The following is a 124,760-nucleotide window of genomic DNA, read 5'->3' as shown; positions in this document are numbered from 1 at the left end:
GACCTCACACACGGAGGACATATGTCATCATTGACATGTCACTGTGTGCAAGCATATACTGATGCATGCTAGCTATGCTATTAATATCAATATATATAAATATATGAATGATTGATCGAGTCTTAGAATTAAATGCCTATAAAACTATAAAATGAAACTTTTTATTAAAAGTGGATGATTCATTTAAGTTTCATTTCATTTTATATGATGACAGTCTTAAAAACAACGTTACGAAACTTCCACTGAGACTGACCTAATATAATTAGTAAAGCAGTGTGTTCAGTGAGGAGAAAAAAAAGGCTGACCGTGTTTCACGGAGCGAGCTTATTTTAGGTTACCAGCAAGCATAGACATGAAACGGGCTGCTCCAACACTACATGCATGCTATGCTGGCATGCAGGCAGCTAGGACCGGGCACGGTCGCAAGCACCGTGTGGCTGCATGCACGATGTACGTACGGTACAGTACACAGCTTCCTATGTAGCAGCAGTAGGACATGCATGCATGCAATGCTCTTTCTTTAGTTTGTAGCTTTGTTTCCGGACGGCAGACACAGGCAAGCATATGTAATCACCTTTAAAAAAACATATATATATATATATATAATCACTAACAAAAGTTTTGTAAGGTTTCCACAAGAATTATAACCACGAGCTGTCAAAATTGTTGTTACGACGTGTTGTACTACACCCACTCTAGGACTAGGAGTCTTCATTTTAAAACAATGGACGATAGGTCTCGATCGATCTCCCACCTGCTTCGTTTCAAAAAGATTTTTAAAAAAAAGATTAAAAAGATTGTTGATTCAAAATTTGTTGAAATAAATTTCATAAATCTTTCATGGTTTCATTATATAAGAAAAGTTGATGGTTTTCAACTAGTGGTAATATAATTATGAAATGAGCACTTGTTACCATGACTAAATAACCGAACCCTAGCTATGCACGTATATAGAAGTACTTAAAATAGCTCTATGTGCTGATAAATGGATCAGATCGAGCATAAGAGGATCCGTCGTCATTTATGTATAATTATGCACCCATTGTAGTTTATTTTTGGTGGAAATAATATCAAATAAATTAGAGAGGAAGGGGGCATCTAATATACTGGGCAGTGCTTCGATGAGGGGAACACTAATAATGAGCCCTTATTTGTCGCAATTATGTTAGGGTTTAAAGGATTCATAGCCGCCAACATTACACGTACATAGTGTGGCAAGTGTGGCCGGTGTGACAAAGATGTTTTTGGTTTGTCTTGCTAACTCCATAATAAGGTAGCCCTAGCAGGCGGTAGAAAATAAAAATGGTTGTCATCGATTGCACTTGAGGATCGAATAATTCAAGAAACCTATGCTTTTAATTTAATGTAGGATACATCTTGTATTAGAAATAACTGGTATAGTAATTAATGGACGATACATTTCACTTCTGATCTAGTACGTCCCTTAATTTGATAAGAGGCATGGATCCATTTCAATAACTTGTACATATTGCCCATCATAGTAAAGGGAGATGGCATGTATGCTTGACTTAGATTCTAGCAGGATATATGTACCATGGTACAACTTTTCTAGGAAGCACTTCCTCGAGAAACTGTACAAATAGAAGACATGCATGATTAGGATAAACTAGTCTAACCCACTCTCTCGTTTTATGAATTGAAGTGTGGCCAGAAAAAGTTACAGAAAAAAATCCCCAAAAATAGCTTATAGGTTGTAGCAAACATGCCCCATGTTTGAATGAGAGGAGTAAAAAGGTTAGGGAAGAAGGGGGGCAAAAGTGGTGGATAAAGATGCCCGGCCGCCCCCTCAATATGAGGAAGGCGAGAGCATGCAGTGACACCTTTTTATTGCTAAAAATACCTCAAGAAAGGCACTTACATCAATGCGTTGGCTAAGAAAGCCTAATAAACTTCTCCTTACAAATCTGTTAGATTGTTGGTTGCAAACTTGCATTAGACATTAATCTCTAATAACTGTTGATCACTGTATGTACCACGGTAATAAGATGGTTAATTGCTACAATATAATTCATCATGGAGACGTACAGACAAATGCATGCCCATAACTTATACGCATTGCCCATGCATGACACTGTGTACAGAAGAAGCCATCCACCATGTTCCATTTAAAGTTTTGGCAAGGTAGCATCACAACCATGTATAGGTAAGAAGGCAATCGCGAGACGAAGGCGGCGGAAGGTCATAGCTCAATTGATCTGGCCAGGCTAGGTACCATGTGGTGGAATCTAGCTAGGTTTAAGTTTCCGACTTAAACGCGGGGTACAGATTTAATGGTGTTGTTCTTGCTTGTTGTTCTCCCTCTTGTATCTTGTAAATCTGCTACAACTTATTACTCCTTTATTTGTTTTCTTAATAAAGTCTTTATAGGGGCCTCAGGCCTCCAATATTTTCAAAAAAAAAAAATGACAACGATATATAAGGTAGGCGATGTGCCCGTTCCGTTGAGAACAATGCATATTAATCTTAAGATTTACTTGCTCGGTCCTTCGAAGGCGCAATAAGATGAGATTGCAACGAAAACCAAACGGCGGCCAAGAAAGAGAAGGAACCAGCTACCCACCGTATACTACTTTCATTTTCTCCCAATAAATGAATACTAGATTTCTCTCAACATTATGGGCATATATATGCATGCGCATTGTGTGGGCCTAAGGAGAGAGAAATATACAAGGGAAAAAAAAAACCTTCCATGCAAGTGTCACTCATATATATATATATATATATATATATATATATATATATATATATATATATATATATATATATATATATATATATATATATATATATATATATATATATATATATATATATATATATATATATATACGGCGCGTGGTCCTGGCACGCCTGGAGGTGCATGTGTGTACGTCGTCTGAACATAGTATAGTTGTGATGTATTTCGGCGGTCCGGACGCCGCGTGTGGTGTGTACGCTTTTCGATCGTGGTTCTGTGTGTGTATGCAGCAATGCACGCAGCTAGCCGGTCGAGCACGGGCAGCGTGCAGTTGTTGTGGTGGGTCATGCATGGCATGGTGACCAGAGGTGTCCACGTCACTGATCGCGTGAGCTCCGTAGGCTTATACGGCCGGCTCACTGCATGCCGTTTGGACACTTCCTCATCAATGCCACTGCATGCATTCTACTCCTACTGTACCTTTGTTTAGCATGCCATCACCAGCCTATATATTAAAAATACATGCCGGCAATATTTGCTTATTTTCAAAAGCCAGCCGCCACAGTGTACGTACCGTCTGTTTATTTATTTATTTATTTATTTATTTTCTTGTCAAAACACATTACCAACTACTAGACTCATTCTCTCCACCTTGGTACATCTTCTTAATTAGAGCAATTTCAGCAGAACTCTTAAATAAACCTCTAAACTAAAATCTGAGGACTCGGCTAAAAAACACATGTCCAACAGAGAGCTCTAGGAGGCCCTCAAATTCATACCTCAAGCCAGATAGGATATGCAAAAAAGGCCCTCAAAAGATAGAGGAGTCCTCAAATCAAAAGCAGGGGCCTTGATTTGAGGGCTCCTACTAGAGCTACTCATCACACAGTTATACTCTATCACAAAATGTAAGGTGCACATGTATTATATTATCAAACTTTGTTATTTCTAACCAATAGTTAGTCTAATCATATAAAAAATTGTGTTATAATATTGATTACATTGGATTTATATTTATAAACATTTTCTCTAATGACTATTTAACTTTATTTGTTGCCTCAAATGATATAGTATAAAAAAGACAGTGGTCAAAATGTGATTTCGAAGACTGCCGGAGTCAATGGAAACACACATTATTATAATTTTAGATTGCTAGCAATGCTAAAACTATTTGAAGAATTGTCCACATAACTATATATTGGGTCACCTCCTCCTAGGTCTATACTCATATTCTTGGGAACTAGTTAGGGAAGGGGGAAAGAATTAAGATTGATCTTTGCCGGGGTTGCAACTCTTATATATTTGGGTTATACATATGTTCCCCCCATAATGTATGATCCTGTCTTTGAGAAAATAATAATAATTGTGTTTTGGGTTTTGCTACAACAAGGGAGATTCTCCACTTGGTGTTGGTGAGCAAAGTTTTTCTTGTCTGTAGTCACTGACATTTCGTACGTTGACAATGAATGGGAAACTAATAATAGACTTTATTTCCTCACGTCACGGTTATTCCCTCCTCTCTTTGTTTGTGTTCTCTTTTCATTTTCAAATACTTGGCCACGGATAATCGGATGGATATGGTGGCCATCTATCCATGCATTTCAAAATCCATAAAAAAAACGCGACCGGAGGGGGAGAGGCCCCCCACTGTATTTCATTAAGAAGAAAGCGATTCTTCCCGATCGCGAAAAAACCCCCGAACCCTCTGAGGGGTGCCGCTGGAAAGCTCTAGCCGCTTGAGCTAGAGTCCTTTGGCTCCAAAATCCATACAAGAACGTGGTTCCTATATATCTACAGAAGTAATGAACAGGAAAAACCGTGATACATGCTTTGCAACCGGGCCCTAATAATATATAAACGGCGGCTCCAATGCAAGGATCATTCATATACACGGCCGGCAGGCTGGGTGGTGTGTGCCATGAATGAATGAATGGGCAGCTGAAAGGGAGGCCAAAGACATGCCTCATTTTCTTTGTGCTGCTCATGTGCAGGCCACTAAATTGTCAAAAAAAAATGTGCAGGCCACTATAGCTAGTAGTATACCACACCACCAGGAGCAGCAGTGCACTCCATGCCATGCCATGGCATGCATTCTGCAGTAGTGCATGCAGCTCCTTCCAATAAGTAGCTGCTGTGTACTAACGGCCTTTTCTCCCTGCTGGTCGGTGTTAGTTTGCTGCATTCAGCAGCTAGCAGCCCATAATCCCATACACTGCGAGCCATATTGCCATGCTGCATGCAGGCCAGAGAGAGAGATGGTGTGTGATGTTGATGGCTCGATGCAGCATGTGTGTACCATGATACCATAATATGCATATATATGGATATGCCTTTTGGTGTCCTGAGGTCGACTTTGGGATGTACCAGCAGAGAGAGGAGCCCAGCAGCAGGGCCGGCTCTGAAAGTCTGAACTTCACGAGTACTCTCAAGAATGCAATTATAGTCATGGTTTCATACCTTAAGTTCAATCAACTATAGATAAAAAATATTAATATTTATGATATCAAATAAATATCATTAAATTAATTATGAAATATATTTTCATAATCAATTATTTTGGAGCCGTAAATGTGAATAGTATTCACTAGAAATTTAGTTAAACGTGAATTATCTTTGCCGGATTCTTTTCTGTACAGACGAAGCAGTAGCTAGTGGAATCTCCGATCTGGCAGCACCGAAGGAAGCTTGGCAGAGATGCTATACACATCTTGTCCTGTTGTGACATAACACAAAGGCATTTCACCTTTCCTATAGTCGTCCTTTAGTGGGGAACTAGAAGGCCACCTTTCTTTCTACATATCAGGGTTTGGACCCTGAATTTGGAAAAAAAAAATAGTAGAGAGACTGTCTCTGTAAATCAACTGTGGGCACTACTTGCCGTGGATTCACAACATGTGTTCATGCACATGCACCTAACTTCTAACGCATGGGAGTGTTAAACTCTTATGCATCCATACTAGCGTTTGCCTATAGGGACTACTGGTCACTTGGTACTTCCTCTTTTGGGGCCTCCTTAACGGTGGACTTGTCAAGAGATAGCAAGCCCGATCTTACGGATGCTATCATACCAGCGCTAAAGCATCGCTCATGGTGTGGACATGTGTATGTCTATCCCAGGCTTCAGTGTTGCTCTTTCTTTTTTAGAGAAAGTGTCTTCAGGTGTTTGATAGTCTGCTAGATAGATTTCTAGTAGAGCAGACAGTTCTGTTAGGCCGGACAGGGTAGGATATCAGGAGGCGATGCATTGTCTGTGTGAGGCTTTTGCACCGTGGGCTTCTGTTTTCAATTCTCTTGGGCCGGGCAGGGTAGGATATCAGAACGGCCCATTCCAATTAATCGGCCCAAATTATAACCGGGCCCCGGATTGGTATCTTGGGCTATAGCAATACCCATCAGACATGCACAATGCCTCCGTTTCGTTTAGGGCGCTCTGTATTTCTCTGTGTATATATAGTAAAAGAAATTAAATTGACATTTTTTTGCTGGCTGTATATGATGATGAACCCATGGAACATATATATATATATATATATATAATTGCATTGGTGCGAAATGATCATCCAAGATTTGCCAAGATTTTGCAAGCTGCTGTACATATCTTTGCATGATATGATATCAAGACTAGACAATGCATCCGTACCTTACAACACACTCAAGCAGGTGTCATTTGCTTACAAGACATCCACAGAATGGCAGCATCTTCCTTGGGCCTTGGCACCGCGCGTCTCCATGCGACCAGCCGAAAGCAAGCATGGCTCTGGCTGTCGCCGTCCTCTTCCTCAAGCCTAGGGCCAAGGCCAGGCCACCTGTGTGTGCTTCACTCAAAAGCATTGCAGAAACTGAAGCACAAGCTGCACCATGCATATTATCGCATTGCTGAGGCCACAAGATTATGCGTGTGTCGATCAGTGGTGATCCGTATGCACGCGAGGAAATTCCAAACACACAACATCTGTTTCATTGAGGATCAAACAAGGGAACTACAGTAGTTAGCAGTGCTGTAAACCATGATGATGAGGTCCAAAAGGCAGATGGAGACTAGCTACTAGGTGTCAGTGTCTCGTTCATATAGACTGGAGGCAGACTGCTACATACGTGGGGCTTCTTTGGGTGCCAAGGTACGCATTGTTTAGAAGCGATGCAAACCCAGCCGAAACCGTAGCAGAGGAGCCAAGTCACTTGCAACTCAAACCTTCACGCTCTTCCCTCCAAAAAGCCATAAATACGTGCTACATGATCACCACCACAGCTCAATCGCCTCACCTCACTACAGCAGCACAGTTGCGCCCAGCTCCCAGCTCTCCTTTGATCTAGCTAGCAGCAATGGCGTTCAACCCTAGCCCTCCAGGACTGGGCTTCCCTTACTTCCCTCCAAACCCATACCTTCCAAGGCCACCGCCGCGGCCACAAGCCCCGCCACCACCGCAGCGCTTCCCACCGCCGATGCGAGCCCCTCCACCGCCACAGCGTGCCCCGCCGCCGCCTCAGCCTCCACCGCCGCGACGCGCTCCACCACCACCCACCCTACCACCACCGCCTCCACGCCGCGCTCCCCCACCACCAGCTCTGCCGCCTCCACCACCACGCCGTGCTCCGCCACCACCCACAATGCCGCCACCGCCACCGCGCCGTGCTCCCCCACCTCCTACTCAGCCCCCGCCGCCACCACGCCGTGCTCCCCCTCCACCGTCACCGCCTATTCGCCCACCGCCACCACCAACTCCTCGGCCTCAAGCCCCACCACCGCCTCGCCCGCTCGCACCGCCCCCGCCACATATCCAGCCTCCGCCGCCAATGCCAGTGCCGCCTCCGCCTAGCCCTCCGCACCACATTGTCATCATCGTGGTGTTCGTCTCACTGGGCGGCTTGCTGCTGCTGGCATGCCTCGCCGCGCTCCTCTGTTGGCACAAGAAGAGGGGGAGGAAGACAGAGACCAAGGCTGAGGTGCTCAACTTCAGTGACCATGTCCATGTCCACAAGGATACCATGCCAGGGCCCGGGGGTGCCAACGTTGTCAGGCTGACAGTAGACGAGGACGTCAAGTTCCAAGAGGCGGTCAAGAAGCAGGACGCCATTGGTGAATCCTCGAGCACCGCAGCAGCGGGGAAGACGGCGCATCACCACCTCCCTTGGACCTGGCACAAGAAACATGAGAGCAGAGAAGATAAGAAGGCAGAGGTCATCAACGTCACAAAGCACAAGCATGTCGACGAGAAGATCATACCTGGGCCACATGGCGAAAAGATTGAGGTCCTTTCAGAAGATGAAGATATCAGATTTGAAGAGGCTGGCGAGAACGAAGAAGAGTATGAAAATTCCGAGGCACGCATAACCAAGTCCTAAGATGGATGATGCCATATTCAGATATATTGTCTGCCCACACTGAAGGCCCTTCAACTTGGGGCAATTACCATACCCATACACACATATACATACTACCCTCGCATGCATTTGAGTATTTTGATAAGATTCTATGTTCTTTCATGTGAACGAAATAAGGGTGTCACAGACCCACCTGATTGGATTCAAAGTGTAATTATATGCCAGTATTTGTATATGAGCAGTTTGTGTGAAAAAAATTCCTCAGAAATTTCACTGAACACCACTGTGTAAGAAGACGGTTAGTGGCTGCATGTTGCATCATAACAAAGTTTGCTCATACACATAGCCTTTCTGTTCAAAATCTCCCCAATTGTGTTAAGAGCAGAAAGAAGACCTATGGGACTAGGGTAGAAGGTGAACAAGGCAGCACAAACGACTTTACAGGGTAGCCTAACCATAATATCTGGTACTTGTCATCACTACATAACACATCATAACACTAACTGCTTCAGCTACTTAGTTGATTGCGATAGGAGTAATTCGCCTCTTAGCAGGCTTACTCGATGCGCTGTTCTTGGTCGGTACTGGCGGCGGTGTCACTTCAGCCACCACGGGAATGGTTGCCTCCTTGACTTTGTTATCATCGACATCTACTTCCATACTGTCTACTGTTACCGGCTTCTTGTTTTCACAGGTCACATTTCCTTCAGCAAGCTCCCCTGTTCCTGAAATTTCAAGAGTTGGTTCTTGTCAGTGCCTTCAAGAAAATACATGGGAGTAAAGATTGCAAATAATATGGTCCGACATGGGTATGCAAGGGCATCAGAGAGCCATTTGATGGGAAGGATTGTGTTACTGTATCGTAGATAAAATTTTAAGTGAGCAATTTATGTGAAAAAATTCTGACAAAATTTAACAAGATTTCTGTCAGTGAGGCTCTTTAGTAGCTGCCATGTTACTCATAACATTTGAATAGACACGAGACAAATACGGTGCTTATTTCATTGATGGTTGTTAACACAGCATATCTGTCCATATTAATGCCCCCATGTGTCAGAAGGAAATAAGCACCTATGTGTCAGAATCCCAATCTTTAGGTGTAGATCAGAAGGAGAATATAGGCAGACGGGATTTCTTTAAAGTTCACCTATAAAACTAAGATGCAATACTTGCGATAATAATATAAGATCTAACTGCTTCAGCTACCTACTTAACTGCAAATGCAGTAATTCATTCGTTATATTAGACTTACTCGTGATGTTCTCGGTTGGCAGCAGTGGTGCTCTAACTCCTACAGCCACAGGGCTGGCTTCCATCTTAAGCGTGCTGGCACTAATATCAACCTTCATGCTATCTGCAGATACAGGTTTCTTGGTCTCAGGTGTCAAATTCCCTTTAGCAACTTCTTTTGATCCTAGAGATTTATCCAAAATTGGGCCATGTTAGAAGAGTGTCTTCCAGAAATCACATCAGAAGGGGAAAAAAAGGGACAATAAAGTGTAAGATTCGATATGCAGAACTACCAAACATATGCATCATATCTAAAAAGATCATCCTACATACCAATAGATCACTTGTGAATCATTTTTATTAGCTTCATTACAGATTGTATAAGGTATGATACAAAGAACTACAAAACATATGCAATGGATCTGAGATGATTTTACATATCAATACATCACTTGCGTATCGTTCTTAGTAGCTTCATGGAACCTAGAGATTTATAGACGAAGGAAGGTCTATTGATCTCAGACAATTACATGGTGATACATGCAACCTAGAGGTATGTCAGGTAAGTCTGAAAGCAAGAACTGCAGGGTATATATTCCATCACATGCAGGGTATGACATTCCTCAAAAAACATGCAGGGTATGGCTATACCACAATTCAACGAAAACCTGGAAAACAAAATATGCAATTTTCTAAGAACAAAACAGGTTCAAGTGGTAAGATGAATATGGTTTAGATGGCAAATGATATGAGCCTTTCGGCAGGAGATGGTTAACAAGGAAAATTTGAAAATCAGTATGTAAAATCTGTTCCAAAAAAGTCTAGTACTGCTGAGAAATTCTAGTACTGCTGAGAAATTACAGTTGGGCATTGTGATTGTCATATGATTCAGTATTGAATCCTAAAACTGCTGAGAAATTCACCATAATGTACACTGACGATGAATGGAATGTTCCAAGAAGGAACACAATTTTCAACATGCAAGTACACAACAACCCACGAAGAAAATAAATAACGGTATGGAAAGATGAACAGAATGGAGAGATACCAGGGAGGATGTGAAGCTCTCCCAGTTCCTCATTCTCAAACTCTATTATAGTACAGTAGCCATCTCGTGATGACGCTGCCAAGTACTTAGCATCAGAAGACCTGATACAAATAGATTGCAAAGATGAATAACTAGCACCAGTAGATATGCAAAGCTCAGTTGGAAAACTACAAAAGCAAAACTGTAAAGTACCCACCATGCAATATAGTAGATATGCAAAGCTCAATTGGAAGACTACAAAAGCAAAACTGTAAAGTACCCACCATGCAATATCAGTAATGGCAGCATAGTGTAGACCAGCATGGACTAGAATTGGAGGAACACTTTCTGTATCATAGACATACAGAGAGTTCAAAGTGGCAACAGCAAAAACAACTCTATAAGGAAGCTTGAAGAGACCATCTGCAAAATTTAAATGTGGTTCAGATTCATTGTAAAAAGAGAAGTAGAACTTTTGAGCAAAGCAAAGTTGCCATAAATTGAGCTACCTGGGTTAGAACCACGTGGTTTGAATAGCACTGGGCAGAAGCGTACTGCTACTATAGCTTTACTGGCCCCAGGGAGTTGTATTGCAGGCCTGCAGTGCCAAATACAGTCAGTAACCTAAAAGAGCAATGGAACTACATCATGTACAGTCAAAGTTATATGCTAGAGTATGTGCTTCGGTCCCAAAACACAGATAACCTTAACTAAAATGCCAAATTTCTGTAATCTGTAGCATTTCATCAGAAATTAGCACATACAAAATAGAAAGTAAGATTCAGCACCCTGTGGCAACTAAGCAATCAAATGTGATTACCTTATAAAATTTAGGACTTGAAGTTTTCACTTATAACTTATTTTTAGGTGCAGTAAATTAACCTTATATTGAAAAAATAAATGTAGCAGAAACGATTCTCTTATGGTCCAAGTATATTATCTTATTTTAGGTATTAGTTCAAATGTTGAGTTTGACCAGATTGGTCCCTTTGTTTATATGTCAAGAACTAGAAAACACATTGGTTATTTCCAGTAATAGATCTGCTACCTTGAGAGGTCACGCCTGGACATTATATAAGCGGTATTAATCACTTCAGAAGAGTGTTTGGAAAGGCCTGATAAAGATAGAAAAAAATATTAGGGGGCTATGATGATAGAGAATTTGCTGAAAGTAGACTAAATAGCATGCAACCAGTGAACACAATTCAAGCTCAAGATACGTGAGCTGAACTGTCACTAAACACTAATGCAAAAGCAATAAATACCTGCTGGCAATACTAGAAAAGATCCATCAGGTGACCATGCCAACCTCCGGAAGAAAGATGGTAGTGTCTCGTCATGAAACAAATGAGATTTAATTGGTGGCTGCAAGACAAAGGATTATATTATTGCTTTGCTAAAACTCAGTTTGCATCCAGATGCTGTAGCAATGAGGGAAGAGCAAAACCCACCTTAGATTCATCATGATTCTGATATTCTATTTTCACTAGTGTATGCTGGCAAACAAAGTTCAACCTCTCCGCGTTCTTGGATTTGCCCTGAGGCTTATTTGCATATATTTTACAGGTTCTGTCAGAACTCAGTGAAGCAATATACTGGCCCAAAGGATCCCACGCCACACCCTGAACATAATGCAGATGACCCTCTATCTTTTGGTGCACCGTGCCTGAGAAAATCATCAGATATCAATCACGCAAGATAGGACAGAACTCATGCTGCTGCAGGTAACGGATTCTGTACTGTAGCGGGAGTCACCTTTACTAGCTTCCCAAATTATGCAAGTGTTGTCAACTGATGCAGAAACAAGGAATGCGCTGTCATGCGACCACTGGAGGTCAAGAACATCCTTGTGATGGAATCTGTGAATGAAACAAATAAGGCCGTTACTATTTAGCAAGCTTCCAAAGAAGCGAGCCGGTTTGCGGAGAAAAAAAAAAGAAGTTTCTGTTTCAGTGAGCAGAACTCACAGCAACGTCTTGTGAATTTTCCATGCCTCACCGTCATCAGCGGGGTGCAGTTTCCAGAGGATGATGCCGCCACCTGTACATCACGAAACACAACAATTCATCGCACGTGGACACATGCAAGCATCTGAAATTAAGCTATAATAAAGATAGCTTCACATTATGAATTCAATTGTTCCGAATATTGGCTAAACTAATTCCATTTTAGGATGGTTGGCACAAAAGCTAATTGCATTATAGGATGATTGGCAAAATCAATTATGACTTGACATATAATTCTAGATGCCAAATTGAGCGTACCGTCAGCACCAGAGGCGAGATACTCCCCTGCAGGGAAACCAAGGCGGTTAAGAGAGTCAGTCAGTTACATATGCGATAAAACTGGAAAAGACCTTATATATCTCTGTATGTATATATAGGCTCCAAGGGACAGAAATGAGCGTACCTGAAGGGGAGAAGCGGAGGACGTTGACCGCGGAGCTGTGGGCGGTGTTATTGGGGACGAGGGCGTACTTGAAGGTGGCGGTGGGGAGCTTGTCGTCCGAACCATCCGATGCTACCTCCCAGATCTGCAATCCCAGAACCGGTCACGGAACGCCGCCGCCGAAATGGGAGGGGGCAAAAAAAAAATCTCGGACAGCAAGAGCAAGGCAATGGCGGTGGAGGAGAGGAGAGGAGAGGAGGCGGGGGGCAACCAACCTTGATGTCGTGGTCGGCGCCGGCGGTGGCGAGGCGGCGGGAGGCGGGGTGGAAGTCGAGGCTGAGCACCGGCTGCTGGTCGTGCCAGTTGATCTGCAGCGTCCCGCCCCGCATCTTGTTGTGGAGTGCTGGATGGGCTCCGCCGATCGGGCGTTCCTCCTCGACGGATTCCTCCTCCTCCTCCGCCTCCGCTACTCCGCTGCCTTCGCTTCGAAATCTCTCTCACTCTCTAGGGTTTGGATTTTGGGGGAAAGGGAAGGCAAGGCCAGCGGCGGGAAAATGGAGGGGATTGCGCGCGCACCTCTCACTCCGTTGCCGCGCTCAGCTCTTCTAGTTCTAGGCTTCTTCTAGCACTGCTAGCGAGATCTGGGCCCAATTTGTAGTAGGCTAAATTGCGGCCCATTTACTGCATGTGCGTGGGTTGGGCGGGCAGTGGTGGACTGGACTTCCGCGAGATTGGACGCAATTCGTGGGCTGGCCCAGTACAGTACTGTTCAAAAGGCCTAGTCAACAGTACCCACGCGTCGATGTGGGTGAGTGAAAAAAAAAAAGAAACAGTCCTCATAAGGAGTAGGGCATGATTCTCATCAATACATACAAATGTATAAGAGAAACAGAAAATATAAAAGCGGTTGAGGTAATTTTGAAAAAGTTCAGAATTCGTGATGCAAAATTGTCCTCAATATTTTAGGAGGTAGATTTTGAGAATTGTTGCGCAAATGTGCTTCCAACTTTTTTAGCCACTAGTAATACTCATTCATTTGTCAATTATTTTCTGGGAACTACTAGAGATGCTCTAACCCCCCTCAACTATTAGGGAAGTTTTATTTACCTCCTTCAACTAGAAAACTGCATGCTTGTATTTATCAAACTATTGAAACTGTTCGACTTACCTCTTTGAGCGGGTTTAAAAACATTTTTGGCTGACATCTGGTTTAATTACCTCCATGAGGGGAATGAAATCCAACAAAATCACTTTCAAAACTACTCAGGGAGGTAAACCGTACGGTTTCAATAGTTCGAGGAGTGCAAACATATGGTTTTCTAGTTAAGGGAGGTAATGAGACTACCCCAATAGTTGAGAGGGATCCAGAGGTCTTTTCCAATCAAAGTACCCATGTGTTGCTGCGGGTAGATGAAAAAATTACGAAGTTTGAGGTTTTTGAGTTCTATTTATTTTTCCTAGTGTGTTATTGTGAGAATTATAACGTGGAGGCTCTGCTATAAGCCTCCAACTAATAATATTGAGATAGCATGTTGGGGCTGAAGTGATAGGTCTTGAAGGGTTAGCTAGGTTTAATTTGTTGAGAGAAGAGCATAGCAATTTACATAGTTTTTTCTATGTACACTACTTTTGGTTACCTAGTTCGCCACTCATGAAATTACTAGTTCAGAGCTCGCCTCTCTAGCTGCTATTCTAGAACCCCGAATCTCCTCAAGCGTGAGTTCATGGTTTTTGTAAAAGAGAATTTGTTTGACAAAGTTATGAACCTTCTTTTCCTTTTTAGTTTTGCTCGCAGTCCCATTTTGTTATTTAACATCAATATTCTAGATTTACAAGAGATAGTTTAGACGCTCAACTATAATTAAATTTCTTCTTCCTTCAAGGGAGAAAAATCATCATGGTTTTCTTCTTTTTAATTTGGGGCGACGAAACAGCTTAAAGTGGCACTAGATATTGTCTATTAAGATCACATTCTTGATAGATATATACTACTATATATATAGTGCTGCACTTCCCGGGCCAGTATACAAGTGGACAGCTACTAGAGGATGGATGGATATATACATCCTGGTAGCTAGGCATCGATCACCTAGCAAAAGAGCTTCACTGGCGTCAGTTCATCACTATAATAGTATAATTTATCCTGTTTGAAAAAGAAGGAAAAGGAATTGTCGACAAATAAATTAAAACTGATGCATGCACACTAACCACTTACCCAGGTAATGGCCGGGTGCACACACGATCGAGTAATAGCTTCACCAAGTAGGAAATATACAGGCACTATAATCGTCTACTCCTATCTCGTCTGAAAAGAATAATATGCTTATTATTGTCGACAAACAATATATATATGTATGTAGTTGCACACTAATCAGCAGATAATGGGCGCACCATCTACGGCGACGATAAGATACTAAGATATATATAGATAGATGCTGCAAAAAAGAGCAAAAAAGGGCAAAAAAAGGTGCTGAGTAGCCAACACGCAAATATATGTGCACTCACTCACGCAAATGTATGATCTCCCTTGCGCTGTCTTGGTGCATGCATATATAGGCCACCTGAAAAAGATAGCACTATGGGTTTAATTAATTTTACAGGTGCTGTCTTCAGGTGGGAAATAAAGTTCAGGAAGAAAATGATGTCACGTATCATGTAGATTTATCAAACGAAAAAAAAATAAAAAAGAAAATAAATCAAGTGATTGTGGTTATTCACATTTCAGCAGCTACACAACCATGTATTACATTACTAGGCCCTGCTTGGTTATCAGGGCAGTCCTAACAAAGAAAGTATGAGATAATAATTTCCATACTTACCAAATTATATAGACACTACACCTAGAAACCATATTTCTAGTAGATTGTTTCTTCAAAATAACTTTTTGTCCAATCATGTCTTTTTCTCTCCATCATGTATCTAACTATCACATTTCTCCATGTTTGGATTTTCATATAGACATAGTTTCTTCACATCTAATATAAATAGTTAAAAAGGTGTAAAAATGGAAAATATGGTTCCATTACCCATTGTAGTAATTATTAGTCTACTAATTCTAGGCATGTAATGTTTTTATAGTAGCTATTTGTTGTTATATATCACCCATAAAAATCTCAGGTTTAAAATATATGTTTGGTACACCATCAAATAATAATGGGCATATTTTAAGTAGTTATTAACTATTAAACAAGCATAAACCTAGATAAATCAATAACTCGGTCATACATGCTCTGCTGAAGCTGAAATTTTTACCATAGCTCAAGCATACAATGAATATTCTACCATAAATTCACCATAATTAAAGCAAAAGAGTGGCGGTTATGAGTTAAGCATAGAAACACATAGATCTACATCTATAACAAAAATTTTAAACTAAAGTATGTCATATTATACATTTATTGCATAGATTTACTCGTGTGGACACTGGATTTTCCTTTTCATAACTTTTCTATGATTTTATACCTTTTTTCAAAGTTTCAGACAATTTATGAACAAAAGATAAAGTTCAAGTGGCACTACATCAGCGGCAGCCACGTACGCAGCAGAAATCCTATGTGGCTGCTTTGGATGGCAGCTAGCTAGGACGTAGACAAAGTTCATGAACCCGCATGAGTAAAAATAAAAAAAGAATTCATGAACCTAGGTAAAAAGTGGAAAAAATTTTAACTGACCCACAAAGCAATTCACTCTTTAGTTTCTAGATTATCATAATAAAGATAAGGGTGCATATACAGAGACATGCTTTGTCACAAAAGTCGATCGATCGATCGAGTAGGTGTGCAGAACCATCCACGGAGTTCGAGAGATTTCGTTTGGTTCACAGAGAGTTGCACTATACCACAGCAATACGTAGTATATATATAGGTACGTACGTGTAGTTCACTTTGGTCGACCGTGTTTTTCCCACGTTCACGCTTGCTGCCGGCCGGATACATAATGTTTGAGAGAGGAACCCTACCGGACTCTGCCGGATTACTATTATGATGAGATGTCGTGCATGTATGTCTCGTCGTAGTCGTAGTCGTCATACTACGCGTTTCATTTGCACATACATCACCACCATATACTATTCGTTTGTCCGCTCCATTGCCACTACTACACTGCTGCTGCATGCATGACCCATCCAAAAAAGCTAACAAAGTCCAAATGCAACCAAAAAACAACGGGAGATATATGCATGCAATAGTCAAAGTACTACTCCTATACATACATATATACACGATATTTAATTATGAGATCGATCGGTGATGAGTCGATGAGCTGAGCATTGACCAGTAGTGAAGCAGGTAGGAAACCAGCAGTGTCAGCGGCTCACTTAGCTTAATTGGGTGTACATGTGTGTGTTCGGTCAATCTCTACAACTAAAAAGACTCGGAGGTCATCGTCAGCCCACGCTAATCGCCCCCCCCCCCCCCCCCCCCGCAACCAACGCATCCCCGACTCCTTCGCACTGACAGGTGGGCCCCATACGCAGAGACGCGACCAAGGCGCACCGCGCCATCCACCAGGCCTCAGATCCAGGTTCCAGGCATCCAGCACGCCAACCGCCGCATTCGTTGCCTCCCGCACGGCCACCCTAGCGGCACCGTGGCCGATGGCAATGCCGCCAACGCCAGCAGCACCGCCATTGGCTGCTCCGCAGGGGGCAGAACTACCGAATCCTCGACGGAGGAAGCCGGCGGAGGATGAGGATGTAGGAGCGGGAGTGGCAGCGGCGGGACCACGCCGGCGTCGGGGTCGATGGGGGAGACACGGCCGGGCAATAGGATGCAGCGTGGGTCGATGAGCCCACTGAGCTTGGCCAGCCTGGACGAGGTCGGCGAGCTGTAGAATGACGTCGCCACCGAGGAGGGCGACTTGAGCGGCAGCTTCCTCCCCACCGCCGCCGCCGGGGACGCGTCCGAGGACGGGAGCGGGTGGAGGTCGGGGCTGTCAGGCGCGCCGCCAAAGTAGCAGCATCGTGGCGCCTAGAGTCTAGACACGCCTCGCTGCGGCACCCCCGCCACGCGCTGCCGCCCCAGCTCCACGCCTCATCGGTGCTCAGCCACACCGCGCTGCGCCGCACGACCTCGCCGGATGTGTCTCACTGCAGACCGCGTCAGCCCTCACCTCCACCACCCGAACCCAGCTGCTCGCCTGCTCTCAACCGTGGTGGTTCTCGATGAGGATTAGATTAGGAGAGAGAAGTGCACAGAGGAGAGAACGAGTGGATGAAGCGGCTGGTTGGATGTTTTTCCCCATCCTGGAAACATGAGTATGTGTGCAGTAGTAGATAGGCTTGTTCCATAGACCAATGGCTCCACTAGAAAGACGGTCATGGACTCATAGATAATATACTCCCTCAGATATTTCTAGAGTTGTCTTAAGTCAAACTTTTTAAACTTTGACCAAATTTTTAGAAAAAAATACTAAGATTTATGGTATCAAATTAGTATTATTAGATTTATCATAGAATATATTTTCATAAGATGAGCATTTTATGTCATTACTATTTTCTATAAAGTTAGTCAAATTTTAAAAAATTTGACTGGCACAGATTCTAGGAATTGATTCTTTATGAACGGAGGGAGTAATTAACAGACTATCATTTACAAACACATAATGACCGGTTATCATTGACATGCTTTGTATTTCTTGTGTTACGAATTCTGCGCTCCAAATTAACATCTCTTCCCGAATATTTCCTGTGTTTTTTTCTTTCCTTTGTTATACTACTACACACTCATCCTATTTCTGTGTTTTTTCACATTCCTCTATTCCAAACAGACTTTGAGAGGTGGGACACGACATGGGCGAGGGGTTCGAGGAAAATATGTGTACATGAAGGAGAAGGAGAGGATCAATGAGATCAAGAGGCTGAAGCAACATCGCGAGGAGCTACAGTTCAGCCTGCAGGAGTCCTAGCACCGGATGGACCTGGCCCATGTGGCCAACCTCAAGTACGACTTCCTCTAGGAGATCGACACCGCGATCGCCAAGTGGGGGAGCAAAATAGGGGAGAACTTGATGCTCACTTAAACAATCGGCCCTGAACAAATTGCAGAGGTATGTTCATGATCACCACCACCACAAGATTTTCCATAGCAACACTCAATTGTCGATCATCTCTTAGAAGCATAATCGTGGAGCTTGCTGAGATGGTGCAATGTTCTAGCTCATTTTTTTTTCATGTTGCCTTTCTTCACAACATACTTTTGTAGTTTTGTGTATACTACTTGCGTGGTGGGCCTGTGGGGACTTCAAGCAGGGTATTGAGTTGTTTCAAAGCCTGTGAAGGGACGATGATGAGATGAACAAATTCGGGCTCTCCAAGATCCTAAGTCTGTTGGTTGCCATGAACATGTCCACACATTAGTGGACTAATGCAAAAAAAAAAGGCTTGCAAAGGTACATGAATCGAACAAAGTTTATCGAGTGATAGCATAGGCAACACATTCTTAGTAGCTTTGTATACTAATAGCTAACTGCAAAAAAAGGACAACAAGTACTGGGTGGTGTAGAGAACATGGGGTATGGAGGTGAAATTTGGGATTAGTTTGCGATTTCATACACTGGTTGCATATATCATAATTAGTTGGTTACCTTAGAAAAATTAATATAGAAATTTCCCATGGGAATAAGGCTGGCTGTCATGTTGGGTACCTCTCTCATTATGGTTATTTTTGCTCTTTTTTGTTGAATAAAATTCTATAGATTCTATTTATTAGGTGTTTTGTGTTATATTACTCCATTTAAAGTTTTCGTGTCAGCAGCAACACACGGGCCAATAACTCAAACCCAATTTTTATTATTTTTCTTGTGGCATGTAATTCTGGTGTGATACTATTTTATATTAGCTTCACACAATAAACTATGTAATTTTATGATTTTTTTTGCCCCCGTTACAACGCACGGGCACTCACCTAGTAAGCTAACAAAGACCGGGAACAAATCAGCAAGCAGCCACAGTTCTTGTTGGTAGCCGTGGTTACGCGCGGATGAGAGAGGTTTTTTATGGTCCTTTCGTATTGTTATTTCTAGATATATAATTTTTATATTAGACATAATGTTCATAATATATTTAGATGTATAGCAAAAACTATATATATACCTCTATAAAAGCCTAGACGATCTCTATAATTTGGGACATATAGAGGGTAGTTTTTATTTCTCTAACCAATTTAGGCCTGGTTCAGTTGGCGAAAAGTTTTGAATTTTACTATTGTAGCACTTTCGTTTATTTGTGGCAAATATCGTTCGATCATAGACTAGCTAGGGTCAAAAGATTCGTCTGACGATTTATAGGCAAACTGTATAATTAATTTTTGTTTTCGTCTATATTTAATACTTCATACATGTGCCGCAAGATTCGATATAACGGAGAATCTTGAAAAATTTTGGAAACTAAACAAGGCCTTAGCTGGAAGTCATGCAGGAGTCACATGAGTTAGATGCTCTTGCGTGTATGGACACGTCCGAACGAAGAAATATCTCCAAAATCGTTTTTTGTTCTTTTCCACAAATACCAGCTAGGCGGCAACAGCTAGCACGCAACATCTGCGTCTTGGATTTGTGCATCTCTACTGTAGTTGATTAGCTAGGGGACACGCAAATAAATAGGCTATCATGGACTAAGCACTAGTGCTAATTCCGCTTAAGTGGAGAGGTAATTATATTGAACGTGCTACAAAACTAGCTTATACTATACTATCATTATTGAGTAACTTAGGAGGCATACATCCACACGAGAAACACGGACGTGTAGTGTATTAGCAATGATCTTGAAGAAAAAAAAATAAACTATATATGGAGTAGTAGCATACTAGCTGTACGTGTGTGTGAGAACATATAGTGCCCTCGCATTGTCAAGTAACAGTGGATAGATGATGCCTAATGCATGTTGAGAGCAACTTGACCTTGCTTACCAAAAGGTTCGGTTGTCTTTTCATTTATTTTCATAGTGGTGTGCATCATTGCAATTATAATCTCTGCAAGTGAAACCTCGACGTGGTGTGTGTACATATATATTCACTTAGTACTACTTACTAGTAGTATATATTTTTCTACCCCTTTCATCACTGTATGTATATATACCATCGAAAAAATAGCCTACTATTTTTGCCGCTGCAGTCTGAAATAGCTTGAAAAAAATTATGCCGCTTTTTGCGTTCATGCACAATTTTACCGCTAAAATACGCTAATTACGGTTTATAAAACGCTAAACACTTTGGCATTAGCTCGCTATTTAAAACATGGGTATATACTACTTTACTCATCAATTTGTTACTCTACTTCTCAAACAATTGGTCATGCATCTCCATATATCTATATATCGTAGTACTTATGCGTGTGTGCAGTATTAACAATTCATGAATAGTAAGTCAGCAGCATAGCATGCATGGCTATATGCATTTTCCATTTCCCCTGGCAGAGGTGTTGGGAAATTAACAATCAGCAGAGAGAACCTATCCCAACTAAGATTTTGTCTAATATAAAAAGCTAGTATAGTAGCTGGTTAGGCACTCAGGGAGTGAATTAATAAAGTGTACACGGCATGGTGGTGGTCATGGTGGACTCCTCCACTCCACTTGCATTGTTATTGGAGTCAACATTGACAGCCAACAATTCTCACCTCCTATAAAAACCCTCTCACTCCCTGCTCAATCTCCAACACAAACACACAACTCATCATCATCTTCTCATCCAATCGACACTAGAATTATTCAAACACACAAACACAAGCTTCATCCCATATATATAATATAATACAACCTCATTAGTAGTAGTCGTCTTCAGAGTCTTCTCACACACAAGCTACAAAGATCATCAAGCTCATCATCATAACATGGCAATGGTGGTGCTCCTCCTCTTGTCCCTGCTCCCTCTGAGCACCCTCGGCTCTCGCTCCGGCCCGACGCCGGCCGTGCCGCACCACGGCCACGCCGGCCATGGCACCCCCAAGCACTCCTCGCCGCCTCCCCAACCAACCACGGCGGAGCTAGTACGCAGCACCTGCAACTCCACAGCCTACTACGACCTGTGCGTGTCCGCGCTGGGCGCCGACCCGTCCAGCGCCACGGCCGACGTCCGCGGGCTCTCCACCATCGCCGTGTCCGCGGCGGCCGCCAACGCCTCGGGCGGCGCCGCCACGGCCACGGCGCTCGCCAACGGCAACGGCACCGCCACGTCGTCCAACGCGCAGGCGGCGGCCCCGGCGGCCACCGCCGCCACGGCGCTGCTTCGCACGTGTGCCGCCAAGTACGGGCAGGCCCGGGACGCGCTGGCCGCCGCCGGTGACTCCATCGCGCAGCAGGACTACGACTTCGCGTCCGTGCACGTGAGCGCCGCCGCCGAGTACCCGCAGGTGTGCAAGGCGCTGTTCCGGCGGCAGAAGCCCGCCGGCGGGCAGTACCCGACGGAGCTGGCGGCGAGGGAGGAGGCGCTCAGGCAGCTCTGCTCCGTCGCGCTCGACATCATCGCGCTCGCTTCCAACACCAGCAGCTAGCTTGTCTCGATCATGGCCGGTCTCGAGAGATCTCCATTACTGGCTCTCCCATATATGCATGCATCCATCTTTGGACGAAGTGTGATCTGCTGATCGATGGATCGGATCTTGACGCCGATCGACGTACGCCGTCGATCGTATGCGTGTAGTCTCTACTCTCTAGTGATATATGACTATATATATATGAGTCTACGTGTAATGACACGAGTACACGTCTTCGTCGTACGTGTTTAGTTTTGGCACATCATATATATATATATATATATATGATGTTATTACTGCACTGTTAGCTTGTTAAACTGTATGTAACCAGCGTACTCTAGTGCTGAGATGAGTTGGTCATTACTACTGATGCCTCGTTGTGTTTTTTTTTTCATGATGGTGCACAGAAGAGGAAACATGATGTTAGACAACGATTTGATGGCCGGACGCAGGATGCTGAAATTATTCCTATAAGGAAATAGCTAGAAAGAGCTGATGAAAGGATCGGAACTAGTATTATAAGAAAACGGTAATCGTATCCGATTCCAAATATTTAACATCTGATACCTTATATGTATCTAAATACTCAAATTGTATATTTATTATCCTATCCAGTATGGTTTACACTATCTGTATTCGAATCTGAATCCTAACAAAAATATGAAAACAATGTAATATCAATGATACCCATTCGTATCTGATTCGTACTACTAGTGATGCATGTAAGTGGCCAACAACTATCCTCAAATTATGCAAGACTAACTCACATAAGGTAACAAATAAATAAATCTAAAAAGAGCAAGTGGTTATATTATCTAGATTGGACCAAGAAGAAAAGGGGAAACAAAAAAAAGCTGAAAAGAACACTGTGCGTGCTACAGTGACCTCTCTCTCTCTCTCCCAAAACACCTCCTAGCTAATTATTAAATTAGATACAGCTATGTGTTGTTCATCACTTTTCTGCTACACAATATATATATAACATATAAGTAACACCTCTTTGTTACGTTTTAGCAGGCACATGCAGCGGCATAAAAGGTGCTTGTACAATAACAATTTCCTGAATTATTTGAGCAAGCATGAGCACTTTGCGTTGCACTGCATGTGATCTCCGTGACACGGTTAGGAAATGAAGGGAGTCGGTCCACTGATCAAACCACTAAAAAAAGGATTAATAACTAAAAAGCTCGTCCCTGCTTTACAGTCTTGAAATAACAACCAATCAGCTTACAACTTCCTCTGGAGCACAAGAAAAATATTAGAAAAATCCATATCTATGATGAATCATTTTTGTCACAGTAAATATGCCAATATTGTCATTGAAAATCATATGTGAATGTGACGAAGTTATATGAAGAAATCTTTCTCGTCATGTTTGTCGCGTCACATATGAAACTTAATGATAATTTAGCATAGCATTGTTCATAGATAAGCATTATTAGAAACATGGCGAATTGGCTACATGTATGAGCCACCTTCTTCAAGTGCATCTCACCATCTTGTTAGGGCCATTCTTTAGCTTCAGGATCAACTCCGGTGCTTTCCTTTCCTCTTTTCCGTCACATGCCAGTAGTGGGAATACAAACACCTTGGAATTGTCTGTTAGGGGGATTTAATGAGTTTGCTAGAGAAAACAAGGTCATTACAAAAATTTCAAAGAGCCCAACCCACCCCCTGGCTAACACATAGACCCTTAGCTTATTTCTACTACCATATTCTCCCAACCAAAGATCTCGGTAGGTCCTTATTAAAAATGGTATGGCATTTCACCCCCTAGGTTTTCTCTCACACAACACCAAACAATAACGGCAAAGAGAGGAAGAGAAAGAGGAAGAGAGAGGGGGGAAAGAGAGAAAGGAGATGAGGGACTGGCTCACTGTATTTGGATGCTACTGTGAAGATCATTATTGAGGTCTTGGAGGCCGAGGCTCTGACATACCCGCCTACTGCAGCAGGAACTCACCACCATGGCCATGACATTGGGAGAGAAGATGGGAGTGCTAGCATTGGGAGATGTGGCGCCATGGTGGAGACGAGCATTGGTGGATCTAGGGCTCTATTTTAGAGGTGGGTCTTTTAAGAGGTCTGTCTTTGAAAATATAGGTCATGCCTCTTAAGAGATTTGATGTTAATTGGTTTTTGTATGTCTGTTTCCTACATTTTTTTGGGGGTGGTATATTTTTTTGGCTATATCTATAATGGGCCGAGCATGTGTTGAGATTCGATGTTAATTGATTTTTAGATGTCAGTCTACTCTAACATTTTTTGCAGTACACTACACCACAACACTAAAACAGCATCAGACATCTGTTGCTAAAGATAAAAATTAGCATTGAACGGTCCGTTGCTAAAGGTTTTCCTCGGATCCTCAGTCGCTGAAATTCAATACTTCGATGGATGAACCGTTGCTATAAGTATTTTGCTTTGGCGTTGAATCGTCCGTTGCTATATATGAGTAACTGAGTCGAATCATCCGTCGCTAAATAAATTATCCAGTGGCGTGATGTTTTCGGCCCGTTATCGTGAAAATTATTTGAGGTCATTTAGTGTTTTATTTTTAAAAGTTTGACTAAGTCAAATATTTTACATTCATTTTTTAATTTTTTCTAAAGAACAAACTTTGAAATTATATATATAAATATATCATATATTAAATTGGTATATAAATATTTCATATATTAAATTGGTATATATATTAAATATACCATGCGAACCTGTAAGGTTTTGAGATTTTTGAAAATTATCTCTATGTGCATTGAGGTCGACCTTATCTAGTTAGGGGTACTATTGGAAATTTGCTCTAAATGAAACTTTAGGGTTGTTTTGGCCCCTAGACTGAACGACTCAGAGAAAACTTTCCCCTTTTCATTTTGTTTCCAGCGGCGGCGCTCCTGCTCCCGGCTCCCGGCAGTGCGGCGCTCCTGCTCCCGGCGATGCGACGCTCATGCTGGCTGGTGGGTCTCGGCCTCGGGGCTCGGGCTCGGGCTCGCGCCTCACGGGACGCGGCAACGCGCGCGACCGCGGCAAGCCGCGAGCGTCCACACCGAGTCGGCGAGCTACCGGCGATGCGACGCTCTAGATCCCGGCGGTAGGCTGTGCTGCTGCTGGCGAGTCGCGGGTTCGCAGTCGCAGCCTCGCAGAACACGGCATCGTACGTGACCGTGGCAAGCGGAGGGCAGCCGCGGCAAGCCATGGCCCATGAGCTTCCACGGCGAGCGCGCAGGCATCCAGTGCACGGCGAGCCGGTGAGCAACTGGCGTTTGCGGAGCTTGAATCCAGCATGCGGCGGGCGTGCAGATCCAGGCCTGCAAGCGTTCATTGCCTCCATGGGCCCTCCTGCTGTTCTTCAAGGAGAAGCATAGCGGCAGGTGAGCATTTAAGTTATCTCTGATCTATTGCTTTGTAGTTTGTAGTTTGTACTACTTTGTACACTGATGCTTGAGTGTAGTAGTGTTCTCTAGATCTAAATAGTTTAGGATTGTTTCTAAATTCTAAGTGCTAACATGTCTTCTCCATATATACAATTATACATATGTATGAATCTTATAGTTGTGCAATTAAACTTGTGTTGTTTATCATATTTTAATTATTAATTATAGCATTTTGTGTTGGATGCGAGAATGCCGTGGCATTTCCTTTCTTTTTGGACATTTTTGTTAGTTTCAGTGGACCGTGGAACCTATGAATAGTAGGCATTGCTAGCAAGCTTTTGGTAGAATGTGCCAAAGTTTGGTCTTTTTACCAGGAATGAAATTAGACTACTGCTCTACGTATTTCTTCTGTCTTTTTCCTGCAAATGTCATTTAATTAGAAATAGTAAAATATTCTGCTAAGAGTGGCAAAGAGACAGAGTGATCACTTCTACTGAATCGGTCTAACAAAGAGTAGTATTCTGTTTACTCTGTTCTGGATGGATACTTTAGGTTTATACATTGGACTGTGAAAGGCAGGAACTGATATTTGGCCGAAATACTTGAAACCATTTCTGGAATTTAGGTTTGAACTGATATTTGGCCGAAATACTTCAAACCATTTCAAACCAAGGCCTTTCTCCTTGCTGTGGTGTTTGTATTCAATTTCTCCTTTCATTTTGAATGCATATCTGTGTTGCTCTGGGATATTTAATTTTCAAGTGGTGATCTGTGATGTGTTCCAGAAATTAGAAGATACTAGGCATTAACATGTTTAGTTTATATGATATAACCATGTACAATTGTGAAACCCATCATCAAATGCTAGTTATATACTAGGCATAGCAGAAAGTCTGGAGTAGAGATAGAGATGATCAAAATATAACAACCTAACATGAGGTTTAGTAAAAATGTATGGGTGGGTCTGTATTGATCCTCTCTGGTTTGTGCAAAAGTTCTTTATGGCAGATCAAATGGTTTGGGAGACATAACATTTGACTTGACCCGTACATCTGATTTACTGACAATAATCCTTGGGGGTGGATAATGATGCCTAGATAAGCTGTTCTTTTCTAAAGTTTGTTCAGCAATTTGTTAAATCTCTAGTATGGCATGGCTAGATTATTTTTCACCAATATATTATGAACAAGAACAATTGATTCTCAGTTACTATCACAGCTTGATGCCTAAAAAGGTGTAGAGGAAAATCTGGAGTTTAGTCCGTGAATGTGTCCTGAATTCCTGATCATTAAGAAAACCATGTTTCCTAGAGAGAAGCCTACCCTTCAAACCGAAAACAACTCCTAATGCAGGCAGCTCAAGCATACCAGGTTGCTCTCAAGGTAGTAACTGAAGAAGACAGTAAACAATTGATGTAAAGGCATATTCTAATAGATGTGTATCTAGGTGTGCATTTTATTTGTCCTCACTTAGTTGTGCGTTATAACAAACATGTAGCTGCATAGTGCCAAAAGCTACTTCATTCAGTTGTTTTGTTTTGTAGCTATCCCTGCTAAATGGCATTAGACTATCCGGAATTCGTCGCGAAGCTTCAGACCCAGGTATGTTCTTTTCTGGAAAGGCTAATGTTCATTTGACACTAGTGCTACCTCTGTCTGGATTAATTGATTTTTCTAGATATTTTAGATAATGAGATAATCATATGGGCTAGATATCTTCTGGTGGTGGTGTTCATCTAGCTGGGAACTTAACAGAGTATAGCTCTGTGATTGTTTTAATACATTTAAATTGTATAAAATACCTGAGTGATCTACTCTTATGCTAAAGGTGGTTGTTGTTCTGCCTTAGCTGATGTGCATTTATCCTGTGTCTACGGTAAAACCCTTCTATTTCAGCATATGATTCTGCAATCTCATTAACTTGCGTGAATCATAAACATATCTGAGTGATGCTTAATAATTTGGCACATATGCCTTTTGGTTATTTGATTTGCATGGTTATATGCCTTTCGGATTGTGTGTCATAAATGCATTAGGATCTATGGGTGAGTTAAATTTTCATCTGGAGACTATCATATTATTTTGGATCAATTTGGACTCGTGCATCTTGTCATCATCGTTGAGTACTATCATTTTAGTTATAGTGCAAAATGCAATTGGGTAAGAGTGGTCCTCTCTAGTGCTATGGGTCTATCAATAATGGTACTGAATATATTCAGGTTTCAGTAAAAAGAGTGATGCTCCTTCATACTACTATCTTTCTTGTTTCTTTAATTGTTTACCTTGACATTTAGTTCTATCTATTTTGGTTGTGCAGGTGCTCTTCCTATCCATGTAGTGGGTCCTTGGCTACTAAAGTTTCACATTTTAGAAGGTGTAGAACACTTTGGTATTGTACAGTTTAGTGATTTCACTTAGCACTAGAGGATGGTTGTGTATTTTAAGCTTTCACCTAATTTTTGGTGGCTTCCATGGATATCAAGTGCTAGTTACATATGTGGAGACAAGCATAGTTTGATTTTTAAGTGACATGATTGCATATGTACTTGAGTTTGACAATTGATTGAGTATGTCTGATGTCATCGTTTGTGTATTAATCATTTTAATATTGTATTGGTGGAATGTTTTAGATATATAAGGTTTTAATTTTCTTTACCTATTCAATTGAGCTCGATGGACCATCCGTTGCTGAAAGTTCCTATTACGATGAATTGTCTGTCGCTAAAAGCTCTAACAGGTTATCCGTTGCTAAAAGTTAGACTGTCGAACTGTCTGTTGCTAAAGATGATGTCCGTCGCTATATACATACAACGACGGCTTCATTAGCAACTGCAGGAGTCCGTCGCTATAGCCTTTAGCAACGGACTATCTATCGCCATACACCCCTTTCAGCAACTTTAAGTCTGTCGCTGTTTAAGGGTTGTGGTGTAGTGGTAGTATATTATATTTTGTTGGGCTATCTCTATAAATGGGCCGGGCGTGTTTGAAATTGCTAGGCATTTCCGTCATTGAAACAGTTTTAGCTTGCCTTTGTAAAAGAGGTTGTCTAAAAAAAATTAGTATTGTATAGCTAGCTAATTAGTAAAGTATAGACAGAGACAGCCATGCTTCCAGTTCGATCGAGATCATCCAGTAGCAGCCGTCAGCAGACATGGTTGACATCACGACGAGCTACTGGATTTTAGATCTTCAGATAGAGAGGAACCCTACCGGATTTCGCCAGACTTTACAACTGGGATGTGATCTAGAGACCTACTATATGCATGCATGACCTGTCAAAGTCTCGTCGTCCTCAATTCATACGCGTTAATTCCCACACCATACATATATATTTTGTCCGCTAGACTGCCACCATGCTACACTGCCGTGCGCCGCTGGAAAGCAACGTACACATACATATACATGCGGCAAAGGATGATGCATGATGCCTCTGCTTGCAAAATAGTAGTCAAAACGCTTGGGAGATTAGTGAGTGAGTGGAGTGGAGTGAAGCTGGTAGGAAACCAGCAGCAGCTTGCTAATGCAGGTGGCCACCAGAATTAAAGACGACATAGAGCAAAGAATAAAAGCATTGTGATAGGGAGCTTTTTTATTTCTTGCTGCTGTACCGACTGGACTGTTTTTGGCCTATTTGTACATAAAATACTTTTTCTACCCCCGTTCTTAATTGAAGGACAGAGCTCCTGCTATTTTTTTTCAAAAAAAAAGCTTGCTAACCTGCGTTCATCAGCTGGAACGAGACTAGCTAGCTAGGAGCTGACCGAGACCGAGAGAGACAGCGGCAGCAGGCAGCAGCATCTTCAGTTGAGCATCAGTACACGAAGGAAACTCCAATGGTGTAGCCTATCATGGGCGACTCTAGCTCTAAGCACAAATAAAAGTTAGTTTAAAGAGTCTGGTCGATCGCCCCTTTAAACTAGAGGTGGAAACTGAAGGTTGTGCTACCAACCTAGGAGGCATCCACACGAGAAACATGTTAGTGCTCCATATGGAAAATGTCGATCAGTGCCCTTGCACTGTCCAAGTAAAAGTGGCTCTGCTTGTCGACAGCAACTTGATCGACTTTGTTTGTTTGCCAAAAGGCAGAATTTTGGCTTTCATGTTTCGAGGCCATTTTGGCGTATGTGTACTATTGAACTTGTCACTACTAGCAACCCTCTTAACCTCTTTTTTTTTAGAGGCGGTTTTATATTGAGCTGCCCCTATAAATGCTTAACCTCTTTTTTTTAGAGACGGTTCTATATTGAGCCGCCTCTATAAATGCTGTCCGAACGACTTGCTCCTATAAATCCATTTGTGGGGCTATTGTTGTTATGAGCTACTCCTACAAATGTGCCTCGATTTATAGGGGCGCCTTTATATCCAACTACTCCTACAAATAGACATTAAATAGCAAAAAGTAATTAATCACTAAAATTTATTTTTTTAAAATGACCTTAGATGGAAAAATAGTCAAAATAAAAGCTGCAAATCTCAAAAAGTTATAGAACTTTATTGTTTATATTTTTTTATTCGAAATTATTTACTGCATCAAAATATTGTTTGAAATTTAATTTTTAAATTGTTTAAGAACTCTGATTTCTCATTTTAATCTCTAGCTAAAATGATGTAATTAGTCTTTCTATCATACTAACTTCAAATTTAATATATTTTTTAATTTTCTAAAATCATGCTTTATTAATTTATTGTATTCTTATTCTTAGTGCTTTTATTTTGGCTAATCGGGAAAAAGAATATTAAGAGAAAGATTATCAAACAAATATTATTAGGACACAACCTTCTTTTCACCTACTTTAGAGCCATGGTCCTTTGATCTCCGAATTATAATAAGTAAGGCCTAGTTGCATCCAAAAACCAAAAACTTTTCAAGATTTTCTGTCACATCGAATCTTGCGGCACATGTATGGAGCATTAAATATAGATAAAAAATAACTAATTATACAGTTTACCTGAAATTTGTGAGATAAATATTTTGAGCCTAATTAGTGCATGATTATACAATAATTACTAAATACAAATGAAAGTGCTACGGTGTCCAAATCTAAAAAGTTTTGGGCCTTGTTTAGTTTTGAAAACTTTTGGGTTTTCAGTACTTTAGCATTTTTGTTTTTATTTGATAATTATTGTCCAATCATGGACTAACTAGACTCAACAGATTCATCTCGTGATTTACTGGTAAACTATGCAAGTTTTTTATTTTCATCTATATTTAGTGCTTCATGCATGTGCCGCAAGGTTCGATGTGACTGGGAATATTGAAAAGTTTTTGGTTTTTGGAGTGAACTAAACAAGGCCTAAGTATAGTAGCATTTGTTTAAGCAAATTTTATTGTAGCCCATCATCGTTAGTTAAGTTAAAAAGCAATTTGCAATTGCAACACGTAAGTACCACTGGTCTTCCGGTTGGCGCAGATCAGTCCACTTGGACGAAATTTATCATTACCTAGACCTAAAGTTTCCCCAAGTTAATTTAGAATTATTCCGAAGGATTAAAAAAACATAAATATTTTTAGATTTGCGCGCATTGACATGTTACAAGATTTGAGGGGAACCATACCGGATTGTACCCGATTTATTTTGACGATGACTAGGGTCCATCTACATGTATGTTTATTTAATCGTCGTACGCGCTACGAAACATCTTGATTGATTTGGTCAAGCAGGAAAGAAAACAGAAGACCAAGACACAGCAACATCTTCAGTTCAATACTAGTGGACTAAGCACCAAGTATTTACAGTGGTGGCAATAATATTATATAATTTAATTAACGTGCAACCAACCTAGTAGGAGGCATCCTCATGCACGAGAGACACACGGGCTCATCATATTCACAATCAGGAAGAACCACAATGGACTAGAATTAAATTATATGAGAAGTGCCCTTGGATTGTTGAGTAAGAGTGGTTGGTGATGTCTACTTGCTCGTGGAGAGCAACTTCATAGGGACATCTATATGCAATGCTTAATAATACTCCTATCCTAAAAAGAATGCAATTCAAACATAGTACCGAGTCAAATCATTTTGAGTTTAACCAAATCTATACAAACAAGTATTAATATTATAATATTAAATAAATATCATTAGATTCAAGTACTCTTGATCCTCCAAAGGAGCTCTTAAGAAAGAACCCTGCCAAATTGACCCTTAATAGGTTGAGCCAAAGTCAGCCAAAAGAAAAAAAAAAAAGATATCAAGTATTATTTTCAACCAAACCGAAAAACCTGATCTGATGCAACGCGCTTAAACAAGTCTATGCGGAACTATATATCTTGAGTTCTTAACTAGAAGGAGGTTTATTTATTTCTATTATATTGATCGATGGCCAGTCTAAGGAAGAAGCAATCAGGAAGCTACAGCAGTCTCTAGATTGATCCTGCCTAACAAACTAGTGTAATAAACAGCCTATATATGGCTAGTTAAGCACTGAGGAGAGCATACACGGCATGCATTGTGGTGGCTGACCGTGGACTCCGCCACTTAGAGCTTGTTGGAGTCAACAATGGCAGCCTACCATACCATGCATGCATGCCCTAGCTTCTCCTATAAAACCTCGCTCGTCATCCTCCTCCTTTCTTCACTCCAACACAAGCAAAGCAAGCAGCTCAACCTCACCAAGACAACAGCTGAGCCAGCAAGCCAAAACCAAGAGCAAAAACCGAAGCTGCTCGTGCAATTGCTACGTCAACAATGGCGGCCAGCACCAGGAAGGCAGCACTCGTGCTAACCCTAACAATGGCGCTCCTCGCTCCGAGCATCCTCGGCGCCCGCACCAGACCGCCGTCGTCTCCGCACCATAGCCAGGGCCACAAGCGCTCGCCGCCTCCCGCTTCTCCTCCTCCGCCGCCGGCGCCCGCCGCACCCACGGCCGCCGCCGGACTCGTCCAATCCACGTGCAACGCGACGGCCTACTACGACCTATGCATGTCAACGCTGGGCGCCGACGCATCCAGCGCCACGGCCGACGTGCGAGGCCTCTCATCCATCGCCGTCTCCGCCGCCGCCGTGAACGCCTCGGGCGGCGCGGCCACGGCCGTCGCGCTGCTGGCCACCGCCGGCGCCGGCGGCGGCAACACCACGACCGCCGTCGACGGCACCACGCAGGCGCTGCTCCGCACTTGCGCCACCAAGTACGGCGAGGCCCGCGACGCGCTGTCGGCCGCCAGGGACTCCATCGCGCAGGAGAACTACGACTACGCGTCCGTGCACGTCAGCGCCGCCGCCGAGTACCCGCAGGTGTGCCGGGTGTTGTTCCAGCGGCAGAGGCCTGGGGAGTACCCGCCGGAGCTGGCGGCCAGGGAGGAGGCTCTCCGACGGCTTTGCACCGTGGCGCTAGACATCATCACGCTCCTCACCAACAACACCAACTGATCATGGTGTGTTAAGTTGCCGGTGCATGATGCATCTACCATGCATAATATATATGCAAGTGATACCAACCTTAATTACTTTATTACTTGATTCATTAGTTATTCATGTCCAACAGTCCAAGACCACAATATATGTATGTATGCAATGTAACGTGTAAGGTAAGCAGTCCTTCTAAAAAACGTGTAAGCAGTCTCGTGAGTCTCCATGTAATGACAGGAGACTCCTTCTCTATATTTATATATGTCCGACAAAGCTCTTGCCGGCCGGTAGCTTGTTGAAGAAAAAAAAATAACACAGGAGTCATGGTTTTTATAATTTCGTTTGTACTCTATATAGGACATAAGTCGTTACTCCACTTTATTAAGTACGTATGTTTAATTTTTAACAAGATGCCATGAGGATGTGCCAATTTCATTGAGGATATATGTAAGGGTTTTTTTTACTTGTGACCCTATATATGACGCCACAAAACTGAAAAAGAGAATGAACATATGCCATGACATATCATGTATAAGGACTAGTGATCTCATATTGCTTTCTTTCAAACTCCTCACATCAAGACAAGGGTTGTGGATGACTAATGTGTTGCTGAGAGGAAGAACCAAACACTTGTTGATATGGCAAAAACCATGCTTGATGAGTACAAGACTTTGGATGGATTTTGGGTGGAGGCTGTTAACAAAGTGTGTCATCCATGCAATAATTTGCTGTTAACACAAGTAGTCAGTTAACAAGTAGTCAAAACCGTTTACTCTAGTGATTATCCCACATCAACACAAATGTAGATGGACCCACTCTAGAATCATCGAAAGCTATAGTAATGCTTCACCGGAAAAAAATCAGGAACTCGTCGAAGAGATTGGTCGGGTCTAGATATTTGGCTATGTCCCTGTAATACCCGATTTTAAGGACAAAACCAGATATGCACCATATGTGATTTTGTCTTTAAAATCGGGTATTACAAAGTGGTATCAGAGCAATGCTGACTGTAGGACGCAAGCCTAGTTAGAAATTGGTCGTTTTAAGGTTTTGGAATTGTCATAAAATCCTTGCTCTATAAACCTTGGTATTTTCAACCATACTATATCTCTATCCTTGCATTTGTCTCTATCTTGTTGCTTATTTTAAAAGTACATGTTCTCACCTTCACTCCTTGATTCGGTATGCTATTAGAACCTTTTCTTACCCCCTTCTTGCGTCTTTGAAACATAGGTTTTAGGATCTTTGCCCTTAATGAAGAGAACGATAATATCGCAAGTTGAGTGAAGTGTGCTTAGTTGGTTTGTTATTATGCTTATGTTTGATTTGGATCTTTGTAATGATTGCAATGATCTTGTGGAATTACTTCACAATTTCATTAGTTTATAGACCTAAGGCATAAGGATTAATGAAATAAGTAGTTGGGTTTGGCTATCTCTTGTTTCTATCTTTTGCTGATTTCTGGAGCAGTCTGCAATGATTCTGGTGTATCTCAAGTTTTGGTCGTGCAAAGTCTATCAACTTTTTCTGGGAACAACTAGACTTCAAGATCTTTCTCTGACCGCAAGAATCACCCTCATAGCTATTATGATTTGGAAGTTACAAAAATCACAAGATGATACAGATGGGCTGTCAAGAATCTGGACCAGTTTCGGTTGCTTACTGTTTGGACATATATAACTATAGAATTTGGAAAAGTGTTCTATAGAAAAGTATTAGAAAATTTGCTAAGTTTTCCAACGGTATAAGCTGGAACATTATTGGACAAGTAGAACCTGAGATATGACATTTAAACTTGGATGTTTCTTTTCTGTTTCAAAATCTGGACAGATCTGGAATTTCCTAATTTCGGCTGAATTAACTTCAGAATCTGGGAAAGAGTTGTATACAAAAGTTGTAGAGGATTTCATAAGCTTTTCAAAAATATAAGGATCATCTCCAGATGAGTTAAGGAGCTCGAGATATAACCTCTGGAAGTTACTGCATCTTTGCTGAGACATTGTCAGGATGGATATTAAGTTTGACTGTTTTACCTAAGCTTAAAGACAGAATCTAAGGAGGTCTTCTACATGAAAGTTGTAGGGAATTTCATAAGTTTTCTAACAGTATAAGCTACAACTCTATTGGAATGACAGAATAAGAGTTATACCTGTTTTACTACGCTGGTGTTTCCATATCATGAGAAAATTTCAGGATACCTATTTATTCTTTTGCACACAAGTTCTTTAGGATGTCAAAAGCTCTCAGTGCTAGTCAACTTGTCTGGAAAATATGCAATCTACCTTCCTTTTGTCCCCTAGTTGACTTTTCTTAAGGGGGGTAGCCTAGTTAAAGAAGTTACAACGAGAAGGATTGACTAGTGTTGGATCATACGTGAGTATCACAAACGCTGGGTAAATTTGTTTTGGTTCAAGAATATCATCTCATTTAGAGAATATCAATGGAGGTATATGTCATTGCTGATACTCATGGATTAAGAGTTGTGTATGAGGATCAGATGACACCAAAGGCTACAAAGTTACATATACAATATGAGAGTGAAACAACTTAATTGCGATAAAGGTACCAATAGATGGAACTTAGTGTTGAAACCAACCCTGGATTAAGAGACTTGGTACAAGGAATTTAAAAGACTATGATGTGTAGCGTCTAAAAAGGACAGGAGAACTAGTCCCTAGTGTCCCCCAATCAACCTCGTCTTAAGGGGGGTAGTACCTTGATATCACGGAATGATGCATTTTAAAACTATATTGAAGGGATAATTGTCTTCTGAGATATCCTATGGTTATGTGCACACAAAGGAGTGATCTATGCTACCCAATGGAAAATTTTCTTAAATGCACCATCAGGGAAAAGAATTGAGTATCAAGGTGGTCCACTCCTACCTGGGGAGGCATATCCATGCTAAGTTACCATGTCTTCGAGTTGTATAAGTCAAAAGGTTGGTAGACAAGATGGACCTTGAACAATTACGAATAATAGACATTTTATGGAAGTTTTGTTCACAAGATATGACTATAAGACATAAGCGTTTAACTTTGGAGTGCAAGTTGTGAAGTTGAAAGAGTTATCAAGATCTTTATTTTGTTTTCGCTCAGAGGATCTGTGTCTCTTTCGAATCTCGAGGACGAGATTCATCTTAAGGGGGTAGAATTGTAACACCCTAAAAATTGTTCCTTTTGAAATAAGTGAAAATTGATTTAATTCTGCATTTTTTGTGCTCATGAAAATATAGGCGAAATAATATTTTTCTTTAAAGTAAAAATTATCATAGGACTTAGTAACTTGAATGTGCATTCATGCTGGAGAATTTATTTTGTTGTGCTGAGTGATTTGATCTCAAAATACGAAATGATTCAAACTGATTTTAAGATGGTTTTCAAAATTTGTTTTGAAATAAAGAAAGAAAAATAAAATAAATTAGAAAAGTCTCCTCTCTTTCACGGCCAGCAGGCAGGGCCTGCTCTTCCCTGCCGTAGCCTGATCTGAAGCCCAGCGTAGCACCCTCTTCTCTCTGTCACGGCCCGCACCTTGATTTACTGCCCACTTTGGATACGTAAACTGTGCATCCTTTTCCTCTGGACGTGATCGAGCTAGACTCGACGTCTACGCCCATATATAAGGTAGTCCAGGGCCGCGTCGCCCCCATCCCCAAACCCTAACGCAGACACCTCGCCCGAGCTACAGCATCACCCAAGCCCTAGCTGCCGCTGCCAATGCTCGGTTCGCCGCCGTCGAGATTAATTAGTTGTTCGTCGATTTTCCATGATTGATCGATCAGTGACTCGACGTGTTCTACACGAGTTCTACATCGAGACGGAGCAGGGGATTCTGTTCTGCAAAAGCTGTTGCTGATCCCTACGTACAAGACCAGGCGGTCCTAAGTTGTTGCTTCCTATATGTCGTCGAGTATCAAGGAGTAGAAGTCCATCTACTGCTCTGCTAGTTCACGCCAATTCTGAAGAGGCATAGACTAATCAGCCGCCGGTGTTGGTGCTGGGCATGTGTATGATTTCTTGCTACGTATGTTGATCAAGGATCTGCTATTGCCATTGCCGTCCTCCAAGAGAAGCCGTAGATGAAATTAGCCATTGTTTATTCGTTTGGACTCCAAGTTAGTTGCGTTAGATCCTCGCCGATATAATCTACATGCTAGCAGTGATATTTAACCTATCTCATGACGTGTTTATAATTAAGATATTAATATTAGCTTGATTAATTTGCATGAAACTAGTTTGTAACAAAAGCAACAATATATGTTTATACTCGGTGTCAAATACATAAATATTAATATGATTAATTACTAGCATAAATATATTTCTAAATTATAATCTGTTGAGATTAAAAACACATCATATACAATTCATTTAGATGCTTTTACATATTTATTTAATTTGCAATGATAATATCTAACTTGATTAAATTATATGATAATGTTTATAAACTAAACATGAGTAGCTTTAGCCCAGCTTTTGAATTAAATTATGTTTTAACTAATATGGTCTTAATAATTTATTTATATGGTTTTACCAAAATAAAATAACAAGCATACGAGCTTACTCTTTTATACAATATAAAAGTTCCAGTAGTCGTTTCTTATTCACCGTAACTTTGATTAGCGTGTTTTTCGTGACTATATGTTCCTAGCGATGCGTAGAATCATTTTATAAATTTTTCTTATTGTTTTCTTTATTGTTGGTGTACTGCTCTAATGGTAGCCTTGTTTGCTTCGTGTTTGTTGTTTCCGTTTGTTTGTGTGTTGATGATTGATGATCGGGAATAGACGGTGAACAATCGTGAGTGACCAAGCGTGCAACAACAAACAAGATCAGTATTTGGACAACTAGCAAGATCAGCAAGAGCAATTGGATCAAGGCAAGTATAGCATTTGGATTTTATATTCTGTGACCATGATCCTGTGACTAGATCAATGTTAAGTAATAAACGATAAAAATGACTTTTTAGCAACTTGATGATTTATCTGTACGTGATCACCCGGGACAACAGTGCAACCATGAGGGCTATAATGGCTCTGGCTTTAGCTCAGTATGAAGACCTTTTCTAGCTTGTTAGAGGTTACCCGAAAGGGCGGAGGGGCTGAACCGTTTTGGGTATAGTGTGGCCTCTGTCTGTATGTGTATAGGCTGCGAGTCATTGTGCCATCGGAAGGGGGGCTCTATATCTGCGCGCAAAGGAAACCTTGCGGCCCTAACATGTTAGACGAACTTTTGAAAGGCTTCATAGTGATCCCTGCCGACCTTCCTTGGAAGTGGGTTAAGAGGCTGATCACCTCGGGCGAAAGGGTAAATCATGACTCATGGGTAAAGATGTACAACCTCTGCAGAGTGTTAAAACTAGTATACTAGCCGAGCTCACGGTCAGGAGCGGCCTTGGGGACATCTACATTAAGGATGATGATTCTTGTGTTAATATGTTCATTATTACTGTTTAATGCTCTACATTATTTATGTCATATTGATCATGAGATTGTTGGAGCTATACAATCTAGTTGCTATACTTGTGGAGTTCGACATAGACTCACTCTTGCTATTTCCCCCACCCTTCAGGAGAAGTTTAGGCTTGTGATCAACCAGTCAGTTGGATCCTGTAGAGTGGAGTTAATACCCGAAGTTGAAGTTGTCTATCCGCTGTTTGCTATTAAAGGTTATCTCTTTTATATTAAGTACGTTATATAATTATGCATTGTCTTTTGATATTACCCCTTATTTGTAGCTATATGTGGGATTTGACTTCTAAAACTCACATATGGCACATATCTGATTTTGTCTTTAAAATCGGGTATTACAGTCCCTAAGATAGAGCAACTCTAACATAAGTGCTATCCATAATCTATAAAAAGAAAGAGTCCAACAGCTATTGTATCTAACTTTCTAAAATAGCAAGTCATCCTAGATTTTTCGCATGCTAGATATAGCTTACATGTGCCGCTAGCCATTCATCTCATCCTATTCAAAAGGTTGTTGGAGTTTTGTGTTTTTTTGTTGGGGTTTTTATTTTAAAGGTTAGCCAAATCATAAGTTTAGCCATCCATTTTTACCTAACTAGACTCCACGGACAATACGGTGATGGAGATGAATAGCGGGTCTATTTTAAAAAAATTAGAGAAAGTCCAATTTAATCCCTCCTTCCAAAAACATTGTCCGGGCGGATAACCCCTAAACTAATTTTGCATTCAATTTACACCCAAAGCAACTTTTAGTCCAATCTATCTCTTAATAAGATTTTTCTTTTACATTTCTCCACGTACATGTTGGGTTTTAAATAACTCAGATTTTATGGAGTGATAACTGACATCAAAGCATATATGTTAGAAAAATACATCACAATTTTTTTTCACATTACATAGGGGGTTAATAAAAAGGCATGATAAGTATCCAACAGACTTGCTCGCGCGTTGACATGTTACAGATATATAGGATCTGATTTGAGAGGAATCCTACCTGATTTTGCTGAACTTTTACGACCGAGAGATCGATATATGTTTCTTGGTCATCGCCGTCGTCGTCCTACGCGTTTGCACACTGCCGCTGATGGAAACCCATATGCATGCATCATATCCATGCAACAGTAAGGCAGGAAACCAGCTAGGCTAGGCTGGCCGGGGGCCGGGCATACACAGTCGTCAGGCGTCAGCGCGTACATACGCCCTGGTCCATCGTCCGGTCAAGCAGAAAACAACGAACAGGAGCAAACACATTATGCTAGTTATTGCTCAGTGGTCAGTGCACAACGCAAATAGCAGCCTAGCTACGTTGTGGACTAAGCACCAAGAATTTGATTTGTAAGAATATATATAGTAGAAGGCATCCACACGAGAAACACGGCGGGCCATATCCACGGTCATGGATTGTTTAGTTCCAAACAAATTTTATAGAATTTTTCAGATTCCCCATCACATCAAATCTTGCGGCACATGTATGGAGCATTAAATATAACAAAAAATAATAACTAATTATACAATTTGTCTGTAATTTGCGAGACAAATTTTTTGAGCCTATTTAATCCATGATTGGACAATATTTGTCAAATACAAACGAAAGTGCTATAGTACTAATTTTGCCAAAAATTTTGGAACTAAACACAGCCTAACTAAAAGAATTAAACTAATGAGAAATACCTTGATGTTTAAGTATTATCCTGAATCAAATGATCTAAAATCTTGACAAGTTTACACAAAATGATACCTTTAATTCATTATGGAATGTATTTTTCTAGTGTACTTGTTTGGTGGCATTAAATTTTTCTATAAATTTAGCCATATAGTTTGATCGAGGGGGAAAAAACTAAAACATCCAAACGAAGGGAGTTAATTAAAATAAAAAAAATAGGACCAAATGATGTCTACTTGTCGAGAGCAACTTGACCTTGCTGCTTTCCAAAAGTATAGCAGGTCTTTTCAGTGCCGTTAGTGCGCATTCCAATCTCCAAGTAAACAGCATGTGGTATTTATTTATGGCCATAACCTAATTAGATTCTTATTATTTTATCACTTCACCCCTTTCATCTCTCATCGATCATCATTCATCATCTTATAAAATTACAAAAATAAGAGTCCATCGTCTTGTAAAATTCCAAACCTCCACAAATCTTGGAGACACAAACACTCAATAATCCGTTCCAAAATAATTATACATCTCGTTTCTCAAGAGATCAAACTTTTTAAAATTTAACTAATATTATGCAAGTAGTGTCAGCATTTTGTATATTTAAATACTCCTAACGTCCGCAAAAAAAATATAATTGTGGGATCCGTGACGGTCAAACTATATCAAATTTAACTAAATTTATAAAAAAATAGTATTAGCAGTTATTTCTCTAAATAAATTTATTATAAAAATATGTTTTATAACTAATACAATGGCATTCATTTGTATTATGAATGTTAGTAAGTTTAACTTTAGTCAAAGTTCAAACTTGATGACATCTCGAAAAACAAGAATTGCATTTTTTTATTGACAAAGGGAGTAGGTTTATATGAAAATATATGTGACAACTAGGCTACTGATATATTATACATCATAAATATTATATATTTTTTGTTATATATTTGTGCATACTTTTAAAACATTGACTCTCTGGAAAATAATATGTGTATTTACTTTAGGACGAATAGACTGGTTCAATCTAAAAGCTTAAAGTAATGGCGAAATATGAGTTTATACTTCAACACTCACCCTCATGTGCAGAATCTCAAGTTTCAAACGGAATTATTTTATTTTAACTGTCGGCCCTGTCTAGATTCGAAAAACCAGTAGCTAGCCAGTTTATATTAACTAAAATTAGGAATGTGAGTAATTCACTTCTTTGCACTAGTAGACAGGTGGGTTTTAAACTTTTAATCTTAGTTAGTATCGGTTTTTTAACCCAGATTGTGAATACGGGACTACTTTAAGTCCTAGGACTACAAATAATTTAAACCTTACCGACCTCCCTCTTGCGTGTGTGAGATTCGAACCTAGGACCTCTTGCTTCGCGTGTAGCTTCCTTACTAACTCGATTGCACATGACATGTGACAATATTCTAATCGCTCTCCTTTTAAATTCACCCAAGGGGGACCATTAGTCCTGGGTGGAAAACCTTTAATCCGGGTTGGTGGCATCAACCAAAACTAAAAGGTCACCCTTTAGTTCCGGTTGATGGCACCAAGCGGGGGACTAAAGGTGAGAAGACCTTTAGAATAGGTTGGTAACATCAACCAAAACTAAATGATGTTTTTTAGTCCCAATTAGTGCTACCAACTGGAATAAAAGGGTCTTTGATGCCTGTTAAATTTAGACCCAGAACTAAAAGACTCTTTTATCCCAAACCCAACACAACCGAGACTAAAGGTGTCATCTGAAAGTCATTTCTCTACTAGTGTTAATAGGTACCTTAGTTGACAAATATATACCGTAAGACGCGGGATCATCTTGACTAGAGAAACTTCATTCCCATTGCCAAAGTCTAGCGACGAGATTGAGAATCTACCTAGGTTGATGTTTGCCTAACAACCTAGCTAGTGTAAGTGTGTGTAACATAACAGCCTATGGTAGCTAGCTAAGCACTGAACAAATCTTGTCTCGAAGAAACGAGCATACGCGGCACGGTGGTCTTCATACGTTGTGGACTCCTCCACTACTAGGCACACTATAGCTCGAGCTCCTCCTATATAAAACGCCATCACTCGCTTGCATCCTCCCTTCACAAGCTCATCGTCGATCACACATAGCCAAACACAAGCAAGTGTCGGCAACAAGCTAAACACAAGCAGCAACAGCAATGGCAGCAGCAGCCACCACCAAGAACGTCATGGTGCTCCTCCTCCTAGCACTCCTCCCTCTCGCCACACTCTCCTCCCGCGCCGGCCCATCATCGGCTTACAAAAGCCACGGCCACAGCCACAGGTCATCGCCGTCGGCCAAGCACCCACCGCCGTCTCCTTCTCCTCCGTCCTCACCACCTTCTGCTCCCTCGCCTGCTCCGGCGGCGACCGCCGCGCTAGTGCGCGCGACCTGCAACTCCACGGCGTACTACGACCTGTGCGTGTCCGCGCTGGGCGCGGACCCGTCCAGCGCCACGGCCGACGTGCGGGGCCTGTCGGCCATCGCGGTCTCGGTCGCGGCGGCCAACGCCTCGGGCGGCGCGGCGACCGCCGCGGCGCTGGCGGCGAACGGCACCGCCCCGACGGGCACCGCCGCCGCTGCTTCCAGTTCCACGGTCGTCGACGGCACCGTGCAGGCGCTGCTCCACGCCTGCGCGGCCAAGTACGCCAGCGCCCGCGACGCGCTGGCCGCCGCCGGAGACTCCATCGCGCTCGAGGACTACGACTTCGCGTCCGTGCACGTCAGCGCCGCCGCCGAGTACCCGCAGGTGTGCCGCACGCTGTTCCGGCGGCAGAGGCCAGGACAGTACCCCGCGGAGCTCGCCGCCAGGGAGGAGACGCTGAAACAGCTCTGCTCCGTCGCGCTCGACATCATCGGGCTGCTCTCAAACAGCAGCTAGCCAAGCTACCCTGAGCTATATATTCCCATGCATACATCCACACTTGCTTGATGAATTCTTTCTTTCATGTCCCTCGGATACATATATTAAATTAAATGTATAACAACGTGTAACAACTTAATTAGCTAATAACGTGATCCTTCATCCTACGTGTACGTATGTTGTCTCTTGGTTTTGTTTTGGTAGTAAATACTACTAGTAGCTAGTAATCCACTTGCTTCATGACCTGTGTACGTACTCCAATGTTAATCTGAGTGGTTAGAAGATTTCATTGCAATACATGATCGAGTTATTAGCTTGAAGAAAGGTGTAGTGTGTTTTAGAAGGAAAAAACAATACGAGTTTTGCTTTATCTCTCTACTCACAACTAATGATGTTTTGAGACATGTTTTGGACGACCAAAGTCCTGATACATGTTTACAGTTTTGGTTAATGATTACTCGTTATATTATACTTATAACAAATAAATACAGTGTTTATATATGATACGTACGTGACAATTTTTATACAAATATGGCTTCATACATATTAAAAGCAATGTCTACAAAGCCTGAACGATTTACAATTTGGAATAAAGGAAGTATCTTTTTACTACATTTGGAATGATTAACTTCAAATCAAACAATCTCAGCTCAAGTCATAATTTCTGGGTACTCATATGTACAAGAAAAATGTGGAGCGTTGTCCAACGAATGACATATAGTACTCTAGGATTGAAATATGTGTTGACTTGAATATATAGATGAGTACGGGCAAGAGCCGTACACTTGACTATATGTTGTTATGTTGGGAAACTGCCTAATTAATATACTAGAAGCTACCAAGAGGATTCAAACAAATTCCAAACTTACCCACTAAATCTTAAGGTTTGTTGGTGAAAAACTATATAATCCTATGTCCCTCCTTTTCCCTATGAAGAAAGCATCTGATAAGTAAAACCAAACGAGACACTATTGCATTGGAAATCAGCATATGGAAATATAGGCCTTTTGGTGGTAGGAGAAAGAAATATGTTTTACGAAACATAAATTAGAGCATACATATATGCATGTACTCTCACCACTACTAATGCAATGTCTTGTTGTCGACGGTCATGTCATCTCAGACGTAAAGTCGAACCACATGGAAAAAGTTCTTTTGAACGAAAAACTACATGAAAAAGGAAATATTTGAAATCCGCTTCAAGATGTATAAATTAACTGTGAGATTTGAAATCTACTTCAAGATGTATAATTTAACTTTCAGAACAAAGTTGGTTTATTTATATACAGACAAGCATCCTTCAACCAGCCACACCGTATTGAATTCTGTCTGTTGACTTCGAAAGGTGAGTATGGGCAAGTACCGTGCACTTGACAATATTGTTGTTATGTCGGGCAAAAAACGGATCTTGGTCCAAAAAAAATACACTATATGAGTGGGTGTATTTCGAAAAGCAACCGACAAGAAATTGTTAAGAGGTGTATTATAGAGAATAAGTAATTGTATACAACAAAGCACACGAAAAACAGTGGATGAAGAAAACCACTGTAAACCGCTGTAAAGATGTACACTCCCTTCAACAAAACCTCTGTGAAGATGTACAGTATAGCAGTAAAACCAAATGAGATGCTATAGCCTTGGAAGCTAAGAAATATAGAAAGGGGAAAAAAAAAGAAGCTTTATTTCGTGGTGCAAAAAAATCATATATACTGTGCCAAATTGATAAGGCTGGTTGGTTGTAGGGTTCATACGAGGAAGAGAAAACAGACAAAGGCAAAAGAAGAGCTCACATGGAGATATAATGGAAGGGAAAAGGTGTATCTCAGCATCTTCTTTCCTGGACGTACAGTATTGGCTTTGGCTCAGCTTATCATGATCAATGCATGTAACACTAACAGCTGCTATTATCTCTATGGACCATTTGGTTCTTTGGATTAGAGATCTCAAGGAAAGCAGCAGCTAATAAGCTACCCCAACGTGATAGCAACAGTGCAGTGAGGATAACATTGCCATGTCCTCCTAGCATGCCGACGCAACTCAAGCCTCATAAGGATTTTACTCCCATTCACTTATTTGCCGAATCTGCTAGCCATTCAGCAAGCGAACAGGTTCGTGATGATAACATGTTAGAAGTGAATGTAGAATGAACAAGATTTAGAATAACTCTCTCTTTCATTGATCTCTGCGGCTTTGGGGCACCTGGAACCGAGATTTCAGCATCCTGTTCCACATCCCTACTTCTTTGTGTTGCTCTGGTTCCTCACTCCCTCTCATTTTAATGTTCCTATTGTTTTGAACAAGAAGCTTGGCAGAGCCTCACAGCAAGAAAAAGCTCTAGCATGTCACCTTTTAAGTATTCCATACCTTAATAAATCATGTACTGATACCTCATACAGTACGAGGAATCCGTATACTCAAAGCCAAAAGTAGCATAGCAAAGAAAGCAGAGTACCTAGCTCAGACTCAGCTCAGCTCCAGCCAAGAGAGGATGGTATCATCCACATCCATGGATGGTCACCACTCATATGCAGACAGCGCGCATCAGATTAAAGACAAGAGGCAGGCAGTACCGATGGCAACTTTAATCACAAACACACACAGATTCTTCTGCTGCTTTAAACAAGACCAAAGGTTCCTTGCACTACCTTTGGTGAGTCCGGCCGTATGTAGCAGCCAGCCCCACTAGAGAAACTCCACCACCCTGTGAATTGTGATGGCAATTGGCTGGATCTGGATAAACACAATTCCCAGGAAAACCAAACAATCTGGGCATCCATCCATTACTACGATGTGCCTCCTTCAGCGGAGCACTGATAACAGAGAAGAATAGTGCGTGCCAAACGACAAGACTCCACCCAACACAAAACTGAAAAAAAGGCATAAATATTACAACTCACTGCTACTCAGCAGTTTGCACAATCCAAATGCAAAAGGTTCCACTCCCACCCAGTGTTCCACACAAAGCCAAGCGCATCGTCACAAGCTCAACAGCATCTTACATGGTACAAAATTCTCTCTTAAAACACTCATAAAACAGTTACACGAAGGCTTGGGATGGAGCTCAAGACTGGATTGGCTTGATCTTGAAGTGGAGGTTGATGAGTGAAAACACAAAACACTTCAGATCCTGCAGGAGAACAACATCAAGTGGGGGAAGTTAGGAATACATCTCACCTGTGCCACATCTGTGCATGACAGAAGTACAAGTTTTTTTTCCTTACAATAAAGTACAAGTCTTCTAAAGAATTTGAACCAAACAGTCCAGAGCGGCTATCCAGCTCATCGCAGGCCCTTGGGCCATGTTCAAACTACAAGCCCCAGACCATGATCCAATCCCAGCTTATAATGTAGTCATAAATCAACATGATTCACTAAGCTAGCCCAGCATAGGTTGAAGGACATATTCACATAATCACATCTACACTAGAGGGATGCAATTGGTCAATTAAAAACAGTACCCAAACTAAGACTGCACACAACCATAGAAAATAAAAAGATCATCAATGGAGGCACAAACCGAGATACCTTTTATCTATACTAGCTATTTTCTAATAGCATTATAATTTTTTATTTTCTTTCTTTATTTTTATGTTTCTTAAATTCTGTTTTTGTATTCTGCTATCCTTTTTATCTATGTTTATTAGCAGTAGGTGGGCAACCCTTCCTGATCCCTCAAAAAATCATTTCTAGTTTCAGAAAAAAAAACTGAATCAATAACTGTTTATCTACCCTCAAATTATTTACTCGTATAAGTATTGACATGTATTATGCTTGACCTATCATGAACTCAACCAGATCTACCGTGTAAAAACCATGGCACCTGCCTATGTTTCAAACAAACAGCAATCAACCATCAAATCTACATATATTTACAACAAAAGAAAACATGCTTTGGCATCTAAGTGGATCGGTAGGTTTTAAAGTTCTAAGTTTCTTGAAGAAAGGTAGTACTAGAAAAAAAAAAGGTAAAACCATTGCCCATCCTTTTTGCCTGCATCAGGTTTGAACTTTACATGCCCCAAGGAAGTGAAATTGTGCGGTATTGTTATGTTGATTGACGATGAAGAACATATATATGTCAGTTATAGTAAAAGTGTTCCCACCACCATCAAAAAGCATGAGAAAATATAAATACAAAATATTTTTTTAATCATTGAGTATCACATGTACAAAACAGTTAGAAAACAAAGATCCTTTTGAAAAGGAAAAGGGACAGATTTTGCTGCTAAAACTCCAAGCGGCTTAAAGAAAAGGAAAGGGTAATGTGCCTTCACATACCAATTTTTTTATCAGATTCAATGAGCACACATACTTTTTATTCGCTACCCCCAAAATATTTCTAAGCTTCTTAATATCATACTGGAAGATTTTAGATACAACAAACCAACTGAACCAGTGTCTGTTTGTCTTAGATGAAAAAATATTTCCTCAGGTAGAAGTATTGACATGTAATTATGCGCTCAGTCAGATCTACTGTGTAAAAAACCATGGCATTTGACTAAGCTTCAAAGAAACGGCAATTATCCATCAGCTCTAGATATCTACAACAACAGAAATCACACTTTGACATCTAAGTGGATTGTTTGGCTATATAGTGGACAAGTGGCTAAGTTTCTAGAAGAAAGGTAGTGCCAGAAAAACTTAAAACCATTTTCCATACTTATCCCCTGCACCCAAGAACTTTATAGCACCACAGGAAGTGAAATTGTGGGATGTTATTCAGATTATGTTGATGAAGAGCATATATATGACAGGTATAGTAGTGCTCCTAAAATGCTCCCCACCCTCTTCATGGAAAAAAAAAACACATTATAATATAGATACAACAGTTTTCAAACTATTGAGTACGACATGTAAAAAAACACTGAGAAAACCTAGCTCCTTTTCAAAAGAAAAAATGACACATTTTTCTGCTAAAACTCCAACACGGGGCTTAGAAAGGAAAGGCTAATGTGTCTTCACATAACAAAAAAACTTTCATCAGGTTTGATAAGTACAGAACAATGGGCCATATAGAACTAAATGTTGCAAAGAAACAGTTCACCTCAGAGGGGCAACTCTTTTCTTGTCGAGCATTTACATTGTGCAGTTTTCTTCAGTTTTAGTATAAAATAAATTATCCTAGGGCAGATAAGTAATACCATTCTCCTCCAAAGAAACTTGCTCATCTAAAAGGTATTAAACTTGATTTAAATATACCTCTGGTGGCCACAGGTCACGTTGCTTAAAAAACATGAACAAATGATGCCTACTATGTGCTACTAGCCTCCGCAGCTAATCAATTCAATTTAACCATTATTTCTCTGCTGTGCATGATTTAAGCATAAGAACTGATCAGCATCAACAAAGAAAGATGGTGGAGCCATCAGAAGGATCCCAAGTCTGTGGTGAATACGAACCAATGTTTGACTAAGCTACAATCTAACATTATTTCTCTGCTGTGGATAATTTCAGCATAAGAACTGATTAGCGTCAACAGATAAAAAAAAAGATGGCGGAGCCATCAGAAGGATCCCAAGTCTGTGGTGAATACGAACCAATGTTTGGCCAAGCTACAATCTAACATCAAGGTCATACTAGTTCTGAAAGTTACCGGTAGTATAAACTGCACAGCAGAATGAACACGCATATTCTTAGTTGCTTGTTGTCCCGAATGTAAGAATTCAGGTGTCCTGACAAGCCACAAGTACACAAGTATGGTGTGTAGCGCCAGTATCAACTTAACAGCCACAGAAACGATCTATCTTACGGCTCATGTACTTGTTATCACTTATCAATACATTGTCAGGTAGAGATTAGAGCCATCAAAACTATGGAGGGCCACGGTGAACAAACAATGTCGGTAGGGCGAACCCGTATTTGTGGGGAGGGCGAACCTGGACGAGGTAGTAGAAGATCCGGAGGCCCTCCGGGTCCTTGCTGGACTGGACATCGACGAGGGAGCCGATCTTGGAAGTGGTGAATGAAATGTGCTCGTTGCCCATGACGATCTCGAGCTCCTGGCGGCCGATGCGGTCGGGTTCGGGCCAGTTGCTATCGTCCTCCTTCATGATCTGCGACGGGGGGGTGGGGGTCAACCAATCAAATCGAAAAAGTCACTCGCAAACCCTAGCTAGGTTTTCGGGAGAGACCGAGAACCCAATCTCTGATGAATGAATGAATGAACAAGGGAAAGAATAAAAAATGGGAGCGCCCACATACATCGGACTCCTGGATGATCCTCCTGGCCTCGCGGAGGACGGAGGGGGAGACGAAGACCTCCTTGCGGATCATGGTGTCGTTCTTGTAGTTGGAGTTGTTGGCGTAGCGGAGCTTGCCGTCGGGGCGGAACTCGAACTCGAGGAACTCGTGCCCGAACTTGCCCTTGTGACCCACGTAGTACCGCAGGTAGAACTCCCCCTCGCCCGCGCCGCTGTTCTCGCCGCCGGCCGCCGCCATCGATTTCCTTTTCTTTTCCCCTTTCCTCCCCCTCTCGGCGGCGATTGGAATGGAACTGGATTTGGGGTTTTGGCCGCCGCAAACGTGCACGCCTTCTCTTCCAGTCTTTCCTCCTCTCGTGTGGACTAATCTGCAAATATCCATCAATCTGGGCCGCACATCTCTTGACCTAACGGAGGAGACAGTTTGCGAACTTTCCGGTCCAAGATTTTGCAAATTGCCCCCTGATTTGCATCCTGGAACTGGAAGGGATCCATCCAGGCAATCTCTCATCTCTGAATGTTTCTGTCAGTCAGACTTCGAGTTCTTTTAAGAGGTGCCACAAAGTTGATATTCAAAATCAATTCAAATAAGCCTACTCTACTGCTTTAAAAAAAACACTACAACAGCTAATTACATGTGCGGCAATAAACTTCTCGTTAACATGATGTCAGGTGACTCTCCATGGAGACTACAAGACTGGACTCTGAAACCTCTCTTAACAGAGTTCAAGTCTTCAAGAGCAACAACAGAGAGGCGCAACATCAGGTCTACAGAAATCACACAAGTCAAAATATAACTTCCCATTCTCTAGTAACCCAAGCTAAGCTGACCCTTTCTAGTAATTTTTCCTCTTTTTGTTTGTTCAAACCTTGCTCATAGGCAATCATGCCCTATAATACAACCCCTGCAGTCTGTGCACTGGGACAATTTTCTCTTTTACTGCATGTAACATGTTCTCAATTTAATAGAAGCAGTTCGTTATGAAAAAAAAGTTTTTTATTCCTCAAAAAAATGTTAAGGTTTTTCCTTGGTTTTTGTTGATAGAGAAATGGCAAGCAGCAGCACAGGTTAGACAGAGAAAAATAAAGGATAAGAACACATTCAGAATGATTGAGATCCCTAATTTGCCTCTTCACAGAACAAATCAATATGAATTCATTGTTGAGCCACAGTGCACAATTTTTTTTTTTTTTGAAGCTTACAGTGCACAAACTAGCAATACAGATTCAACACAGAACTGGATTTCATTTTACAGCAACAAAAGACAGAAAACTGCTAGAAGCTGCCTACAGCTGCACAGTTTGGGAAACTCTGGGTCGCTTGGAGGCTGCCATGAGCTGGACAAGAGATGGCAGGGGCCGTGGAACCGGCACGTTCATCGACCTGTACAGCCTTCTCAGATTTGCATTAAGACCCTTTGATGACCCAACAACGGTTGAAGAATCGCTCTCCCTTTCAGAGTACTGATCAGAGTTCTTCTCAATTCCTGATGATGTAATAATGGTGTCATCCTTAGTAGCTGAAACTGTAACATGCACAGCTGAGATCGATTTAGTCACTTCCATTCTGTCTTTACCTTCGACAGTCACCTTATGCCTGCAAACTTCCATCAAACGAGCATGAACATTCAGATTCTGTTCTTGAGCCCCCAGTTCAGCCTCTCCATTCCCTTTGTCATATTTACAATGTGCAGTCTCTGCACTCAAATTCTGCTCTTTCCTTCCATCTTCAGTTAGATCAACTACTTGCACTCCATCATCAGATTTGGTGTTCTTCAGCAACTCAGAATCATAGACTGAATTCCGCTCCTTTGTTGCAGTTTCAGTAAACTCAACTACTTCAACAGGCTTTCTATTGCTACAAATCCCAGATTCAGAAACTGAATTCTTCTCCTTCGTTGCAGCTTCAGTTAACTCAACTACTTCAATAGGCTTGGTACTACTACAAAACCCAGGTTCAGCAGCAGAATCATTGGCTTCAAGCTGAACTTCACCATTGATCTCAACACTCTCATACTCATAGTTCCACAGTTCAGGTTCGTGTTGCGGTAATCCGAACCTTGCGCTTCCAAAAAGCGTGACAGGCGGCTCAACTCTGATCTCAAAATCAACCACTGCTGCTTCTGCAACATCCTCAACTACCTGACTGCCATCATCAGAGGCACACTCATCAACGCAAGAACTGAACAATTGGTTGTTCTTCTCGACGGCTTCTGCTGTCAGCAGCACTGCCTGCGGCGAGCCGGTAACAGTAGACATTCCATCAGATATCCCGAGCAACTTCCAGAGGGGATCGTCAGGACCAAACCGGGACAGGGAGCAGTGCTTCCTGACATAGCTGAGGTCCACCGCCATGCACGGCGGCGTGGTGGAGACGACCCATTTGGGCTTGAGGATCCCCAGCGCCTGCTCCAGCTCGTCCTGGGACGAGTGCATCGACAAGCAGACGTGCCAGACCCCGAACTCGTCCCGCATCGCCTCCGTCAGCACCGGTTTCTGCTGCTGCCGCTGCGACGCCGCCGCCGCCTCCTCCGGTGGCGGTGGGTCGTAGTACGCATACCACTGCGAGGAGGGCCTGATGATGAGGGGCTCCGGCTGGTGCGCGGCGCGCGCCAGCGCGAGGATCTCCGTGGCCCGCTCCGAGAGCCGCGGGAACGGGATGACGTGGAAGCGGGTGGAGGCCGCGGCGTCGGCGTCGGCGAGGATCTCCGGCGCGACGTGCGCCAGCGTCTGGTGGCAGTCGGAGTTCCTCTCCCTGTCGACGTAGATCTTGGACCCGAACGCCCTGGACACCCCGATGAGGACGTCCTCCTGCCCCAGCATGTCGCAGACGAGGTACACCGCCGGCGCGCTCGGGTGCTTCCAGACGCAGTTGATCACCTGGCGGATGGAGTCCTCCTTGGTGGGGAACCGCAGAGCGCACCGCGCGAAGGTGCAGTCGAGGAAGAGGTAGTCGATGCGGCCGCGGGCGAGGTGGGGCGGCGTCAGGGCGGTGAGGCAGTCCGGCGTCAGGCGGCAGTCGCCGGTGTGCAGGACGGCGCCGAAGGGGCCCTCGAACAGGAACATCACGGCGCCTGGATGTTAAAAGGGGAACGGGGTGAGCCCGGTCGGTTATCCGAATCGACGAGGGGGAATGAGGAGGAGGAGGAGGGGCGGCGAGCTGACCTGGGCAGTGGTTGGCGTCGAGCGCGGTGACGGTGAAGTCGCCGTCGGGGTCCGGGACGCGCAGCGGCGGGTCGCCGACGTCCAGCTCGACGAAGGCGGCGCGGTCGAGCTGGGGGAAGATGCGGAGGGCGATGAGGATGGTGAGGCGGGAGGCGTAGATCGGTGAGGAGGAGGCGGAGACGGCGGAGGTGGCGGCGATGCCGACGAGGTGGTCGCGGTGGGCGTGGGTGAGGAAGCGGTGGCGCTTCAGCGACGACGCCGGCGTCCACGTGTCCACCGCGAACGGCAGCTCGCGAGGCATCTCGATCGGCATCTCCTCCCGGGTCCCGGCCAGGCCTTCTCCGGCGAGCGATCCGATCCGATCCGGGGATTGGATGGGCGCCTCAAATTTGTTGGTGTTTGATTTTCAGCTGAGGGCGGGAGGAGAGTGGGGAAGGCGGGAGTTTTTGCTCTCTTTCACTTTCGGCGAGCGGAGATTGTAGTTTCGAGTTGGAAATCAAGGGCCTTGTTTAGTTGCTGGAATGAAAAAAAAAATCAGCTACTCTAGCATTTTCATTTGTTTATGGGAAATATTATTTAATTATGAACTAACTAGGTTCAAAAGATTCATCTCATGATTTACAGATAAACTGTGTAATTAGTTTTGTTTTTGACCATATTTAATACTTCATGCTTGTGTCGGAAGATTTGATGTGACGGGAAATCTTGAAAAAAATTGGTTTTTAGGGTAAACTAAACAAGGCCCAAATTGTAATTAGTTTTTTTTTTATCTTTTGTGCTGTTTTTGGTTACTAATTATTTGTTGTATTACTAATTATATATGTTTTGTAGGTGTGCACTTGGAGTGTGATATGCATTTCAAATGGTCAGTGTGATGTCATGGGCAAATATATATGAAAAATGTAATAGTTTCATGCTTGAAAAAATATTTTACTTGTTTAGAAGATTAATGATAATAGACAGCGTAAGATGCATGTACGACTCTACTGTACATTGTAGAAGTGTTTCATTTTGCTTCAGGGGTAAAAAAAAGTCATTTCACCTTTGCTTTTAAAAGATGTCATTTCAATTTGAATTAAAAGAAAATATTAGTTATATCAAGATTATTAATAGTAATTCGAGAGAAAATAAAAAGAGACATGTGTTACATACTTTGAGGTATTCTTCATAAATTTTATTTGTTTCTACTATAATATACTCGCAGACGTAGTATCCACATAAGTTGTTACTCGGTTCTTGTCTCAAGATCCACTGTAGAATGTAAAGATTCATCTTGTAAAAAAGACAAGATATACGACATATGACATAATAAAGATACACCACGTATATCGACGAAGGATAAACTTATTTGTAGTTGTATTATTTTTAGTAGCGCCTACATTGAGTTAGATGTTCCCGAACAATGAATCTTTCTCAAACCTTAAACCAATGATATGAAACAAGAGAGTTGGATCGTTAAGTATACATATATACAAGCTTAGTCTACTTTACGCATGCAATGGATCAAAATTACCTTTGGATGATGTCTATCATATCTTGGTAATCTTGTTGCAATTTCTTCATTGAGTCATAGATTACCAACTTACTTTTAGCAAGATCGATGACTATGAGTATCCAGTGAAAGCTGTTCGTAGAGACATGAGTCGTAGATTAGGGTTAAGTAAAATTAAAGGTGCACACTTGCATCCATGTGATCGACATTATACATCCAATTGTGTGATGACATCTGTATTAAATATCACAACCATGCACTTAGTTCCTCATGTTATTGCACAAAACTATTATAAACACAATATTTTCTAAAGAAAAGTAATAAAAATACACTAATAATAAAATTCTATACTTGTCTTGTTTTAACCATAAAAAATATAATGGATACTGTCTAGCAATAAAAAAATATCAAGTCAATTTGATGAACTCTATGCTAAAAATCTTTATACATGCTCAAACTAACAAGTCTAGCTAACAAGTCGATTTGATGAACCCTATTAATTAAATTCCTTTTATGATCTCAATTATATATAGAAGAAAGATTAAAAAAAGACACTATAATTCTTTAATTTATAGCTAAACCATGAAATATTATATATATGGTTACTAATTTAAGCTATGGATACTAATTTAAGCTATGAATTCAAACTAACAAGTAAATTTTAGCTCAAAGTGGCGGAGAAATTATAAGGACAAAAACAACATGAAAATGACATGGGAGGATGAAGCTAGTTACCTCTAAACACGAAGAGTCGATGACGGAGTCGAAGAAGATCACCAATGGGTGCCGGCGATGTCGATTCAAACTATAACCATTGATTTTGAGCTTAAAATGGAGGAGAAATCATAAAAACAAAAATAACGTCAAAAAGATAAGAGAGGATGAAGTTAGTTACCCTTAGACTCGAGGAAACGATGATGGCGTCGAAGAAGATCACCAATGGGCGTCGGAGATGAAGAACAAGCAATGGCAGGCAAGAAGAGAGAGAATAAATCTCATTGAATTTTGAATGGGCTCGGTCTCGAGGAGGAAGAAGGGAGAAAGATATAACCCGTGCACCTTTAGTCCCTGTTGGAAGTAAAAACAGAGACTAAAAAGGGTCATTTTAGTTCCGAGGCAAGCCACCAGCCGGACCTAAAGCTTTAGTCCCGGCTGGTGGCACCAACCGAGACTAAAGTCCCCATTTAGTCTCGGCCCATAACATGAGTCGAGATTAAAGGGTCCCTGCCCTGACAGCTCTGCGCAGTAGTTGTTGGACGGGACCCTTTAGTCTCGGGCCGTGTTACGGGCCGGGACTAAAGAGGTCTTTAGTCCCGGAGACCAAAAGTACCGAGACTATTGACGATTTTGGTAATCGTTCAAAGGCCTCTTCTGTAGTAGTGAAAGCATTAAACTGCTTGCAGACGATTCACTGTCTCTAGGTTATATGACTTGTCTTTTTCACTGTCTGTATATAAAAATTTTAGTCTTTTGGAGATGACCCCTTGCCTGTGGGTTGTACATACCTTTATGGGCTCATCAGTCATCACTATGATGATGTCCCATGCTCACTTGAGTCTTACGGGCAATCGGAGAAGCAGTGGACGACGGCATTCTGATCTGATGTAACTAATAATAATTAAATAAACATAGTCCTACTGCATATATAGCTGCCTTTTCCTTGTACCCAAACAACTAATTTTAAGAGAGAAAAGATAACACAACTGGATTCTTTTTTTCCCCTGAAAGAACAGGAAGGGCAAGGAGCCCCTACTGAGAATATATTAAAAATAGTGAAACAAGTACAAAGAAAGGAATAACAAAACAGAACAAAAACAATAAAGCTGCTAGAAAACACAACTGGATTCTTAAGGCTTTGTTTGGATGTTATCGGATTCACCTCAATCCACATGTGTTGGAGTGGATTGGGGTGGAATTTAGTTCAAGTTCCACTCCAACCCACCCCAACACATGTGGATTGATGTGAATCCGACTACATCCAAACAAAGCCTAATTGTGTGCACTAGATAATTTACACCAGTAACTCTTTTGGTGGGAAAAACCAAGACAAAAAATGATGAGACTCCCGTCTAATACGTTGACATGGCCACTGAAATGTCATTGGATGAGTAGTCGAAGACGTCGTGTCGAACACGTCCTGCAGGTTTGATGTATAATACACGAAGCCCTCTTGGATGTCTCCGCACACACGAGTGCATTTGCTGACCGATCGACTAAGGAAAAGGGCCTCGCCCTTGGGTAGCCCATTAGAGCAGCAAACCCACTTGCCTGTGCACAAATCTGCCTTGAAGACCTCAACCTTGAGAGTGTAGCTATGGGAATCCGTAGGTATTAGACTTTGGTGCCTCACTAGGAGCAACTCCCCGCTACATGACTGCACTAGATGTCTGCTCGTACATATCATGTCCTTGGGTTCCTCATTGTACTCATACCCCTCTGTTTCCTCGTTGTCCGGCACAGTGCAACCATCATCATCATCATCATCATCATCATCATCATCATCATCATCATCATCATCATCATCATCACCATCATTCCATGCTTGATTTGCTGCTGCCTCGTCGTCGTCATCTGACTCATCAATACTACTGATACCCTCTTCCTCCTCCTCATCGTCATCGTCATCGTCATTGTCATTATCATTGTCATTGTCATCTGACTCATGATCATCGTCATCTGACTCATTATGATCCTCCTCCTCTTCCTCCTCCTCCTCCTCCTCATCGTCATCGTCATCTTCATCTGACTCATCATGATCGTACGACAATGGACTGTTGATGGCTCTTTCGAACCTGGTAATGTTAGGCCTTCCATCCTCGTCCTCGCCAAGGTGGAAGGCGAGGAGTTCCTCACTCATGGTGATCCCATAGAGTATGTCTCTGACGAACGCGATGTCAATCACCTTATAGTAGGGTAGCACAAACACTCCCTTGCCAGGGCGGCACAGGATGACATTGTACTCACAGTGGTTGGTGGTGACGGCAATGACAACATCGTTGCCATCCGGAGTTGACCACGAAGAAGAAGGAGGCATGATCATGAGCACCTTGCAGACCTCGAAGGTCTCGGTGACATGGCCGATGATGGCGTCTAACTCCGGCAGCGGCACGGTGACGTTGGAGAAGAGATTGTACAGCAGGTAGGTGTGCCTGTGCTTGACGTCAGGTCTCGGGTCGTCCTTGAACGTCCCTGTGTCTGGGCAGTAGTTGTCCCAAAACGGAGTGCGCCGGCACGTGTCGTCGGTGCAATCGAGCACCAGCCACGCATCGGCGCCGGTGGCGCCGCCGAGGCAGGTCGTCTTCTCGGGGAGCCCCGGGATCCGGAAGAAGGCGGCGGCGTGGCCGATGGTGGTGCAGACGCCGCCGCTCGGGAGTAGGATCCATGGCATGCGGCCGCTCGCCGCCAATTGGCGCGCCGCGGAGCGCCATGCGCCGCAGACGGCGGCGAAGCGGGCACGGTCGGCGGGGAGCGGGAGATACGCCATCACATCACCCACCAGGTCCAGCGGGAGGTCCGCCCACGCCATCGTATACTAGATCACATCACTCGCCTTGTTGATCGATTTGCCATAAGGTTGTAGTATATAGCGTAGTATACGTATGTATGTATAGTGTTGGCTCTTGGATTTTGGATCCTACTCGATCGGTACGTAAACAACTGCTGACACGCGGGTATACGATCGATACGGGAACCGGCAGCAGCTTCGGTTTTTACGTTTTGGGCCATCCGAATCGATTATCGGAAGGCTTACCAAAGGTAAACCGGGCGGATGCTTCTTTTCTTTCTTTCTTTTTTCACAAAAGACCAAGAAGCATTGTAAAAGTTTCAATATATTGTTTCACAATTTCTATATCTGGTAAATAATATCGTGTGTTGCAGTGGTGGATCTAGAAACAGCACAAAGCGGCGTTCAACAATTAATGCTTCTTTTCGCCCTGAGTTTGTCAGAGTCTCTCTTTTGTAATGGAGATACTATTCGATCCGTAAGGCCTTGTTTAGGGCCTTGTTTAGTTCCAAAAAATTTTGAGAAATTGACACTGTAGCACTTTCGTTTGTTTGTGGTAAATATTGTCTAATTATGGACTAACTAGGTTTAAAAGATTCGTCTCATCAATTTCGATTAAACTGTGTAATTAGTTCTTATTTTCGTCTATATTTAATACTCCATGCATACGTTTAAAGATTCGATGTGACGAAGAATCTGAAAAATTTTGTAATTTTTTTTGGAACTAAACAAGGCCTAGATTGACATGAAATTTTTTTTGTCACATTGAATGTGTCGGAAAGATGTCGAGAGGGAGCTTTAGAAACTAATAAAAAAACCAATTATATAGCTCGTCAGGAAACTGTAAGACAAATCTATTAAACATAATTAATTTATTATTAGCACGTGTTGGTTACTGTAGCACTTAAGGCTAATCATAGAGTAACTATACTTAAAAGATTCGTTTCGCGATTTTCATCCAAACTATATAATTAGTTTATTTTTTTATCTACATTTAATGTTCCATACATGTGTCCAAAGATTTGATGGGACAAATGAAAAAATTTTGAGTGAAAAACTAAACAGGGCCTAAAGTGCCTTTTCGCAACAACAAAAAATGCGCGAGTGTTTTTGCTTATGGCCGCAGCACGCTGTTCGGGCAAAGAGTCTTGATTTTGTGCTCGTCTCGTCCACCGTGGTGAGAAACGACTACTCTCTTTGTTCTAAATTTACAAGTCATTTTAATTTTTTCTTTCATCCATTTTACTATACTAGGCAGTATGCCCGTGCATTGCTAAGGAATAACTAAACTTTTGTACTAAAACCTTATTTAGTTGGCAAATTTTTGGGATTTCGCGTACTATAGCACTTTCGTTTTTATTTGATAAATATTGTCCAATCATGGATTAACTAGACTCAAAAGATTCGTCTCACAAATTACAGGTAAACTATGTAATTAGTTTTTGTTTTCATCTATATTTAATACTTCATAAATGTGTCGCAAGATTCGATGTAACGGAGAATCTAAAATTTTTGGAAAAACTTTCTGGGAACTAAACAAGGTCTAAAAATATATGGATCACACGACAAAATAACAATACTATGAAATTAAATACAATGTTAAAGTAATATTTTAATCAAAAAGCAAAGTTTGTGAAATTAACATAGTCACTGAGAGCACCGCATCGTAGACTCACAAACTTTATTGTATAGACCTTTCCGTGAGGTGGGTAAGATAATGTTTTACATCGATAGAAAGAAATATCCGATATCCATTTCTTTTGTGTGCCAATAAATTTACAAATAAGTTCCACAACATCTTTATACCATCGTAAACACAACTTCGCGGTGAGCTTGCCCGCCGGTTACACTCAGGAGGCTCTTATGGTAGCTTTGGTTTATCTTATGAGGAACAAGGCTGAGGGGCTTTGCTTTGTTCAGATGACAAAGGCACATAGGATCTGGCTTAGGGGCCACTTGAGCAACTCCATGGGACCTTAGATGACGATCTTCTTGCCTCTCCACTTTTGCAAATAGCCATGATAAGTGTCTAATGTTATAGGATGTATTTTGTAGTACAACACTATAACACTGATGGTGCTACGAGGAAAGACATGCTGCTTGGAACCTCTAGTGCAGCTATTTTTTGTATAGCATAGGACACATGGTGTTGGATGTGAGGCTTTGTGGACAATGTATGGTGCATAGACCTTAGATGCCTTCAAACATTTGATATGGTGTCCATTGCACTATAATTTGGGTTTAACTTTACAATGTTGAGAAAGATCGGACAGATCCGGCTTCTCCTCGGCTCTCTCCTCCTCTCTCCCTTTACAACTTGATGAATTAGACGAAGAATATGAAGAACTAGACGAACTAGATATAGAACTAGATGAACTAGATCTAGAACTAGAGAAACTAGAAGAGATTCATCTAGAGGGACCTCTACTTCTACTTGGATGGAGAGTTGAAACCCTAGCTTTTGCTCTATAGAAGAGATATGGTAGAAACCCTAGGGGGCGCCCTCCTTATATAGGCCTAGAAGACACCACATCATCGATCCACGTGAAGTTCCATGCCATCGATCCGCATGAAGTGCCATGTCATCGATTCGCGTGAAGTGCCATGTCATCGATCTAGGAGACTGACTCCCATTGGCCAGAAGAAAGGGGGCGCCCAAGAGAGGTGGGCGGCCACCCATCCCCTATGATGGGTCTCTCCCTGTGGGGTCTACCTTCTATGCTTTGTCTCTATGTAAACCTGACATGTGGGTTCTTCTGCTTCTGTCTTTATGTAAACATGACATATGGGCTCTTTTTGGCTTTTTCTGATAACCCCCTGCAGAAAAAGATATTCACCAAAACTCGTAGAAATTTGTCAATTAAACCCCTATGTTATGTTGATGTTACAATTATGCCCTTTTTAGCTATTTATTGATGATTAAAAATAGGAGTTATCTACCGTCAACAGTACACACATATAGATCCGATTCGTATATTGAATAATCTAGTAACGTGTGTCAAATTTATTGAAACCCTCTAGCCTTTAGACTAGCTGAATATAGATTTAATATACTTATAAAAAATAACTTGTTAAGCCCGCAGGCCTTAAGACAAGTCTTAGTAAGTTATCGTTTATTTAATAGACGAAGAAGATAAGTACGTGTAAGCTATCTTTTCTCATATAAACCTCATATCGATTAATTAGTCGATCCAATTATTCTTTCTCACAGTATGATCATACGATTTGCCTTAAAGAACATTTAAGTTCATTAAATGAGTTTAGTTTATGATACAACATTATGACAGATTAATGGCTAATAAATATCATAATCGTCTTATTATTATTTAAACATTGTTAGGAGTTGACTTTTTAGTCAATTTTCCTTAATCAATGGCTACTTTAAGCCATACATTTTGGAACTGTCTGCCAGCAACCGGCAGCTTCTACAATTTGATATTTGCTTTATCTTTTTATCAATTACAGGTCAAATTGATTGGCAAGCTTCCAGACGGTGTCTGAGGGCCTTCGAGTGTATTACACGAGAACCATTTTTTGTGCTAGCAGGTACCTAAATAAGGCCTTGTTTAGATAAAAAAAGATTTAGCTATTATAGCACTTTTGTTTGGATTTGTCAATTATTGTCCACTAGGCTCAAAAGATTCGTCTCACAACTGTGCAATTAGTTATTTTTTATCTATATTTTATGTTCAATGCATGTGCCACAAGATTCGATGTGATTGGAAATCTTGAAAGGTTTTATTTTTTATTTTGGGTGTACCTAAACAAGGCCTAAATTAGAAAAACATAAAGCATGATTTTGGAAAGATATATATGGAACTGGTTTTTATATATTCATTTGAGTTGAAACAAATTTTTTTGTATTTTCTAAGATTAAACAAGATTTTAGAAATTCATATTTTTCTAGACAAAAAGTATTTGTGTACTTTTTTAAAGGAGATATTTCTATATTTTTTTCATGAAAGTCTATTTGAACTTATTGAACTACCGCAAAAGTCTGAGCCGAAACTTGCTTTGAAAATCTTCATCACAAAGATAAATTGGACAGTTTTTCCGCAGGTGCCCAAGATCCCTTCGTCGACTAGGATTCCGATTTATCCCGGCTCCTCCCTTGTCCCGCGGTTTTTCCGCAGGTGCCCAAGATCCCTTCTCGTGATCGCATTGCAAAAATCTTTTTTTTTTTTTGTTAATCCGATTCCTCCTCGATCTGTCTTTTAATTTAATTCCGATTCTAATAACACTCAGATCAGATGCGGCGCCCATGAGGACCCGAGATCGAGTTTGCGGCTGCTTTTCTTTGCTATAAATCCAAGGCCTTTCATCATCATCAGATTGATTCGCGAACAACAGAACACAAAGGATCGTCGGAGCAGGATGATGTCTCATAAGCAGCGCCGGGGACGTGGACAGGACGACGACCGGGAGACGAACAAACGCAAGAAGAGGTCGCGGTGGAGCAAGCAGCACCTGTATCCCCGTCATTCTACTTGGCCGCCTCGGGCACAAAGATGTTCATCGTCATGAACAACCGCTGCAGTCTCGTCTATGACACTGACACCGCCGTGCTGGGTGTCGGCACTCACGCCCCTCCTCGGATGGTCTTTGGCTTCGGCATCTGCATGCCCGTCGGCGAGGTGCTCTACCTGTTATCCTACCGCCTCTCGGAGAATGACGGGCCGCAGTCGTTCGAGGCGATGTCGTGGTCTCCTGCCGCCGCCACCGCCGACGTTCACCGGCCGTCAGATCGTCGTCTCCCACGCGCTGCACCCGGACGGGTGCACCAAGCATCTTCATGACCACGGCCTACAAGGACATTCGTGGTGCTCCAGTGGGCACCTACTCATTCAACACAAGGGAGTCTACATGGAGGTGGCATGGGCAATGTGCCTTGCCATTCCATGGGCAAGCTCACTTCGATGCCGAGCTCGGCGCGTGGGTTGGCCTTGACTTGGCGGATGGCCATGTACGCTCCTGCCAAGTTATCTCCCCCGACTTTACTTTGTCAGCACATACGCTCCTAAAACAGACAGGTGGGACCTAGGCATAGATCCAAACATATATCTGGATCACCAGACCACCAAGGAGAAGATGTTGGGCAATGACGGGTGCACAATAAGAGCCTCCCTCACGTATATGGGCACAGGCAGATTCTGCCTCGTCGAATGCGTGCCATCCAAAGTGACCAATGGGCTAATTTTCCGAGACAAGGACGGCTGCGTGCTCCATGTGACCATATTTGGTGTCAAGTACAATCACAAGGGAGAGCTCCAAACCACGAATCAACGGTCTACGCGCTCCTTTGTAGTGTCTAGGCATAGATGTTACTTCGGTCCTTTAGCATTCTGGGCGTAGAAGTTGCATTGTATGATTTTTTTAATATATAATATATATGTTTCTAGAATTCCTTCATTCATATCGTGGCTTATCATGCTAGGAAAGATAATGTAAATATTTCTTTTTAAAAATTTAAAAATTTACATGGGAAACTAGTTTATATATATAGGGAGCTCAGGGCTATAAATAGGTATTGGAAGCCCCAGCCACCCAACCCACATGAAGCTGACACGCGTAGGTGAGGACCCATGGAGACTCAAACGATCGGATGCATAAAATCCTAACTCACGCTGCACAGAGAGGTCTTTTTCGAGACAATGTAAAAAATCTAGTAGTTGCATAAATTAAAATTAATTTGTTACCGTATAAAAACCTCTCCATAATCTAGACATTACACCTGACATAAGCTAACACGTGCTGACACATGTCTATATACATGCCTCTACTCTAACCTCTTCCTTTTTTCATGACAATTTCTCAATAAAATATCTGATTCAAAAACGGTTTTCACCAATGAACTCTTGACATTTTTGTGGACAATTTGAGATCTGTTATGAATATATTTTTTTTAAAAAAAATAAAATTCATAATTTTACGCATTATGAGAGATAATTTTATGCATCCATCTACGAATAAATTGTGGGAGCAAGAAACATGGAGATGACCTCGTGTTTTTCAAAATTTAAACTTAAATCATGATACGTAATGACCGATTGGATGCATAGAATCACTGGTCAAAATGCGTAGGAAAGTTTTTAGCGTCGAAGTTGAATAAAAATTAATTTTCTTACCGTGTAAAAATATCATATGGAGATGATCTTGTCTTCTTCAAAATTTGAAATTTGAATGTTGGCACGTGATGACCGATTAGGTGCATAGAATCAATAGTCAAGATGCGCATAAAGATTTTTAGTGCTACATTGCATATAAATTAGTAGTTGAATAAATAAAAATAATTTTTATTGTTGCGTAAAAATCTCTCCACGAGATGGATATTTCACCTGACACAATCATGATTGTCTGAAATATCATGCTTCCTGGTTTGGGGGCCGATTACAACCAACATCATTACTACCCATACCCACACCATAGAATCAGTAGTCAATATGCGCATAAATATTTTTATCGCATTGCATAGGAATTAGTATTTCAGTGAATAAAAGTTAATTTTGTTACCGCATAAAAACCACATAAAAACTGCTCTAACAATGTATAGAATTATAAATCAACAGTGTGTAGAATTGTAGACCAACAATGTATACCAAGTTATAGTTTAGCTATGTATAGAAACTTATGTACACAATTATAAGAACACAAAAATCAACAAACAAAACAAGATGGCGCCTGATGCCAGCTGCGCGGACCCTATGTCTTGGGTGCCCCGGTTGTGGTCACTAATTGGTGGGCCTATGTTCTAGAGTCTTCGGCGCCGCTCCTATAAAGTAGGGAGCTGCCCACCCACAAGAGTCACACACTAACACACACCAGCTGTCGCTTTAGGCTTTGTTTAGTTACTTCCCAACGCTCAAAATTTTTTATGTTTTTCTGTCACATCGAATCTTTAGACACATATATGGAGCATTAAATATAGATAAAAATAAAACTAATTACACAGTTTGTTTATAATTTGCGAGATGAATCTTTTAAGCCTAGTTCTCGTCTTCCTTCTCTCCGTCATGCAATCACAACGGTGAATCTAGGCGATGTAAATTCTTCCAGCTTCTGGTTCGATGTCTGGGAGGGTGATGAAGCCGGCATGACGGAGAGAAGAAAGACGAGAACGGTGCGGGAGTTGTCGCCCGCTCGTGCCGGAGTCGGGGAAGGCGAGGTGGAGGAGAAAGGAGGCGAGTTCTTAAATTCCAATTCAATGCCGTTGAAGAGAGAGGGAGAGGGAGGGAAGCAGACGGGATATATAACCGCCGCGGCGCCAGCTTTCCCCTATTTGTTGGCCCAAACCGCTTGGCCGACGGATCACTGGAGGCCAATTTCATTTTTTTTATTTTTTCGTAGTGAGTAACAATGAGCAGTGTTTTTTTAAATTTTTTTTATAAATTCAAAGAATACTTAAAAAACACATATTTTTCCGTAAGAGACAGAAAAACTTGTATGACCTGACCGGCAACAAAGTAATGAGAAACGATTTAAAATATTTTACAAAAATTGCCTAGATAATTTAAAAAATATCATTTGTGTGTAAGAGGCAAAAAAATGTCTATATTATTTGAAAAAGATCGTAACACCATTTTTGTGTAAGAGGCAAAAAAAAAAGTCAGGGGCCTTATGTAAAACAAACAGTGCTGACCGGGGCTTGGCTGTCTTTGCCCATGTGGTGGCTGCGTGGCGCATGCGTGGTGCTGACGTGGTGGACGTGGCGACGGCGACGCTGCCATGGGTGCCGGCCGGGAGATCGCCGGAGTTCGGCGAGATTGCGCGGCAGGCCATGGGAGATGGTAAGTGATGGTACGGGCTGGGGCGGCTCGGCCTAGCGGACTCGACGCATGGACTCGTAGCAGCAGCGGATGGCCGCTGGCGGCGGGGCATTTTTTTTTATTTTTAGCCCAAATTTAACACATATTTCAAATTTGATCCGGTTTCAAAAATATTTTCAAAACTAGTCCGTTTGGCCCCGCCACCATGCATGGCGGGGCAAATGAACAGTACCCCGCCATGTATGGCGGCGGGGTCAAGGTGCCACCTGTCCTGGCACATCTAGGGGTCTGCTGACGTGGCGGGATACGTGGCGAAGTGTACCCCGCCACCCATCATGGCGGGTTAGGCAACCCCGCCGTCCATCATGGCGGAGCATGGAGCAGCACCTGCAGGCGATGTACAACCTTGTTTAGTTCCAAAATTTTTTGGAAAATAGTTACTGTACCACTTTTCGTTTGTATGTGACAAATATTATTCAATTATAAACTAATTAGGCTTAAAAGATTTGTCTTGTAAATTACAGATAAACTGTGCAATTAATTTTTATTTTTATCTATATTTAATATTTTATATATGTTTTTAAAGATTCGATATTATAAAAAATCTTGAAAAATTTTGGATTTTTAAAGAAACTAAACAAGGCCGTAGACCAGCAGCCTATGCTGACCCAGCTGCAGCAGCAGGCAACGCCCGGCGATGTCAGGTGTTGTTCAGTTCCAATTGATTTTGCAAAAAATTTTCAGATTTTTTGTCACATCGAATCTTTAAACATATGCATAAAGTATTAAATATAGACAAAAATAAAAACTAATTGCACAGTTTTGTTGGAATTGACGACACGAATCCTTTAAGCCTAGTTAGTCCATGATTGGACAATATTTGTTAAATATAAACGGAAATGCTATATTGTCGATCTCTGTTGGGACCGGAGAGTGTTCGGCGCGGCGGTCCACTGTTCTTCGTGTCACATCTTGTCAGCATGTCCTGTCAGGTTGGTCTTACCGATGGAATATGCATGCCAGGTATTAAATGTGCTGCAAAATTTTTTAACTCTTCGTCCCATCGAATCTTTAGACGCATACATGGAGTATTAGGTCTTGTTTAGTTCCAAAAAATTTTGCAAAATTTTTCAGATTCTCCGTCACATCGAATCTTTAGACACATGCATAAAGTATTAAATATAGACAAAAATAAAAACTAATTGCACAGTTTGGTCGAAATTGACGAGACAAATCTTTTGATCCTAGTTAGTTCATGATTGGACAATATTTGTCAAATACAAACGAAAAAGCTACAGTGTCGATTTTGCAAAATATTTTGGAACTAAACAAGGCCTTAAATATAGACGAAAATAAAAACTAATTACACAGTTTGGTCAGAATTGACGAGACAAATCTTTTGGATTAGACGATATTTATTAAATACAAACGAAAGTGCTACAATGTCAATTTCCCAAAAAAAAAATTAGAACTAAACAAGGATACACCCAAAAACCCAAAACTTTACAAGATTCCCCGTCACATCGAATCTTGCGGCACATGTATGAAGTATTAAATATAGATAAAAAGAATAACTAATTGTACAGTTTACCTGTAAATCACGAGACGAATCTTTTAAGCCTAGTTACACCATAATTAGACAATGTTTGTCAAATAAAAACGAAAATGCTACAGTGTCAAAATCCAAAAAGTTTTTGCATCTAAACAAGGCCTTATTAGAGGATTAGGAAAGAGGAGAGAGCGGGCGGAGTCAGCCGGTGGCTTTTGGTGAGCCTCGACATACCCCGCCATGATGGGTGGCGGGGTATGCCTAACCCGCCATGATTCATGGCTGGGTACACGTCAACAGTTTTTGATGTTGCATGCCACGTGGCAGCTATACCCCGCCGCCATGCATAGCGGGGTGCAGTTCATTTGCCCCTCCATGCATGGTGGCGGGGCCAAACGGCCTAGTTTTAAAAATATTTTTGAACCCGGATCAAATAAAAAAAATCCGGCGGGGCGGCTCGGTGCCGGCCGCACCACTCCGGCGAAGTCGTGCGACCACGCGAAGGTGAGAGAGAGAGAGGGCAGGGGAAGCACCAGGGGCTTTCTCACCTCAACGCGGGAGCTCGGGGATCGGTTCTCGTTGACCGATTCACCGTGGTCGTGGAGATCGACGGCGGCGCTTCGGAGCTCGATGGCGGTAGAGGCTATGGCGGCTCGACACGGGGATGGGAGCTAGGGCAAGGGGTGGCGGCTGTGCTAGGGCATCTAGAGGGCTGCGGCGCAAAGGGGCTAAGCCCTTTTATAGCCCGCGACCATTCTCGTTTTGCGCGCGGGTGGGCGGGGAAAAGGGCGGCGGCGGTCCCATCCGCCAGAAGCGGACGGAAGTTGGGGAAGACCGCCTGACGCGTGGGCCCGTTCTGTCGGTGGCTGTGCACAGGGAGGAGGCGGGCCTGTGCGCCTGCTGCCGCTGCTGCTGGGCCGAGGTCCAGGAGGGCAAGCGGGGGAGGGGATTGCTGGCAGGCCTGGCGCTGGGCCGAGGTGTCTGGGCCGGTGCGCGTGGGAAGGAGAGAACGGGAGCCAACTTGGGCTGGGCTGCCGGCAACTGCTGGGCCAAAAACGAGAAGAAAAGAAAAACAAAAAGAAAAGGTTCTCAAATTTTTTCTGAAAAAGGCATTTTTGAATGGGGTTTTGAAACCAAGGTTTGACTCGCAAAAGAGATTATCTTTGCAACGTGATTTTGGACTATTTTTTTTAAAAAAACAAAACATATTTTCTTTTTAACACATTTTTAAATTGTTTCTCAAACTTAAATTTGAATTTGTTTTGAGATAGGACTTTTGGAGTTTCATTTTTCCAAAAACTAAAAGGGCCTAAACGTGGCTTGCTAGAAATGTTTGAAATCCATTTTTCTCACACAAGCAAACAAAGGTCGTGTTTAGTTCCCGAACCAAAAAAAATTCGCGACACTATAGCATTTTTGTTTGTTTGTGGTAATTATTGTCCAATCATAGACTAACTAGGTTCAAAAGATTCGTCTCGTACATTTCAACCAAACTGTGCAATTATTTTTTATTTTCATCTATATTTAATACTTTTTATGCATGCGTCTACAGATTCGATGTGACAGGGAGTCTTGAAAATTTTTGGGTTTTGGTGTGGAAGTAAACAAGACCAAAGCTAGAGCACAAAGCACACCACGACAACAAACACTCTTCACTTAACTTTGTAAAAGTTTTAAAATTCCACATTTTTCTCTTTTTGAATGATCAACAATTAGATAAATCTTGGAATATTTTAGAAAAAATTAAATCCTTCATTTTATTTAGTGTTTTCGTAATAACAATCCAAAATAGAAATTTTGGAGTGTTATAGTTGTGGGCAGATCATAGCAAGAGCACAAACTGATCCACCGAGCAACAAAATGAGGTCCAGTATGTTAGGTTCTCCGTCTCTGGATTGGGACAAAGAGAGTATTTGAGAGCCTTGTCGTATGTGGTTCTAAACCTACGACCTATAAGAAGTGTTGTGGGACAATTGTCTTAACCCAACAACCTTAATTAGAAAAATGAGTTTTTTTTTATGGGCGGTGTGTTAAATGAACTCCAGATCGACGCTGGCACGCAGCATGTAAGGATTGGATCCGACTCGAGGTGTCATATGCACTGGCCTGTTCGTCATGGACTAGGATCGAGAAATCAAAGAGCCCATATACTATACATATGTACCTATATGATGATTGATGAATACATTACGTACCCAATATGGATCCAGCCCGTCGCCGGCCGCTGAGCAATCATATAACTAGCTAGCTACTAGGGCAACAAATCAACACCTGCACCGTACCGTACGTCGCCGATGGCGTACACCCCAGCTGCAGGGTGGGGCGACCTCCCGCTGGACCTCCTGGGCGGTGTCATCGCGCGCCTGCCGTTCCCGGCCGACCGCGCTCGCTTCGCCGCTGTCTGCCGGGCATGGCGCTCCGCCGTGCGGCAGCACGGCAGCCACCTCCCGTGGATCGTGTTCCCGAGCTGCACGTTCTGTACCGCCGGCCACGGCGCAGCCTGCTTCTCCTTCCTCCAGATCCCGGGACTCGCCGATCGCGAGGAGGACGTGACCTGCCTTGGCGCCGCCCACGACTGCTGGCTCGCGCTCGACTGCACGGACGACATCGTCCGGCGCACAACCCTTGAGGACAGTGGGTGCGATCCGGACACGGGGGAGCCCCTCGTCTACCCCAGGCGCAACGTGAAGCACAAGCACACCTACCTCCTGCACAACCCCTTCAGCAACCTCACCGTGCCGCTCCCCGAGCTAGACGCCATCGTCGGCCATGTAGCCGAGACCTTCCACATTCGTAAGGTGCTCATGCGTTCGCCGGCTCCACAAGACGATGTCATCGCAGTCATGACCACCAACTGCAACTACAACATCATATTATGCCGTCCAGGAAAGGGTACGTTTGTGCTACCCTACTACAGGATCATTGACGTCGTGTTCCTTGGAGACATGCTTTATGGGATCACCTCAGGCGAAGAACTCCTCGCCTTTCACCTCGGCGAGGATGAGGATGGCCGGCCTAGTGTTACCAGGATTGAACTAGTCATCACAAACCCCTTGTCCAGGTATTATTACCATGAATTTCCATGGTTCTGGCCTGAAGACGTTGATAAGGGAGCTGGCGAAGATGAACATAATAATGGTGGTGGAGAGTTGTCGGATAGCAACAATGAGGAGGACGAAGATTCAAGCTATGATGTAGAGGAACCAAACCAAGAAGAGAATGACAACAGCGGCGCCGATGAGGGATACCTCCAGGAGGAGGATAGAAATGAGGACGAAGAGTCAGATGATGATGATGAGCTAGCAGACCAAGCATTGGAGGATATCTTCAATGGCGATGACGTGGTATCGAACAATTTGGCGCCTGAGGTATATGAAGAGGCATTTGAAGCGTTTGACGAGGACGTGCCCTATGAGCCCAAGGATGAGATGGTTATCAGACGATACCTTGTCAAGTCACGGAGCGATGAGTTGCTCCTAGTAAGGCACCGTTATCTATCATCCCCATGTTCTGATAGCTACACTCACAATGTTGAAGTCTTGAAAGTGGATCCCAACAAGGGCAAGTGGGCCGCATCTAACGGGCTAGACAAAGGGGAGGCACTTTTCCTTAGTCAATCGTACAACAAGTGCACTCTAGCGCGTGGAGACGTTCAGGAGGGCTTCGTGTATTATACAACACATCTGGTGGACGACGCGTATGACATGACTTGTTGCACTACCCGTAATATCACATTTGGGTGGGTATGGCAATGCAGACTGCAGGATCATTGGTTGCTAACATGGCTTTTCCCTCCAGAGGTAGTGGTTTGATAAGGCATCAAAACAGCCTATCTCTCTCTCTCTCTCTCTATACATAAGTTCATCCATGTAGTGCGGAAAATTGAACTCTTCGTGTAATCGTGTGTCTTCAGTGTGCTACAGATATACGATTTGGCAAAATAAATTGGCTCCTTTTTATATGTCTACCGTGATCATAAATTGACCCCAAGTTTGACCAACAACATTCCACCAATGTGAAGGTAAATCTAGAACACACATAGTAATAAATTCCATTTCTGATTGACCTAGTTCCACTTGTATTGGAGGATTGTGCATGTAGAAGCAAAATAATCAAATTATATAGTAAGAACAAAGCTTCTAAATGGGCAGTTAGGAATTCTAATCCAAATAAACTCCTCTGATCGTGAGTAGTCAATCTGAATAGAAATCCGAATCCAAATAAAAACAAAGTAAAAAACTACTCAACTAAGATTTGTGAGGCACGCACAGTTTAGCAATCAATCTGAATAGAAATCATATTGGATCAATCCCTATGGATATACTAGTTATAACAACTCACATCAAGCGAATATACCTAGTCCAATTTCAAAATGTATCAACCACTACAGGAAACGCAAGCTTTGCCTAGAGCTTGGCTTTGCCGAGAGCCAGACTCTCGGCAAAGACTACCTTTGCCGAGAGCCAGGTCATCCTCTCGGCAAAGAGCCTTTGCCGACGGCTAGGCTCTCGGCAAAGAGAGGCTCTAGGCAAAGGTCAGCTTTGCCGAGAGCATGGCTCTCGGCAAAGGCAAGCTCTCGGCAAAGGTACCGCGCCGTGAGCGGCTGCTGTAGTCGTCAGCTTTGCCGAGAGCCACGTCGTTAGGCTCTCGGCAAAGAGGTGGCCTTTGCCGAGGGCAACGACTGGCTCTCGGCAAAGACCTCCTTTGCCGAGAGCTTGCACTTGCCCTCGGCAAAGAGTGAAGTTTTTTTTTAAAATTTTGGGCCTAGACTTTTTCTATAGGCCTTGCATATTATATACAAGCACATGTTCAAATTTGAGAGCTTTTTATAACATTTTGCTATATTTCATAAATTAATTTATTTTCTTTGCATTTTTTTGAAAAAGTAAATTTGAACTGCAGGTATATGAAATAATAAAATATAGCCATACGAAAAATGATACTCATGTTTGAGAGTGCATTTTGAGGCTATATCCATAAACTCACCCAAAAGTTTGAATGTCTTTTATACGAAACATAACCATCCATGTGTCGTTGATGTGATTTTTAATTATATAAATTTCAAATGAACTTCAAAAATAACAAAACTTGGGGACATGTCTTGTTATCTCATTTGGAGGCTGTGGTAAAAAATTCATAAGGTTTCGAGTAAGTTGCGACTCCAGATGTCTAAAATCCAAACATCTCCGCATGTGATCCTATTTTGATCACATGTAGAGATGTCTGGGTTTTATACATCCGGTGTCGCAACTTGCTCGAAACCTTATGAATTTTTACCACAGTCTCCACATGCGATAACACGACGCGTCGCTAAGTTTCGTGATTTTTTGACTTCATTTGGAATTTATATAATTAAAAAACACTTTTCTCTCACATTCCTCGATATGTTACGTCAGTGAGATGGTTGAAATTTCATGTGTGGTTGTGGATACAACCTCAACATATACCAAATATCTTGACTATTATTTTTCAATATTCCATGTACTTGCAGTGCAAATTTGAATTACGTGAAAAAATTTAAAGAAACAAGATTAATTAGTTAAATATAGCAAAAAAAGTCAAATTGATGTCAAATTTTGAAATGTATTTAGAAATTGGGTCACAAGGACACAAAAGAAAACTCAGGTCTAAAATAAAAAAGAATAAAAAAGTCAAACACCTCTTTGCCGAGAGCCTGCCCACATGGCGCTCGGCAAAGTGTCTTTGCCGAGAGCCAAGCCCATATGGTTCTCGGCAAAGGTGTTTTAAAAAAAAGATCAGTCTATTTCTTTGCCGAGAGCCTGTCTCTGTTGCTTTCGGCAAAGGTTATTTTCCAAAAAAAAATTTCTCCTTATCCCCACCCAGCCCAACCCCGCACCTAACCCTAACGCACACACGCGCCCACCCTGCAAGCGCCGCCCGCGCGCCGCCGCCGCCGCCCGCACGCCGCCGAAGCTGCTCCCCGTGCCCCACCGGTGCCGACCAAATCTGCCGCGCGCCGCCGACCCACACCGCCCCCGCCCCTGACCCGCCCCCGCCACTGACCCGCCCCTCCCCGGCCCTGTGCGCCACCGCCGCCTCGCCGCATCTCGCACGGACGCCGAAGCCTAGGAGGAGGAGGAGGAGGGACCGGAAGACAAGAGGAGCAGAAGAGCAGACCGCCGCCTCGTCGCATCCCCGCCCCTGGCCCGCCCCTCCCTCACTGTGCGTCTTCGTCTCCTCTTGCGGACTGCGGTGGCAGCCGCCGGCGATCCCCGATCGGCGACACTCAGGTACCCACCCACTGCTCTTCCAACCCCACCGATTTGTGCTGCGTGTACGGGGGATTTTTTTATTTTTATTTATCTCAGCCCTGCCTCCAACTGATTACTGCAGGAATAGTGTGGGGGCTAGATATTCGAGTATTCTGTGAACCAGTTGGTGGCTCCTCGCGTATATCCTTTAAGTTTCATTTGGTTTGGATCAGTTTCAAAATAAAATCTTATGAACTTTGTGGTATACTGGTATTGAAGCTTCTAGCTAGTGCTGAATTTTTGTTCTGCTATCAAGGCTAACTCTGAACAATTTGGGCATTCAAGTTGTATTACTGTTGTGGTATACTGGGAATTTGTATTACTTGTAGAAGAGCAGAGGGGGGAACATCGGTTGGTAAATGAACTAGTTGTGTGGTGATCCTAGGATAAAAATGCCCAGCAGCTGTTTGTTGCGAATGAACTTCCACTTTGTGTGTTCGTCAAAGTTGAAATTAGTGACTTGTTTGCGACTAGTTCCATTAGTCTTTCTCAAGGGTTTGTTCAGTTAATTTTTGATCCGAGGAGACCGAAAGAGATAGAGAAAGATTTTGACTTGTATGATAAAAGCTCCCTCAGTCCCCTTGGATTGGGGCTAACTGAATAAGCTCTAATTGTGCACGGGGATTGTTCTTGAATTATGAACTGACACACCAACATTAACCGGGAGCATAATAATGCCTACCGTTCGAGGATTGTTTCTAGATTCTCGTATGCTGCCTTGTAAGATTCAGAGTTTCAGACAGTTTATTCTCCCTAAACCTGTGCACGTCGCACAACACGGGTGCAGGCATGTTGGCCTTCCACTTTTATTAAACCACAACTGTTGCACATAGTAGTCACTGTTGTATGGCCACCTATTTTTATGTTTTTGGTCCATGGGTATATTGCAGCCTGTTAGGTCAATGTGTTATATACCTTATTTTTTTTCTTTGAATGCTGAGCCTGTTGTTTTTGTGATCTAGCCTAAAATAGATGTTGCTGATATGTAAATAGGCCAAACCACCACCCTTGTACAACTGATGGTTACTTTTTGAGATGAATGCTTATTTTTTTGAAAGATCGGTAGATGAATACTATATTCTGTATCAATTCATAGTCCAGTCATAGGATTCATATTTTGCATGGGTGAAATAATTACAAAACAGCTGGACTATATTTTTTATGACATGGCATTGTGTGCATATATACTTCTGAACTATATTTATTTTTACAATTTCATCGCATTAATGCCAATGCCCTAATTTAAGACGGCATTAGTCTTCTTAGGATTCTAGTACTGCTGGTAGCAGAGATGTATTTTTTTTCCTTTTCGTGGCTAGTAATGCATGGTTGAATGTTCTGAAAACTGTCTTTGTTAATGCTCCTGCAGTATAAAAGCTTATAATCTGATAGTACAGCTTGGTTAAACTGTCTTTGTTAATGCTCCTGCATGGTTGAATGCTCCTGCAGTATAAAAGCTGGTAGCAGAGATGTATAAAAGTTTATAAATTGCCTTTGTTAACACTGTAAACTGATAGTACATCAACTCATTAATTTCCAGGACATATATATACGAAATATGAATTCAGTTTGGTGAGCCTTCTATATATTCTCAATGCTATAAAAACTTAGAGTTAGAGATGTCTTATGTTTTGATGTTATGTGACACAACTTAACCCCCATCCTTCCCACTGTAGTGTGTTTATGTATACGTTGAGTGTGTAGGTTGAGTGAGGTTCAAAATATATTGAATCAAGGTGTTCCCTTTTTAGCCTTAGTTGTTTTTGGAGTGTGTGTTTTTTATCATTGGTTTTTAGTTTTCATGTCTCTTTTAGGCCTAACATATCACTTTTATTTTTTAATACAGCTGAACGCTGCTAAAGTCATTGCTGTTGGCCCTGGTGATCGTGATAGGGATGGTAAGCTGATCCCTGTATCTCTAAGTGAAGGCGACACTATTCTGCTTCCGGACTATGGTGGAACAAAGGTGAAGCTTGCTGAAAGAGTATGTTAACATATGCATGTCATTTTGACTTGGCACTATATTCTCTCTCCCCTCCCTTTTCTGTTGTTGTTGCTTTGTACACCTAAATCAGAGAATTCAAGAACAGAACACCTGGATATTTGTCATTGACGGTCTTCTTGCCCGAATTGTGGATGTGTGGCCTTCGTGCCATATATGTGAAATGTGGATGTGTGGCCTTCGTGTCATATATGTGCTCTCAGCAAAGATTTTTTTTTAAAAAATAAAAAGTCTTTGCCGAGAGCCTGCCTTTGCCGAGAGCCACTCTGGCAGGCTCTCGGCAAAGACTTTTTTTTAAAAAAAACAAAAAGTCTTTGCCGAGAGCCTGCCTGGACGGCTCTCGGCAAAGTCCTCCTTTGCCGAGAGCCAGTCTAGCAGGCTCTCGGCAAAGACTCTTTTTTTAAAAAAATAAAAAGTCTTTGCCGAGAGCCTGCAAGCACGGCTCTCGGCAAAGACGACGTCACAATTGACGTTCCTCGATGGCGCCGTGGGCTTTGCCGAGGGCTTTTAGGCCTTTGCCGAGGGCTCCTGGCTCTCGGCAAAGAAGCCAGATCCAGTAGTGAACGTACGGAAACAGTTTGCTAGTTAAATTACTAGATGAGACAAATTTAAAGACATCTTATATTATTAGCAAATATGTCTGTGCGTTACAACGTGATACAATACGTATTGGAATAAGATATCATATCATTGTTGGACGTAAGTGAGTTGTAGCATGGGTCATTAGTTCAAGTCACGTACGGGACATTTGATAAAACTTACTTAGTGGTAATTTTTTTTCTTATGGAGTCAAAGATTAAAACGGTTATGGCCTCTTGTTTTTGTTCTTTCATTCTTATTATACTACCTGTTGCAATGGTAGAAAAAAAATTAAATACTTGACTTGTTTGCTTTAGATATGGCGTGCTTTGTGAAATATGCAACTGATCTTAGTATTATGTATGGAGATATAGAAATACGTATAGATTAGGATTTTTATTCATGTTAATAAATCTATCCCTAATACTAAGGCATTGTTTACTTCCACTCAAAAACCTAAAATTTTTCAAGATTCCTCGTTACATCGAATCTTTAGACGTATGCATGGAATATTAAATATAGACAGAAATAAAAGCTAATTACACAGCTTGATCGAAATTGACAAGACGAATCTTTTAAGCCTAGTTAGTCCATGGTTAGATAATAATAACCACAAATAAACGAAATAGCTATGTCGCAAAATATTTCCCATCAGAAACTAAACAAGGCCTAAACTACAAAAATATCAGTCCGCCACCGCGAATCTGTCCGCCCCTTTCGAATTTGTCGGCCCCTTCCGATTCACGTGGCTTCAAATGTTGGTGGAGGATAAAAAAAAATAAAAGCTTTTTTATTTCAATGCAAAATCTTTTACATACATCAGAACACATTGAGAATAAGGAAAGTATAGTGGCCTAGATGCAAAGTGTTTGTCCTATTAGTTTACTTTTGTTTTACTCTTTAAATCGACTAAAAATTGATAAATACATAGTAATTCATAGAAAAATTTAAAAATTACAAAACAAATTTTGTTCACCTCCATATATGTAGATCCATGCAGTAAACAAAAAAAATCACAAATTTTAGTATATATTTTTTTGTTGGAGATGATTGCCTATACTTTTTAGTGTAAAATTAAAATTATAGTTATTTTGCTCCAATTATTATGAAAATTTTATGGTAGCCTATTTAATGTGATGCTTGATTTTTGTGGTAAAAGTTTTAGCATCATTCCTGCATATCTCACTAATTTACTAATTTATCTAAATTTATGCTTGAGGATGCTTCCACTACCTTCGCACAATATGTTGTTATGTCATATAAACACTTTATAAGCCCATATGTTCATAATCTACATACATTTAGCTGATATATTATATTTCATAGGAATCCTAATCTAAATAAAAACAATAAAGGTAGCAACAAACTTCTCATGTTTTAATATAAAAAAATAAAAGCTTTTTTAAAGTTCCCAATGCAAAATCTTCTATAAACATGAAAACATGTTGAGAATAAGGAAAGTATAGGGGCTTAGATGCAAAGTATTTGTCCTGTTAGTTTACTTTTCTTTTACTCTTTAAATCGGCTGAAAATTAATAAATGCGTAGTAATTCGAAGAAAAATCTAAAAATTGCAAAATAAATTTTGTTCTGCTCCACATATGTAGATCCATGCAGTAAACAAAAAATATCACAAATTTTAGTACTTTTTTTGCTGGAGATGCTTACCTATGCTTTTTAGTATAAAATTGAAATTGTAGTTATCTTGCTCCAATTATTATGAAAATTTTATGATAGCCTATTTAATGTGATTCTTGATTTGTGGTAAAAGTTTTAGCACCATTCGTGCATACCTCACTAATTTACTAATTTACCTAGATTTATGGATTTATGCTTGAGGATGCTTCTACTATTTTTTACGATGTGTTCTTATGTCATATAAATACTTCATAAGCCCATGTATTCATAATCTACATACATTTAACTGATATATCATATTTCATAGGAATCCTAATCTAAATAAAAACAATAAAGCTAGCAACAAACTTCTCAAGTTTTAATATAAAAAAATAAAAGCCTTTTTAAGGTTCCTAATGCAAAATCTTCTATATACATTAGAACACATTGAGAATAAGTAAAGTATAGGGACCTAAGTGCAAAGTATTTATCTTATTAGTTTACTTTTCTTTTACTCTTTAAATCGATTGAAAATTGATAAATGCGTAGTAGTTCATAGAAAAATCTAAAAACTACAAAACAAATTTTGTTCAGTTCCACATATGTAGATCCATGCAGTAGACAAAAAATATTACAAATTTTAGTACATCTTTTTTGCTGGAGATGCTTGCCTATGCTTTTTAGTGTAAAATTGAAATTGTAGTTATCTTACTTCAATTATTATGAAAATTTTATAGTAGCCTATTTAATGTGATGCTTGATTTGTGGTAAAAGTTTTAGCACCATTCCTGCATATCTCAATGATTTACTAATTTACCTAGATTTATGCTTGAGGATGCTTCCACTACCTTTGCACGACGTGTTGTTATGTCATATAAACACTTCATAAGCCCATGTGTTCATAATCTACATACATTTAACTGATATATCATATTTCATAGGAATGCTAATCTAAATAAAAACAATAAAGGTAGCAACAAACTTCTCATATTTTAATATAATACTAAGGTATATTAAGAGGTAATATTAGAGTAAGATAATGTTTGACTAATTTCTTTTTTTATTATTAAATAAATATGTCTCCAAGCTATATATTATTGTAAAAATTAACTATCTAATACCATAGATGTCATGGTTATCAATAAAATAAATTATGGACTTTAAATTTTATAAAAAGAATAAATATAAATAGATATTTAATATTATGTCATCACTTTCTATGGCCATTTGATGTTTTTCTCCCGTTACAACGCACGGGTATATTTGCTAGTAGTCCCTTAAGAATTAATCTTGAAAACTTAGGAGGTGTTTGGGACTACTCTGCTCCACGTTTTGTAGCTCCGCTCTACGTTTTTTTGGCCAAACGGTTTTAGCTCGATGCACTTAGGTCGAGGAAAAAAAAGGTGGAGTTATGAGAGCACTAAAGAGGTACTCCACAAACTTCAGTTTTTTGTGGAGCTGCTCTATAGTGGAGTTTGTGGAGCAGAGTTTGTAGAGCAGTCCCAAACACCCCCTTAGCAATGCAATGCTCTAAGTGTGTAACCCTGCCCATATAATTCGGACATTTAAGTATTTAGATTTATTTTTTTTCTTGCATACATGAAACTGAAAACAAAAGCACATATATTAGGGCACTCACAATGCAGACTCTATCATAGAGTCTAAAATTATTTATTACCTGGAACAATGTGGACTTCGAGTCTAAATAAGACTCTTTCTTAAATAAATATGCTGCCACATCAGTAGAATACCATAAATAATATATAATTAATTATTTTTGACTCTGTGATAGAGTCTTGCATTGTAAGTGCCCTTATTTGCCAAAACAGAAAAACTCTAAGCGGACCTAGTGCACGGTGGCAATGGGTAATTACCCGCTGGGTATGTGTTACCCATACTCTTACCCACGAGAAAATATTTTACCCACTAATTTACTCATACCCGTGCACGGGTAAAAGTTTTTCTCATACTTTTACCCATGCGGGTAACGGGTAACCCATGAGTTATCTTTAACCATGATTTTAAGAATATTTGCTATGAAAAAAATACATGTTTTAATATATCAGGCTCCCAAATTTAGCCAAAATATCATAAATCATTAATAAACTCTTCAAATATACAAGCTACATGAACACACAATCAAATGATGTAATGGATAAATCCATCATTACTATCAAATGATCTAATGGATAAATCCATCATTACTAGATAACAAGTCATAAAATCCACAAGTTCCATAATTCTAGTATAATTTATCGGGTTCAATTTACCCATGGGTTAACAGGTATGGACAATGCAGTTCCATACTCTTACCCGTACCTTTACCCTAATAAGGTAATTACCCATGGGTTTTGAGTTTTTTTTTTATAAAAATTGCCATCTTTACACCTCCCCCACCCGCTACAACTGCCTCGCTCGTCCTCTGCCCAACCTGCAAGACCTTTTGTTGTGAGTTTCTCGATCGACGTCAATCGGCCTGCACATCAACACGCACTTCATCGGCAACCACAAAGGGCGTCTATTCGGCGACGTGGCCAACGTCATGCCCATCGCCGCCGAGAAAAAAAGGATGACGCTGCAGATTGCAACATGGATGGAAGAAGAGACACAGCATAGATGAAACGTGTGGTTATCTTTTGAAAAGAAAAAATCTGGACGTACCCCATCAAATCGCTATACAGATGAAGCTGAAAAATACCCCATCACAAAACAAAAAGTAGCGCGGATCATATGTCACTTAGGGCAGCCTATTGGAAGCATACTTCATATGCGAGTTATTCTACTTTTATGAGCACGGATCATGTGTTGTTTGAGTTTAAGGACATGATAGCAATACAAGAAGTGTATAGCTTTTTGATATTCTATTATGTCATATTATATGCAATTTATATTATAAATTGAGTTTTATAAATAAACTGTAATGTCAAAAAGCCACGATCACAAAATGATTTTATGACATCTATTTTGCTAAATGTCATAAGTTTATGACGTGTGATTCCAGTGTCATATAATCTTATGACACTAGTTTAGTGTCATTAAATTCTAGCCTTGCCATGTAGGCAATGACACGTAGGATGAATTGCTGACATGACAGGAAGGAGAAAAACGTCACAAAATAAATTTGGCCTGCTAAAGCCCACAGTTGTTTTTCAGCCCATATAGCTCTTTTAGCCCATATTTTTTTCTAAGCCCATGAATTTTTTTTCAACTCAGAATACAATTCAACCCATAAATTGGCCCATACAACATCCATCCCACAAATATATTCGGCCCACACAGCTAGAATCAAATAAGCAATCTCCACAATTAATTAAAATATCACAATCATTTTATACAGGTTCCAAATTGCAATACAACGCCAAAAGCACAAATGACTGTAGAACATAGGCTAGAATCTCAAATGACATTTGTGTGACATATATATATTTTTTGTCACTAAGTCAAGGTATCTAAAATATATATCATAAAACAGATAATATAATGATATTATGGACTATTATCATGCTAAATATGTCAAAAAACCACCCACTTCTCGTAGTATAGGGTTATAATATCGGATTTAGGTTTTTTTATATGTGGGGAACGAACTCAAGCCTCTAGGTGAGTTTTTAGAAGCGATAGAAAAAAATCTACATCCTTTTAAGGTAAAATATATGCAGATTAGTTTGGATAATAGACTGCGTTAGAGAAGAATAAAGGTTCGACAATTCCATATATTATATTTATTATTTATTTTTCTATTATAAAATAGGAAGGACAAAAAAGAGAGAGAGAAAAGTCACGTATTGAAGATTCTTCTCACGTATCGTTTTTACTGCTTACTATTTTTGTTATTTATTATTTTTGTTTATACAAAATGGGAGATAAAAAAGAGAACAAATCACGTATAAAAGTGAACGTGGGGTTCTATGCTTCTATGTGACGGAGAAAACTGGAAAGGGTAAAAAGAAAATGGACAAGGATAAGAACAAAAACTATTCTAACTTGTCTAAGCACAGACTATATCTATACCTAATAATAAATTACTAAAATTTCAGTCTGCCCTGATTCTTCTGCCCCTCCGTCAGCGGAGACTCTACCCAGCAACCATCGCACGTCGCCCTGCTTGGCTCTATCTCTTTACCGATCGAACTGCTCCGAGGAAATCACGCATCCTGGATCTACTCGGTCATGGTCTGCGCCACCGAACCAAGGCAAACACATACTCTGGTTGCCCCCCTGCTCACCCCGCGTTCTCCATCCCACTCCATCAGTGTCATATCATTTTTCAGGGGGTGTTTAGTTCTCTTTTTTTTAAAATTTTTATAAAAAGGTGGTTATTCTCCATTTTAGATTTTGCTCTCAATAGGCAAAAAAAACCCTAAAAAGAGCCTCAAGAGGCTCGTGAGGGCAATAAATTCTGTATTTTAGATGGAACTAAACATTACCCTAACATTTTTGGCATTTTACCCAAAAAGAGCCTTAAGAGGCTCTCATGAGGGTAATAAATTCTGCATTTTAGATTGAACTAAACATGATCCTAAAATTTTTGACATTTTACATTTCATCACTCCAAAGTAGCTGGCATTTTACATTTTGGTTTCTATGGGGAACTAAACACCCTCTTAGTGTAGGTCATCTTTTTAAGAAACATGGTTTCTTGTTAAGAAATCATTTTATGCCCGTGCGTTGCAACGGGAGAAAAACATCAAATGGTTATAGAAAGTGATGACATAATATTACATATCTATTTATATTTATCCTTTTTATAAAATTTAAAGTCGATAATTTATTTTAATGATACCATGACATCTATAGTATTAGATAGTTAATATTTACAGTAATATATAGCTTGGAGACATTTATTTAATAATAAAAATAGAAATTAGATAAACCTTATCTTACTCTAATATTACCTCTTAATATACCTTAGTATTATATTAAAACATGAGAAGTTTGTTGCTAGCTTTATTTTTTATTTAGATTAGGATTCCTATGAAATATTATATATCAGTTAAATGTATGTAGATTATGAACACATGAGCTTATGAAGTGTTCATATGACATAACAACACATCGTGCAAAGGTAGTGGAAGCATCTTTTTTTATTTTTACATACTTAAATTGATTGTAAACTATTTAGCAAGCATAAATCTAGGTAAATTAGTAAAATAGTGAGATATGCAGGAATTATGCTAAAACTTTACCACAAATCAAGCATCACATTAAATAGGCTACCATAAAATTTTTATAATAATTGGAGTAAGATTACTACAATTTCAACTTTACACTAAAAAGCATAGACAAGCATCTCCAGCAAAAAAATGTACTAAATTTTTTGATATTTTTTATTTACTGCATGGATAACAAAATTTGTTTTGTAATTTTAAGATTTTTCTATGAATTACTACGTATTTATCAAATTTTTAGCCGATTTAAAAAATAAAAGAAAAGTAAACTAATAGGACAAACACTTTGCACCTAGGCCCCTATACTTTCCTTATTCTCAATGTGCTCTGATATATAATGTCAATAATTATTAATATATCATGAGATTTTGCATTGGGAACATCAGAAAAGCTTCTATTCTCTTTTTCCTCTTCCAAGAGCGATGAAGCAAGGATTCCGGGTGACACAAGAAGGCGGACATGGCAGACTAAAAATTTCACAATTTATTATTAGGTATAGATTTAATAAGACATTGTCATATTAATGACAACACTGAGTTATATTATGATATCATAGCTGATGTAAAATAAATTACAAATTTTAAGTTTTATAGAAATGATAAATTATAAATAGAAAATATATCATTACCATGGTTTCTTCTCATTAAAGTTTGAAAGCTTTTTTTCTCCCGTTGCAACGCACGGGCATGTTTTGCTAGTATATAAATATGAACAGAAGAAACTCTTCATTGTTCTCTAGTTAAAGAGAGATGGACCAAATAAATAGATAGACGAAAAAAGGTATCTTATTCTCCCCGCCATCCTGCCTTCCCCCTTCCTCGCACTGGCTTTTTTTGGCGGAGCTAGCTAGATTTGCTTGTTCCTGGCCGGCTTTGCCAATTCCGGCAAGGGGCGGACTCTCTAACGGGCTTCTCTCCATGTTTCTCTTGGTCAGCGTCCCTAGGGTGGTAGCCGGGTGGGGCTGCTCCTGAACCATCGCAACATCTTGCCTCCCTAGCAGGGTTTTAGATCTGACTTGGACGACTACGATGTGGAGGTTGCTTGAGGTTGGAGCGAGAGCTTGGATGACAACGTCTACTAACGCCGTTACCTTCTTGAAGGCATCCTTTTCTACCTCTGCTTTTCTCATACTGCATTTTGCAGGTGAAAATGTTCCCTTCGTGGGCTACTTTATCTGTGTTTTTAGCATTGTTTTCTCCTTGGAGGCATTGCTTGGTTCGACAGTTGTTCCTTGCCGTTTTAGCCATGGTGGTGTCTCAAGTTGTGATGTTTGGCATCATTCGACAGGTCGTCATGTGTTTTCTTCAGTTTTTGCTAGTTGTTAGTTGGGTTCGAGTAAGGCCCTGTTTAGTTCCCCACCCAAAATTTTTTCATCCATCCCATCGAATCTTTGGACATATGCATGTAACATTAAATGTAGATAAAAAAATAAACTAATTACACAGTTTAGTTGAGAATCGCGAGACAAATCTTTTAAGCCTACTTACTCCATGATTAGCCTTAAGTGCTACAGTACCCATATATGCTAATGACAGATTAATTATGCTTAATAAATTTGTCTTGCAGTTTCCTGACGAGCTATGTAATTTGTTTTTTTATTAGTTTCTAAAAAACCCTCCCGACATCCTTCCGACACATCCGATGTGACACCTAAAATTTTTTTATCCCCAATCTAAACAGGCCCTAAGGCCTTATTTAGTTCACCCAAAAACCAAAAAGTTTTCAAGATTCCCTGTCACATCGAATCTTGTAGCACATGCATGAAACATTAAATATAAACGAAAATAAAAACTAATTACACAGTTTGACTGTAAATCACGAGACGAATCTTTTGATCCTAGTTAGTTCATGATTGGATAATATTTACCACAAACAAACGAAAGTGCTACAAGAGTCGAAAACTTTTCATTTCGGGAACTAAACAAGGCCTAAGTGGAACAAGTAGTTAGCCAGTTGTTGTACCAAAGTTGCAAAGGATGACTGAAACATTTTCCTTAGTTATATGGTTTTGGGCCCAATTTTCATTTAAAAACTGATCGATCACATTTTTTTTTTCTTTCTTCGTCTAACAAAAATTGTGGTTTTGCCATTCTTTCTGAAAAATGTCTTTTGAAAGAGGTTTGTGAGTCTATCTTGTTTGTTATTGTTTACCTTCCAACGACTCAAGAGTTTATCACCACCGGCTCGGTGGCAATTAACTTGGCCGCCCCTGAACCCATACTCAGCGGCCACCGCCTCTCTTGGTGTCCTCGCCGCAGGCCACCCCGCCCACCACGCAGGTACAGCTGAACTCCAGATGCAGATCGGATCGGACTCGATGTCATCGTGACTGAAATCACCAGTTCGTTTCTGACTAGGATCGAGAAATCAAAGAGCTAGCGCACACAAACAATATATACCCTATAGATGCATCGATATCATCGCACAATAATCTCGATCCGCACGACAACACACGTACGTAACCGGGCAAATCAACCGTACGAGTACGTTGCCGATGGCGTACACCCCAGCAGGGTGGGCTGATCTCCCGTTCGATGTCCTGGACGGTGTCATCGCGCGCCTGCCGTTCCCGGCCGGCCGACCGCGCCCGCTTCGCCGCCGTCTGCCGCGCATGGCGCTCCGCCGCGCGCCAGCTCCCCAGCCACCTCCCGTGGATCGTGTTCCCGGGCGGCACGTTCTGCACCGCCGGCGTGGGCGCAGCCTGCTTCTCCATCCCGGGGCTCCCCGACGACGCGACCTGCCTCGGCGCCGCCCACGACTGCTGGCTCGCGATCGACTGCACGGACGACGTCGTCCGGCGCGCAACCTTTCCGGACACAGCTGCGTGCGATCCGGACACGGGGGAGCCTCTCGTCTACGCCAGGCGCAACGTGAAGCACAACCACACCTACCTCCTGCACAACCCCTTCAGCAACCTCACCGTGCCGCTCCCCGAGCTAGACGCCGTCGTCGGCTACATGGCCGAGACCTTCACCATTCGTAAGGTGCTCATGCGTTCGCCGGCTCCAGACGATTTCATCGCCGTCACCACCAACAACTGCAACTACAACATTATCTTATGCCGTCGTGAAAAGGGTACGTTTGTACTACCCGACTATAGGATCATTGATGTCGTGTTCCTTGGAGACACGCTTTATGGGATCACCTCGGGTGAGGAACTCCTCGCCTTCCACCTTAGTGAGGATGATGAGGATGGCCGGCCTAATGTTACCAGGATTGAACTAGTCATCAAGAACCCGTTGTCAAGGTATTACTATGGTGAATTTCCATGGTACTGGCCTGAACACGTAGTTGAAATAAGTGATAAGGGGGCTGCCGAAGATGAACATAATAATGGTGGCGGAGATGTGTCAGATTGCAATGAGGACGACGAAGATTCAGATGATGACGTAGAGGAACCTAATCAAGAAGAGAATGACAACAGCGCCGATGAGGGATACCTCGAGGAGGAGGATATAAACGAGGACGAGGAGTCAGATGATGATGAGCTAGCAGACCAAGCATTGGAGGATATCTTGAATGGCGATGACCTGATACCGAACAATGTGGAGCGTGAGGTGTATGACGAGGCGTTTGAGGAGAGGTATAACAGGGAGGTGCCCTATGAACCCAAGGATGAGATAGTCATCGGCCGATACCTTGTCAAGTCAAGGACCGGGGAGTTGCTCCTGGTGAGGCACCGGTATCTATTATCTCCATATTCTCACAGCTACACTCACAATGTCCAAGTCTTGAAAGCGAATCTCAACAAGGGCAAGTGGGCTGCCTCTGATGGGCTACCCAAAGGAGAGGCACTTTTCCTTGGTCAATCCTACAGCAAGTGCACGCAAGCGCACGGAGACATTCGGGAGGGCTTCGTGTATTATCTACCACAACTTGTGGACGATGCATATGACATGACGTCTTGCACTACTTGTAATATTGCATTTGGGTGGCCATGGCAATGCAAATTGGAGGATAGTGACTGGCTAACCTGGCTTTTCCCTCCGGAGGTAGTGGTTTGAGACGGCACCAAAATATATGTATACGATTTGCACAAAATATATTGTCTACTTTTGAAGTCTTCTGTTATCATAAGATCAAATGTTTTGGGGATTTTACTATTCTGAATACGTTGCAGTGCAAAGATGGGTCGATGACACATTGCATCCGCCTCTTTTTATTAAGGAATTTTGAGCACGTACTTTGTTAAGGAATTTTGGTTTTGACTTTAATCATGGCCTTGTTTAGTTCCGTTTTTTGTGTAAAATGGATACTGTAGCACTTTCGTTTGTATGTGATAAACATTGTCCAATCAGACTAATTAGGCTCAAAAGATTCGTCTCGTAAATTACAGACAAACTATGCAATTAGTTATTTTTATCTATATTTAGTTCTTCATGCATGTGCCGCAAGATTCGATGTGACGGAGAATCTGAAATATTTTGCAAATTTTTTTGGGAACTAAACAAAAGGCCAAATAAGCTAAGAAATTACATGACAAGATACTATTTCCACAATATCTCACTATGAACTAGATGATTTTTTTTTTTTGCAGATTTTGGAAAACTCAAATATAGCATTCTAGAAAGAAACTTATAAATAGTCAGTGGTAATAATGAATAATCACAACTAGTGGAGGATCTTATATGTACACAAAATACAATTGGGGCACATGCGCTTGTTGCACCTCAATCTATCTATAATTTGTTGTCTGGTGGCCTACCGCTGGTATTGGTGTTGTCCAACAGCATCACTGTGCTTGACGCAGTTTCAACCAACTCAGTGGAGACCTGCAAGATCAGCCATCTCTAAGCTCTGTGCGGCCTCTGCAGATACTGAACATCTCAAGTAACTTGTTTACAGGGCAGTTTCCATCGAGTAAATGGGAGGTCATGAAAAATCTGGTTGCACTCAACGCTAGCAACAACAGTTTTATTGGGCCTATACCAACTGTGCTTTGTGTCAGTGCACCATCCTTTGCTATGCTTGACTTCAGCTACAATCAGTTCAGCAGAAGTATCCCTCCAGGCCTTGGCAATTGTTCCATGATGACATCTCTTAATGCTGGGCATAACTACTTCAGTGGGACTCTTCTGGATGAGCTCTTCAAAATTACCATGTTGGAGCACCTCTCTTTTCCAAAAAATCAATTGGAAGGATCACTCAGTAGTAGTATCAGCAAACTCATTAATCTGGTGACCCTAGAGTTTGGAGGGAATGAATTTGGTGGCAATATCCCAGATTCTATAGGTGAGATCGAGAGACTGGAGGAGATTCATTTGGACTACAATCACATGTCTAGGGACCTTCCAACAACTCTTAGCAATTGCTGAAATCTTATAACCATCGACCTCAAGAACAACAATTTCTGTGGAGAACTCACCAAGGTTGATTTCTCCAACTTGCCCAATCTAAAAACCTTGGATCATGTGTGGAACAACTTTGCTGGAATAATCCCAGAGCATATGTATTCATTCAGCAATCTAACTGCACTGTGGCTATCTGCAAATAACTTCCATGGCCAGTTGTCAGAAAGAATTAGCAGTCTCAAGTTTCTCTCATTCGTATCACTTGTTGACATCAACCTTACAAATATCACAGCTGCACTTCAAATCCTTAGCAGTTGCAGGAACCTAACCACCTTGCTAATTGGGTACAACTGAGGATGAAACAATTGATGGTTTTGAGAAACTTTTTTTTTTTGCGAACAGGGCTCCCCCCCCCCCCCCCCCCCCCCGTGTTTGGTTTTGAGAAACTCCAGGTCCTTTCCATGAAATTGTTCATTGTCTGGATTTTGGAAAGATACCCCAATGGTTAGCAAAGCTCACAAATTTGGAGAAACCATTTTTATATAACAATAAACTAAACGGACCAATACCTGACTGGATCAACAACCTAAACTCCCTCTTCTATGTAGATTTATCAAGCAACACCCTTACAGGACAAATTTCAACAGCATTAACGGATCTGCAAATGCTAAAAACAGACAATGTTGCACCAAAGGTTTTTGAGCTGGCTGTTTATAAGGATCCATCAATTCAATACCGCATTCCCAATGCTTTCCCTAACGAGCTAAATCTACGCAACAGCAACTTCACTGGCACCATCCCAAAATAGATTGGTCAGTTAAAAGCACTCCTTTCAGTCAATTTGAGCTCCAACAAACTATATGGAGAGATCCCTCAACCAATCAGCAACCTCACAAATCTGCAGGCGCTCAACTTATCAAGCAATAATCTCACTGCTACAATTCCAGATGCACTGAAGGGTCCACAGTTCCTTTCTCAATTCAATGTTTCGACCTAGAAGGCTCTAATTCCAACTTTAGGCCAGCTTAGCACATTTCCAAACTCTAGCTTTTACAGAAACCCAAAATTGTGTGGTCCAATGCTTGCAAATCACTGTAGTTCAGGTAAAACAACATTGGGCTCCAAGAAGTGGCAAAACAAAAAAGCTATAAGCTATCTTTGTGCTTGCATTTGGCATAACTTTTGGAGGGATTGCCATTCTATTCTTGCTAGCTTGCTTCTTTTTCTTCTTCGGGACTACACATTGCATGAACAAAAACAGGAGCAACAATGAGAATGTCATACGAGGAATGCCATCCAACCTCAACTCAGAGCAATCCATGGTGATGGTTTCACGAGGCAAGGGAGAACCAAATAAGCTCACATTCACTGACCTGGTGAAGGCTACAAATAACTATATAGCAAGGAGAATATCAATAGGCTGTGGAGGTTACTGGCTAGTCTACAAAGCTGCATTATCTGATGGCTCCAAGGTCGCCATAAAGAAACTTAGCTGTGAAATGTGTCTGATGGATAGGGAATTCTATGCAGAAGTTGATGCACTCTCCATGGCGCAGCATGACAATCTCATGCCACTCTAGGGCTATTGCATCCAGGGGGAGATTCAAGGTTCCTCATATATTTCTACATGGAGAATGGCAGCTTGGATGATTGGCTCCACGACAGGGATGATGATGCAAATTCATTTCTTGATCGGCGAGGAGGTTAAAGATGGCACAAGGAGCAAGCCAGGGTCTGTCACATGCATCCACAATGTGTGAAATGTTTAAACTTAGGGATCGACTAGGAGTAGAACAGTGGGGATTAAACTTTCATTTCGGAATAAACAAATTCATAGTAGTAGGATTTAGTACCGGGGAGGGTAGGAGATTCATACCAACCGAGGAGGTAGGAGCAGGTGCAGTCGAGGATCCGGACGCCGCCATCTCTTGAGTGGTGGATCTGCGCTAGGCAGCGACGGTCGATGTAGTCTCAGTGGTGCAGTGGCGACCGGCGGGGAAGAAACGGTGGTGCAGTGCAGTGGCGGCGCAGAGGGCTGCCCGTCACTGGCTGCGCCCCTACTCAGATCGGGATTAGGGTTTCGGTGGGAGTGGCGGCTCACGGTTAACCTCGTACTGAGAGCCGGCGGCCCCCACCCTGTATTTATAGCGCAGTGTGACAGGGGCCCTCCAGCCATAGATGGGCTGGGCGCCCCCGATCAGGGCGCAGGTCAAGGCCCGATTAGGCCTTTGGGCCTAATCGGTGGGAGATCATTCCAACATTCTCTCCCTTGATCTCAACCTTTCTTTAACCTTTAAACTTTAACTTTAAACACTTTACTTTTTACTCGTTCCATCACAGATGAGTGCATAGAGCATGCTTCATCGTCACAGTCTATCGCCGATAGATTTGGCAACTACAATGCAGGTCTCTGATATGAAACAGTAACTTTAACTTTGGGCCATTTATAGTTCAGGAATCATAGGCTTTCCCTTAAACCCATGCCGGCTACGTGTTCTCTAAACACATTGGGTGGTAAGCCTTTTGTAAGCGGATCCGCGAGCATCTTTTCAGTCCTTATGTGCTCAAGACTTATGATTTGATCCCGAACTTTATCCTTCACAACATAATACTTTATGTCAATATGTTTGACAGCACCACTTGACCTATTGTTGTGAGCATACTGTACTGCTGGATTATTATCGCAGTATAACTTTAGTGGTTTATCTATGCTGTCGACCACCTTTAAACCGGGTAGGAACTTCTTTAACCAGTTCACCTGCGAGAGTGAAGACATATCCAGAAGTGAATTTTCTATCATCTCCTGCATAATCAGAATCTGAGTACCCTTCTATGTGCAAGGATTCTGATCTTCTATACGTCAGCATGAGGCCTTTTGTCCCTTGCAAATAACGCAAGACTTTCTTTACCAATTTCCAGTGTTCCTGTCCTGGATTGCTTTGAAATCTGCCAAGTAACCCGGTAACAAACGCTAAGTCAGGGCGCGTACAGACTTGAGCATACTGTAAGCTTCCGACAGTAGAAGCATATGGAACCACTTTCATTTGATCGAGCTCGAATTGGTTCCTGGGGCATTGAAAATCCCCATATCTGTCGCCCTTGACGATGGGTGCAGGTGATGCACTACATTTGTGCATATTATATTTCTTTAGAATCTTTTCTATATATGTCTTTTGTGACAGTCCTAGTACCCTTTTTCTCTATCTCGGTGAATTTCTATGCCCAGAACAAAAGAAGCTTCACCAAGATCTTTCATGTCAAACTTTGAGGACAAAAACTTCTTTGTCTCTAGTAGTAGACTGATATGACTACTAGCAAGTAAGATATCATCCACATACAAGATTAGGAAGATAAACTTTCCATTCTTAAACTTTGAATATACACAATTGTCCTCAATGTTTTCTTTAAACCCACAATGCTTTATGGTTTTGTCAAACTTCAAGTACCACTGTCTTGAAGCTTGCTTCAACCCATAGATCGATTTCTTTAAGCGGCATCCCATCTGTTCTTTGCCTTCCATGACAAAACCTTTCGGTTGTGCCATGTAAACATTTTCCTCCAAATCCCCATTTAGGAACACCGTCTTTACATCCTTCTGATGCAACTCTAAATCATAGTGTGCTACTAAAGCCATTATGATTCTGAAGGAATCTTTACATGAGACTGGAGAAAATGTCTCATTGTAATCAATTCTCTCCCTTTGTGTGAAACCTTTCGCCACAAGTCGCGCTTTATACCTTTCAATATTCCCTTGAGAGTCACATTTAGTCTTGTAGACCCATTTACAGCCTACTATTTTGGCTCCTTTAGGAATAGGTTCTAAGTCCCAAACTTCGTTGGTCCTCATTGATTCCATTTTATCTTCCATGGCTTTAAGCCACTTTGATGAATGATCGCTTCTCATGGCTTCTTCAAATGAGGTGGGATCACCCTCCATTTGAGCTTCTTCTATGTTATACACCTCATAATCATCCGGAATGGTTGATCTTCTAACTCTTTGAGATCTCCTAAGAGTCTCATTTGTGGGTGCCTCTTGGGGCTGTTGTTCTTCCTCCTGGACAACAGGTGGTGGTTGCACGGGATCCTGAAGGACAGGTTCCTCATGTTCATCCATCGTTGCCACAGGAGAACTAACAACAGGTGTTGGCACTACAGTGGCAGGCACTGTTGGTGCAACAGGAACAGGTAATTCAAAAAATGGATCCTGAATCATCGGAGTGGGCACACATACCCGCTTCTCTTCATATCTATTTGTCGACTACCATGCTCCCCCTAATCATTTCATTCTCTAAGAAAACTGCATGCCTCGTTTTCTACAAACTTTGTGTATCTATGTGGGCAGTAGAAACGATAGCCTTTTGACCTTTCAATATAGCCAATAAAATGGCAACTCACTGTTTTGGATCTAGTTTCCCATTATTTGGGTTAAATACTTTAGCCTCAGCAGGACTCCCCCAGACACGCAAGTGATTTAGTGAGGGCACTCTTCCTGTCCACGTTTCATACGGTGTTTTGGGCACCGACTTGCTTGGTACTCTATTGAGAATATAAATGGCGGGTTTTAAAGCCTCCATCCATAAACTCAATGGTAGTGTGGAATAACTCATCATGCTACGCACCATATCCATTAGGGTACGGTTGTGTCTTTCAGCTACTCCATTCTGCTGAGGTTCGCCCGGTGTGGAGTACTGGGCTACTATACCATTTTCCTGTAAAAACCTTGCAAAAGGTCCAGGAATTTGGCCATATGGGGTGTGCCGACCGTAGTACTCCCCCCGCGGTCGGATCGGACTATCTTTATCTTTAAATTATGCTGATTTTCAACTTCAGCCTTAAATATTTTAAATTTATCCAATGCTTCTGTTCTTTCTTTAATTGGATAAATGTAGCCATAGCGGGAGTAATCATCTGTGAATGTTATAAATGAATCATAGCCATCCACGCTTTTCACAGGAAAGGGACCACAAATGTCTGTATGAATTATTTGTAGTATTCCTGTGCTTCTTTTAGCATCCTTTTTAATTTTCTTTATGTACTTTCCTTTAATGCATTCTCTACATTGGTCTAAATCCGAGAACTCTAATGGAGGAAGAATGTCATTCTTCACTAGTCTTTCTAATCTCCCCCTCAAAATATGGCCTAAACGACAGTGCCATAATTTCGATGAGGCATCTTGAGTTCTCTTCCTTTTCCTATTGGAAACCGCAGACGTGGATACGTTATCAATCACATCACATACGGAATTAACACATTCACGAAGTGATAACAAATAAAGATCTTGCTTTAAAAAAGCAATACCAACACTGTCATTATTACAGAAAATCTCACACTTGCCATTACCAAAATGGCAGCCATAACCATCATTGTCTAAACAAGACACACTTATTAAGTTTCTCTGTAAAGACGGAACATAAAGAACATCTCTAAGCAAAACAATAAAACTATTAGCAAGTTCTAAAGAAACATCGCCAACAGCTTCCACGTCCACCTGGACTCCATTTGCCACTTTAATTTGTCTTTCTTTTCTTTGCGTAGTCCGCGTCGAACGGAATCCCTGTAAAGAATTTGCAACATGAACAGTTGCCCCTGAGTCAATCCACCAAGTAGATTTTGCATATTGTACATAAAGAGATTCATTTACAAAAGTAATAATGTTCTCACCATTCTTTTCCATTATCATCTTTAACCATTTAGGGCAATCATGTTTGAAATGCCCCTCTTTGTGGCAGTAGTGACACAGATCTTTGTTCCCTGGAGGGTGGGCCTTTTTCTGCTGGGGCTGCTGATGCATGGGTGCTTTGCCCTTTGCCTTTGAAGGAGAGCTGGCATTGGCATTGACATTCTTTCTTTTGTTATCTCTAACAAAGTTGAGGGTGCCACCATTGGCGGCCTTGATCCTCTCTTCCTCTTGAACACACATCGCTATACAACGCTCCAGGTTCCATTTCTCGGGCTGGATGTTGTAGTTGACAACAAAGGTGTCAAACTCCTTTGGCAACGAAGCAAAAACCACATGAACAAGGAACTCTTCCTTGAGCTCTAAGTCCATTGGCTTAAGCCTGTTGTTTAGATGGTTCATCTATGTGTTCTCTAATGCCATTGCCAGGCCTAGAGTACCTTTCTGTCATCAGCTGCTTAATCAGCTGAGTAGCATGTCTTTGAAGAGCCATGAAACTGACTCTTTACTTTCTCAAGGTACTCTGTAATAGTGTCACACTCTCCAATTGACCCCACTATGGAGGGATCAATTGTGTTCTTTACCACTGCTAGACATTTCTTGTTAGCAGTGGCCCACTGTCTCTTTTGAAGATCAAAGATCATTCTGTCACTTGCATACTTTTCTTCTCTTGTTGCCCATGCAGCATAAGTCCCTTCAGCTCCCCTCACCGGTTCCACTAGCTCAGTGGGACATGGTGTGTAGGTGACCCAGTCGACCTCAGCCAAGATGAAGGCCAGGTCAATCTTTTCCTTCCATCCAGTGTAGTTGTCTCCTTTGAGGGCTGGAATATCTTTGATATATCCCATCAAGGAGACTCCTGAAACACATTCAAATTAAGTGAGAACATAATACAATAATTGCATGATTTAATTCCAACTATGGTCAAAAGTAAAACATACAATTGATCCTTTTACATTAATTCTACAACACCTTTGGGCAGAAATAGAATTAATATATATCAAAAAACCATAATAACATTATAATATTGCTATTAATCAACTTTGGTTAGAATAATAACAATATTATAATCCAATTTTAACCTTTTTACACTAATTCTACATCACCTTTGGGCAGAAATAGAATTAATACATGAGAACAAACCATAATAATATCATAATATTGCTATAAATCAACTTTGGTCAGAATGATAACAATATTATAATACTCTGTAAATTTATCCAATTTTCAAAATTAAAATCTACCATCGGTTTGAATTTAATAATGAAAATGAATAAATAACTTTAAGTACGCAGCGGAAACTTTAATAAACTTTTTAATTCGATTTTCCAGAAACTATACAAAAACCTTACTGTTCTCTGAATATAATTATCTTTGGACAAAAAATATACAGAGAAAAGCATTAAATTCTATGCAAAATTATTCAAAATGCATCAATTATAGCTTCTGGAAAAAGAAAAACGAAAAAACTGTGTGGACTGTGCAGTTGGGCCAAATTCGGCCCATGCCCACGCGCGGCCTGCGCGGCAGCTCGCGCGCAGCGGCCCAGCAGCGTGGCCCAGCAGCGTGCGCGCGGTTGTTTTTTTTAGCTGTCGCTTTCGGCCCAGAGACAGAAAAACGCGGCCCAAAAGCCGCGCGCACGCCCCCCCCCCCCCCCGCGCGTCCCAGGCCGCAACCTGGGCCTGGGCCGGGAAAGCTCCATCCCGCATGGGCTCAAAGTGGCCCATCGCGGTCTCTGGCCGATCTCTGCCGTCCGTCTCGATCCGACGGCCATCCATAATTTTCGCTAGAATAAAAGCAGCGACCGCCAGCATCTCCCAAAAAACCCTAACTTCATTTTCTATCTCCCCTCTGCCCAGCAGCCGCCCAAGGCAGCAGGAGGCCGCCGGTGGCAGGGCCGCCGCCGGCCAGATCCGGCCGCTCCCTGTTCCTCTCCCTTTCTCTCTTTCCCCCTTTTCCAATCCTTGCTATGTTGGTGGCTCAAGGACAGATCAGGGACGATGGCGCGACTACGTGGCTCCTCGCCGGTGCGGGTGCTCGCCCGCGGCTGAGCACGCCGCCGTCGAGTGGCCGTGAGGCCGTGCGGTGAGCCCTGGCCAGTCCTTCGGTGGTAACCCCAAAGAAGTGAGTCTCCTTTCCCGTTTTCTCTTCGCGCCGCAAAACGAGCAGCAGACAGGAATCCGGTAGATTCCACCGTTTTCCTTTATTGAGCTAGGGTTAGTGATTCTTTTTCTTTTCAATTTGAGAACAAACCGTCTCTTGATTAGATCCGCATCGGATCTGATCATTTCTTTTCCCCGAACTAGATCTACACTCTAGTGAGGCGTCTGATACCATTGTTTAAACTTAGGGATCGACTAGGAGTAGAACAGTGGGGATTAAACTTTCATTTCGGAATAAACAAGTTCATAGTAGTAGGATTTAGTACCGGGGAGGGTAGGAGATTCATACCATCCGAGGAGGTAGGAGCAGGTGCAGTCGAGGACCCGGATCCTGACGCCGCCATCTCTTGAGTGGTGGATCTGCGCTAGGCAGCGACGGTCGATGTAGTCTTAGTGGTGCAGTGGCGACCGGCGGGGAAGAAACGGTGGTGCAGTGCAGTGGCGGCGCAAAGGGCTTCCCGTCACTGGCTGCGCCCCTACTCAGATCGGGATTAGGGTTTCGGTGGGAGTGGCGGCTCACGGTTAACCTCGTACTGAGAGCCGGCGGCCCCCACCCTGTATTTATAGCGCAGTGTGACAGGGGCCCTCCAGCCATAGATGGGCTGGGCGCCCCCGATCAGGGCGCAGGTCAAGGCCCGATTAGGCCTTTGGGCCTAATCGGTGGGAGATCATTCCAACATGAAAGCCTCACATTGTTCACTGTGACATCAAGTCCAGCAACATCCTACTGGACAAAGAATTCAAAGCCTGTATTGCAGATTTTGGGCTATCCAGATTGATCCTCCCCAACAGAACCCATGTTACAACTGAAGTAGTAGGCTAGGCACTCTTGGTTACATCCCACCTGAGTATGGGCAAGGTTCGGTGGCTACCCTGAGAGGCGATATGTACAGTTTTGGGGTAGCCCTGCTTGAACTACTCACATGCCAATTGCCCGTTCCAATCTCGTTTGTGTCAAAAGAACTCGTCGAGTGGGTATGGGAGATGAGATCGGAAGGAAACATATTGAAGTTCTGGATGCAGCACTACAGGGCATAGGGTATGAGGAGCAAATGTTGAAGGTGTTGTTGCTTGCCAGTGTGTCAACCATAATCTACCCATGACGCCAATAATACAGGAAAGTCTCTTCCTGGACAGCATAGCCGCCAACCTGAACATGCAATAAATTTCAGTGTGTTGGTGTAAATATTGTGTTGTAGAGGGACTTATATGTAAGAAGCAAGAAGAAGAAATATACATCCTCTGGTTTGGAAGTTCCCAGACAGAGCTTTCCCAAATACAATACAGTGGATACAGAGTAATGTGCATGATAAGTGTACTTGAGTGCATAAGATGTCCTTGCTTTTAGTGCATAAGATGTATAGGTTCACAAGCACTAGTTCTGCTGACTTATCACGCTACCTTTTGTACAGCTCAACAGACTGATAGACTTTGTTAAATTCACCTCTAGCCCCCTCTCATGAACAACCGTCCATAAAAATTCATGAGAAACAAGCCTGTATTGTTAAGACTAATCATGATTGAACCAGAGGTTATTGAAAACTATTCAGTTCCACCTCGATTTGTTCCCATGAATTTCTGGTGTAAAAAAAGGATTTGGTCATTATTGTGGCTACAGTTGCAGTGTCAAAACTGCCAACTAAATGCAAACCGGAAAGGTATCTAGTGATAAAGAAGCAGCAGCATCCTCGACAAATTGCGATAATCAAATAGGGAGTCACAAACACCGAAACGGCAAATGTTGCCTCCCAATGTGAAGGCCCATCCCCAAATCCGCGACCAAGACATTCTCCGCCTGCAGTTGCGACATCAGAGTTGAGCGCTCTGCTAAAACCTATACTATCTACTCAGAAAGAACATCTCTCAACGCATCGAAATCACTGATGAAGTGGCGAATCAGGTAGAGGGTACAGGGCAGTCCCACCCGATAACATCACCCCACACTACAACAAGCGAATAGAAGGCAAGAGCGGCGATCAGCTGACCCCAGTAGGCGCACAGCTGGCTCTCCTCTCCGTGCGGCCGCAGCGCCGCCGCTCGCCGGTGCGGCGCGGGGAAATGAAACGGAAACGCGAAACGTCGACGTATGAAAGGAATACGACCTCTTTGGTGAGGCCATGAGGAAAGGATAACATTTTGATTTTCCTTTTAGCAGTCTCCATCCTAGAGAAAAAAAAATAAAATAAAACTGGTACCAGCATCATTTTGTACAGAATATTCAGCATACTCATTTAGCAACCTCTGGTGTTGGACTTTATTATATACCGTATAAATACATGTTTTTTTACTCTGAAGTCCAAAAATTGGTCATGTCTGTTTTACCAGTGAAGAATTGCATTCATAGGTAATTATAATTTTATTTATGCATAGTAGTGCAGAAAATAAACAAAAAGTGTGATAAAAATTTATTGCCTAATATTTAGGTTCAAATAGAGCCATCAAAGTAGCCAAATCGCTTTCGGCCTGGTACTGCCCCGCGTTAGTATAGCCTACAAGACAAGGTGCTTTACCAAAAAAAAAAGTAGAAAAAAATGTATGCGATATTTTTTTCTGACATATTTACTGAGTTAGTGAGTTTGATACACAAGCCGGCCTGAAATCACCAGCTGAGTCCGACATGCGTTTAAACCAGGTCGTTGTCATCCAGTGTCCACCAGAAATCCACAGGTGCCGGCACAATGGAAAATTCAATTGTCAAACGGTCAATAAGAACCATAGCACTCAGCATAGATTCATCCATTAATCTGAAAAACCTTCTCGCCCTCCATCACTTGCCCTTCTGTAGCCATGTTCATACCCTCGCATCAATGGACGCTTTGAATTATTGCGTGCAATTTGTCCCACCAAGGGGTGTGTCCTTCGTTCAAGATTTTGTCTGTAAGGCAGATTTGTTATAATGGAACTGATACAGAAGTGATCCCAAACAAAAAGTATAAAAAGACATGCTGTAGCATTTTTAAAAGCAATCAATCATGGATGGCTAGTCCTAGTATTACATACCATTTCGCACATGGAAATCAGCTTACAAAGTGTTGTAGCAGATGTAAAATCCAGACAAGGATGTGCCTGCAGCAGCCGGTGCTTGACCAGATTTTTCTTGTTGAAAACGACCAGGAAGGTCAAATAACATGGATAAATCAATAATGATGACAGCAGCTGCTCCTTTTTGTACTTCGTGTGCTCTTTCTTCATCCAAACTCATTTAAATTTACAAACTCTCTGTGCTTCCATGCTGATTCCTTGAGAAAAAAAAAAACATGTGGACTCCTCATTTCTCATTGATGAAATACAGCAGCAGATTCCCCACGAGTTGCTGCTCCTCTTCTTGGCATCTCCGACATGTTCTTGCACGGAGCAGGAGTGTAACTCCCTCCTCCACTTCCTCGCAGGGCTCTCGCAGGACAGTGGCCTCACCAAGTCATGGCAGAATGGCACAGATTGCTGCACTTAGGAGGGTATCACCTGCAGTTGAGACAAGATGGTCACAATGTCTTCTTGGCATCTAGGAGCCTTGAGGGGGGAATCTCACCATTCCTCAGCAATCTCAGTGGCCTACTGAGACTCAACCTATCCTACATTTTGCCATCTGGTGTTCTACCATTGGAATTGACGTGTACCATCATCGTGCTTCATGTCAGCTTCAACTGCAATATTAATTCAACCCCTCTCTGGCCTCTCAAGGTACTCAACATCTCGAGCGACTTGTTTTCATAACAGTTTCCATCCACCACGAGGGATGGGACAAAGAGCCTGCTTGTGCTAAATTAGAGATGGCAATGGGTACCCGAAACCCGATGGGTTTTTACTCTATTAGGGTAAGAGTTTGGGTCAATTTCTCTACCCATGGGTTTGTTAATGGGCCAAATGCTAGACCCAGCGGGTTTGTGGGCATGGATCTGGAAGTGTAGTACCAACCCATGGGTTTTTGAAACCCATGGCATCTCCTTTGAAGAAATACATCTCTAAGTGTTGGGATAACAACCCCAGTGGGACTCTTCCAGATGACCTTCTCCATATTGCCTTGTTGGAACACCTCTCCTTTTCCAAATAATCAGTTGGAAGGATCCATAGGTGACATCAGCAAGCTGAAAAATCTGGTAACCCTTAAGGGAATGATTTCAGTGGTGATATGCTAGATTCAATAGGTGAGCTTACCAGACCGGAAGAGATTTGTTTGGACAACATGTCTGGGGAACTCCCATAAACTCTGAGCAAGTGCATAAAACTCCAAATTATCGACCTCAAGAGCAACAGTTTCCGTGGAGAACTCACCAAGGTCAATTTCTCCAACTAACCCAATCTAAAAACCTTAGATCTTATGGGGAACAAATTCATTGGAACAATTCCATAATGCATCTTGGATCTACTCATGCAAAAATCTTACTGCACTAGCTACGACTATATATCCTCCAATAGGTTCCACGGCCAGTTTTCAGAAAAAAAGTCAGCAATATGAAGTCCCTCTCATTCCTATCCCCCCTTACAAATATCACAAGTGCATTTCAGATCCTTAGGATTTGCAGGAACCTGACCAGCTTGCTAATTGGACTCAACTTTAAGCATGAGGTCATGCATGCCAGAGGATGATATAACTCAAGGTTTTGAGAATCTTCAGGTTTTTCCATGAATGATTGTTCTTTGTCTGGGAAAATGCCTCCTTGGTTATCTAAGCTCAAAAACTTGGAGACGTTAGTTTTATTCAACAATCAACTGACTGGACCAGTACCTGACTGTATAGGAAACCTAGACTACCACTTGTATATAGACATATCAAACAACAGCTTTACAGGTGAAACTCCAACAGACCTGATGGAGCTGCCAATGCCAATTTGTACCTATGGCTTGTATTGTCCTGGAATTTTGATGCAACGTCCACCGTGCAGCTAGCTTGCATTCCTCAAGCGACATCTCCTGACCGCATGATGACTTGCTGGCTGGTGAAACCTGCCTGCCAGGTTGTGTCGACTTGCTTAATGCAGTCTAAAATTACTCCACATCTACTAATTGTGTTCATCTACTCTCTGAATACAGCAGGACATCTCTTGCTTGCCATGGAGACTGATGAGATGAGGGCCTACCTAAGTTTACATACAGATCTCCTGCTGTTGTGAAACCTCAAAGCTCCAGTCATGGCTCTTGTACATCTATCTGTGATCTTCTCACTTGTCTATCTATCTAAAACTTACACCACGAGTTGCCGAGTTGCAAGTATTCATTCCAACAAGACTTGAATTGTCAATCATGTCCCAGAGTTGCAAGTATTCGAACAAAACTTTTGCTAGGCCAAACTCAGACAGTTTAACATTATGGTATGTTACGGAGGCAAGCAAGCCCTTTAGCAGCTCCCAGTGCGATTGAGCCCCAGGCCAGGGTTATGGTGAGTGGCGAGCGAGCACAGTGCATAGTTAGGCCGGGAACGTCGCGGGCGCGGCCGGGGCGGCGAACGCGGGCGGTCCACGTCGACGACCTTCAGGTCGATCGAGTTCAAGTGCAAAATGTGCTCCCTGCCGCAGGGGATGTACACGATCAAGTGGAGGAATGGGCACACCAAGTTGCGCGCCAGAAGGAGGATCAGAAGCGCGCGGCCCAAAGGCGTGCGGCGAGAGCGCGACAAGGCCGCGGCCGCTGATCGAGGGCCCAGGTTTCCATGGAGTTTGCAGCGTTGAGTAGGCTGAGCATGCATGGAGATCTGAGCCTCACAATGGAGTGCACCCTAAGCAGAACTGATCACTTTTCAGTTGCCATGCTAATTACTAGATCTCTAAAGGAACTGAGTAATAATTTGATTAAGCAACCAACCCTAAGAGCATGCATGAGTAACATCAAAAAATTGGTTTTTGATGTGAACTAACTAAACAAGGTCTCAGTCGTCAACTTTCTCCACCAACAATCCATGCATTTGAACTGCTTCATGTTGTACTCCTTCCTAGCTCCCTTTTTCAGCGTTGAGTAGGCTGGTAAACAAATTAACAATGCATGCATGAGCATGGAGATCTGAGCCTCACAATGGAGTGCACCCTAAGCAGAACTGGATCACTTTTCAGTTGCCACGCTAATTTCTCTCTCCAATCCAGTGGAGAACTAATTTCTGGTACCAAGCTAGCTAGAGTCCAAGACGGCAACAAGTCACATCACAATTCCACACAGAGAGGACAAATAATGGAGGGCTTCTGCTTGGCGCGGTGCCGGTTCACGCGGCTCATGGCGGCGATGCAGCTGGGGATGGGCGTGTTCGTCATCCTCATCAGCATGGCTAGCCTCCACCGCTTCTACACCACCCACAGCCTCCTCCCGGGCCTCGACGTCGTCGACGACCCTGCCCACTACTGCGCCAAGTTCCACACCGACACGGCAGCAGGCTACGCCAGCAGCTTCGACATCCGTGCACTCGCGGACCGCGTCGACGACGTGCTGGTCCAGCTCGCCGACCTCCAGGACAAGCTGGAGGCGACGGCGCTCAAGGTCGCCAAGAAGACCAAGAAGAGCAAGGTCCGGCGGAAGCCGCAGGAGAACATGACCATGCCGGAGTTCCGGCGGTTCCTGGAGGACGAGGTCATCCACCCGCTCTACAGCGCCCACATCGCCCTCCGCCTCATCCGCATCCCCCGCCCCGACGACGGCGACGGCGACGGCTCGCCGGCCGTCGACCCTCTCGTCAACTTCTTCACCGCCGAGGAGACGCGCAAGTACTTGACGGCCAAGGGCAACCGCGACGGCCTGCCCAGCGTGTACGGGACGAACCGGACGTACAGCACCATCGGCCACGCCTGCGTGCTGATGCGGCGAGAGCTCGACGAGTACATGAGCTACGACGTCGGCGCGCACTGCCCCGACGACTGGGACCTCGGGCAGCGCCTCATGCTGGGCGGCTGCGACCCGCTGCCGCGCCGCCGGTGCCTGGTCCCGGCGTCCAAGCTCTTCCATCGCCCGCTGCCCATCAACGAGTCGCTCTGGACGCTGCCCGACGACGGCAACGTCCGGTGGAGCCGCTACCATTGCCGTGGCTACAGGTGCCTGTCGGCCAGGAACCAGCGGCGCGGCTACGACCGGTGCGTGGGGTGCTTCGACATGGACCGGGAGAAGCAGCGGTGGGTGGTGGGCGCGTCGACGTCGACCAACAACCGCACCGCCGCCGCGTCGTCCCTGCTGGCCGACTTCCGAATCGACGACGTGCTGGCGGCGGCGAAGCCCGGCGAGGTGCGGATCGGGCTGGACATGAGCGTGGGCACGGGCAGCTTCGCGGCGCGGATGCGGGAGCGGGGCGTGACGGTGGTGTCGGCGGCGATGAACCTGGGGGCACCGTTCGCGGAGACGATGGCGCTGCGGGGGCTGGTGCCGCTGTACGCGACGATGAGCCAGAGGCTGCCGCTGTTCGACAACACCATGGATTTGGTGCACACGGCGGGGTTGCTGGAGGGGTGGGTGGACCTGCAGCTGCTCGACTTCGTGCTCTTCGACTGGGACCGTGTGCTCCGCCCTGGTGGACTGCTGTGGGTCGACAAGTTCGCGTGCGCGCGCAAGGACCTCGATGACTACATGTACATGTTCTTGCAGTTCAGGTACAAGAAGCACCGATGGGTCGTCTCCTTCAAGTCCAAGGACCAGGTCTACCTCTCCGCGCTGCTCGAGAAACCGCCAAGGTCATGATATATATATACATCATCATGCTACTACCTGTACGTCTCTGGATGATATATATATATATCTTTGTAAATTAGGTCCTGATTCAAATATACAAACTTAATTAGCTTGTTGAACAATAAGTAATGCAAAAGGATTTCAACGTGTTTTATTTCGCAATCCGGCCAATTCAATAAGACAATCGTTGTCCACCCTCAAGCCAGAAATTTATAACTGATGAGTGTCTAGCTAGTTTGGCTCTCATAGAAAGCTTGCAACAGATGATGTACCAGAGAAAAAGCTCGCTCTGTGGTTTCCAAATCTTCAATAGTGATACACATGTAAAGAAAGAGATTAGAACACCACGTCCATACTTATGTAAAGAAAAGGGATTATGTTAAAAAAAAAACTTAGAAATTCTTGTGTGATATCATATCAGATTCGAACACCGGTGGATAACGCCCCTCATTAGGCACTCACAATATAATCAGATTGTCAAAACATTGTTTGTGCACGTACTGACACAAGGGCGTCCTCGAGCCCGTGCGGGCCGTGCGATGAGACGCAAAATCGAAGGCACTTTTTGAGTAAGACATAAAAATTGAGAATATTTTACAACACTGATATATTTCACTTTTTTGGGATAACCTACCTCACGTGATATAACTTGATACACACATACATCTTTGGTTATATTCACTACTACAAAAACAATTTTTAGCAATGATACTCTTTTGTGGATAGAGGTGGCTCCTGATCAGCAAAGCAAATTGCCTCTATAGATCTGTGGTTATATTCACATGCTGCCTGTTCAGGTCTTGTTTAGTTCCCAAAAACTTTTGCAATTTTTTTTTAGATTCTCCGTTACATCGAATCTTGCGGCACATGCACGAAGCATTAAATATAAATTTAAAAAATAACTAATTATACAGTTTGTCTACAATTTGCGAGATAATTTTTTTAAGCCTAGTTAGTTCAATGGCCCTGTTTGGATCCATGGGTTAGAGTTAGATTTAGCTATTTGGGATTCAAATAGCCCTAAAGTATCCAAACATGAGGGTTAGATTAGGGTTATTTGTATCTAACCCACCCAAAAAACTATCCTCCAAAGAGGTGCTTATTTAGGCTATTTGGGGCTATTTGAGGCGGGGCCCGCAGGAAAAGAGTTTGGTTGTGTCACACGGGATCCCTACTCACGATGCCTTCCAACCACGACCCCACCCGGTTACCAGCACTGTCGCCGCCCAGCTCGCCTCGCCACCGTCTCCAAGCCGCGTCGCCGCCTTCCAACCGTGTCGCCGCCTCTCAACAATGGCAAAATAGCCCGCAAGGTACCATACGGAGCAATGATAAAATGCCCCACTGCTAGCAATGGCAAAACGACATGTGAGGTACTATGTGGAGCAATGTCATTTGTGAGCGGGAGGAGGCCATACAACAGCCGGCCACACCAAATCTAGCTAGAAAGGAGCCAAATGAATGGGAAAGTACATTTATTGTCAATCTAACTCCTGCATCCAAACACCTCTTTGGTTAGAGTTAGATGAGGTCTAGTCATGAGCTAGAGAATGCTCTAACCTCTAACTTAGTTAGAGTATCCAAACAGAGAGCCAATAATTGCTGTGATTAGATAATAATTATCAAATACAAATGGAATTGCTATAGTGCTCATTTTGCAAAAAAAAAAAAATAAAAAATAAAATTGCAACTAAACAAGACGGAGTCAGTTATGCGTTAGCGTAGTACTATTATCTGGGAATGTCCATGGTGGATTCTCGATAATAGAAGGCTGTGTCAGTTTTACTTTGGAGCAGAGATTTTACTTTGGCTCGTCTCTTGATGGCCTAGTAGTGGCCGGCTGGCGGCAGAAGAGGATGGCTGAGCTGTTGTTGCATGCATCAACCCGAAGCCAGACAAGTAAGCCATATCGTGACGTGGCTTTATTTTTTTCGCGTATTTTCATTAAGAGAGAAGGTTTGAATACAGCGAGGCAGTTTACATATGCAAGAACGCTCCTCCTCACGTGTTACTATAGTCTAGCCTATTCTCTGAACTAGACGCCCCAGCCTCTTGGCTCCTGCGAAGATCCATAGTTCGGCCTGTTGCTTGATCGTGTCCTTGACCGCGCTGAGGTGCGTGTTTGCTCCACGGAAGCATCTAGCGTTCCGCTCCTTCCATAACTCCCAGGCGATCAGCACGAAAAGGGAGTCTGCTCCTCCGGCGTCTTCCGGCGGCCATAAGCCTCGCCAGGTCTCCCACCAGTCGACAATGGCCCCTGCAGGCTGCTCCTAAATTTGGCAACCCAGCGCTGCCGCAACTTCGACCCATAGTTGCCGAGCAAATGGACACTCAACGATGATGTGGTCGATTGTTTCATCCTGTTGATCGCAGAGGTAGCAGGCGCTGCGCGCGTCCAGTCCATGGCGCCGTCGCCTGTCTGCCGTCCATTGTCGTCGTCTAATTGCTAGCCAGAGGAATAACTTGACTCGCAATGGCGCCCAAACTTCCCAGACGCGAACGCAGCCCGGAATGGGATGAGAACCAAGGTGCAGCGCCCGGTAGGCTAAACGGACGGTGAAGCCGCCATCCGAGGTCCAGCGCCAGACCATCCGGTCCTGGTTTTCGTTGAGGGTGATTCCACTGACCGCGTGCCATAAGCGCAGGTATTCGACTGTCGCTGGTGCCGTCACACCACCGCCGATGGTGCGCACCCAATGCCGGCCGGGCAAGGCCTCAGCGACCGTGAGTCGGTTGGCGATCCGCTTGGGGACGAATGTCAAGAGCGTTGGCGCCAGCGTCCTGATGGACACGCCGTCGAGCCAACTGTCGAGCCAAAACAGCGTCCGCCGACCGTTCCCGATGATGGTTCTTGTTGACGCTCTGAAGAAGTCCCGTGCCTCGGCGGATTGCTTCAATGGCAGCTCAGACCACGCCCGCGATGTGTCGGTGCTCTGTAGCCATAGCCACTTCGCCTCGAACGCCACATTGACCAATTTGAAGTCTGGAATGCCGAGTCCACCGAGCTCCTTCGGCCGAGTGCATGTCTTCCAAGCAACCATACATCTGCCTCGCACATCTCCATCTTTCCCACACCAGAGGAATCGCCGGCAGACTGCATCAATCTCAGCTCGCGCCCAGGGCGGTAATCCATCCGCCATCATGCAGTAAATGGGTATGGCTGCGAGGACTGATTTAACCCAGATCAAGCGCCCGCTCTTGGCCATAAGGGGTCCCTGGCAGGTGGGCAACCGGCGAGCGACAGCGTCGATCGTGCGTTGTACTTCAATTTTGGGGAGCTTTGCTGTGCTTAAGGGCAAGCCCAGGTAGCGGATGGGGAATGGCGCGATCTGACATTGAAGGATCAGCTTCAGGTCGGCGATGGTCTCTTCTGCCCCGTAAATGTTCGTAATCGAACACTTCGCCAGGTTGGTTTTGAGGCCCGAGACCTCCTCGAAGATTTAGTTACTATAGTAGTAGATATAATAAGATACCTGCTGATCCTGTTTCGTGATCGCATTGCAAAAATTTTCTTTTTTTATTATTAATCTGATTCCTCCTCGATCTGTCTTTTAATTCCGATTCTAATAACACTCTGCATTCCGGGACCTTGTCGTCGAGCGAGGTGGAGGGCCTGGACGAGTTGTTTCCAGCGTTCAACGGACGCGCGTGCGAGCTCTTCTAGAAGGACTCGTAAGACGCGACGTTGAGTGCATTTTGGTTGACTCATTTATGTAATATTGATCCACGGAACTTTTTTTCTAGGTTGGTATAGCTGTTGACCACCTAGTGCGCTTGTTACGCGTTGTTTGTGTTATGTACTCTTTCTTCTTAATATAATGATATGTAGATCTCCTGCGTATTCGAGATAAAAACACTCAAATTAGATGCGGTGCCCATAAGGACCCGAGATCGAGTTTGCGTCTGCTTTGCATTGCTTGTTATAAATCCAAGGCCCTTCATCATCAGATTGATTTGCGAACAAAACACAAAGGAGGCAGTGTGGATGATTCACGTGCCCTCTACTTGTCATGATCACAAAAGAAGCGTAAACCAAAGGAGGCAGCGACACACAACCTATCTCTTTCTCTTTCTCATGTCACGGTATAGTTTATCTTTTTTGCATGCCTTCCTCTACTCTCTGACTGCTCTCTCTCTCTCTCTCACTGCTCTCTCTCTCTCTCTATGCGGCAACAAAACTGGCGCCCACAAAGGCCTCCCTCTTTGCTCCTTCACTGCTCCCTCTCTCTCTATGTGGCAACGAAGGCAACGGCGAGGAGGAGACGGGCCGTATACGGTGGAGGGCAGCTGGGTTCAATGGAGGCTGGCTAGATCCGACGAAGGACAACGTTGGAGCCGTCGATGGGGTAGGTACAGCCTCTTCATCTCTCTCTATCTTTCTCTCTTTATCTCCCTCACTCTTCCCTCTCCCCTTTTGCAAATATGGTGTCAGTTGGAGCCGCACGAACTCGACGACAGCGGTGAGCGAAACCCTAGGAACCAACACAAGCGAGGACGACTGCGGTGGCAAGTAGGCGGACGGTAGCTCATGAGCAGCCTTTGCGATGTCGACGGGAGCCAACACGGACTATGGAAAGGATACCTGGACGATGGCAGCTTCAGAAGCTAGAGCTTGAGCTAGCTCTAGGACCTAGATTTTTTTTTGTTAAGCGAGGCAGGCCTAGTATAGTGACCGCCTCCATTAAAGCCTACTAATAGAGGCAGTTGCCTTATGGCGCTCGCCTCCTTTAAGGTTTTAATGGAGGTGGACACGGACAACTGCTTCCATCAAATCACGATTAACCGTGACCTGGCAGTGCATTTGCGTGGGAGCACAGGACGGGAAACTAAACTAGCTCATCGGCGACAGAAAAGTCATCCGGCGCGGCGCTAGCCCACAGCGACTTGCGCCAGAATGGCCGACGGCGCGGTGAAACCAGCCTCCCAACAGACCACGCGATCAGCGACATGGGCAAGAGGTCGGTCGGCGTCTCACGCGGCCGGGGAGTGCCGCGAGCTCGCTAACGCACAGCGTGGCCCCGCACCTGCGTGTGATCGCCTCGGTACAACCAGTGGCGAAGCTAGAGAGCGGCCGGGGTGCGACTAGAAAGAAGTAACAAAAAAAAAAGCAATATAACTGCTATGAGCATGGTCAAAACTATTAAGACAGGGAAAATACATTGTGTTACCTTTAATTGTCATCAACATAAGGTAAAACTAATTGTATATGTGTAAATCGCGACGAATTTGCAACACAAATTTACTAAGACAACATACTAATCTATGATTAGCATATGTTTACAGTTGGCTATACTTATGGACTAATTAAGTAACTAGGATGACTAGATTGGTCCAGTGGTCCATGTGCAAAGAGCACATGCCTTTAATGGCAAAAAAAAAATACTATCTTCATCTAGTCCTATTTAATCACTTTTTATCCAAACACTATTGACTAAATGGGATAAAAAAGGGCTTTAGCCAACTAGTCAATCAAATTGCTAAATGTGACTAAACTTCGACTTTAGTCAGGATGCCTCATATTTTAGTCACTTTGGAGCCGATCGAACACCATGACTAAGGGACTATTTGGCACGGCTCTTCACGAGAGGCTCCTTTAGATAACTTGTAGCTTTGTCAAAACAGCTTCGGCTCCTCTGCTTTTTATTAGGCCTTGTTTAATTCACCCTAAAAACCAAACACTTTTTAAGATTCTCCGTCACATCGAATCTTGTGACACATGCATAAAATATTAAATGTAGACAAAAAAACTGATTACACAGTTTACCTGTAAATCGCGAGATGAATCTTTTGAGCCTAGTTAGTCCATGGTTGGACAACAATTATCAAATAAAAACAAAAGTGCTACGGTACTCAAAACCTTAAAAAATTCAGAACTGAACAAGGCTTTACTTAAAAACAGTTTCTCCGAAAAAACGTCTGGTAGGGCTCATATGGAAGAGCTAGAGCCAAAGCTGGAAAAGAGCCGTGCCGAACAAGCCCTAAAAGGTAGTCCACCAAGCTAAACAGGTGGTGACTGAAGTTTAAGATTCTCTGTCACATCAAATCTTCAGACGCGTGCGTGGAACATTAAATATAAACGAAAGCAAAAATTAATTGTACAGTTTGCCTGTAATTTATGAGATGAGTCTTTTGAGCCTAGTTTGTTTATAATTGAAAAATAGTTTCTAAATACAAACGAAAGTGTTATGATAGCCAAGCCAAAAAATTTCACGAACTATACAAAGCCTGGGTCTCGCGAATTAGTCATGACTAATGCAATTATTAAGCCTTGTTTAGTTTGAGAAAAATTTTGGATTTTGCTACTGTAGCACTTTCGTTTATTTGTGGTAAATATTATCCAATCATAGGCTAACTAGCATCAAAATATTCGTCTCACGATTTACAAGTGAACTGCAGAATTAGTTTTTGTTTTCGTTTATATTTAATGTTTCATGCATGTGCTGCAAGATTCGATGTGACGGAGAATTTTGAAAAATTTTGGAAAGTAAACAAGGCCTTAGTTTGTAACTAGTATAAACTCTCTTTTTTTTTGAAACCTGGGCTTCACCTTTCATTACTCGTTGCCTAACAAATCGTTAGCAACAATCACAGATACAGCTTCGGGAACCGAGTTGGTAACCAACTCCTCCCCCTCATTACACAGGTGACCCAACGCTGCCAGCTCGTGAGCGGCCCTATTACAATCTCTACTAACATAAGCAAACTCAAAGGAGATAAAATTTGAACACGCCAGGGACTTGATTTCGTCGATCAGGTAGCCCACTGATGATAAATGATAATCGTCAAGCCTGATGGCCCTCACCACTTCTTGAGCATCGGTCTCGACTAGGATTCGGCCAATGCCGAGGTCCACAGCCAACTGCAGACCCTGAAGACACGCGATCAACTCGGCATGAAAGGGACTGAGCGCATGGTTGATGCGTCCTCTTCCTGACATTACAATCTCGCCACCACAATCCCGAATCAGCACACCCCAACTTCCAGTCCCGGTCTCCGCAATGAAGGAAGCATCGCAATTCAATTTCAGGACATCCCCGGGAGGTTTAGTCCAATGGCTCAGCTGCCGAGGTTGCTTGGCCTCTGCCCGTTTAGGAGACTCCATACTTTCATGGGTGTACAGTTCAACGCTTCTAGCCAGAGTTTGGGCGCTTCGCCTCCTTCCTTCCTCTCTGATAGCGTTTCTCTCAGACCAAGTGAACCACAAAGCAGTCACCATCAACATTCTTTTGTGTTCCCCAGCTTTCAAAATGGTCTCCAGAACTGCAGTGGGTGTCGGGATCCCAGCTAGTTCAGACCTCTCATCTTCCAGTCCTAGGAGGCGCCAAAGTTGTCTCGCCCCTTTGCACTTAAAGAACAGATGCCCTCCATCTTCCCCTAGGCGATTACAAACCGGGCACCTAGTACAAATCTTCATACCTCGGCGTACCAGATTGCATCTCAAGGGATGACTGTTGTGTGCGAAGCGCCATAGAAAATGCTTGATTTTGTTTGGACAGTGCAAGCTCCAGATGTGCTTCCATAAACTGTCAATTCTGCAATTACTTCCTCCTTGCTGTCCATTTGCGTTCCTGCACCTCATCAAATCAGCCCGTGCTACTTTATATGCACTCTTAACACTGAAGACACCATGCTTATCATAATGCCAAGCTAGGATATTGTCACGCCCCTGGTGGACTGGCAAGGCCAAAATTAGTTTAGCATCCTCTTCCCAGAATACATCCCGAACCAGCTGCACGTCCCATTGTCCGGTATTAGGATCGATCAGTTCTGCAACTTCCGAGAGGATGGTGTGCCCTCGAGGTGTGTACGGTCCCCTCGTGAAGTCCCTTGGAATCCAAGGATCTGACCAAATTTGAAGACCAAACCCATCTCCAACTCTCCATATCATACCTTTCTTCATAACATCCAGGCCTCTCAGAATACTTCGCCAAGTATACGACATTCCAGACCTTTCTCTGGCTTCTAGCACTGAGGTTTGGGGAAAGTATCTGGCTTTCAGAATCTGAGAACACAGAGACTCAGGTTGTTGCCACAATCGCCAAGCCTGCTTAGCCAGCATCGCCAAATTGAAGAGATGTAAGTCCCTAAACCCTAGACCTCCCTCATTTTTTGGTTTCAGCATCTGTTCCCTGCTCAGCCAGTGAATTTTATGCTTTCCTTCCTGATGGTTCCACCAATAACGGCAAATGATAGCACCGATCTGATCGCACAGGGTTTTGGATAGGTCAAAACATCCCATGGCATAGGTTGGAATAGCTTGTGCTACAGCTTTGATTAGAATCTCCTTGCCGGCCCAAGACAGGAATTTTTCATTCCAGCCCTGCATTCGCTTCCAGATACGATCCTTCAGATATGCAAACGTATTCATCTTGGACTGCCCAACATGCACCGGCAGACCCAAATACTTCTCATTCATAGTCTCCTTTGTGACTTGTAGCACATCACACACCCTCCTTTTCTTCTCTGGATTTGTATTCTTGCTGAACAGGATGGCTGACTTGGATTTGTTAATAGCCTGTCCTGAGCAGACCTCATATAACTGGAGTATATTCTGTAAGTGCCCACAATCCCCTTCATTCGCTCGAATCAAGATCAACGAGTCATCGGCGAACAACAGGTGCGAAATGCTAGGTGCACTGTTGCAGATTTTCACTCCAGCTAACAATCCATCTGCTTCCCCTTTCCTGATCAAGGCTGAAAAGGCTTCAGCGCACAGTAAAAATAAATAGGGAGATAGGGGATCCCCCTGGCGCAAACCTCTTTCAGGTAAGAATCTATCTGAGAGATCACCATTCACCTTCACCTGGTACCTCACAGTGCTTACGCACTCCATGATCAGTGAGATCCACTGGTCATGAAATCCCAACCGTTGCATCATTTTCTCCAAGAAACCCCATTCAACTCTGTCATAGGCTTTGCTCATGTCAAGTTTGATAGCTGCATAGCCCGTATTGCCCCCCCTTTTATTTAGCAGATAATGTGTTAACTCGTATGCAATGAGAATATTATCAGATATCAGTCTCCCGGGGACAAAAGCACTTTGATGAGGCGTTATGATGTCGGGCAGCACATTCCTTAACCGATTGGCCAGGACCTTTGAAATAACTTTATAAACAACATTGCAGAGACTGATGGGTCTCAGATCAGAGACCTTTTGAGGGTTGGCGACCTTTGGAATCAAAGAAATTATAGTATCATTCCAGCCATGGTGCAATCTCCCTCCCCTCAAAACAGATAGCACCTCCTCAGTTAGCTTCTCCCCCACGACATCCCAATACTTCTTGAAGAAAATGGCTGGCATACCATCCGGCCCAGGAGCCTTTAGGTCCCCGATAGCGTCCAAAGCCCCCTTGATTTCCTCCGCAGTGAAATCTGCAGTGAGCATATCATTCATTTCAGGAGTGACAGTGGGTTGCACTGCTGCCAGAAGCTGCAGCATAGGCTCCCCACTGTCTCCCCCACTTGACCTGAAAAGCTGGGAAAAATAGTTAGCAATAAACCCTTTCTTCTCCTCCTCTTCAGTCACCCAGCTTCCATCATCCCTCTGCAGACTACCTATTCTATTCCTCCTCCTCCTAATCGAACACGCATTATGGAAATAAGTTGTGTTCCGATCGCCAAACTGCAGCCAATTGATGTGAGCTCTCTGTCGCCAGTAGAGGTCGATTTGTTCCTCCAGCCTGTCCACTTTGTAACTCCAGACTGCCTCCCTCCTAACAGACTCATCACTGATCGGCTCTCTTCTCCATTTCTCCAACTCCTTTTTGGTCTTTTTTAGACGTTTCTCCAAATCCCCCAGCACATTCACACTCCATTCCTTCAAACTAGCCGCCACCCCACTGAGACCCTCTCTCACGCAACAGCCCTCCTCAGCTCTTCGCTCCCAAGCTTCTTCAATCACTTTGCGACACCCCTCTTCTTTTATCCAGCTAGCTTCAAAATTGAAACCACCCCCTCCACCTCTACTCCTTTGGATCACCTCAGTTGACACCACTACAGGCCTGTGATCAGAATGATAGGGATCACCATTCTTGACGCCCATTAGAGGAAATTTCATACGCCAATCCGCATTCGCCACGGCTCGATCCAGCCTCTCCCTAATGTGGGCATCGCCCTTTGTTTGTTTGTTTCTCCATGTGAAGACATCGCCAGAGAAACCAAGATCATCCAGTTCGCACTCCTCGAGTGTGCTTTTGAAACGATCAAGACATGATTGTTGCCTTGGAACACCCCCCTCCTTTTCGTGATGATAAAGGATCTCATTGAAATCTCCCGCACACAGCCAAGGCAATTGCTCATCATCTTGGTCCTTTAGCCATTTCATCAGCTCCCAAGTATTGCGCTTCAGCTCAGCCTGGGGTTCCCCATAAATCCCAGTGAAGCGCCACTTCTCACCACCAGTCTCCAAGACCTCCAAATCAATGTGGTTTTTCGATTTACTTCTCAAAACCACATTGATTCCACTCCTCCACAACACTGCAACACCCCCACTTTTGCCCTCGCAAGCCACCACCTCCAAATTCTCTAACCCCAGTTTCTTCTTCAACGCTAACATTCTCTTCTCATCACATTTAGTTTCTGACAAGAAGAGAATATCCGCTTCTTCGGCCTTATGACACCGAAGAAGCCCTCGAACTGCCGGGGCGTTTCCCAACCCCCGGCAGTTCCACACCAAGAGCTTCATTGATCCTCGCAGGACCGGTCTGCCGGTCCCGCCATCATAGAAACAGAAACCCCAACCACCTCAGATTGTCTGCTTATTTTTGTTGCCCGATCTTGGCCCTCCACATCCATGCTCTCTTCATCCTCCCTGAGCCTCTTCTTCTCTAAATTCACCTCCTCAGCCCCCTTTCCACCAGCACCCTTAGCGCGGTTCAGTCGCCTAAAACCCTTCCCTGAACCCCCAATCTTTTTGTTCTTCTTTGGACTAGGGGCTATGTCACCTACCACATCTTGTGTGTTGTCTCCTCTCTGCTCGTCAAGCTTCTCACAGCCTCCCACCTCAACCCCAACCCCTGTCAATTGACTCAGCTGCTCTTTTTCCTTTTCCATCAGCCCCAGACCTGGGGTGTTAAATTCCAGCACCTTCTTTGAGACACCCGCTAAAGACCTAAGATTTGGTTTCTTCAGTGGGCTCGAGACTTCCTGTTCCTCAGCACTAGCTAAATCCTTTACCTCATCTGAATTATCTCCTTTACGCCAGCTATCACTATCACTCCCCCTCCGACCACTACTTCCCCAACTCCCGGACCCTCCTGTACCTCTTCCTCTCGAACTCCTCCACGGCAACTGGGGCCTCTGGTCCGCAGCTTTACTCCTAGCCTCCTCTCCAAATCTCTTCTTCTCCGGTATGAAACGAAGAGCTCTGCTGTACTGTTGAGGGACACCCTTCTGCACTTAGTTGTACCTAGGTACGCACGCACGCACACCAGGAGTAGTACGTCAACAATTGCCAATCTGGGCAGGTGGCGCTCCTGCTGCCAGCTGCGCGGACCCTGTGTTTTGGGTGTGGTGGGCCTATGTTCTGGAGTCTTCGGTGCCGCTCCTATAAATAGGGACCTGCCCACCCACAAAAGTCACACACTAACACACACCAGCTGTCGCTTTAGTCCTTGTTTAGTTACTTCCTAACACTCAAAAATTTTCAAGATTTTGTCACATCGAATCTTTAGACACATGCCTGGAGCATTAAATATAGACAAAAATAAAAACTAATTATATAGTTTGCTTGTAATTTGCGAGATGAATCTTTTAAACCTAGTTAGTCTATAATTGGATAATAGTTGTCACATACAAACGAAAGTGCTACGATACCCATTTCAAAAAAATTTGAAACTAAACAAGGCCTTAGCTTTCGTTTTCTAAGCCCACGCAGGAGAGAGGTGTAGACGAAAACATAAACAAATTATAAAGTTTACTTGCAATTTATGAGACGAATTTTTTTAAGTCTACTTAGTTTATGATTAGACAATATTTGTCAAATACAAACGAAAGTGCTACAGTACCCGAAATCCAAAAAAATTGACAACTGAACCAGGCCTAAGCGCGCGAGAGAGGAGGAAATGGCGGCCGCCGGGCCCCTCCAGCTGGCCGACTACCCGAAGGTGTGGCCGTCTTCGTCGAGCGCGCCAAGCAGCACCAGCCACCGCTCCAGGAGTTCGTAGCGAGCATCGTCACGGTGGGCGAGGCCGGGGCCTTCCTGGCGCTCCTGTCGCTCCAGGTCCAGGCGGGCGTCGCACTTGGTGGTGAGGTCCGCAACAGATGCGCGCTCAAGAGCGTGGGGATCGAGCATCTCACGTCGTCGCGCTCTTCAAGGATTACGTCATCCCAGAGCTCCACCGTGAGCCGACCAGGGTGGCACACATCCACCTCGTCTAGGCGTGTCCGAGGCTTCTGCGGCAGACGCGGTGGTGGCAGGTGGCTCCTTCAGCACGCAAGCGAGGGCCTTGGCGAAGATGATGGAGGTGTTCGTGGCCCAGGCGAACGCTCACCCGCTCTACGGCCCCTACGCCACGTTGAGGGTTGTCGTCGACGCCCTCCGTTGCTGTTCAGAGAGCTTCCTCCACGCCAGCTGCACCATCCGCCAGTAGACCCTAGTGGTGGCAGCAGACGCCGGCGCTGCGGAGGAGATCGGGACCGAGCACACTGCAGAAGACACTACGGCGGTGGCGGCCACACAGGAGGTCGCAGCCGAGGCGAAGGACACAGAGGACTGAAGCCTCTGCCACCGCATTCCACAGGGGAGTCCTAGTAGTATACTCGAGTACAACCCACACAGGATGAGAGGATAATCTTCATCTTGTGTTAGTAGTAGTCGTCGTCGTTTTCCTTACATCTGTTTATAATCTACACAATGCTGGTTTGTCATGAGAAGAGCAGTAACATTCCTGCAACTAGTAGTCCTTAGTCTCGAATTTGAAGCAAGTTGGTGTGATTTGTGCCTGCTGTCTGCTGTCCGCATTTGTTTGTTTTTGTTGGGTACGTCTAGTTGTTTGGTGTGCTGCCATCATATTTTCTATGACTGTTATCATTGTTTTTTTATGCGTCTGCATGTTCATTGCAGCATGCTTCTCTATCGTGTACTCTCCAAATAGGGTGTTTGTCAAATACATATACTCGGATGATGGACGACGACATCGCGATGGCCACGGGGACTGCTACTATGTCGCGGTGGCCATACCAATGGTGACTATGTTGCGTTGGCTCGCTACTTGGTGACTTGGAGCGAATTCGGGACATGGCATGACGGCCTTGGCAGCATTAGTCATCTAGGTTTCTTTTCCTTGCAAGCAAGTTTCTATGCATAGTGAAACTATGATTTCAAAGATATTGGACGAGCACTATGCTTAGTTTCATAGATTTCCACACAAGTTGAACTTATACTAATTGTTTTGTTGGTTGATTTTGTGTTCTTATAATTGTGTACATAAGTTTCTATACATAGCTGTAACTTGGTATACATTGTTGGTCTACAGTTCTACACATTGTTGATTTATAATTCTATACATTGTTAGAGCAGTTTCTATGTGGTTTTTATATGGTAACAAAATTAACTTTTATTAACCAAAATACTAATTTCTATGTAATGCGATAAAAACATTTATGCGCATATTGACTACTAATTCTATGGTGTGGGTATGGGTAGTAATGGTGTTGGTTGTAATCGGTCCCAAACCAGCACATGATGTTTCAGACAATCATGATTGTGTCAGGTGGAATATCTATCTCGTGGAGAGATTTTTACGCAGCAATAAAAATTATTTTTATTTATTCAACTACTAATTTATATGCAATGTACACTAAAAATATTTATGCGCATCTTGATTATTGATTATATGCACCTAATCGGTCATCACATGCCAACATTCAAATTTCAAATTTTCAAGAAGACAAGGTCGTCTCCATCTGATGTTTTTACACGGTAAGAAAATTAATTTTTATTCAACATCGACGCTAAAAACTTTCCTATGCATTTTGACTAGTGATTCTATGCATCCAATCGGTCATTACGTATCATGATTTAAATTTTAAATTTTGAAAAACATGAGGTTGTCTCCATGTTTCTTGCTCCCACAGTTTATTCGTAGACGGATGCATAAAATTATGTCTCATAATGCGTAAAATTATGAATTTTATTTTTTAAAAAAATATATATTCACAACGGATCTCAAATTGTGCACAAAAATATCAAGAGTTCATTGGTGGAAACCGTTTTTGAATCGGATATTTCATTTGAGAAATTGTTATGAAAAAAGGAAGAGATTAGAGTAGAGGCATGTATACATGCATGTGTCTACTGTCAGGTGTAATGTCTAGATTATGGAGAGCTTTTATACGGTAACAAATTGATTTTAATTCATGCAACTACTAGATTTTTTTGCATTGTCTCGAAAAAGACCTTTCCGAGTCTCCAGATCTCCCACCTACGTGCGTCAGCTTCGTGGGGGCTGGTGGGGTGGGTGGCGTTTGAGTCTCCAGATGTTCTCACCTGCGCGTGTCAGCTTCGTGAGGGTTGGATGGGGTGGGTGGCTAGGGTTTCCAATACCTATTTATAGCACCGAGCTCCCAATAGCTCAGCCCTATATACATGTAAGGTAATATGAATTCCTTCGAAAAATTTTCGCATGGTAAGATCTAGAGTATCTTAATACAAGTGTATGAACATATTCAAACTGATAAACAAGTATGAATACATACGTAATGTGGTTTATTGAAGATGAGAATAATTACTCCTAGGAGTACGAAAATTTAAAATCACGGCATCACATGTGGAGATGTTCAGGTTTCTGAGGGTCCGATGTGATGCCTTGCACGAAACTTTCTTAAAATTTTACCACAAGCTACACATGACATGTGATGACACCTCATAAAGTTTTGTGATTTTTTGAACTCGTTTGGATTTTCTATAATTTAAAACATATTCCGCACCGTCTCAAAAGTCATGGTTCGGGAATGAAACGTGCGAGAGCTAGGGTGTCTTCGTGCACACGGCCTTGAATTAGCGTAAGTACCATGAATATCGATATTTCGTGCATAGAAACGCGTGATTTCATGCACTTGAAGTTCTTACCAATATTTTTCAACAAACTCACTTAAACAAAAAAAAAGCAAGAAATATAGCAAAATGTGTACAAACTAATCCATACTTTGACATGTTGTCACACTAAGTGTAAGAAGGTCAGAGAAAAAGTTTGGTAGACAAAAACAAAAAAAAGGAAGTTTGCCGAGAGCCCTTGCCCTAGCTCTCGGCAAATTCACCTCTTTGCCGAGAGCTGAGCCCTGGCTCTCGGCAAAGACAAAACGTTTGCCGAGAGCCGCCTTGATCTGGCTCTCGGCAAATCACGGTTCACTTGACCTGCCCAACCACACCCGCCCGCAAACCCCGCACACACACTCACACGCCGCGCCAGCAGCCACCGCCACCCGCCGCGCCGCCACCCGCCGCCCCCTCCCGGCTGCGACCCGCCGCCCTCTGCCTCCGTGCCGGCGACCTCCACCCGTCTCCCGTCCCGCCACCCACCACCCCCAACTCCGCCCCCACCTCGCCCCCTCCCCGCCGCCACCCTGCCCGCAACCCGCGTCCGGGCCGCCGGCGTCCACCCCGCCGCTCCCCGCTGCCACCCAGCTCGCCCCCTACAGCCCGCCCTCGCCGACCTCCCACCCGCCCCCACCAGCCCCCCACCCGCAGTGCCCAGTGCCCACCGCCAGCCCCCCACCCGAGAGGGAGGAGACAGAAGAGGAAGAGGAAGGGAGGAGCAGGCAGGGGAAGGAGGGAGGAGGAGGAAGAGAGAGGAGGGGCTCCACCGCCGGAGCTGTTCGTCATCGGCGGCCATCCGTGTCGTCGTCGGAGCACCGCGTCGGCCAACTCCACCGCCACCAAGGTAATGGTCAGTAGTGTTAGTACTAGTGTGTGTAGTGTTAGTAGTAGTAGTTAGAGTAGTTAGTAGTTATAGTAGTTATTAGTTTCATTAGTTAATAGTAGTTAGTAGTTAGTAGTTATAGTAGTTTTTAGTTTTATTAGTTAATAGTAGTTAGTAGTTAGTAGTGACTTGATATACATGTGGTGTTAGTGTGTTGATGATGGTGGATGGTGTCGGCCTTCGTGCCTTTTCGGTTGATATGATTTGTGGTTACCGGCCATCGTGTCGTTGCTTTTGCAGGGTTTGGGTTCCTCTCCACGCAGGGGAGGTGCTACCGAAAATTTGACCTTAAATGTGTGTTTCATTTTGCAGAGAGGTGTGTGCATAGGAGCGGACCCGGAGTGTCTCTGCTACACCTTCGCACTAGGTATACCCTCTCGTCCCGCATCTTCTACTTTACCTGCATTCGTTTTTAGGGTTTAGGGTTTCTTGTCGTAGATCACGTGACCCAGTTAGGCGTCTCCCGTCCGAAATAGGTACGGTTGGAGGTATGCAGATTACTGCATATCTCTCTGACCGTATCAGTTTCGGATTGTCCACGTTCTTTGGACAGCCCGCGTATGCGTAGTAGGGTTAGTTTCCATGGTTTGCTCATATCCGACATAGAGTTTCGGCATCACCTCGACGTTGTTCTTCGGATACACACTCTCCATGGTAGGACGTGTATCTGGAGAACAGCGGGGAGGTGCTGCCGAAATTCTGTCTCGGATCAGAGCAGACTATGGAAACTAACCCTACTACGCATACGCGGGTGGGATTAGGACCTATCCTATCCTATTAGATGTTAGGTACACCTTTTATCTGCAAGTCACATTACTCGTCGCTATATATGTTAGAGGATGGATGATCGTCAGTGGATGTACACGGGCCGTAGAAGTCAGACTGATTTCACCAATGAATGGTTCACGAAGACTGAGGCTTTTTTGGAGAGTGCATTTGGACCGGCTACGAAAGGAAGCAATAGAGTGTTGTGTCCCTGCATGAAATGTGCAAATAGGAGATGGCAAGACAAGATAAGAATGGGTCAACACCTTTTGAAGAATGGATTTATGCCGAACTATACTCGGTGGGTCTACCATGGTGAAGCCCATCGGACAAGAGAGGAGGTCGTCAGACCACGCATCGAGCATGTTGATGATGATGCCGGGGTCGCAGACATGTTAGATGACTATCAGCAGGCACAGTTCGTTGATGGACGTGCAGATGAGGAGACCGAGGAATGTGCAAAGGCGTTCTGCAACATGTTGTCTTCAGCACAGAAACCTCTTCACGATCAAACTGACATTTGTCAGCTCGATGCCATCGGACGCTTGATGGCGTTTAAGTCCGATGCTAACATGAGTCGAGAATTCTTCAATGTAATGCTGACTGTGGTTGGTAGCCTGCTGCCAACTGACCACGTTCTGCCAAAGAACTTGTACGAGTGCCAGAAACTCCTTGCTGGACTTAAGATGCCCTACGAGCAGATACATGTCTGTCCAAAAAACTGTGTTCTATTTAGGAAAGATTACAAGGATGCAAAATACTGTCCAAAGTGCAACTCCTCCAGATATCTAGAGGCTGACTCTGGGGATGGCCAGAAGAAACAACTTGCGATCCCCGTCAAAGTCCTACACCACCTCCCGTTCGTTCCGAGGATCCAACGGCTATACATGAGCGAGACATATGCGAAACAGATGACGTGGCATAAAGAGGGCAAACGATACAATCCTGATAAGCTGGTGCATCCGGCTGATGGTGAAGCATGGGTCCACTTTGATAAAATTCACCATGACAAAGCAGAAGAGGCTCGTAATGTGCGTGTTGCGCTGGCAACAGATGGGTTCAATCCCTATGGATTGATGGCTGCCCCATACTCATGTTGGCCTGTGTTTGTTATCCCACTCAATCTCCCCCCCGGTGTCGCCTTCCGACGTGAGCACATATTCTTGTCGTTGATAATTCCTGGGCACCCAGGGAAACATATGGGTGTGTTCATGGAGCCTGTGATTGATGAATTAATCAGTGCTTGGAACGAAGGGGTATGGACATATGATCGGGCTACACAGAAGCCCTTCAAAATGCATGTTTGGTACCAGTACTCCATACATGACTTCCTAGCGTACGGTATATTCTGTGGCTGGTGTGTTCACGGTAAATTCCCATGTCCATTATGCAAGGATCGTGTGAAGTTCATCTGGCTCAACAAGGGTGGCAAGTATTCGTCATTTGACCAACACCGTCAATTCCTCCCTATTGACCATCCATTTCGGCATGACATTAAGAACTTTAGGAAAGGTGTCGTAGTGACAGATCCTCAACCGCAAATGTTCACTGGTGCTGAGGTTTATGATCAGATAGAGGCTCTCATGCTTGAGGAAGGAGTTGATCGTTTCGAAGGGTATAATGAGCATCATATGTGGACTCATAAATCGGGCTTGACGAGGCTCCCCTATTATAAGGATCTTCTTATGCCACATTACATTGATGTAATGCACACTGAAAAGAATGTCGCCGAGGCACTGTGGGCAACCCTGATGGAAACTGAAAAGTCGAAGGACAACCCTAAGGCTAGAGTGGACCTGGCAACGTTATGCGATAGGCCAACTCAAGAGATGCGGCCTCCTGCAAACGGAAAGAATTGGAAACGACCTAAGGCTGATTACGTCTTGACTGCCAAACAAAGGAGGGAAGTCCTTCAATGGATTCAGACGCTAATGTTCCCTGATGGGTATGCAGCGAATGTGAGGAGGGGAGTGAACTTAAGTACTCTAAAAGTCAACGGGATGAAGAGTCATGACTTTCACGTATGGATTGAGCGGCTTCTTCCGGCGATGGTTCGAGGCTTTGTCCCTGAGGGTGTATGGATAGTGTTGGCAGAGTTGAGCTTCTTCTTCCGACAGCTTTGTGCTAAGGAAATATCTCGGACCATGATTAAAGACTTAGAAAAAGCGGCACCTGTCTTGCTTTGTAAGCTAGAGAAGATCTTTCCACCCAGCTTCTTCAATCCGATGCAACATTTGATATTGCACCTTCCATATGAGGCACGAATGGGGGGGCCTGTGCAGGGCCATTGGTGCTATACAGTCGAGAGAACACTCAAGACTGTTCGCAAAAAATGCAGAAACAAAGGCAAAATTGAGGCTTCCATTGCAAGTGCATTCGTTTTGGAGGAGGTTTCAAACTTCACAACATTGTACTATTCTGAGATGCTTCCAAGCGTGCATAATCCAACCCCTCGTTACAATGAAGACGAAAATGAATCGACCCTAAGCCTTTTCAGAGGGCAACTTGGAAGGGCAAGTGCACCAACCACAAAGAAATTGACGATGAAAGACTGGCGTTGTATCATGCTATATGTCTTGACCAACCTTGACAAGGTGGACCCGTACATTGGGTAAGTTCTTAACAGACTAGTTTCAATAATTCCTTAGAATTCTCCTTCTAACCTCGATTCTCGTTACAGGGAATTTCTTCATCAGTACTGGCAACAAGCAAGGGACCCTACCCCGCAAGAATTAGATACCCTTCTCTCAAAGGGTGCGGGGCCAGGGAGCCCTGATTTCATTGGTTGGTTCAAAACCAAGGTACTGTTGAAAATACCTCTTTTTATTCAGTACCTCGTATGTTCAACTAATAGAGCGATCTATCCTGCTTGAACTTGCAGTCCCGCACCGATGCGTCTATGAGTGATGAGCTCAGACAGGTTGCCGGCGGCCTAGCCTTTAAGGTTAAGTCATATACTAGTTATGATGTCAATGGGTATCGATTTCACACATCAGCATATGAGCGAAGTCGGCCCAATCGAAGAACCACAAATAGTGGAGTTTTGACGCCTGGCACTGATGGCCTAGACTATTATGGAAGAGTTGAAGAAATGTTTGAAATTTCATTCTATGGACGCACAAATCTTCGTGCTGTCATATTCAAATGCCATTGGTTTGATCCTACAGTAACAAGAAAGACCCCTCATCTCGGCCTTGTCGAAATTCGACAGGATTCTGCCTATCTAGGAGAAGATGTGTATATTGTGGCGTCATAGGCCACACAGGTTTATTATCTCTCCTATGCTTGCCAAACCAATGTTGATCTCAAGGGTTGGTACATTGTGCACAAGGTATCGCCACATGGCCGACTACCTATACCGAACGATGAAGATTACAACTTCAACCCAAACACGTATGAAGGAGAGTTCTTTCAAGAAGAGGAGCTAGAAGGGAGGTTGGTGATAGACTTAACTGAAGCGATAGGAATGGATGTGGTTGTGGTTGATGATGATGATGCAGCTGATGAGGTGCGAAATGCAAAGGACTTACAAATGCTTGATCGATTACATGAAGGCAATGACAACGACGACACTTCTCCTTCGGATAATGATGATTACTTCGATAATGTTGATAGTGATAATGAGAGTTATGATGGTACATGTAATACTTTCTAATTTTGTTGTACATGCAGATACTTTATAATTTTGTAATACATGTCATACTTTATTTATTATGAATGTATATCTAATTGCTTCTTTATTCCTTTGAACTGCAGGTCATTGAACAAAGATGGTGGGCGGCCGTCAGAGGAGCGTGGCGTCGCTCTTTCGAAGGACGCGTCCTGTAGTTGAAGAGGACGTTCCGGAGCCGTCTCAGAGGAGGCGTGGACGCAGGAGCCGCCAGCCGGTGCCTCCTCCTCCTGTGACGCCTCCTGTAGAGGAGGAGGAGGAGGACGAGGTGGAGGAGGAGGCAGGTGCTGAGAGGGTCCAGGAGGAGTAGGAGCAGGAGGAGGAGGAGGAGGAGGAGGAGGAGGAGGCAGGGGCAGAGGGCAGGACTGCAGGTAGCACTTCCTCGACTACGTCGAGTGTCTACTTGCGAGGACCCGCGTCCCTCCCTCAGCCACCACACCCAGCCCTACGCGCTGTGATTCGTCCCGAGGGGACTAAGTAAGTTACTTACATACTATTACTACTTCCTATGGTATGTTGATCATGGAGATATAAACTTAAATGTTTTCTTAATGACTTTTACAGGAACTGGACTATTGTGTCAGGGGCACGTGGTGGCACTCGCCATGTCAACAGCATCCTAGGTCTCTTGTGCAGGGAACACTTCCCTGGAATTGTCAAGTTCGCGGGGAAGGAGGAGCCGGCCTACACGTTTGCTCACTACGCGGCCGCCACCGACACGCAAGAAGGCAATGTGGCCAATAAGGTTATCAAGGAGTTCTGGGTAAGTCTTCCTCGCACTACAAGTCTCAATACATTGCATCTTTGGTCTATCATTGCAATAATGCCATGTCTATATGCAGCGCCACTTCAAACTAGAGGATGGAATTGACCAGGACTATGCCGACACCGTGGTTGCCGCGTCTGCAAGGACGCGCGTCAGTGAGATGCACTACGACGTGCGCGTCCAGACCGTCATCAACTACTATGCGACGAGGCTTGGACAGAGGAAGACCAAGGCGGAGGCAAGGGAAATAGATTTGACCCGTGAGCAGTACATGGATGAAGAGGTAGATTCTCATATTGATTCCTTAGCCTTTTATCAGTGCATTGTTTCATATTCTTATATGTAACATACTTGATGTGAAGATGAGGGCCTGGTGGTGCGCTAACTGTCCTGACGCCTGGGAGGCGATGGTGGACAAGTGGCTGGACCCCGTGTTTCGTGAGGCGCACAGGGCGGCCCAGGAAAGGCGTCGACGTATGCCTGGTGTAGCACACCATCAGGGGAACCGCAGCCTCTCTGGATACGCACAAGCATGGGTACGTGGTAATGTTTCAATTCATTCAATTATGCCTCATTTGTAACCCTGTTGCTATCTTTCTCGCAGTCGGCGGCACACGGGGGACAGCCTTGCTCCTTGTTCGCCGCGTATGGCATGTCCCACAAGGGCCCGGCGTCGTCTGACGTCTCCTTCAGCGTGGACGACCCGCCCGAGGCGTACACCAACGC

At 43.1% G+C, this 124,760-nt stretch overlaps 10 protein-coding genes, 1 long non-coding RNA gene and 2 pseudogenes across 12 annotated transcripts; 9 read left to right on the top strand and 4 right to left on the bottom strand.

Moving 5' to 3' along the window:
* Nucleotides 6,647–8,255, top strand: LOC8064358 (pistil-specific extensin-like protein). The gene has a single exon (XM_021464356.1). It carries the CDS (start codon nucleotides 7,022–7,024, stop codon nucleotides 8,039–8,041), a length of 1,020 nt encoding a protein of 339 aa, XP_021320031.1. The 5' UTR covers nucleotides 6,647–7,021; the 3' UTR covers nucleotides 8,042–8,255.
* LOC8064357 (chromatin assembly factor 1 subunit FAS2 homolog) lies at nucleotides 8,269–13,244 on the bottom strand. The gene is made up of 13 exons (XM_002443681.2): nucleotides 12,941–13,244; nucleotides 12,687–12,810; nucleotides 12,542–12,568; nucleotides 12,245–12,317; nucleotides 12,033–12,136; nucleotides 11,729–11,943; nucleotides 11,543–11,642; nucleotides 11,326–11,392; nucleotides 10,787–10,875; nucleotides 10,562–10,700; nucleotides 10,299–10,399; nucleotides 9,273–9,434; nucleotides 8,269–8,745 (listed from the first exon to the last, which is right to left on the bottom strand). The coding sequence occupies exons 1-13, from the start codon at nucleotides 13,052–13,054 to the stop codon at nucleotides 8,537–8,539; spliced, it is 1,524 nt and encodes a 507-aa protein (XP_002443726.1). The 5' UTR covers nucleotides 13,055–13,244; the 3' UTR covers nucleotides 8,269–8,536.
* Nucleotides 21,298–22,523, top strand: LOC8068528 (pectinesterase inhibitor 28). Its single transcript, XM_002444840.2, has one exon. The coding sequence runs from the start codon at nucleotides 21,490–21,492 to the stop codon at nucleotides 22,147–22,149; it is 660 nt and encodes a 219-aa protein (XP_002444885.2). The 5' UTR covers nucleotides 21,298–21,489; the 3' UTR covers nucleotides 22,150–22,523.
* Nucleotides 24,983–28,156, top strand: LOC110436804. Of its 2 annotated transcripts, none has more exons than XR_002454663.1 (3): nucleotides 24,983–25,499; nucleotides 27,046–27,103; nucleotides 27,819–28,156. It is a non-coding gene; the product is annotated as an uncharacterized LOC110436804 (long non-coding RNA). The 2 variants fall into 2 exon arrangements; XR_002454664.1 differs by having other exon boundaries at nucleotides 26,721–27,103.
* On the top strand, nucleotides 31,970–32,947 carry LOC8068527 (pectinesterase inhibitor 28). The gene has a single exon (XM_002444839.2). It carries the CDS (start codon nucleotides 32,190–32,192, stop codon nucleotides 32,868–32,870), a length of 681 nt encoding a protein of 226 aa, XP_002444884.1. The 5' UTR covers nucleotides 31,970–32,189; the 3' UTR covers nucleotides 32,871–32,947.
* Nucleotides 42,070–43,204, top strand: LOC8064356 (pectinesterase inhibitor 28). The gene has a single exon (XM_002444838.2). The coding sequence runs from the start codon at nucleotides 42,130–42,132 to the stop codon at nucleotides 42,850–42,852; it is 723 nt and encodes a 240-aa protein (XP_002444883.1). The 5' UTR covers nucleotides 42,070–42,129; the 3' UTR covers nucleotides 42,853–43,204.
* LOC8064355 (protein mago nashi homolog) lies at nucleotides 45,572–49,408 on the bottom strand. Its single transcript, XM_002443679.2, has 3 exons — nucleotides 49,036–49,408; nucleotides 48,711–48,887; nucleotides 45,572–45,961 (listed from the first exon to the last, which is right to left on the bottom strand). Exons 1-3 carry the CDS (start codon nucleotides 49,270–49,272, stop codon nucleotides 45,896–45,898), a joined length of 480 nt encoding a protein of 159 aa, XP_002443724.1. The 5' UTR covers nucleotides 49,273–49,408; the 3' UTR covers nucleotides 45,572–45,895.
* On the bottom strand, nucleotides 50,143–52,632 carry LOC8064354. The gene is made up of 2 exons (XM_002443678.2): nucleotides 52,200–52,632; nucleotides 50,143–52,108 (listed from the first exon to the last, which is right to left on the bottom strand). Exons 1-2 carry the CDS (start codon nucleotides 52,510–52,512, stop codon nucleotides 50,322–50,324), a joined length of 2,100 nt encoding a protein of 699 aa, XP_002443723.1. The 5' UTR covers nucleotides 52,513–52,632; the 3' UTR covers nucleotides 50,143–50,321.
* LOC8068526 (testis-specific Y-encoded-like protein 2) lies at nucleotides 55,761–57,217 on the bottom strand. The gene is made up of 2 exons (XM_021464873.1): nucleotides 56,221–57,217; nucleotides 55,761–55,828 (listed from the first exon to the last, which is right to left on the bottom strand). Exons 1-2 carry the CDS (start codon nucleotides 57,215–57,217, stop codon nucleotides 55,761–55,763), a joined length of 1,065 nt encoding a protein of 354 aa, XP_021320548.1.
* Nucleotides 68,803–74,946, top strand: LOC8068524. The gene is made up of 5 exons (XM_021464872.1): nucleotides 68,803–69,646; nucleotides 69,722–70,231; nucleotides 72,313–72,759; nucleotides 72,863–72,903; nucleotides 74,627–74,946. The coding sequence occupies exons 1-5, from the start codon at nucleotides 68,803–68,805 to the stop codon at nucleotides 74,771–74,773; spliced, it is 1,989 nt and encodes a 662-aa protein (XP_021320547.1). The 3' UTR covers nucleotides 74,774–74,946.
* On the top strand, nucleotides 84,640–86,205 carry LOC110436786 (annotated as a pseudogene).
* Nucleotides 86,394–96,440, top strand: LOC110436979 (annotated as a pseudogene).
* Nucleotides 101,363–103,137, top strand: LOC8068521. Its single transcript, XM_002444833.2, has one exon. It carries the CDS (start codon nucleotides 101,435–101,437, stop codon nucleotides 102,920–102,922), a length of 1,488 nt encoding a protein of 495 aa, XP_002444878.1. The 5' UTR covers nucleotides 101,363–101,434; the 3' UTR covers nucleotides 102,923–103,137.

Source organism: Sorghum bicolor, chromosome 7 (assembly GCF_000003195.3).
Source record: "Sorghum bicolor cultivar BTx623 chromosome 7, Sorghum_bicolor_NCBIv3, whole genome shotgun sequence".
Classification (NCBI taxonomy): Eukaryota; Viridiplantae; Streptophyta; class Magnoliopsida; order Poales; family Poaceae; genus Sorghum; species Sorghum bicolor.
This window is presented reverse-complemented; position numbering and strand designations above follow the sequence as displayed.

Coding starts and splice junctions, on each gene's coding strand:
- LOC8068528 (XM_002444840.2), top strand. CDS start 21,490: ATGGCAATGGTGGTGCTCCTCCTCTTGTCCCTGCTCCCTCTGAGCACC.
- LOC8064356 (XM_002444838.2), top strand. CDS start 42,130: ATGGCAGCAGCAGCCACCACCAAGAACGTCATGGTGCTCCTCCTCCTA.
- LOC8068527 (XM_002444839.2), top strand. CDS start 32,190: ATGGCGGCCAGCACCAGGAAGGCAGCACTCGTGCTAACCCTAACAATG.
- LOC8064358 (XM_021464356.1), top strand. CDS start 7,022: ATGGCGTTCAACCCTAGCCCTCCAGGACTGGGCTTCCCTTACTTCCCT.
- LOC8068526 (XM_021464873.1), bottom strand. CDS start 57,217: ATGGCGTGGGCGGACCTCCCGCTGGACCTGGTGGGTGATGTGATGGCG. Junction 55,829..56,220: donor AAATCAAGCATGGAATGATG/GTGATGATGATG, acceptor TCAAACCTGCAG/GACGTGTTCGACACGACGTC.
- LOC8068524 (XM_021464872.1), top strand. CDS start 68,803: ATGGCGTACACCCCAGCTGCAGGGTGGGGCGACCTCCCGCTGGACCTC. Junction 70,232..72,312: donor CATGACTTGTTGCACTACCC/GTAATATCACAT, acceptor CTTTCGGCAAAG/GTTATTTTCCAAAAAAAAAT. Junction 72,760..72,862: donor CCCCGATCGGCGACACTCAG/GTACCCACCCAC, acceptor TGATTACTGCAG/GAATAGTGTGGGGGCTAGAT.
- LOC8064355 (XM_002443679.2), bottom strand. CDS start 49,272: ATGGCGGCGGCCGGCGGCGAGAACAGCGGCGCGGGCGAGGGGGAGTTC. Junction 48,888..49,035: donor GGATCATCCAGGAGTCCGAT/GTATGTGGGCGC, acceptor CCCCCGTCGCAG/ATCATGAAGGAGGACGATAG. Junction 45,962..48,710: donor TCTTCTACTACCTCGTCCAG/GTTCGCCCTCCC, acceptor GTTCTCCTGCAG/GATCTGAAGTGTTTTGTGTT.
- LOC8068521 (XM_002444833.2), top strand. CDS start 101,435: ATGGAGGGCTTCTGCTTGGCGCGGTGCCGGTTCACGCGGCTCATGGCG.
- LOC8064354 (XM_002443678.2), bottom strand. CDS start 52,512: ATGCCGATCGAGATGCCTCGCGAGCTGCCGTTCGCGGTGGACACGTGG. Junction 52,109..52,199: donor CGACGCCAACCACTGCCCAG/GTCAGCTCGCCG, acceptor TTTAACATCCAG/GCGCCGTGATGTTCCTGTTC.
- LOC8064357 (XM_002443681.2), bottom strand. CDS start 13,054: ATGCGGGGCGGGACGCTGCAGATCAACTGGCACGACCAGCAGCCGGTG. Junction 12,318..12,541: donor TCTCGCCTCTGGTGCTGACG/GTACGCTCAATT, acceptor CGTGATGTACAG/GTGGCGGCATCATCCTCTGG. Junction 11,643..11,728: donor AGAATCATGATGAATCTAAG/GTGGGTTTTGCT, acceptor TTTGTCTTGCAG/CCACCAATTAAATCTCATTT.